A 144,179-nucleotide genomic window follows, 5' to 3' on the forward strand; every position below is an offset into this window, starting at 1 on the left:
TTGATAATTTCCTTTCCTTTCCATTTAGTTTTGCTTGCACTTCTTGTAGCCCATTATCTCCTCTCCCCTTTTCCCTGTTTCATTCCTCCTCATTTCTAAGCTCCTGACCCCTGCTATGGGAATGAAACTTGACTGATCCCGGTCAGGAATTTGCCCTATATCGCTGGAGTTTGGGGCCCGTAGCTGTAAATCACATGACCAGTATGCAGGAATGGCCATAATGAAGATGGACGGGCTGGAGAGAGAGCTGACAGTGGGAGTTGCATTCCTCAGGCTAGTCCTCCGATTATGTCGATCGCGCACACATCTGCACACTCCATACTCCTAACATTTAACATAACGCACTATGACCTTATTCCGTGTTGAAATCTTGGCAGTGTGCACACTAAAAACTGAAGTCACAAACCTCGTCCAGTCTTTGCCATAACCTTTCCTCCTGCACACATACTTGAAAACACATAAACACACATGAGTGTGCAGGGTTTGTGCTCATCGTGAACACGTGCAGGCCGGGAAGTGGAGAAAAAGTCTGGGTCCAGTGACATACTTTTTTTGCTCTTTGTTGTTTCTCCCTGCATTGATCAATCTTGTTTCAAAATCAAATGATCCTGGTAAATGTTTGCTGACAGCTACATAGCTCTACAGTATAGTGTTGTGCCTGCATGAGAAGTCTTTATTTTATTTGGTGACGCAGAAGAGAATCAAGTGAGCTAATCAAGTCAAACAGAGCACTGATGCGGTGAAGGCTTTCAAACTACACATAGCACAATCAAACCACTAGCCTTCAAGCAGTACCAGATGCTGGAGACCACGTTATAGAAAAGCTTACACACACTTCCACAGTGAGACCACACACCTCCATAGTTACATTTCAGCTCTTTTCCACTTTGTAAGAAGAGTCAAGAAATTGATTGCCAAGTTCACTGTGTATCAAGGGTCCATTTTAAAAATATTTTCACAGTTTTGGAGAGGCAACATTACAAAGAACCACAAATATGATGAAGTGGCAGTTTGGTGACCATACCTCCTCTTTCAAGAGTTCACTGAGTCTATCACCAACTCAACCAGACACCCAAAGCAACAAATATCGATTCTTCCAGATCCTGTGTCTATCCTTGGTGTTGGGCTGGCAGTGCAAACAGCTGGGCTGCTAGGCTACAGCACCGCCTTTCATCGTGAGAAACCCCCCCACCCACAGGCCAGGCCTCTGTCTGCCTGTACTCCTACAGTACTGCTTTCTCCATGTGGGAGGCCCTCAGCACTTCAAAGCTCCCCATGTGGGAGCTCCAGTGGGGTGACAACCAGCCACAGCCCAGCTGAGCGGGATCGCACTTGTCAATGTAGAGCAAACATATTGTAGATTGGGAGGAAATGTCTTCTTCTTCTTCTTCTTCTTCTGAGTGAGTGAGTGAGTGAGTGAGTGAGTGAGTGAGTGAGTGAGTGAGTGAGTGAGTGAGTGAGTGAAAAAGACTGTATTTCCATAAAGGCTACACAAAAGTACAGAAAACTGTGGGTAATCAGTCAAGGTTAGGAACCACTTATCCCCCTTCATTTTGTTTATAAATCTAGTTTTGCCAACAGAAAAGGCTATAATCCATTCCTGCAATGTGTGTTACCAGGAGCCTTTTTCACTTGCACACTGAAAACATTTTAACATACTTGGCAAACACATCTCATTTTGCCAGCAGAAATCCAGCTGCTGAGTTATTTTCAACCCCAAAGCCTTAAAAAGGAAAACATCTTTCATCAGTTCTCTGAGGCCAGATTCACAGACTGTGTCACTGGACATTTCATCTTAATAGCTGAAGAAAATAGAAAGGGACGTTTAGATGTGCAGATTAAGGACCCTTAAAGGAGTATGTACTTTCTTGCTAAGAGATTGATGAGAGGTCACTGCGGCTTTCAGCACTAAGAAGCTACAGCTAGGAGATGGTTAGCTATGGTGGCTAGTGGTTGGCTAATCACGAGTTAATTTTATTATTATTCAATTTCAATTTTTACCTTTATGTTTTTGTTACCAATTCAATTGAATCAAATCGACTGATTGTACAGTGTATGAACATTATCTCTGCAGTGGTTGATTCTGATAAAGTGAAGCAGTACAAAATTATTGAGATTTTACTACAAAATATTCAGGCAAGCTTTCCAAAATGTCAATTTTTGGCACAGCTTGGAACCACCTGCCACTATAAACCATTGTTTAATCTTTATTTTCACACAATTTGCATAAACTAACTGAAAAAGAATCAACCGGGACTAAATAACAACTACTTTAGGCCCTCTGTGTCCCTCTGTGTAAATCTGCACTAGCAGTTTATCTGGGTGCAGTTATGCCTGGCTCTATCTCTGCAGCGGATTGGTTATATACGTATATATATCTATGACCCACGTCAAAGTCCTTCTGCCCACGTTGATGTGATTGACAGTAGGCCTAACTGGCAGCCAATCAGAATCAGCCGAATCCTGAAATGTGTGACGTGCAGGCTGTTGTGTGCGCGCTCGTAAAGGTTCCCCTGCTCCTAAAGCCCGTCCGGAATGATTTAGATGTAACACCGGTCAAAGTTCAACTGGAAATATTGTGGATTCACCCATAAAACAAACTTTTCACGGCAAAACAGCAAAGGTAAGAGGAAATGTACAATCATGTTTTGGAAGCAGTGTCTGTGTTTGCTGGAGTCGACTTTGCTCGTTTTTGCCTTCTCTCTGCCGTGCTTCTGTGTAGCCGCTGGTGCTATGTGTTGTTCCAGCTCTTTCATTTTTTGCATAGGCTACAGTATAGTATACAGGCCAGAAATGTGGCGACTGGGTCAACACAGAGGTGCTTCATGAATTTTGATTTGTTGTTTATAGTGTTTGGGTCATATAAACATGGTTTTTACACTTTGTAGACCAGCTTCTGCTGTTTAATTTGATGTAGCCTAAAATATATTCTTTCATAATTAGTGCTGTAGAGGTGCTCTGTGGTTGTTCTGTATGTCTGCCTTTATACTTTGGGGTATAGCAGGTTTTAATCCACTGGATTTAACTCCAAAACACACAGTTCATAGCCTGACTGATACCAGTCTACAGTGTGGAAACTCCTGAAAGTAAACCTGACAAGGCATTTGAATAAACATGTCTTTTGGTGGATGTATTTGTCCTTAAAGCAGCATGGTCACTCTGACCCAGATTGACTAAATTTGGTGAATGAGCCCCAAAATAATCTGTATATGAACGAGGGAGGGAGAGAAGAAGAGACAGACAAGCGCATAGGTGTCATGATGTAGCAAACACAGCTGGCCGCCTGATGCTCGCAGCTCAAACTGACCTTCAGAGAAACCTCTATGTCCACACGGCCTTGTGTTGTGTATGTGTGTGTGTGTGTGTGTGTGTGTGTGCATGCAAACATATGTGACAGGACCATTTGTATACATTTGCTGTTAAGAGTGTGAAAATTGACTCATCATCTCTTTAGATCTTCTAACTTGTCACTACATATGCTCTGTTCTGTGTTTCTAGACTAAACGCCCCATCCCCCCGTTTTCCTTTTTTTGGTTTGTGTAAAACTCCTGGGTGGTCCATTGATACGTGCCTTTAATAGGGCTTGGAGCATATGCGTGTCTCGCAGCAATAGAGGTTTGACCCTAAACAAATGTGTCACAGATAGTCGCAGAGAACGGCAGCATCTGTTTGTGTTGACAGAGGGCCATGACTTTAGTTTCCCATAAAGAGGATAAGAGAGACATTTTCTTCATTTGTTTTACTAGAACTTATACAGTATATGTTTCTTTTGGTTGCACAGGGGTGACGATATCTCTGAGGAATCCATCTCTTCGCATATTTTTTTTAATCACCCTCTTCCTCTATTCTCCCCCTTGTTTTTGTTGTCTCTTTCTACACACACACACACACTTAACATTACACATACCCCCCTTCTCTGCTTTTGTCTTCACCTCTGTGATTCCTTTTGAAAACAGCTGCAACCGAACAAGAAGTAAGGCCATGACAGGAAGGACCAGAGGATGGATGAAAGGTGGAAGGAATGCTGATAGACAAGTAGGTTAAGAGGATGTTCCAAGCATCTTAGCATCTGTTGTCCAAACCTCTAATGATCACAGTGCAGCAGCAGCAGCAGCAGCAGCAGCAGCAGCAGCAGCAGGGCAGGGCAGCAGGCTGGTTGCAGCAGGATGGAGGTCCTGTTCTCCCATTTATCCAGAGTACACCTGCTTTACTAGAGTTTCACACTCATAAAAAGCTTTTTGTGGCTTTTCCAAACTCATGCACTGACAACACAAGGACACACGTCTACATGTATGCACATAAACATATGCAAGCTTACCTACACACATACACACACACTCAAGCGGATGGACAGATGCCTGGTGGCGTGTTACAGTGCTCAGCCAAAATGAGGTGAAGCATAACCTTCATGCTATTTGGCCTGATTATAAGTTATAAATTGGCTTAGTGGTTTGGAATGATGCTAAAAATGAGAACATGGATGAAGTTGCTCGAAGGGAATCATTTTATGTTCAATCATTTGGCTTTGATGATCAGATTTCCCGCAGCTATCTTCACCTGCTCTGCAGACGGCGTTTATGGATAAACATTTATCCTTAGCTGACAGAGATCGAAGCCTGTTTGTAATGGGAGACATCCAGTGTCCAGATGGAGCAAATTGGTCAATCTTGCTTGCATTTATTGTAATGTTGTTGAGACTAAGATTTTGCCATGGTGGTGTATTTTCACTGCATGGGCTAAACTGCCATTTTTACTTTTAATAGGCTACTAACCATCTAATGTCACTGTTGGAATTCATCCATCCATTGTCTATAACACTTATCTGTGCAGGGTTGTGGTGGGTCTGGAGCCAATCCCAGCTGACATAAAGTGAGGGCGGGGTACACCCTGAACAGGGTGTCCAGTCAACTGCTGGGCTGACCGATAACGACTGACAACCTCACACAGGCATTTTAGAGTCGCCAGTCATCCCAATCTGCATGCCCTTGGACTGTGGGAGGAAGCCGGAGTACCCATCAAAACTCCACCCAAAAAGGCCAGAGGTCTGGGAATCGAACATTTTTGCTGAGAGGCGACAGTGCTAACCACTGCTACACCACCCCTACTGTTGGTCTTTGCCTCTCTATCTAAGCAATGAATTATTGCTTTGTGTGGGTCTGCATATTTACTCTTGTTACAAAATTAAGAAATCCTTGTGATGGCTGATTGAAACTAGCACTGGTGCTGACTATGTGCTGGCCAAATGGAAATGGGGCATATCATAGTGACACAGCATTGTCCTCAGTTATTATTGAAGACAAACACATTGCACTCTGATCAAATGAGGAACAACTGGAATACATCTGTCTGAGTTGTTGATGTTAATGATTTGGTAATCCCCCTAAGTCGTATCAGCGTCCTTTACAGCAACACACCACAGTTCAGCACAGTCACTTTACATGCCACATTTTGACAGCAGGGCATTACTCACTTTTTCTCGACTGGAAACTCTTACAAATGTTATCACTGTGTGTTCTTACACAGTGATAATTTGCAGTTGAATGGAACAAGTTGGGCCATGTTCTCTCTGGAAAGTGAGGGAAATCAGTAATTGAGGAAGTAAATGAGGCAAATAGGGGTTTACAGTTCATAGCCCAAACAGGTCAATTAAAGTATTTCATCATAAAACAATGTCAAGATCTCAGGATATTTAATGGTAATAGGGTATGAGGGTGGTTGCTTTTCATTCTTGACCATGCGTGGCCTCCTATAACTCAGCAGAGACTATGAAGAAATTATGTTCAAGTTTTTGGAGCCAAAATCACAGAGATGTTGACATAAAGACATGAGAAAATATAGCCCCGCACTAAAACATGTTATCTCCAAGGTTTGTGCATACACAATCCTCCTTGATTAAATCTTGAGTTCTGACATAATTTTAAGTCTTTTAAAACAAGCAACCACACTAAATTTCAGCCTCTACAGGTATAAGTGTACTTCAGACTTTGGGAAATTATGGCTCCACTGGAACAGAGATGACAAGTTTATGGCATGCTGAAGTGCAAACATTTTAAGAGGAGGGGGGGGTGGGCATATCAAAGTTTGTTATAGTTACGTTCTACTTGACAGATTGTTCCGAGGCCCAGACACCATTTCCTATGGCGATGCTGCCCATCCCCCCGCCTCCAACGAAAGGAGGAGAATTAGGCTTCGTTTTTCACCCTTTTCCTTTTTAACTCAGCGGCATAAGTCATTATGGAAGACCACACCTCAGTATGGGCAGCCTCAAACTCACCGCAGTGGCGAGGCTCTGGGAAAATTCTTGACGGGTTTTATTAGTTGAGCTTATTATTGAATAGGATTACAGTAAAGTAGGTTACACACTGTCCTGATGCGATCCTGATGGAGTTGCATGTCTGCATGTCTGATGAATACATTTGGTTAGCTTTGTCTTCACTTTAGCAGTTAGCTTGTGTAGGATATGAACTGATTTGGTTAATTTTTTAACTATAAGTTATGATTTACTCCCAGGCTTTGAGTCTTTGAATGTGCTTGACTAGAGGGTGCATGTGATTGTGCAGTGAAGACCTATAGGATGAAGGTCTTTTATTTTGAAAACAACTGGGATCTGACAGTGAATATGTCTTAATTTTCAGGATAAAACAAAGTTTGAATCTTTTTCTTTTAGAATATAAAAAAGCACATAACTTATAGGCCTATGAGAGCAGTGAGATACCTGACAGTGCATGTTATTGTTGCATCAATAATCCCACAGTATCCATCTATCTTTTTCATCCATCTGTCCTACTGCCCGTTTGTGTTGGTTGAAGCAGTTCAGAAGTTTGGGAACCAGTTTATTTGCTGTCTGGCGAAGACTTAGATACTCCATATTTATCTCTTTAACTTTTACAGCACATGACATGACAGTATGACAGAGGTATGAACTGTCTGTTAATGGAGCCAGGGGTCCATCACAGAACAGTCATAATGTGCATGTGACTGAGAGTGGACAGGGAAACTGGATCGCCCCACTGTCTCCCCTCTTTGCACTCCAAACTTAATAGTTGGAGCAAGAAATGACCTCCCCTCATCCAAGTCTTAGCTCCCCTAAGGTCTGAACAGGAAACAGGGAGAAAACCACCCCCGCCCAGCCTCTTGCACCCATTACAGTATACTCACAAAGAGAAAACATCAACACAACAAAAAAGTATGGAACCCAAAACTACAAGATAATTTAAAGAAAAAGATGATTTAAACAAAAAAACATATGTATACACACGTTACGTATATATACAGGCTTGTCTGTGGATGTAAAACACATACAGTAATACTTGTAACATGAGCTAACATGAGATAAACACTCAGTTCAAACTGCTGTTGTGAATTTTCACTCTCTGAATTCCAGCCGTTGTTTGGATTCCTCTGAGAGGGAATGTTTTATGCTCCTTTGAAAATATAAAAGAAGTTGTGCACATCTGAAAGCCATTAGCCTCTCAAACTGTTACCAAGCAGTCTGAGGATTCTTTCCGCGCTCTTGGAATCTTGCTGCCCCTTGCCTCTTTCGACTTTTCACTTCTTTCTCTCTTTTTTTAGGAGCTTCAACCTCTGTCTTTTGCAGTTACAAGGGTTATGGAATTTTAGAACTCTCATCCAGAAGGTTTTTCTCCGTGGCCCACTAAAACTAGAGTCCTCCAAGCCCTAGTCATATCATACACACACAAACCTCTCTCCATCCCTCTCCCCACTGTATGTTTTAACAGTCATTTAACCATGGCCAGACGAGCTGTGCAGAGTTACAATGTGCTCTATCACTGGAGAGCAACATCACGTGTATACCCGCCTCTTCCTCCTCTGGTTCCCACAAAGCAGGCAGGGGACATGTGAGGCAGGTCTTCCCTCCTCCTTCCCTCCTCATCCTTTGCAGCCTAACCTTGCATAAATGGACCAATGTGTTTGTGTGCTGTTTTATGAGATCACATATTCTCATCCCCTCTGAACACTGCCATTCTTTGTCTCCACTCGTGTTATACTTTGAAGTTCTACATTCCTCTCCCACTGCATCACCGGGGCAGCACAGCTGCACAAGGCCAGGTCTTTACAGAGCTGAAAAGAGCAGCACTCTGGTTAAGGTGAGGCAAGAAAATGCCTGCCTTGTAAACAAATGATGGAAGGAAAGATGGAAACTAGGTACTGGATGAAGTGTGACCAAGGGAAAGGATATGGGGTTGAACAGAGGAAAAGCTGAAATGGTACTGTAGGCTGGGAAAACACATGAGGTCAGGGGGAGTTGTTCGGACATGTCATCCATCAATCTACAGCAGCAGATACTTCCTATGGCTTATTTGTTTGTGTGCCTTGTGTGTGTGGTGTAATCATTTTTACATCCACCCAGAAAAAAAACACACCAACTGACCACAAGATTTCCCACGGAGACCATCTCTACACTCTGCCACACTCCACCCTGACCCCTCAGGCTCGAACCACAAACCCCAAAGACCATGATGATACTACAAAACAAGCATGTAATGCCTCAGCCCTGCCTTACTCTCTCTCTCTCTCTCTCTTACACACACACACACACACACACACACACACACACACACACACACACACACACACACACACACACACACACACACACACACACACACACACACACACACACACACACACACACACACACACACACACACACACACACACACACATTATGTATCCCATGACCTTAAGGTTACCCTCCATACCAATGCACTGAGCGACAGACGTACCAAGAAAATCAATTCTGTGTAGAAGTGGGAACTGTGACAGTGATGTGCACAAACAACACGGTTCTTGGTTTTCTTCCATTATTTTGGAGTTTTAATTCATCACTGCTTCATTTACGAAAACTATAAAACTTGCTCTCTCCTTTTGCATTCCAAAGATTTTCATTGTATCTATGGGGAATATTTTCTTTCAGACCTGCAGTTTCCTGTGCATTTATAACATCTTACACATTGTCTACTGCAGTCAACCTTGTGGATAAAATGTCTTCCTCAGGGAGCTCCTCCACAGAATGAATAACCACCTTCACTGATGTTAGATTTTACATCATGTAGGCAAGTACAGAGTTGTGCATGTAATTCATATTTGTCAGGGACAACCAGTAATAATAAACAGATATGAAAAAGAAAAAAATATGGAAGTAAACTTAAATTCTTCAACATGTAAAACTCCTCTGGTCCAATCTTTTCTTCAGCGACCCACATGCACCGGTTCACCCCTATGGGCAGTGGTACAGTATGACTAATTCTGGCCATGAATTTCTCCCTGCTGAGAGGCTGTCATGGAAGTGATTTGGCTCTGTGATGTCTCTCCTGGCTGGGCTAAAGACAGTCTGAAAGCCCCCACAATGGCCCTGATGGTCCCTCCTGGTTCTCTCTTTCAGCGCTGGGGGAGATCAGGCATCGCTTCAAGAATTCAACTACTGCACAAATGTAAGTATAGACAAAAGTACAGACCATTCTTAAACACGTAGTCAGACACTGTTGCATCAAGATGTATCCTGCTCTAATCAAAGCTGACATACGAGGAATCTGAGTTAGAGGCGGGACTCTATGGGTATAGGCGGGTTTTAATGTAAAAACTATGTGTTCATGTGAGGACAATCCAATACCCATCTGGTTTCTGTACTGGCTTGTCATCTTTCATACTATATGAGCTACAAGAGGGACCCCAAGCTCGACACCACAGCAACAACCGAACTCCCAACATTCCTGCTCTAACTGGGTCAGGCGCATATAATAATAACAATAATAATAACGCAGTCTGGTCCATGTAAAACAAATAGCTTGCTTTTATCAATGTGAGCTGATGTAGTCACCACAATGCTCACCACAAGTCTCACCAGGACCAATGTTTCTTTCATGGAATAACAAATCTGACAGTACAACTTCTTATCTTGAAAACACATGTTCATGTTGCACGTTTGCATATTTGAGTGAGTCCAGAGCCAGACCTCTAAACGTGAATCCAGTGCACAAGCTAAAAAACATCCCCTCTGCTACTTTTAATGACCAGCATTGGAAAAACCTGTGACGTCACATCACAAGCGCACGCCACTCATACTGTAGGTCACTCACTTAGGCAGCCTTACTCCTCAAGCCATATGTATTTACCCTGTGGTGTGTCTGTGTGTGTGCAAGTGTTTACATATGTGTATACAAATGTATGTACTGGAGACACAGACATGGGAGACAAGTAAGAGGAAGCAAAAGAAAGAGTGCAAGGAGAAAGAGGGAAAAGGAGGGCTGGTAAAAGTATTTCCCCGGGCGCTGGAAGCACAATACAGTGGTGTGATTTCACTGTAGCCAGATCACTGCTTGGCGAAATGTGGTTCTGTTTAGAGGGGAGAGGGAGGGACAGCTGGGGGAGAGAGGGAGGAAAAAGAAAGAAACTCCTTTAGGGTCTAATTCTTTGTTCCCATCTCTCCTAGTCTTTCATGGCGTCAGTATGAGACTGCATGATTCTGCTGCATGCTGACAGCTGGTCCCACAACGTGCCGCTTGGTCCCCCTTGGAATGAAGTCCCCTGGTTTGAGACGGGGTATGAATTTGCAGTTGATTGTGTTTAATGTGGTGTGTGGAAATGTTGTCCATGTTCAGGGTAGAATGTAACACGAAAATCTGATTTCATGGGATTTTCCCTGGTTAGTTTCACTCTTGCTCCACAAATCATGCGGTGGCAACAAATCTGAACACTCATTTATCAGTTAGCACAACATTTCCATGTTGTTCGCACTAAAATTTTAAGACATCCCCTGATGATTAAAAGTGGTTTTACATCATCTTCTCTCCGGAAATCATGATCCCCCACATTTAGTTTGGTAAATTTACATCATGTCAAATCCTGCAGAGACAAAAAACACAATGCACATGGTTGTAATTACCCAACTTGTTAATCTTTAGTTGAAAATTAGCCAAAGATGTTACAATGAAACATCTCAGCCCTTTTAATGCTCATCAAAGGATGTCATGGAGTATAAATAAGAGAATGTCCATGTAGCTTTTAAGACTACATAATACCCTATTGTGTAAAAAAAAGCAAGTATTTATGACCCTTACGAAACCTCTCTCTCTGTGAACAGACGCTGAAGACAATTGAAAAGTCCCTGTCCCTGGCAAACACCACTTGAAACAAACAAGTCTCTGCTCTGGCAAACAGTGGTTCCTCAGGAGTTTTTTCCCCCTTTCCACCAAGCTGCCAGTGCTAGTTCAGAGCCAGAGCCTGACTTAGCACCAGTTCTTTGCTTTGTGACCGGCAGCAGCTCCTGGCTCTCAAAACTGGCCACAGACAAGCACCAACTCCTTGCTGGTCTAGAGCCAAGAACTGATTACATCAGAGGCTGGGGGCGCAGTTACCTGACCAACAGGAACACCGCAAAGAATACATAGATGTTATTAATATCTTATTACGTTTGCTAAACTGCTATGGTATCGATGCAGGCATAGTCAAAGCTAAGTAGCCGAGCTACAGGCTGCGGCTAAACAGCTAACGTTCATCTGCGAATCAACGTCTCGCCATCCAAAACATATTTGCAATTCGCTGCAATTACGACGAAGACGGGTAGCTAGTAATTGTTGTATTTTCTGGCTCTGGATCTCAATGTAGGCTTTAGAGTTCTCAACGGGCCGGGGAGGCCGACCAACCCGACTAGACGGGCTGGTTCGGTCTGTACAAATGACTCGGGGCTCTTTTTGGCCAGGTTCGGGCCAAGAATTAATGCTAATGAGTCAGGCTTTGTCGGGCCCGGGTTTCAACACCCATGGGTTGGACCGGGTCGGGTTTTAATTTTCAGGCCCATTGAGAACTAGTAGGCTTGCAAAGACAGAAGCAGCACCTGTATGGGGAGCGTGACTCTGACTTGGCTTTGCCAAAGGTAAACCAAACTGGTTCTTTGGAGGCACATGAGTTGAACCAGCTAAGTACTGGCACTAGCACCAGCACCAAACTAACACCAGGTTCTTTTTGGTGTGAAAGCGGTCACAAAGAAGTTTTTTATCTCTATTGGCAGAACCATAGATTAGTTCAATGTAACAAGTTGCTTCTTTGTGAAAATCAAGCTGTTTTAGTTCTTGAAGCAAGTTAACCAAAATAATAGAAGGTTATGATTCAAAACATCATATAATTTGCCATCTATAGCCACAATGCAAGACAGAAGAGTTTACTGATGTTTGAATGGACACATTTGTGGAGAATGCTTACTAGAGTACTGGTATTTGTGATTGTCATATTAATGAAATCAGTTGCAGCCCATTAGATGTGTTGTACAAATACTTCTGTTACGGTCCCTTAAGTTGGTGGTGAAAAGCTTTGCACCACAGTCTGAATCAATGACATTAAACTGTGTGTTTCTAAACCAAGCTGAGGTTTCATGATGATCATGACATCATTGACAAGTGACAATGTTGTCTGCAAGCTGTTGTCTCCACTTATCTTGCAGTGTCACAAGGTTAAAAGACATTTCACAGTTTAACGCTGGATCTATGAGAAGTTCATGACTGTGAGAGGAGCATTTGTAGGGTTTTAAAGGTGGTGCTTGAAAGATACAATTTGCCCATGTTTAACATAAGCCTCAGATCATGGACAATCCAAGTGGACAGATGTTGCCAGACCTTTGTTCTTGAACCTTCGTTTCGTGCTGTCTACACAACCTCCATCAAACCCTACAAAAATGTCACACCGAAAGAACAAGAGCAACAAGTTTTTGTTTGTATGCTATGGTTAAATTAAGGTTGCTGTTAAAGCTACTGCTGTAACTGTAACAATACATTTGCATTGAGAACAAATGTTTCTATTCTCATTCTTGTCCAAACCAAAAAAACAAACAAACAAACTGCTGCGCTGACACCATTTTTGTCGAGAGTGGTGAAACCAGCTCAGTAGGTAGGTAGCGACATCTGAGATATGCTCAGCTGTCCTCACCAATATACCACCCAGATGGCCACTGTCTCCTCAATGTTAACTTCCTATCAGCACTTGTGGCAACAAAGCACAAGGATGTGTCAATCACAAGCACCAGTGGGGCTGAGGTAGTAAATAGCAGGACTATTTGAACAGCAAGCGTAAATTCAACACACTGTGACACAGTAACACACTCTTTATGTTATGCTGCTAACTTCATTAATATGCAAATTGAGTCCAGTTGAGTTACATGAAAGGCTGTGACATTAGATGTCACACCTAAATATGGCAACTAATCACAGTATTCCTTTTTTTTTTTTAATGTGTGCTTAACTGTGCACAATCATCCCCTTCAATGGATGGTATTAGTTTTCCTATTGATTTGCCACTGTTGTGCACAGCCTGATGTTAATGCAAAAGCTGCTTAGCAATCATCAGAGATCATTCACTTTGGTGAGACTGCTATGTCATCACTCAGGTAGAGCGGGGAGGGTGCTTTTTGCAGGGTGATGATAGTGGAGCCATGTTAGCCACAGTGTGAAGGTTTAGCTGTTTGGCCCCTGTTATAACAACTCTAGGAGCCTTGAGGAATGTGGGTTTGTCCTGCAGTCCGTTACTACCCCCCCCCCCCCCCCCCCCCCCCCCCCTCTCTCTCTCCTTGTCTCTGCCTCACTCTGTGTCCCCTCCCCTCTTCCAAACAGGGCAATTCCCTAACTTTTCTCTTTTTCTCACAAGGCTACAGTTAAATATTCCATCCTGGAGCACATATCCTGTCTCAAATTCCGACTCTGGACTCCTTGACGCCAAGGCACTCCAATTGTTGCAAGGTATTGTGTGCATTAGGGATCTCTGACTACAGGACAATCAAGTTATCAATAGCGCTGATGGTGACTGTTGTTTCTAAAGCCCGTTGTTTCACGGGGCATTATCTCTTAATGCATGTCTGTTACATCGATAAAAGAGCTGAAGCTGCAAGTCTGAGCTGCAGAAAGGTTGATGATAAAATTAACATTTTTTCCTAAGCGGGTGAAGTGAGGAAGTTGCATATTTTTTTACCGGCTTTTTTTGAGTGGAAACTGCATGAAAAAAAAAAAAAACGACAGGGTAGTCACGTTTTACAGTTTGATCGCTGGCCTTGTTGGAACTCTCATAGTTTGGGAGCAGCTTTCCTGGCAGATAAAGTGGAATAATAACAATAAAAAAAGACACACACATTTGCCCATCTGGGATTAACTTGTGTTTCATCGTGCAGGAACTGATGTTGCGTTTTTTTTGTTACTCCATTCATAAAGTTGCGGCGACGCGCAGAGCTCGTTTCATTGCTGCAATATTGTGGAAAATAGTGTATTTGTCTCTCTGTCATCTTGTATAAGACACTCTATTTAATGACACGGGTTAGATATTTAAAATGTTGCAGATGCAACTTGATATCCCTCAAGTGCTTGAAGTGTGTGTATGTGTGTGTGGGTGGATAGTGAATCTGCACAAAACTTATTTCACTGTATGTTTTTTTGCGTTTTACATGACTTAATTTTCCATCAAAGTTGTGCTTAGATGTGTGTTATTATGCGATTTTAACAGATGTATTATCCCGTAGTGTTTAGATGGTTGGACGCTAATGCCGGATGGATGCTTTCCTGCTTTATTTTGACAGCACAGTTTGGAGAGGTCCTCAGCAGAGCTAACACTCGGTAATTGATCAGGCATTTCTTTTGTTCAGCATTGATCCCGCCTCTGTCCTCTTCACTTATTGCAAGCAGCTACAACCACAGCTATTTTGTGTGTGTCTTTGAATGGGAAATGTATTTTCTTAAGATGAATATTATGCATGGACAGATATGGATACAATTGGCAAGTAGATGTCCCAGACAGTGGTTGATGTTGGCATTAAACAAAATGGTAAATTATTAGATAATTATGGACAGTTCTATTCACATTGGGATTTCTTTACCACCTTGCCAACCACTTTTTTTTCTTTGTTTTGCTCCCTTCTTCTTTTCATGCTGGAGTGAGTTCATGGCTCATCAATCTCCCATCTTCCATTAAAATTTATCTGAGTCAGAGGGACGTGGAGCCATATTTCTTTTCTTCTCCTTTCTTTGTCAGGCCCAGATATATAATGTGGTTGGACCCATGGCTGCAGGGCTCGAGGCTGGGTCTGCTGAGGTTATATATCACCAGGGGCCCACAGTTCACTCTTAAACCTGTGGTCTATAATGAGGTGGAGAAGAGAAAATAAACCTCATGGTTGTCCAATCCAGTCGGACACTGGATGTTTTTTCAATTTAATATACTCTAATGCACTTAGGTCAGGCTTGTAAAACAATACATGCTGTCCATGGGGCTAGAAAATCAGAAATAATTTCATTAAGATATTCTGAGCCTACAAGAGATGATAATGGGGTGATCTAATTTTGCGTCTATGTGTGGATGCACAATTGATCTTTACAAACAGTTTAATGTCCCCACTCTTCTTTCTGACTGTGAAAAGTGCAATGGAGAGGGATATATATGGGAGAGAGAAAGAGAGAGAGAGATATTCTTTTGAGCCAATTGATCACCTTTAGGTCACCATTTAACTCTTACTTAACTGTTACCCCTGTCCTTTCGACCAACCTCCCTCTTAGTCCGTCTCTCTGGCTCCCTCTAGGCACATTGCTATGATTTAAGGCAGTTGCTCCCAACTTTTAATGTAAATCACAGCTCATGACTCATGACCCCCTTTTCACAGTTTGTGTATATGGTATAATGTGAGTCACATGTTGCTTTTTTAGTAAAACATTTCTCAGAGCCCTAAGGGAGGCATAAGTAAAGTTGGGAGAAAGGTCAGAAGAAATAAAGATAATTTGTACATCTTGAGATCCTTCAGATGTATCTGGCTACATTTTCATGATATTAGATGTTTGGTTTGCTGCAGAATGATGGATGTACTGATAGATGGAGGCTTGAAAATAAGATACACTGCCATTATGCCTAAAACATTGAACATGTGTTGCAGCATGTAAGTGCAGAGTGCAGTAGCGCTCTGGGCAAAAGCAATTTCACCATTAAGACATGTTTCACTTAATATGAGCTTTTAAATTCTTTCTTTTTTTAAAAGTATTTTATAATACAATAGCACTGGGTATTACATGTTAAGTGTGTCTCTAATCAGTTCATGACTTCTTTCTCTGTAGTTTGCAGTTAGTACATAGCAGTATTTGGTGTCTGTAGAGTGATAAACCACTTATGAGACTACTTTGAAGTGCAGTATAGTGAAAACAGATTGCTGGAAGTCAGGATTGAAGTGTCTCTATTTTCTGGCATGTTCTTCTTTATTCATCTCCAGCTCATGTGTTTTCTCTTTTCCCAATATAACCACCAATGGTATGATGTCCTTTTTACAAGATTTTTTAAGATTGGAAAATGTGTGAGGGTGATTTCAGCTGTATCACGAGGATAAAATTGATTCGATCTGTGAAATCATTGATTTCCAACCAGATGTACTTGTACCCAGGGGGTACCTCAGTAAGTGCCAGGAAGTCTGGCTCATCTGCTTAACTAGTAAATTTCTCCGGTAAGCCTGAGTCAGTTAACACATGAGCCTCATATGTGGCCATTAATAATGCTTGAAAACCAGTCAACAAATAAGCAGAGAAATTTAAGTTATAAACAAAAAGTAATGGATAATGTTTGAAACATTCAGCTTCTTCTGCTTATGCAAACTTAACCAAAGCAATATCAACCTTTCTGACTGAACTGTATGATAGCGAACAACTTTTATATCTTTAACTCTCCTAAATAATAGCCAGTTTATAACCCATTTAAATGCTCATTTGTGTCTTCTTTCTTGCTCTGTACAGATCTTACTCTGGAGTGCACACCAGGACTGGATCCGGGTCTAGATCCCTCTACTCAGCCTGGGTCCACACGGTAAACAGAGAATCAGAGATTGAGTGGTAACACGGAGGTGCTGAGGTTGGAGGGATATAGCCAGACGGACCAATGGGATTGGGGAAGCTGGCTCAGTTGCCGCTAGGATGGGTGGCGGTGTACCTTGCGGCGGTCCATGTGGCGTGTGCTCAAACTGGGAATGGACCGTACCAAGCTAGCCGCTTCACCGGCACCGTGGACCAGAGAGAGGTGCAGCGGGTTCGACGCCGTGGCCAGGAAACACTGAGAGGGTAGGGATGAGACTCTTTGTATGTGTCCCTAATAAGCAGCAATGCTTAACAGGAATTTGGTATTGATTTGGTTCATGTTACAGAGGTATTCATGAGAATAAAGCTTATATGAAGAGAAACAGAATCAGGATTGGTTTTGCATACACAACTCTAAACATTTGTTGCTCTATCTGGAGAAAGTTTAAAATATAAACGACCTTCTCCACTCAGCTTTCCTGGCAGCTCTCTTTCAACTGCTGTGCTTTCTGGGCTGAGGCCAAGCTTGCCTTATACCAAATTATGCTGCTGAATACTACCACATTGTTTTCTCAAAAACAGCACATGTGCAACTATAACAGGCTTTTTGACTCACTGAAATCTCCCAGCGTATTTACAGCAAATTGACATTTTCATGGGAAGAGAGGAAAAGGCAGCCTTCTGTACATTTCATGAGGGGATGTTGAGAGAAAAGCATGACCCAAATTCCCCTGGCTGTATTAGTTAAGCTGGAGAAAGTAGTTCAGGACTTGCTGTGGGGGATATTGCAGGCCCCGGTGTTTTAAGTTAAGGCAAGCGATGGGGAGAATGGAGTGTGTGGGTATATATGAACATACATGTAAGCATGTTTTTAAAGGTGTTGTTTATTTGAGTGTGTGTATGTGGGGGGTATCCAGTGAAATGAACTACAGGGATCACATCACCTCTCACCAGCTGCAGCCCTGAGCTCCCCCCACTCTCTGTGTCCCTTTTCTCTCCTGCAGTCCAACTCTTTAACTTTGTTACCTTAACACTGTGAATATGGGTGTGGGGATATATGTCAGTGCAGGAGAGAGTTTCACTGTATATTTCGACACTTCTCCCAAAACAAAGGATGTTTTGTTGGGGCCCATTTTCAGTGTCTGCATCAGTTATTCCAATCATACTCCCATCTGTCCCAGCTTATGGTTCCCCCAGTGCCAAGCCACAGGAAATGAGGTATTCGTATCACCCGAGGGGGGGGGGGGGGGGGGGGGGTATGAAAAGGGGCATTTGTTTCACTGCTGTAGGTGACAAAGCAGCAGAAGAAATAACAGATGACAGGAAAAGTATGGAAGAAAGGAGGACACATAAGGAAATGAGTGATGAGATGAAGAAGAAATTGGGAGTGATAGTGATGGAGATAGACAGGAATAATGAAACGGGGTGAATTGTATTCAGTTGAGGCTTATTAGTAACGCATGGTGATTCCCACATGGAGTCTAGAACTGGTGTTTTCTCTAAAAACATGTTCAGCCAGGGTCCCTGCTGTGTAATAGAAATAGACTAGTTTGGTCAGTATGGAAGGCATTTGTCCATGTTACATGAAGAAAATCATCCTCCCTCCTCACTTTTTACCTAGCAGGCATGGTGGTCTTTTAGTATTTCTACTTTAATACCCATTGTGCTGATTACAGCCACCATTATCCTGTCGGATGCATCAAGTGTTCACTGGAACCACAAATTAATTGATTTGCATTGGACTCAAAACATGATACAGACCTGACTGAGTAATAATTCACATTCACAGTCTGTCCAATAGACAGTGAGCAGATACAAGGGAGAGAAACCAGGCCTTGCACAATAGCATATTATTCCCATCAAATAGTGTGCGATTTCATGAGAACAAGTAACAAAAGCCTGCAGACTTTTTCCATTACATTGTTAAGTTCTGGAAACACTGTGTTAGGAGTGAAGTGGTAGTTCTGTGTACTGAAGTAAATAGGTGATGAGATTACGCAGCATCATTGAAACTCTGGGTATGTTCAGGCTGAAAAACGCAGTTGGGCCTAAGGCCAATATGTATGCCACAGACCAGGGTTATTTAACGAAAAGTTCGACATCTTTTTGATTATTTTCATTGGATCTCTGGGTGTTGCCTGGTAACTGTCACTTGAATTATTCCAAAACTTTAAAGTGCCTCCCATGTGCCGGCACGAGCTGGCCAAAGCAAATAGGCCTAATGTGTTGAATTTATTTTCAGTTACCGTTTGAGTGACGTTGGCTGAAAACGATTGCAGTTCATCTGAAATTGGGTAAAATTAGTCATCTACATCTAACCACCTCTGGACAGAAGCCTTAGGGTGAAGAAATACCATTTGTGATGAGTAAGTGAGTGTTTTGGCTGTCGATAAACCTTTGTGAAGTGTGGGCCAAATGTTTTTACACAGGAGTTGTGAAATCTTACTACAACTCATTCATCCCAACAAACTAATACACGCAAACCCACGCTTTTGTCTTACCAGAATCTTCATCTAAGTCGAATCAAGTTGCACCAATCATAGGTTTCACAGATTCTCTCTGTGGGAGAAGGAGGGAGGTTAGTTTAATGATGGTCATTACACTGGCCTTGGGCTGGGGTGTAGTGTTTATTTGCTGGCTAGAGCTCCATATCCCCTGGTCTGTCTCTGGTAGCGCTCGGTCTTATGCTGACTGACTCTGATTTATTGGCTTCTACAGCACACTGTAGCCTGGCATCAGTCCACTCAAGGGCGGCATCTGATCAGACTTTAGCCTGGCTGGCTGCCTGCTCTGCTTTTCTTGATGGGTGATTGACTGTCGGTAGAACCATAGAAGGAAAGTGTAAGGCAGAGTTGAAGCATATTTAGTTTTTTTTGTGTTTGTAGCTTGGAGCTCTTGTTTGTTAGAGTTGAAAAATCCAGCCAAGTGGTATTTTTGCACCCGTCTTATTAGCTTAGCCCAGTACGCCCAGCTCTACCCAGCTCTGCTGAGGAGAAATGCTTTGGACGCTAGCTAACTTGGCAGACAGTCAGCCCCAAAGCAAAGAATTAGATTTAGCCACTCATGTCCTTTCCAGAATGATATCAATACCACCCGGATGGTCTGGACAGGGACCTCTATTTACAGTCTGCCCTGGCATGTGCCTAATTTGAAGGGGAATAAAAGCATTTGAGGACAAGGAAAGTCAAAAAACACCCACTGAAAGCTTGAGAAGAATTTATATTTGGGACGAGTGTAGAACTACAAGCTTCCTCTTCTGTTTTATGTGCATTAGGTTCCATTTTAGTTTTTTATGTGTGTGCATTTTATGCTCACTGTATATGTGCAGGCTAAGGCTGAGCTGTTGAGACAGGATTATGTGGGACCACGGACTGGCGTGTGGTCTGTGAATAAAGTGGTTTCTAGTTAATGTCAGACTCCATGAAAAGATTTAGTCATCAGTTTACTTCCGACATCTGACATCGTAGCACACACTGACATAAAGTATACACAACAAAACAAACTAGACAAGCATATTTATGTGTTCGATTTAGACTTATAACTAAAGCTGATTACAAACATTATCTTAGCCACAAATATATATAAGATTGTGGTTTATGACATTTATTTTCTTTATCAAAAATACCAATAAGCAAGTGTCCCATCTGGGGTTTGTATGGTAGACCACAGATTAAGTTATTGTAATAGAGAGCTGTATCTCTGGAGATACAGTAGCAGAATTTGAGGTTAGTGAGGTAACTTCAAGTTTAACTCAGTCGTATGATGGTGGTTTGTTTCAGATCAAAACCTGTCAATGCCAAACAACTGACTAATCAGATACCATTGTCATCTTCCCTATGGGATCCCAATGTGAACAAAAGAGTGATGAGCGATGAATAATAACAAGCAATACAATTTATTTAGGCCTATATGCAAGTTTCCTGCATGTGTCATCTCTGTTTTGAGCTTCATTTCTTTGACATGAATGTGTTTGTAGTCACAGAGGAAAACCCAAAGTTAACTGAGATAAATGATGATGTATAGGTTATGCTGTTTAGTTAGCCAGATAATGAAGAAATATCCTGCGTATGTTCAACTTTCTTTGTAGCTCTGTTGTCTATCAGCCTTAAGAGCCATTTGTAAGTTTGTGCTATTGCCAATGCAAGCATTAACAGCTGAAGAAGAAACAGTCCAGCTTGAGCATCAAACTCCAGTTTGAGTTAGCAGTTGCTGCTGACCCATCTTGTCACTTCGATACCATGAGACTAGAGTCCTGAGGACATATTATTACTTCTTGTCTTGTAATCACAACAATAGTTGAAGCTCTGGTAAGTGACCAGCTGTTAATGCTAATGTTGGCTATGTAGCTATAGCAACACTTAGCCTACAAATAACTCCTTTAATGGCATGGGTTTGACAGGAGACATTGCAAAGACAAGAAACCACTGTTTCTTGTGTTTCAATCACTATCAGAGAATGTGAGCACAATACTAACACTACAGTTTTAACATATTTTTACTTGAGTGTTTGATGTCTTTTTTCCACCACCACATTTATCTCTGTCTGGTTAGTCCACTATACTGTGCTGATACAGATTTATATTATTAACATGAGGCAAACTCATAAAATACTATCCTGTGAATTTTCTGTCATTCCCCCTTCTTTTTATTGCATTGCCTTCATTTTCCCTGATACCAATGACGTCTGACCATAAGTTCTCTTGATGCTTCTTTTTAACTGCTTAAGACTGTTTGTTGTTTTTAACTTCTGTTGAAATTCAAACTTAATGCAGAAATTTTCCTCTGCAGTACTATAGTTTTGAATGTGTTAAATGATTAATATCCATCTCTTTTTATCGCCATCTGTAGTTGAGTCATACACTCCTAGATCTGATAGGAGAGCAACAGGCCCAGGTGTTGCTAGAGGCAGCGCTACATTTACGAGTTCTCCTGAGGGGGGTCAGATACCAGGCACATGACCTTTGACCTATGACCATTACACCAACGCACACATACACGGACATAGACACCTGACCAGGGAGTCCTGGCAACTGTGAACTTCTGGTCTGTGTCTTCTTGGAAACAGACTGTCTGTAGTCATTTTCCATGCCTGCCCAGCTCTGCTTTTTCTTGTAGGTTAGTGGAGGCTGCTGCTCTGAACTGCTGTAACCTTTGACCCTGTGGATTCCTGCATGGGAAGAGGACCCTCAGGCTACAGCCTCATTGCAGCCCTGTTGATTTAGCATTTTCTAATTTTATCACTCAGACTGTTTGATAAAACCCAAAGAAACCACACCCTCAGAGAATTTTTTGATTTGCAGCTTGCAAAGAAAACAGTGAAAACATGCAGTCAATTGAATTCCAATTAGTTGTCCAAAACCCAAACATATTTGGTCTAAATAACGTTAAAATGAAGAAAATTTGCAAAATACTACACTTGAAAAGCTGAAATCAGAGTATTTATCTCTGTCTAAAAATTTTGATTGCCTTCCCTTTCGATTTAAAGTCTGTGCAGTATCCCTTTTTTCTCTTCTTCATATTTGTCCTCAGACGAGGTGGCACCCATTTTCCTTTTATTACTATTAATGGCTGTTAATGAGCGATCCACGGGCCGGGAGGCAACTTCAAAGGCCGCAACATGGCCACAGAAGAGTTAATCTCCTTTAGATTGTGCCCCGAGAACAGTGGGACATTTCAATATTGAGGAAAACCCCTGGGGCTTAAACTCTTTTCTTTATGGCTGTCTTTCATTCTGTTTTACTTCATTCCACCCTCTAAAGCCTTGTCTCTGTGATAGAAGACCAGGCGTTGACCTGGAGGAAAGGGAGAGAGCGGGAGAGAGAGAGGAAGAATAACAAACCAGAGCACCTCAGGGTCAGACCCCTATAATCCCTCATATATTGACATCCCCCAGGTCTGAAACAGTGGAAAATCTTTAACACTTTGTGAAGAAATAGATGAGGGCAGAAGACCGGTTCGCTGCTCATTAAGTGTTGGAATGCTGAAGGCTCGTTTCTGAAGTTTTCTCGAAGCCATGTTTAGTTTGTGTGTTTCTCCCCAGAAATTCAGCCCCCACCAACTGTCTGGCCTGTTGTTGCCTATGCGTCTCTCTCCTTCGTTTCCATATCCTCTGTTTTCCGCTAACACTCCTCCTTCCACTTCCTCCTCTTCTCAACATAAACTTGTTTTGCTTTCCCTCCCACTGATCTCCTGTTCCTTTCCCACCATCCCATCTTCCCTCCTCCTAACCGCCATTACTCTCACCTCCTTCATACTTTCTCTCTAAAGCCAACTGTCACGTTTCAGTTTCTGGAAACATCCCAAAGAATCCACTGCTTCTGTATTTTCTCCCCTCTCTGTTTTATTTTTATCCTCCATCTTTGTCTAGCCACCACCAATTCTACCTACATAAATATCTCTCGTCTGCTTGCCCACCTGTTTGTCTGTCTCTCTGCCCCCCCCCCCCACATGCCATCTGGTAATGTGGTTGGAGGTGTGCTCTGCTCTTCATCCATCAGAGATTCAAACCACAGCTGTCATCTCCCTGGTGACAGCCTGGGGTTACTACGGATACTGTCTGGTGAGGAGGAGACGCAGGTCATCACTTTCACGCAGCAGGAGCTTGAGCTATAAGTTTATCAGAGTTGACACTTAATTTCCCAATTTAGCACTGTTCTTCCAACTTGTTAACTGTGTGTGTGTTGCTAACCCAGATTCAAAAGCTAAACAGTCAACAACAGTCAACTTTTACTGCCGTTTACTGCCAATCAGTTCATCAGTTTGCTAATTCATAGAAAAAGTACTGACAACGATTTAACAGACCACTTCTACCTTTCAGTACCAGTAATTCCCTACAGCCCGTGCTGGTTACCTTTCACCTTGTCCCAAAAAATCCCCTGGGATGTTAAATGTTGAAGTCTTGCTTAAACTGCTTTAGAGGAGCTGGGGGATATGAAACACAGCCAATCTGTAGAGGTCTCTTCACAACTCATTGAGGAAAAACACAAGAGAAAAATGTAAGGATGTCACTTTGAGAGCTTTGTCACAACAATAACACAACTAAAACTACTAGTAGCCTATGCTAGCAAGTACTGTGACTTGATTAAAAATGACAGTTTTGATAGTTAAAGTTGACAAGTTTTAAGAAAATAACCAAAATGAAGATGTAAAAGGTTTCCCTCAAAGGAACAACACTGGTTTCTACATAATGGTCACTTTACTTGCCATGAGGTGTACCGCTCAGCCTGTGGAAACACTTGTAAAATATTTTCTGTGGCTCTAGAAGCTGCTTCCTGAAAAGAAATCCAGATGTTGTAATCAGGATTATTGTCAGTTATTGACATGTGACAGAAAATCTATAGTGTGCATTGGGGAGTGTTATAGATGCAGAAAGAAAACTCAATAAACAGTTCAGTTGCATCATGGGAAAGATGAATAACCCAGTGTTTTTGAAGCTTAAAAAAATTCATTGTGACCACAACTGAGAATATACCAGCCTCCGCTATGCCAATATTATTTTAAAATTTTTTTATTATAAGATTGTCCCTGACAAGTCCCTCAACTTTATAAAAGTGCAGTGCTAAATCCCCGGGGTACCCCTTTAAAGGTGTGTTAAGTTGTTGTCTAATTTTACTAGTCCTCGGTCGGAGTAAGAAAACATAGGGTAATCTAGCGTTACTTTAAACAGTCATAAATTACATCCTGGGGGCAGAAATTGTCTAGACTAAGGAGATGTGATCCCTGTGGCAAATTACTTTACCATGAGCATCTGGATCACGCTTTTTCCCAATTTACCGAGCTGTGGTCACTCAGTTCTTAGTCTTGCCATCAGCAAATGCAAACAACTAACCACTAGTGCAGATGACCACAGATATACCCGTTATTTTACGCTCTGAAAGGTCACTTAGGATATCATTACTACAACCACATGGTTGGAATCCCTTCAGCTTGTTAAACAGCTTTATACACTGGGGTATTTCTCTTGGGTGCGCATGATGAGTTGTGCTCACTTTCTTAAAATAAATGGATACGGGCTGGGGATTGATGCATTTTGGGACTTTTACTCCATTTCTAAATAGCTATAAGTGGGTGTGTAATTATTCATGGTTGATAAAAAGTGAAACTAGAGTCCACTTTGCATTAGTTTGTGAGGCAGCTGCAGACTTCAGTACCTCTGCTTGTTTATGCGTGTGTTTGTGCGTGTGTGAGCAGTCAGTCATCTTCAGATGTGGTTTAGCCATTTCCTCAGAGGAAAACTTTGCGGCTAACCTGCCAGGCCAATCAAGCAGTCTATACGCTGTTATGACTCTTACATCTGTCAGACAGGGCCAAAGGTCACTGCAGACTCTCCACCAGTAAGAATCAGAGCGGACTGGACGGGGTGGGCAGCGATGGGGAGCAGCGCTGGATATTTGCCAGAGAACAGCACAGTCAGGCATGGAATTTGGGAGAGAAGAGGACTTTATACATCCTGTCCTTCCAAGTTTAAATTCACCCTTGAATGAAAACAAAATGCTCCTCCTCATGTTGTAGGCCCCTCGCATTTCCTTTCCCTCCTCCCCTCTGAAAATACCTCCATCCATCACTCGAGGGGGCTTTGTATCAAAGTGCGTTCTGTTTATTCTGAAGGCAGAGGCTTGCAGGTCTTGGGCAGCTCAGAGAATAACTCATAACTGTGTGTATTTGTTTAGGGTTTTTTTCTGAAATATGTTTGGGAGGTCTGGCTGAATTGTGAGTTTGTTTGTTCTTTCTTTTTGTCTCTGTCAGACCCAATGTGTGTGGCTCTCGTTTCCATTCATACTGCTGTCCAGGCTGGAAGACTCTGCCCGGAGGCAACCAGTGTATTGTCCGTAAGTTGCTTCATCCTTAAATCCTTGACACCACAAAGCCCAGTGGGAAAGATAACAAACAGGCGTGGGATAATTCTGCTATCATTTTCTTAATAAATTAATAAACCAATTCCCTCTCCTCTCCTCTCCTCTCCTCTCCTCTCCTCTCCTCTCCTCTCCTCTCCTCTCCTCTCCTCTCCTCTCCTCTCCTCTCCTCCCCTCTCCAGCAATTTGCAGGAATTCGTGTGGTGATGGCTTCTGTTCCAGGCCCAACATGTGTACCTGCTCAAATGGCCAGCTCTCTCCCAGCTGTGGAGCAGGAGCCGGAGGTCAGTAGTCATGACACACATAGTTACACAGTACTTTATCTTGATCTACCATTAAACTTCATCATGCGGCTACAAATTAACAGAATAAAGATGGGAAATGTCAGATGGTATTGCCCCAAGTAACTTTTATGTGACATTTCTTCCTCCCTGTACATAAATCAGGAGCCGCAGTGATTTGCTCAAAGATAGTTCAACACATTTTTGGAAATCAACATGATTGCCCAGTTATTTTACTTTAAGTCTCCTGGTTCTTTTTGATAATTGAATTATAATTGAATACATATCCAAGTTGAAATGCCAAACTGTCTCCAGCTGCTTCTTTTATTTGTCTTATGTGAATGTAATTTTGATATTTTCTGGATGTGGAGTTGTTTGGACAAAATAAGACTCTTATTGAGGCTAGCCTTGACCCACATTATGACTGACATTTTATTTTATTATTTTCTGATATCCTATGGACCAAATGTTGGATTAGTGAATTGAAGAAGTAATTGCCAGAATGCTTGACAATGAAAATAATCACAATTTGCATCTCTGAATCCTATGATGGAAGAGATGGTTTGGAATTTTCGTAAAGATTTTTATTCACTTTTCTGGCAGAGTGTTGGAGGATTTATTCTACTGTCATATCTGTCTATGAAGCTGTGGCCAGAATGTGAGCTAACTTAACCCATGTCAGTCCAAGGATAACATGAGTCTGCTTACCAGCACTTTTGCAATTGCTCCCAGCCAAAAAAACAGTGCAATACACAAGCCCTGACATAAAGTGCTGGTTTTAAATATGGATGAAACAGTGGGTGTAATGTAATGTGTTAATTAATGAGCTCTAACGTGCTGGTGGTTGGATTTTAATCTCTTTGGACTGAGCTACAGTAATTCCCCCTGTTTCCAGTCTTTGAGCTAAGCTTAGCTAACCAGCTACTGGCTATAGCCTTTGGCCTATTCAGCACTTTATCTGATTCCTTACCCTACACAAGGATTGTCAGAATAGATCATATTTGTAAGAGCATTGACACAGTGTTTTTCCAATTAGCCTCTAACTGTCCCTCACTTTCCTGTGTGATACTGCTAAGTGCCGCGAACTGCTGACCAAATGATGTTGCCTGTTACACTGAACAGTTTCAGCTCGTACTTATTCAATTGCTCTGCTATTTTCCAAAGGTAATGGTTCCACCCATCTCTCATGGGAGCCAGAGTAGTGCTGTAGCCAGTGTAATAGTAGTGTAAAGAGCCCCAGGCCTGCGCTTCAGCCTGCAGGTCACAGGGTTTGTCAGGATTAAAGCAGAGAGTCTGGCTGCCCCAGCTGAGTCTGCTGGGCTTAGTTACAGACCTCTCAGGATGTGTGAGTGTGTGTGTGTGTGTGTGTGTATGTGTCTGTTTGTGTGTGGTGCTTGGAGTAGAGGTGTTTTACAGCACATGCAGAGTGTGTGAAATCTCATTTGTTTTAGTGAGATTAGTGAAATGTGTGCATATCAAGTTAATATGTGCAGGACATGCTGAAAACACTGTTGCTAAGAAGCACTTTGGGAGCATGTGAAGTGTGTGTCAATGTGTGTATTAAGTAGCATGCAGTGTGTTCAGCTTCACCGCTTTAATAGGCCAAAATCAGCTCGTCAGTCACGCCTAGCCCCTGCCAGACCCCTTTCACATGCTCACATTCCATTAAGCCTGCGAACACACATACTGTACGTAGACACTCACACTCTTATTAAACAAACAGAAGGAAAATCGCACAAGCACACACTCACACACGGTGAGCATCAGTTGGCCGTGACCCAGAGGTGTAAAACGGGATCTGTTCCAGCCATAAGTAGGGGACGACCCTCAGAGGAAGGGCACAGAGGGTGGGGTGAAGAAAAAACAGCCTCTGACCTGTATGGCAGGATACGCGCAGATCTCCTGCAGAGCCAGTGCTTTGGCAAGAGCTATGAAGTCATGTTCCTAAGAGACAGGAACTACGTAAAAAAAAACAAAAAGCGAAGTGATAAATTGGAGCAAGAGCTTAGCAGAGCTGGGCCAGACTAATTGTCACATTTGGTCATTCTCAGCTTGCCTCAGCTGGGATTTATAGGGGCTTTTTTCAATAGTGTTACAGGCAATGGAGAGACAGGAAGGGAAGCTACTGAGAAGCTGTATGTATTAGTTCATTAGTAGTTTTGAACAATACAATGCCTTAATGGCCTGTTGGAGTGGTGTTTATCACTTGTAAAGACCTTCCTTTGGCCTCTCTAATGTCAGAGGTCAAAAAGCTTCATGACCTGAGATAAACTAATACTCCATCAGTGTAACTAAAGGCTGTTGGATGTTCTTTTGTAACCATGGAGGTCACTTTCCTTGGGAATGCCCCTGAACTACTCAGACTATTACAGTGGGATGTTTTACATTTTCTTTGTTGTATTTTATATTTGGTTATAAAGCTTTGATTTGAAGTCCCACTGAGTCAAACTCACTGTTTTAGGTGTGTTCAACAGATTACTAAATTGAACATTGTTTTTGCAACATAATCTGTCTGGCTAGTGGCTGTAGGCCATGCCAAGATCAGGCAAACACCCCTCATCGTAGATCTTGTCTTCTCCAATGCGCTAACTCTCAAATTCAGCTCTTGGAGAGAGTCCACCATTTAATAGGATAATTCAGTGCAGTTGGAAAATAAATTGCAGCTCTATAGAGATCCGTTTGGAAACACCAATTTCCTCTGCCCTAATTATACAGCCTGATTCTAGCACCCTGGTTCACTGGGTTAAAGATAGCATCTTTATGTCTTGCGTCTTGCCTGTGGAATGCAGAGGTTTAAATAAATCAACAACAGATTTGTGATTTTCTACATGTAATGCACATGTTTGTAATTATTGTGTCCACACAGATGGTCGTCTTTGATTTTTTTTATTTTCTTTATTTTTACAACTCTTCCTGGAATCTTTGTTGTTTTCTGACTAACAATAGAAGCACGAGTTAGAGTTGATAGCCTAGCAGACATTTTTGAAAAGCCAAGGTGACCTCGAAAGTGCATAAATCATTGGTAATGTATCTAAACCTGGTAGGAACCAATATTTTTTGGCACAGAGCTTCACGACTTGTAGTCATAAAACGCAATAGCCACAGGTCTTAGAGGGTGGAGTCTATGATATAGAACCTAGAGATACATGTCACTTCCCAGACGTTAAGGGTTAGTGTAGTAAGTCACCCTTGAAAGAAACCTGCTGACAGTTTAGAGCACAGCAGCTGTGCTGAGGATCGTATAGGGTCGTCCTTATAACCTTGTCTTCCCATAACCATAATTACGAAATCATTACCACGGATGTTCTCGCCCTAATGCTGAGAAACAGCTGTCTTCAGACTGACAGACTTCCACTGGCTATTGACTAGGAACAGTGGTGAGTGCTGGGAAAACAGGGAGGGCCTTTTTAATTAGAAGCCATGCTGCTCCACTCCATGAAAAACAAGGTGCAGGTCTCTGAATGTCCAAAATGGAAAGAAATCTTTGCATTTGGATGACAACCGACTTTGACAGCATCTCATGCAGCTTTGTTTCATTACATCGCCCATCCATGCTGAAACTGCAGCTGACTTGTCCCATGGTCCCTGGGGTGTGTGTGTGTGTGTGTGTGTGTGTGTGTGTGTGTGTGTGTGTGTGTGTGTGTGTGTGTGTGTGTGTGTGTGTGTGTGTGTGTGTGTGTGTGTGTGTGTGTGTGTGTGTGTGTGTGTGTGTGTGTGTGTGTGTGTGTGTGTGTTTGTGTGAGTGAGTGTCTAATTCAGGACAAAACACAGCTATAAAGCTCCTCAGTTTTCCATCAGACACACACATGCACCCATACACACACACATTCAACTCACAAGCCTGGACTTCCTGTGTTTCGCAGTCTCTCGTAAAAAACACCCAGATGTGAGCAGCTCTCCGACGACACTACCAGAATACAGAGGTGCATTGTGGTGCTACAAAAGCAACACCCAACTCCTTTTGCTCGGAGCCTGGAAGACACACACACACACACACACACACACATGCACATGCACATCCCCCCATGCTGCTGTTCTGCACGTGCAGCTTTCCAGGCACAGGTCATTGGGGCAAACCATCTCCCTCCACCTGTGGGGGATGGAGTGCCATGAGGAGGGGGAGGAAGGGGCGAAGTTTGCCAATGAGGTCATCTTCTTCCTTCTCCAAATGTGTGCTTGTTTGCTTCCTCCTCCTCCTCCTCCTCCTCCTCCTCCCATCCAGTTCCTGTTACATAGAAAACATATGACATGAACTGTAATATATCTCCATATTTCCAGCACCTGTCTCATCATCCTCGATTCCCGAGGGCAGAGAGTTCAGTGGGCAGAGAGGCTCTACAATGTCTCTTTGCCAATCAACCTTAGCCAAACTCTTTCTCCATACTTCCTTGACCTATTTAGAAATACGTTTTTGTGGGGAGGGGAACTTGTTGAAAAATGGATGAGCTTACCCAAGTTGCCCTCAGCTTTGGGGGAGTCTGGTTTTCTCCAAGGTTTGTTCCACAGCGGGGAAAACTGAAATCACTCAGTGCAATCATTATTCATGTTTCACATCACTGCTCCTTTTGTTGGCCTGAGAGAAGAGAAGCGAGTCAAAAGAGTGTACAGCGTCAACCTCATGTCTTGAACAGAGCTGAGGTTGAAACCTGAGAAGAAGACGTGACCGAGCTCCCATGAGAGCGGATGAGAAGAAGAGAAAAAGACAGCACACTAGTACACTAACCTATAAACCCAGCCTGCCCCAGAGTACCAAACTATTTGCTTTAATTTATCACCACATGTTGCTATGAGATGCAATCCAGACTGAAAGTAGGTCCTGCCAAATCTTTACATACAGGCTGCCAAGTGTTGCAGAAAGAAAGTTAACTGGAACTTCTTCTAGACTTACGATACATTAAATGAGTGAAAAAAATGACAGCTTTGTTGACAATTTCTGTGAATTGTACAGTCTGAAACTCAGGAACACAGGCTCCACATCCAAGATACGTGCTTTGACTCATGTAACCGAAGTCTCTGCTGTGTAAGCTGCCAGTAAGGCGGCGTGTGTGATCACAATGAAAAGCTACCTTAGAGCATATCCACTCACCGTGACTCAGACAAGTCGTATTTAGTGTGTTTGGGTACAGTCAGAATAAGTGGGTGGATTATAGTGGCTGAAATGCCTCCTGTTGGCAAGTGTGCAAACTCAGAAAGTCTCATTAGACAAACTCAGCTACGGGGAAGCTCAGTCATTTCCCCTCTGCTGCACAGCTCTGCATGCCAGAAATGATAGAGAGAGAAAGAGAGACACAAACAGGCAGATGGAGAGGGAGGAAATTAATGTTGAACTTGCGAGTAAGATATGGACTGAAGAGCATGAAAGGAACCAAGAGAATAAGGAAAAGTGGAGAAAGGAAGAAAAATAAGCAAAACAGGGTAAAGGATAATAACGTATCCACTCCAGCCTGGAGGATGCAAGGAAGCAGTCAGAGAATACAGTCAGCTAACATTTAGCACTGTAGGTGTTGTCTTTCCTCCTGTGTGTTGTGAAAAGCTGGCTCAGCAGAAAGCTGATTGTCAAACAGGAAATTGGCCCTCTCACACTCTGGCAAAGTCTGCCAGCTGGGAAAGTCCTGTTTTATAATTAATAGCTTAGTTATAATAGCTGATACCATTGCACTCTTTCAGATCTGGTTATCCACAGTTTAAAATTACACTCTTTCTTTTTCTTAGATTTTCTCCCCTGTGCATCCTGCTATGTTTGGATTACCCCCCTTACCCAGTTTCCCTCTCCTCTCAGCAAATTCCTGAATGACTACCTGACTGTAGCGTACAGCTGGCTCGACTAATTGCCTTTCCCCAGTCTGCTTGATTAGCTTTGGTTTTGTGGCCTGGGGTCTTTTAGCCTCGTCTGCTGATTTAAATCTGACAAAGAAACACCAGTGCTATGCAATCCCAGCTGAAGTGTAAAAAGCTTCTTAATGTGTTAAAGTGACCGTAGTTATTTAATGTTCATTTGTTTGGAAACAGCTCTTAATGTGCTTTTATACAGAGTAATAATTTAATGAAGAAACCTGGTGTGACCAGTCAGTCATTTGATACACAATGAAATTTCTGAAACACCAATGGTTGGTCGCTAATGCAGGTTGCATAAGCGACCGAATGACAAAAGGACAAAGTCTTCTCAAAGCTCCTCTTCTTATTTAACCAGTGGTGCTGCTGCAGCCTCTGTTATTTGATAAAACAGGCGACGTGAAGGTCTTTTAAAGTGCGTCTGTTCTTGTCTTTCCTTCTAATTTTGTGCCCTTCCCTATTTCACACCCCATCATCATTTCTCCCCCTCTCTCTTTCTTGTCTCCTACAGTTCAGTCCTGTAACGTCAGGTGTATGAATGGAGGCAGCTGCGCGGAGGACTCTTGCTCCTGCACCAAGGGCTACACAGGCAGCCACTGTGGACAGCGTGAGTGAAAGCTACTGCAGCACGCATGGGTGTAAATGTGGGGTTGGCTGAACTCCTGTGTCACCCACATTAGGACAATATTAAGCTATCATTTTACTTTTGGAAATCTTAGCCTCTTTTTTGGGTCAAAAGGTTTTCAGTGAGACATGAAGGGAAGAGATGTTATTGTCTAAAGATCTGATCTCATCAATGATCCTCATGTGTTTGTAATACAAATATACAATGCAGCATGTGTTTATGTGTTGGTAATTCTGAGATGAAGTCATTTGCCTAAGCCTTAATGAAAAACCTCTGTGTGTGTCAAAGAGAGAGAATGAGACAGGAGTGTGCTAAGTTTGTGAATTCCCAATGATTCACTGTTTTTTTCCCCATCTCTCCTGTAGCTGTGTGTGAGAACGGCTGCCAGAACGGTGGGCGCTGCATTGGGCCCAACAGATGTGCTTGTGTCTACGGTTTCACTGGTCCGCAGTGCGAGAGAGGTGAGAGCTCATCCCGGTTTCTATCTTGATACTGTACTTTTTCACACACTTCCTGTCTGCTCAGGAGGTTTGCTGCTGGTGCTAGATCACACCTTTTTGGGACAAAAGGCAACAGTTATCAGAAATGTCTATTTTAAATTTTCCTTTGGTCTTGCACACAACTTCCCGATTCACCCCTGACCTCTCATACATACCACAGTTATTTGTGCAATGACAAATTATAAAGAACATTTTGGGAGTGTTTTTTTTTTGTTTTACCTCTAAGCATATGGTCTAGAGTCTAGACTATGAAAACAATACATTTCTAGTAAATGACACTCTACTGCGTGTAATGTGACACAGATGGCCTTTGTCCAGCTTGGAAGTCAAGCAAGCCAGGATCTGATTGGATGCCAAGCAACCAGATTGGAGGGGTGGTGGACCATGTTGTGACCCTGTCTTTTATCAATAAACTCCAGTCCCTACCCACGCATACACAAGTGTTAAGGAAAATATCGTAGCAGGAAGTCTTTGATCTGGCCATGCTGTTCCTATCAGTCCAGACATACTCTGTTAATTCATTACTTCTCCTCTTAGTGAACAGGCTCTGCTAACATGGATTACCTCATACAGTTAGCTCAGACAGACAGTGGGTGTTCATCTCCTGAGCTTTGAACAGAAGCCTGTGGTATGTGTGTGGTGGGAAGCGATGGCAGGGTGTTGGAAGCAGGTGGTACAGTCCCATGGCAGAAGAAAATATGTCTGAGTCTGTGGCAGCTCACCTCAGTTCACCTTTTCAGAGAAGGAGGGAGTTTTTTTTTTTTACACCTTCAGATATTCTCGGTTACCAATCCCACCTTTCCTTGGCCCTCACCTTCCACCCTCCCTCCAACTCCCTCCTCTCCCCCTTCTTTCTCCCCCATGCTGTTACCTAAACTGAGGCAGAGGAAAGTTCTTGGCCTGTAATTTTACCCACCTGATTGATGTCAGCTTGTCTTCCGCATTCCTTCTTTCCACCTACATATATTGTATGTATTTGTGTTTGCGTAAAAAAACGTGCCCTCTGTGTTATACAAATACCAATCACTCAACTTTAATCTTCATCAGTTAGATCTTTAGTCTGTCTTGTTCTCTTATTTTCTTTTCTATAAATTCAACTTCATCTAAAAATTGAATGTCCCACATGTGATGAATGTGAAAGACTTTATTGTATAAACCATATTTTATCGCCAATGTGTGAACAGACTATTGTGTAAAATGAGACCTTCCCAGACTTTCTCAGAGGTCAGTAATAGACTGATTTCTGTGTAAAAGACTCAGGCCAAATTTTCCAGGAAAATCTGAAGGATGTGACATTTATGCTACGAGTCCTCTACTGTCAACAAACAACCGGATCCCAGCACAACACAGACGTTAACAAAAACTCCACATAAGCACAAAAAACAAGACAAAAAGAAAAAAAGTTTTATCTGGTGAAGCCTGTCCGGCCAAACAGGAATGTGACTGTCGCCGGGGGAAAATATATAGGGTCAACATCAGCTGAGTATGACATTACCTCACAACACAAAGATAGTCACGCTCTCTCACATAGCCAGACGTATCTGTTATTGCTGTGGCAACACTGGAGAGTCAAATACAGTCTACAGCCTCAAATATAGTTTATAGTTAAACTGTAATATTACTTTAGTTACGTCATCCGCCAACATGGCGTGGAGTAGAAGCACACATGCTACCATGAGCAACGACATAGAGACTGCAGTTCACTTAACGTCCCCCGGCGTCATTAGTAACAATGGCTTTCTGAGCATTTCATATAACTTTCAATAACATTACTGTATACATATTCTGTGTACATTTTTAGCTTTCCTCTCACTTTCCACCCCTGATCATATTTCTCTATGAAACTCCAGGGTCTTGTTTTCTTGGAAAGTACAACATTTAGGGGGTTGAGTTTGTCACAGGCAGCTTTAAAGACATCTGGCAATAAATGCCCCCCACCTCTCCCCGCCATCCCCACAGGACCAACAGAATAGACTTTCTTTGTGGAGTGGTCATGGACGTTTCCTGATGAGGAGTGGAGCAAAGTAGGGAGGTAGAGAGAGAGAGAGAGAGAGAGAGAGAGAGAGAGAGAGATGGAGGGAGGCGAGAGGAAGAAGGTAGGGATAGGGTGAAAATGAAAATGGACTCCCCAGCTGTGTACACAAAGCCTTTTGGGGGAAGTACAAACACTCTCCGTGTTGGAGGGGAGGGTAGAACACTAGACCTGCAGGTAGTCACAGGAGAAACACTGACAAATCTGTGTTTGTGTGTGTGTTTTTGGTGCCAAATATCCTTTAGGGAGAAAAAAGCAAATGAGCCCCATTTGTCAAGATAACTGCATCATTTCTAAGGAATCCTCCTTGTGACATTAAAACTGATTCCAGCTTCACCAACATTGGATATGAAAACTGAATTGTAAACTCAAAATATTTTGAATTGAATCAGGGACAATTATTATTTTCCTTTTACTTCTCACAGCATCTTTAGGAAACAGGTTAGTAAACAGATTTTTAAAAAATTGACTTGTAAGTAGTCCACTCCACCCAAAACCTCAAATTACTTTTGATAAATGACTAGTAAATTTTCTTAGTATTGAGTTTGGCCCAAAAAGACTGGAGACTCCCTGGTGCAATCTGCGGTGCAGTTATGACTCTTGCATATTGTGGTTTGTAGAGTTTGTGTAAGTGAGGCCATGAGTCAATGGATTTACTGCGTGATTCAGTGAGAAGGCTGCTGATGAACTGAGAAAGCAGTGAAAGTCAGTTTGTATGGGTGAACTGGGTGCACAGAATGAAGTCATGGGAAACCCCTTGCATGTCTGGAGCATGTGTGCATTTACATTAATGCTTGAACAGCTAATGTGTGCCCGAGGCCTGCTTATTTTAGTAAAAAGTTAGCATGAGAGTTAGAGTTAGTCACTCCTCCTTAAATCAAAAACAATTACCACCATCTCTCTCATGAGTTGCCAGTCGTTATTAAACAGCTATGCTTGTTCTTGGTAGCTGTGTATTGCTGTGTATCATTGATGATATGTCTGTTAGTTGTTTGGTTGATTAGCTATTTTTGTCCTGGCTGAGCTCTCCACTATAATCACTACTGGATGGATTGCCATGATATTTGGTACCGACATTCGTGTCCCTGTGATGGATCCCTAATGACTTTTACAGTCTTCTGATTATTTTTTTCTGTTGTGGTACCATTAAAATCAATGCCTGTTTTCACACAATTGCATAGCCATGTAAGAGGGAGTGGTGCCGAAGTGTGTTCACAGAGCACTGGCTCTGCTTCAGTAAACCCAGTCCAGTTGGTCTCAGTGGACCCATGATACAGTCTCTGTGGTCAGTTCCAATTCCAGCCTGCGGTCTCGTCCAGACCAAATAAACTGTTAATCGCAGAGGAGTAATTTTGCCCCCTAGCAGGTGATGACGTCAAGGGCATTCTGAGGTGCTGGAAATGTAGGAAGTCGTGCTATTTCAGTTCTATTGACTCTGGATAAGAGTGGTCCGAACATGGCTGCAAAGGAAGGCTGCGCTGGTAGATGGGTGGGATTCGGGGGCCAGGCACAGGTCAGCCTGTGGAAAATATCCCCCAGTGACAGTTTAGATAGAGTCAGCCAGTTCAGAGCCTTGCTAAATTTGATCTACAGCAAGTCTATAAATTATATTCTAATGAATGATGTTGCCCTATAATAGAGATCCTATATTTGTATTTCCATATAAGATACACAATGAACTCTGTTTAGGGACAGAAAAGTGAATGTCAACTGAGAGTCATCAAAACTGGCTGAGAGTATTTTTAAACCCAGTCAGAGTGCGTACTGGACTCTTCAAATATAATGAGTCCAATGATGCCCATATAAAATGGTGTATGATTATAGTTTCTGAATTAAATCACCATGATATGTATTAAGTGTAATTAAGAATGTCATATTTCACAAGCTGCACTTAATGCCTGTTTTCATGGGGACACTAAATTTTGATGATCCATCTCATAAACAAAAAGTGAAGTAAATTATTCACTAGGGCAGATCTAGAGGGTCTGGTGGTTTGTTCAAATCAGCATTGGATTAGCCTCATGGGATAGTTAGAAGGCGGTCTTTGATCTGGCCTGATGAAAAATCGACTGATTTACTCTCACTGCACACTACAAAGACTTTCCCTTCGTTGAATAAGTAACATGTCCCATGAGTGGTAGTTGTTGATGGAGCTTGGAGCCCACTTGCCCCGACTGTGTTTTTGCCTGGCCATGTCTGCATTCAATAGAGCCTGCATTATCGTTCCACTGCTGGACAGTATTGTGTTGGGAAGTTTCCCAAAGCAGACGAAAATAGCTGTAGAAGTCAAGATTGATTTGACAGTACAATGGGCGAGGCATAGAAACAATGCCAGAGGAACTTCTGGATCCACAACTTGATGCCCTAACACATGACATCACAATTTCAAGTGTGGATATTCAGAATTAGTATATTAAGAATGCCTGGTACATATTGAAACAACTGTATGTGGTTGTTTTTCTCATATTCATGACTCGTGTGTTTACTGTAGTAAACTTCACACACAGCACTTAGCTCGATGTTTCAGATCTGGGTAGATTGCAGAGGCCCTTATCTCAACCATTGCCATTCTCCCACAGTTATTGGCCCTTGCAAGTGTGTGTGTGTGTGTGTGTGTGTGTGTGTGTGTTTGTGCTGCGTTACACATTTCATCACGTTTGGCTGCTTTTGGTGTGGAAGAAATGAAAGGAACAGACTCCTTGAGGAGTGATTAGGTCCAAAGGAAAAGAGAGATTTCAAGCCTGTTTGTAATGGCGCTGATAAGACCAACAGGGACTGCTACGATACCTCCCAACCACACACACACGCACATGCACATATATACACAGACATGCAAACAAACAGACCCACACATTTGAATCATTTATTTATATCCACATCAGCAGAAGGACACACAGACACAAACAGCACAATGCAATCAGAAATTCCACAAGACCCGCCAGACATGTGCTCAGTCTGCGCACAGCAACCAGACATGAACACACACACACACACATACACACAGAGGCTTGTGTGTGCAGATATATCTTCTCTTTATTAATTTAACTTGTTGACCTCTTGTCAGAGGAAAGTATGCATAAATGATAATGGCTTCATTTTCATGTAATCAACTCATATTTCAAGTTTCTTATCTTCCCAGACCTCCACGCCTCCTGGGAGTTTTCTAAATACTTCAGCAGTTATTAATGAGTCCAAAATGGGCTTTTTCCTCTTCTCTCGAAACCATTCCCCCTTTCCTCCTAGTGGTCAGGTCAGTGCCCTGTCCCATCTCTCCGATCCCACAGCTGGATAGGGCTGATGGGAAAAACATTTTACCAGAGGGCTTTACGTTCCGGACAGGATTAAATATTTTCTCACTATAGCTTTTACAGTATTTTATCTTTCCCATAATCCAGCTCTCATCAGAGCATCTAGCAGTATGCTTTGATGAGTAGTCACATTCTGCATCGTCAGATTCTTATATGGTTGGCTTGAAAACAGAACATCATCATATGTGAAGGGTTAGATCCCATTTACATCGCCTGAAATGAATGGCTGACTAATCTATGTGGACTGATCTAGGTGAAAGGTTATAAGTGCATTGGCGGCTTTAAGCAAACTGTGAGCTGCATTACAAATTTCAATGCTTCTTGTAAAGTCTTATTTGGGGTGGTGATGTTTAGAAAATAAAAGCACCATGACCTTATAAAGCTGAAGAGACTCCATTAAGTCTCAACACAAAGTAGACAAGTTCTTATTATCGGAGGAAACGGACTTCATTCATTGCTGGATGTTTTACATAGCTTGGAGGTTATGAATGAAACCAGAGATATCTGGATGAGAGACAGAGGCTGCTAGTGCTGCAGTGGATTTAGGAGTAAGGAGTGGAGAGGGGATAGATGAGAGGATCTGGTGGATGTTCTTGATCTATTAAGCAATTTGAACACTAATTAGACAAAATTGCTTCCCAATGTTGTCAGCTGAACTGGGTCAGGATGCTGGATTGTGCTCTTGTCCTAATGTTTCCGCGCCCATGATCGCATGTGTCCCCTAAATTTACATGCATTACATACAGATGTGCATACTGTCATCCTCAAAGGTATGTTAACATAGTCTGGACTGAGGACTACGTGCATGAAATGAATTGTTTTTTAAACCCACTTGCAAATTTATGCACTAGACAAACAAAAGCCTGAACACATGGAGCGCACACACTGATCGGGAAACACTCAGACAGGCAGCTTTTCTTCACAGTTTGTTATTTTGTGCTTTTTAAGAAATCTGCTCCAATCTTTTGTTTGGCTCGACCAAAGCTCGGACAGATGTCGTGTTTTCCTTCAGGCGTGTGTATCTACAGAGACATACATGTGCATTTCTGTGTATATATGTGTGTGTGTGTGTAGTGAGTGATGCAATGTTTGACAATGCATAAGAATGGCATCATGCACATGCATACACTGCTGAACTTGGCTGCTGTGTGCAGCTGTCTGGTGTTGCTTGATGATCTCAGTGTGGGAGAGTCCAGTCTACTGGAGGGGAGTATTTTTTTTCTCAAAATCAAAGACCGAGCGCTGGAAGCACGAGCACTTTTTGTTCTTTTGTTCTCCTGCTAATTTTTGTTTTGCTCCTCTTTGTTATTCATTTGAATTTTTTTCTGCTTAATTTGCATAGAACATGTCGAACCGTAGATTGTTTTCACCAGAGCACTATTATAATAACACCAACTTTTAATACCGCTACATCTGTTGTCTTATTGTCAACTGATACCAACAATGAACAAACAAGACCTGCCTGTGTAGCCAACTGAAAGTATTTGTGTCCAACTTTTAAGGATTGATGTCTTCCATGGCAGCAAATAGGTTTCAGGGTGTTGGCCGCAAACAAGGCAATGTAGTTCAAAAATACTGAGAGACAGATGTAAGGATTGTTTGTTTCTTTTCTTTTTCAGCATCACTCTGAAAGCATGTAAATTAAATCAAAATGTCTTTGTGTATTTGTGCACAGGTATTAGAGCGCAGCACAAAGGTCTGCTTCTCCACTTGATAACTAGGCCATGTGACGTGATGATGGAAGTTCAAACAGTGGCTGATAGGCAGGCAAGCAGAGAGTAAAAGACAGACAGACAGGAAGACCTATAGTGGGCAAAGAGAAATAAAGACAGATGGCTCAGAGGGAGCACTGCTGTGGCTCCAACCTGCATGCTCAGTTTGACCTACTTTACTTTCCCCTCTCTCTGCCTTTTTGTTTTTGTTTCTGCGTCTCCAGCTCTTTGCCCCATACTCCATGATCCTCTTTCATGTAGCACAAGGAACCAATAAGGGCAATAAGTCTAGAGAAGGACTCCCACCAGACACCACCACTGATTCATATCTTTCCATCTCATCCTGTCCTTCAGAGCTGAACAGGCCGCTCTCCTTCTCCACATCTCGCTGTCAATGCCTTGGCTAGCCGACCATGTCTTTTGTCTTTCATCTTCCTGAGACAATCTAACAATCTACTTTTTTTTTTTTTTTAATGAAAGCTATATTAAGTTTGGCGCCACTGCAGAGAACTTAATAAGGGTTTCTCCCACAAGGGAAGCCATCATTAGGCTATATGTGATTGAAAGGACAAACATTGTATTGCTGAGATGGTTTCAGCATGAGGTCATTGTGTCTGATTTGTGAAGTGCATTTAACAAGATTATGCCACGGTTTTGCTGGCAAACAGGAGTGCAGCGAGGAGGCCAGGTGATGGCTGAAGCCAGGGACATATTGTTCTCATTTTGTTCTAACATGATTTGTTTGCATGCAAAAAATCTCTCTGACGTGGTGTGAGTATTTACTCAGTCTTTTTTTTCACAGTTCATTGTCACGGGGTTATTGACGACCACCCTATCATTAACTGAGTATACTATCATATCGATGGAAACAAAAACCTGCTCTGTTCAGCCCACCGCTGACTCCCAGTTAAAGTCGGGAAATGTGATTCAGTATGTCTCTCCAGTTTACTTATTATCACAGAGACTAAATACATAGCAGTCATTCCAATCCTATTGCGAAGTTCCTGTTTATGTGTGGATGTGTTTTGCAGTTTAATCTGAGCAGGTTTAATAGGATAATGCCGGCGATCCCGTGCTCTGACGTGATCCGTTACACTGCTACCAACTCTCATATTGTTCTTCTTAAGTCCTGGTAAAACCTACTACTTGGAAATGCTCCCCTTTGTAGGCCGATCGTCGATCCAAAGACTAAACACTTGAAACAATTTAACGAGAAGGATGCGTTCAGAGGTCCTCTGAGTCATCCCTCAAAATTATCCTGTAATGCAGCGCCAGTTTTTTTTTTTTTTTTTACATCCATTCCTCCAGTAAAATTAAAACAGAAAAAAAATCACTCAGCAGTGAGATAGTTAGATCTTACAGGAAATATGCTTTTGCCCAGAAGGAGTCATTTCTCATCTATGTGCTTAATCTGGTTTCATTTAACGCTGCACCAGATGAATTGCAGCTTTATTGTTTAATCTTTCAAATATTCAATCAGTCACTGACTAACAAAGAATGAATTTCTTTCTCCTTCCACAGACTACCGGACTGGACCATGTTTCACCCAGGTGAACAACCAGATGTGTCAGGGACAGCTCAGTGGTATTGTCTGCACCAAAACCCTCTGCTGCGCGACCATTGGCCGAGCGTGGGGCCACCCCTGTGAGCAGTGCCCCGCCCAGCCGCACCCCTGCAGACGAGGCTTCATCCCTAACATCCGCACGGGAGCCTGCCAAGGTCAGACTCTCTCTCCTTTTAGCGCTCACACCTGGTCATGCAGTCAAACACACATACACAGCCACAATAAATACCGTAACCATTACTTTATCCATCATCATCTCAGCTGCATTTCCCACCCATAACATCCTCAGACCTGTGTTAACATCACAGAGAGGTGTTTACATGTACACAGTAGTCCGGATACAAGCTTGTATTTCCTGTAGACGTCTTCTGCAGAAGAGGCTGTATCATTGTATCTTTATCTACTGCCAAAACACTTAACATGTTTAGGCTTTCCAGTAATTATGCGTCACCCTGTGCTACGTTTATTTGTTCACAAGTCATTTACAAAATATGAGTTTATCATCATCCTGTGTAAACTGCATACACAGCAGATTTTATCATTTAATAATATGACAATTATAGTGGAATAGGGCTAATACAGCTTCCAGAAGTTATTTGTGTTTAAAGGGCACTCTGGTACCTGTTACATGTCAAAGTTGCTTTACTAGTCTGCTAGGACTGGTATATAGACAGTTGTGTAATGCCCCCTGTGGTTCTGGAGGAACGTTGTCAAGTCGAAAATTACTTGTAATCTTGGTCTTGACTTGGAGACTCTTAACTGTAAACACAAAGCTTGCGTTACAAAAAAGTAGGCATTTTAGATGTTCTATGCTATTGAGGTTTTTAATTGAGTTACAATATGTGGAGATGTCTATGGATATTCTCATTCATCCAGGTCATCGTTCTTTTCTGGGCAAATTGAATCGTAGGCAACTGGACTTGTATTTGTCTGGGAAGACGTTTCGCCTCTTATCCAAGGGGCTTCATCAGAAACGTCTTCCCAGACAAATACAAGTCCAGTTGCCTACGATTCAATTTGCCCAGAAAAAAAATATGTGGAGAGTACTGTCCACTATTTATGGGACTTTCCTCAAATTAGGATATATCTGCTGAATTGATTTTGACCATTCTTTTTGTATTTTTTTTAGTTCCAAGTGTTCTAACTTTGTAGAAATGTAATTCTAAATTGCTGGCGTGCCCCTGTAAACCATCTGCAGTATATTAGACACAGTATTCACTCACAATATTCGTCATACTGAACTACACTTAAACAGATTCAGAATAGACATAATATAATGAAGCAATTCAGGCTAAAAGAATGAGGCAAATATGAACTGAAAATCACCTTTTTTATCAACATTTGTCCTGTTGGTGTCCCAGAGCCCCGTCAGACCAGGTCGGACTCTGTCTGCATACCTCTCTAATAACCTATAGTCCAGACCAGACTAAGCAATAAGACTGCATCAACATATGACACATGTGGAGGTCATGTCCCTTGTTTAATGAGCCCAGTCAGGCTCTTTGTTGCCTCCATCCATGTATTCTTCCTCGGACACACCCAGCAGCGCCCGATAGGCAGGCTGGGGTGGTTAATATGCAGCTGAAGCTGCCACAGAGAAGGATGTTTGATGCTTATAGTACATCACCGCCCTTCAGCGGTATCAGAACAAATGACAATAAGGACAGATTTAATTGTCACATATGTAAAGTTTGTTCTCAACTTTTGTTTGGAGAAACTTTCATTTCATTCCTTATACCTTTGTATATTGTAATAGTCAGGTCCAAAAGCTTGAAGCTGTAAAATAAACTGCATCAATTGTTGATGTAAACATACCAAGGAAGTACATATATCTGTTAAGGCAAATCAAAGGGAATGTAACACAGTTTTCTATAATACTATGATCCACCCAGCTATACGGTTAAGTCTGAATACATTATTTATGAGGGAAAATCAAAAAAAAAAGAAAAAAAAAAAAAGTAATACATCTGGGATCACTAACTGGTTTGTATTTAGGTCCACAACTTCCTTTCCTTTGGATGTGGCTGCCAGGCTGCTCATATGTTAGAAGTATGCCAGTGTGAGAGACCAGAGATCACTCATCTCTCAGTGACTCACATACCTCCTCTCTTTTTCACTGTCTGCTTGTGCTTCCTTCTCCCTCTGAATCTCTGTTTCTGTCTTCTCTCCTCTCTCTTGCTCTCACACACACACGCATGCACACTAAAGACACCTAATCGCCAAAGAGCCTGGAGCAATGTCTTGCTGGCAGCAGTACAAAGAACACATGACCATGAATCCAAATGTAAGGATTGCACTCCAGGCTCCACATCAGGATGTTGGCCAGTAGTTGCTTTCTTTTTCTTTCTCTCTCTCTCTCAGTCTTTGGCATCCAGAGTTCCTCAACATTAGACAGTATTTTCAGTCTTTCTTTGGTAAAAGGATTAGAGATTAAATGTATTCAGATGATAAATGTCTGTGTATGTGTGTGCGCTTAAGCACACAGGTGTGTAAATACGTTCAGGAATTTTAGTTTTTTTAGAGCATAGCTTGGAAATTCACAATGCCTGGATCCTACTTACTGACTGATCCTGAAGTGAAACCCAGCGGTGTGTGTGTGTGTGTGTCCCAGGGTACTGAATTTTACAGGAACCCGCCCACTGACATATTCCCAATACTGGTAAAAGTGACTCACATTGAATGCTGGGAAAAACATACATTTAAAAAGTCATTTCCTGTTCAAACAAGAATGAAAGTGGGTCTTTCTGGAGACTTAGAGGTTTTCACATCACAGCTGGCGCCAAGTTAATTCTCATTTTTACTTCATTCTCTTTGCAAAACAAATGCCAAGGAGGATGAAGAAAAGTGTTAAGGAAAGGGAAAATGTGCTAGAAACATACTCTAAATGTGCTTGACTGATATAATACTGCAGTTTGAGTTTAGTTATTGGTGTATTACAAAGAATGCAATGCTGCATCTTACCACATCTGCTTATCTGCTTTAGTCTCTAATGACCGACTCCTGTGTTTCCTCCCTCTGTCTCTTAGATGTGGACGAGTGTCAGGCAGTCCCAGGTCTGTGTGCCGGAGGAAACTGCATCAACACCGTGGGATCTTACGAATGCAAATGTCCTGCCGGTCACCGTCAGAGTGAAACGAGCCACAAATGTGAAGGTGAGTCTGATATAAAAAGGATTTAACACTGAGAAATGTCCAACAAATCAGCGAGAAACATCCCTAATGAGGAGCAAAGGTGTCACCAGATTTAAAGGCAGAGAGACAGCTACACACAAGCATGCATTATGGTAAATATTATTATTAATATAATTATGTTGTACTCAGGTGTCTGAGCTTTAGATCTGAAGCCAATCTTTTATGTTCTTATAGCAAAGAAAAAAGTTGTGAATACAACTGATAACACATGTTCCTTAGGGCCCAATTATTGTTTCTGAATCACCATTTAATGTCAACATTGATGATAAAGAGATGTTCATGCCTCACCATTGGCGACAAAACAACTCAGTTAGTTGATATGAACAAAGTAAAACGAGCAGATATTAGCACTTGAAAGCTACATTATGAAGTGAAACAATGATTTTGATTTGATTTGAATACACTTACATGAGTGCAGATAATCTGTGGATGTTAACTCATTGCCAATTTTAAAGTAGTGATTGAAAGTTGAATTAGATTTTGTTGAGTTAATGCTCAGACAGCCACGGGGTGTGCACTTTTATGATAACCATGGGTTTGCTCAGTTGACAAATCTCTGAAGGCTTTTAAAAAGTGACGACTTGTTAAATGGTTCTTGACATGTGCACTTAAATGCACACCTATACATGAAACCACACGCACATAGCGGAGTGGACTCACATTACAATGTGTTGATTGGGTGGAATTTAAGCAATGTTCAGGCTAAACAGTCTGATAGTTAGCTAGGCAGGGTTTGTGACTGTTGGACTGAAACCATTGTGTTGTTAGTCCTCAGGGAGGATTGCAGAAAGAGCTCCTAAACTGTTGCACTGGCATTGCAATGTGTCAGCACATGAATCATCACTTACATTCTCCTTCTATGAACATGTAGAGCTGCACCAAATGATAATAATAATAAAATACAAATGTTATTTGCTGGAAACTGGTGTCTCCACCTTCAGATTCATGAGAAGCAATTATTGCAACACACACAAGGAATGATTAATGTCTTAATGGATAAAGGAGGAAATGTAGAGGCTGACTAAGACTCCCACTCTCAGTTGTGGTTTATGGGTGAAAGCCACCTCACTTCAGGACTCACTGTAAAGACAGAGTGAGCGCTTCCAGAGATGCTGGACGCTGCTAATAGAGATCCTGTGTGTGGGTGTTGTAGCCCCATCCCAGCTGGTGTCATACAGTACAGAGAGAGCTGAACAGTTGTACTACACACCAGTCAAGGACACAATGAGACAAGCTGGAAACACAGAACTTTCCCAAGGTTAGAGATAAGACCTGAAACCTTCTCCCCCTCCTTGGTCACCAAATATCTCTAATTATATTACTTTGCTTCATTCAGCAAAATGCTCTACTAATGATAAGGTGATGATAGATGAATTAGAGGGAGACATTTCCACACACTCTGCCTCTTTGTGCCCCTTTAGCAGCCTTTGTTGATCACAACCCGAAGCTATGACACACTACCCACAGGTATCAGAGAGGCCAGTTCACTAAGTGTTTTTAAAAGCTCACAACTCAGCCTCTCGCCATGCTCTACTGTACATGTAATAACTGCCAAGCACTTCTAGTAAATGCTTTGTATAGTGATTGATGTGCTTTCTGAGAATTTACTTATTTAATTTCAATAATTTATTACTTGATTTTTACATTAATGTTTTTACTGTTTTTCATTTTACACCAATGCCAATTCTTTGTTATAAAACACCTTGACATTTCTTACATGAAAGGTGCTATTCAGGCAAAGTATAATTATTAGTTAATAATTATTAGTTACTATATACAGTGTCTTGTCAGCATAAAACAAGACTCTGAAGCTGAAACATGGAGCTGGCACGTATAACTTCCCCGAGTCAGATGTTGAATATGATGGTAATTAACGCAATTAAATATTTATTATTATTTAAGTATCAACATACATTAATGATTTGGTGTAACAAAGAATTTCATTTTTACAATAATAAAAAGGCTCATATATGGCCAGGAATTGTAGCTGAGCTAACAATGGGACCTATGGTTGGAAAACCACTTTTATTTGTTTTGCATTTCTTCACCGTGATGGGAATCCTTTGCATTGATATAGCCATATTTTCTTAGAAAGCGTGACATTTAATTTCAGCTCTGGTGCTGGTTTGTTGTTGTTAGGATTCGTAGCACTGTTGAGTCATCTGACCCATGCAGAGTGAGAAGAGAAAGAGTTCAGTGTTTGTAAAGCTCGTAAAAACAATAGAGCAGTTGTGACGTGTATCTTAAGTCATCTACAGGAAGCCTGTGTTTAGTGAAATCTCGCAAACAATCAGCACAAGTCCTATGGGGAAGGCTTTTATTGAAATGCCCTTCTAGCTAAAGCACAAACAGCCTCACTCAGAGCTTTCACAGTGAAATTAGTGAGCTTTTGGAGTAGTTAAGATAAACTGCAGTTAAGATATCCTTGGTGTCTGATTGTTTTTGGGCACAACAAGGCCTTTGGTTTTATGGCTGGCTTTTAGTTCAGACTGTGCTTAACTGTGCCCCTCCCCTCCTCCGTCTCTTTCTGCTTTTTGTGCTTCTCCTTCCATTTTCCTTCCATAAATACAGTCCTTTGGCTGAAAACCAGCTGTTAGCATTGAACAAAGAAACACTTACAGCATCTGGGAGACTTTCTCATTACACACACAGACCTCCCTGTTGCTCCGACCACTCGTGGATTCTCACGCACTCGCACTGTGCAAATATATTCACAGACAGTCTCACACACATGCATTATCTTATGTTTTTTTTCTTCTCCTTTTTTTTGAAATATATTGATGAGTGTTAAAGATGTGTGCGCACGTTGCATATTTGGTGGCTGCGTCACAGACATTTATTCAGGTGACACACATTTCCTTTCATACACACAGTCAGAGCCCCACAGCGCCATGTCTGTGTGGAGTGTAATGTCTGGCGTGCTGTTGTCGCTGCTGACACAGGGTTTATTTGGCTGGGCTTTTACAGCCTCACCTAGGCCCTCTGCCACAGCTGTCAGACAGGAGTCAGCAGGGGAAGAACGGCCTCTTAGCTTCCCAGGCATTACTAGGCGTTACTACACACATCAACACTGAGACGCAGACACACGCAGAATGACATGCATGGATATAACTTACACCCTCTTTACTCTTAGAAAAACCAACACTAACACACCCTTGCCTTTTCCAACTGAACGTGAAGGGACACACACACACACACACACACACACACACACACACACACACACACACACACACACACACACACACACACACACACACACACACACAGTACCACATGCACCGAGTCTGCACTTATTCCGTAATTATGTCCCACAGTGGTGCAGCAATTATGTATGCGTATAAATAAGCGTGACACATCATAAAAACCCAATACCTTCTGGAACTTCACTTTGGGTTCCCCCCGTCATGGAGCAATGAGGCCCCCTCTCCCTGAATAACACAACTTAATGCCGTGATAATGTGTACCACGCCGTGGTGGGCTCTGCCAAGTAGCGTGCCCAGGTGCTGTCACATGTTGTAGACATTTCTTAGTCAAACCATGGAATATTTATCTCAGGTCAGGTGATTTTAAGTTTGTAGATCGGAGGTTATGGTATGCGTCAGTTGCTCTAGTGAGGATGATATATTGGACAGTGCTGATGCTTTTCTTCCCTCACCGAGCTTTACAGTTTACTATATCAGACTTTTCCTGTCATTTACATGTCACGGCTCACAAGCTGAGGCTTAGCCTGAGTAGAGTACATCAGAAGTGAAGTAGTTTCAGTTTGGTAGACTGCGGATCCATTTGGTTTTGTTTAATTTTCCCAAAGGGAGAAATTGTTGCTCCAGTGCAATAAAGTTTTACTGCAGCGTGCTACTGCATCTCTTCAAACAAAGACACTTTTAGAAGAATTTTTAAAGCTGGCGTCAAGCGCAGACTTGACAGATGTGTTCTGTGATGTCGCGATGAAGAGTATTTTTTGATACGACTGTGTGCGTTTCAGATATTGACGAATGCAGCACCATCCCCGGCGTGTGTGATGGAGGAGAATGCACCAACACGGCTGGTAGCTACGTCTGCACCTGTCCGCGAGGCTACATCTCCAGCACAGATGGCTCCAGATGTGTGGGTGAGTCCCACACACATTACCAGCACATCTCCATCTCTCTCTCATTTGTGGATACTCACACCCCCCCGGCTAGCTTCACATCTGGCCGGTAACTTCCCTCCCTGCATCACTTACTTCCTGTGAATGGAGTTCTGATGAGTCAAGCTGGCCTGAGGACCTGTGGTCACCATGTACAGACAAACACACTTGCACGCAATACTTGGCCTTGACAACATTAACCTACTCTAATGTTAGTGCCCCTCTGACTCATTCTCACACACGCTGACACACATACCTAACTGACATGTCCTGTGAAACACTACCAGGTGTTAATGTATTCCTGAAATCCACAACCCTCATGGCAGCCACAGTGAAACACAACCAGGTGTTAATATATTATTTCAAGATTTAGAACCAAAAAGGACAGCTCAGGGTGTTTCTGCTTCACCCTATCGCCTCCAGTGAAAATACATGTTTCCCCGAAGCTTGATCTTTCATTATGCATTTTATTCCCCTTGCATGTTATTTTCTAGGTTTAATGTGAATCGTTCCCCACCGTCTGCAGAAAATAATGAGCGTCTCTGTTTTTGTTTTGGAAAAAAGTGCAAGACAAAATGGGTGGAGAATATTTAAATTCCCATTTCCCATTTCCCCAGTGCTCAGTCATGCACAACTGGGCGGAGGCTGATCTCACAGGTATTGTGAGAGTTTGCCTGAAGCTTTCTACTCTGAAAGGTAACAGGCATATGCTGTTGTTTAAAACCCAACTATCTGGAACAACTGCAGGGATTTGCTCCCATATAACGACAGCAGGTATTTAGCCATCAGTGACAGCAGATACATGATAGATAAGGCCTTGTTGGCAGGTGGAGATCTAGTTCATCCTGTGGGTATATGGTTGAAGAAATTGGCCATCCTTTTTTTTTTTAATAGATCAGGATAAAATGAAAAATACCTCCACAAGCCACAAAGTAGGAAGCATGCTATTATTATGTGCAGATTTTTCCTAATCATGAAAAATAACACCTAAAGTCCACACACACATTTAGATATTATAGCACTGGACAAGGGCAAGAAAAGGGCATGAGAAATGCAAAGAGTAATGAGAGGGGAAATGCAAAAAAAGAAGTAAGAAGTACAGTAAACAAAGAGTAAATATATACAAGCCAGACAACATATGAAAGGAGACGAGGAACTAGATTAGAGATGCTGAGAACTACTCCAGTGGTCTGGACTGTGTTTTCCTAAACAAATAGGTGGAGCGTTGGAGAGAGGAGTGAAAGATATTCAGGATCATCAAGAGGAAAGTGCGATCTGGCAGCCTGGTGCGCCTGTGTTGAAGAAAGAGAAGAGCACATTGAAGTAGTCTTCCAATCACTATAACCCTAAGTCTTCCATCTGTCTGTCTTTATGCGTGTCCACATTTTTATTTTTTTTCTCCCTTTCCACTGCCATCCCCTTACCTCTTCTTCTTCTTCTTCTTCTTTTTGCTCAAGTAATATATCATTCTCTTGCTGTATTTCTCACTGTCTCACTCTATATTTCCCCTGTAGAGAGCACAGATCACACCAAAGCACATTCCTACAGCTAACAGCTCAGTGATTAACAGTGAAATCTGTTTACTCTGGAGCCGTGCATGTTTCTATCTCCGATTGGATCTCTGCTCTTGTTCCGTCTCCCCGGGCTGTTGTTTTTCTTTTCTTGTTTCTTTTTGAACTGTTTATCTCCAAAACTGACACATTCTCGCACTCTCGTCCTCCTTATCTATCTTACCATTTCCTCTTGCACCCCCACTCTCCTTTTTTTTAAACTCCTTTTTTCGCCCATCTGGATCCTGCACCTCGCTTCCTTTAGTTGTGGTTTCCAGTTGCTCTTCTGCAGTCTGCCGAGGGGAAAAAGAAAAAGAGAGAGCAAATAAAACAGGTGCCAGACACAACCTCCATATATCCTTCCTCTGTCTCCGTCCCCCTTCCAAAATGGACCAGATTGGAAGGAGACAGAGGACGAGATAAGTGAACCCAAACAAAACCAGACTAGACCGGGTCGGGTCATATTCCAGACAAGTGATCACACTATTACACACAAAAGTCCCTGTTTGAAAAAAGAGAAATGATCAAATCTGCCTCTCTCATACTGACACCTTTTGATGAAACTTCCCCATACTGTGTAATCTGTTTGCATTTTCACTTTGTGTTCAGAGTTTATGTGAATATTAATATAGATTTTGTAGGATGTAGGCTCTGTTGCAGATGGAAGCTGTATTCCCCCCTGTGTTATGTGGGATGTACAGTGCTGTGGTTGGTGAAGTAGACCAGTGGGAGCTGTTGGGGGGGGGGGGGGTGACAGTAATCAGAGCCTAATGCCCTGTCACACGGTGGAAGCTTGAAAAAAACACAAGACCCGTCCAGTCAGTCTGTAAAAACACCTCACCAAATGAAAGCATATGCTTGTGTAGTGGAGCAATACTGGTGAGTAAACCACGGTCTGGATCCAATTTAAGTCATCATCATCCTCATCAGCAAACCCCCAACCCCACCCCATCGCCCTGACTCCCCCTTTCTCTTTCCTCCCGTCCTTTCTCCTCCATCATGCCTCCAGCTCGGTCATTCCTACGGGATGTTTTTGGCGTTGCGTTCACGTGTATTTGTGGACCCGTGTGTCTGCGTCTGTGTGCGTATTTCTACAAACAATTGTGTGTTCCTGTGGAATGCATATCTGTCTGTTTAAGTACAAGTGAGTGTGTGTGTGTGTGTGTGTGTGTGTGTGTACTGTACTCTGTGTGCTCCCAGACACAGCGCAGCCCCTCATGTTCTATCTAATTGGCAAGAATTGCTCCACATGGAACTGATTAATTCCAGACTGCTGGCTCATTAGTGAGTTAATCGACTTGTGCTCCTCCCTTCAAACCCCACAACTTCAACCCCCACCCACCTCCTTTCAGTCTGCTTTTCCCTTTTCTCCCACTTTATATTCTGTATATTCACTTAAAACTCTCCTACACGTACATCCTCTCTCTCTCTCTCTCTCTTTCTCACTCACAGTGTTGTCTTTTTCTTCCCTTGGTATTTTCCAGAACGCCCCCGCCCCCGTCTCCCATTCCATTTACTCCTCACTCATGATCTTTGAACTGCAGGCCCCTCTCCTGCCCCATTGACCCTGACCTGGCAAACTGTAACAAATAAGACCCCCTTTTTGGAGGCCCTTCAGCTGCCTGCAGTTAGTGGAGACCCCAGGCAACCTTTCCCACTGCTAACCCATAAAGAAGCTTCCTCCATAGTCCTCATGCAGAGGGCAGGGCAGCCTTCATATGTACTGCACTGCTGATCTTAGAGGGGCCATTGCCTATAACCTTTTCCCCATGTATAATATAATGTGACCTGCAGAAACATTACTCACTTTGTTACATGATGCCCTGCATTTACGATGTACCATAACACCAGGGTGAAAAGTTGTGTTTCACTGCCCTCTTTGGTTAGAAGTGTTAAATCTGCTGCCCACATACACACACACATACACATACACACCACACATCGGTGATATCACAATGAACTGAAAGTCAGCAAAAACACAATTTTCAGTCTGTGGTGAGGTTGTGTTCAGGTAACTGTAGAAAATCAAAGCTATGGAGTCTAAATGTAAAATAGAATTGTAAAGAAAAAAAGTTTTGTTAAAATATTCTCATATTTAGTTATTATATTTAACCTTTAATGATGTAAAATTTTATGTAGCGACTCTATGTACACTGTTTTTTTATGAATTTTAATTCAGTGTTTTATCTGGTCTGTAGACTCATTCATATGTTCATACTTGTACACAGTACAAGGTTTATTCCCTTAATGATTTTACGGTGATTCCATTACATCACATTTTCTGTCACTTTAAATCTAACACGGTTGTCAAGGGATATTTGTCATGCAGCCTGGAGAAACATGAAACACAGATGCTAATTTAAGATACACAAAAAAAGATTCTTAAAAAAAAAAAAAACATAAAACAGATTTTTTTTAAATATTTGCCTTCAGTTATCATCACCTTTTACATATTTGTTGTTTGTCAGGTCCACTCATTATGTCCATGTGTCTCCTTCTTGTCCAGACCAGCGTGTGGGAACCTGTTTCTCTGCTCTGGCTAACGGCCGCTGTGCTGCAGAGCTGAGCGGTCAATACACCAAGATGATGTGCTGTTGTGAAACGGGACGCTGCTGGGCTTTGGGACAGATCCCTGAGATGTGCCCAGTCAGGGGCTCTGGTGAGTACAAATGCAAAAAAAAAAAAAGAAGCAAGATGCTTAGGACAGAAGGTACATACCAAAGTCAAGACTAATTGGGAACAAGAACTGGGTCTACATCTGGGAGATGACTGGTGGGACACTGCTCTTAAGAAAATTTACACTAGCTCAGCCTGCGCTCGTCTCACACTTATACAGTTTAAAGTATTGTTTAGAGTCCATTATTCCAAAACTCGACTGTCACAAATCTATCCCAGTACCACCGACAATTGCGACAAATGCCATGCTTCATCTTGCAACTTAACTCATATGTTTTACTCTTGTTCGTCACTTTCTCGTTTCTGGCAGAATTATTTTGATACCATGTCAAAAATATTTTCAATGACCATAAAAGTCTCTCCCCATGTCGCCATATTCGGGCTCCCAGAAGACCACAACCGGTTTACCTCTAACCAATTAGATATTTTAGCCTTTACTTCCTTACTGGCAAGACGCCAGCTTCTTCTTCACTGGAAGTCAACTAAAGCTCCATCTAGCACTCAGTGGCTCAATGACACCATGTCTTTTCTAAAGCTGGAGAAGATCAGATATTCAGTGAAAGGTAACTCTGATAAATTTTATAACAAGTGGCTTCCCTTTTTAACATTCTTTCGCTCTCTTCAGGCTATGCCTCCTGATTGATGGACCCCAACCTCCTTTCTTTCTCTTTCTTCTTATCTTTATCATTATTATTATTTATTTGTTTATTTTATTTAATATATTTTATTTATTTATTTATTTTTTCTCTCCTGTATTTTGGCTTCCCTTGTATTTTTGTTTACACCCTGTAGCTTAAACACTTATTCACTCATCACATACAAGAATCCTCAGTTATTTATTTATTATTATTATTATTATTATTATTATTTTTATTTTTTTATTTGTACATTGTTTGTTTGTCGCCCGGTCATGTTCCTGTTGGGCCACAAATACAAAATAAGAAAACCTCCTAGGAGGCAGAATGTATGTCTTGCTCTTCATTCTTCATGATGCACAGTATTTCTACTGTATCAATATGTTTACATTTTCAATTGTGATGCAGATGTGTTGTGATACTCAATGTAATTATAACATTGGTTTCTGTTTGAATTGTGCCTTACCTCCTAATAAAAATATTAACCAAAAAAAAAAGGACAGAAGGTACATGCTTACCCCATGTTTCAGTTGTTGACAGCCAAACATAGGCCCACCAACATCTGTGTTGTTGCAAACGAAAAGATGGATATGAGCGTAGAATTAGGATAAAACATCCATCACCTTTTGCCTCCGCTGACAAAAAACTGGCAGCCCCCACAACGGCTTGTCTGTGATTTGGCATAAGCACGGGCAGTAAATAAAGCCATGACTGCGTAAATGGTTCTCAAGCCAAATGAATTTGACACAGTAATACTGAACTACACAAGACTGACATTGTTAGAGAGAGGCTGCTTTGAGTTTGTGTGAGTGCGTATGACAAGAGAGGCCAGAGCATCCACTCAGACTGATGAGCATGATGTCATCAGCACAAACCAAACAGGGAAAGATGGAAAAGATTTGTGTGAAGATAATGACCCATCATCTCCTCACTCAAGCTGGAATTGGGAAAAGTCTTCCTCTGCGTGAGACAGTGTGATCCATAACTGATGTGTTACAGAATGTTCTCTGTCTTTCTCGGGGCCCATTACAATTTGGGTGTGTTTGACTTATTGTGACTGTGCAAAACAAACAGACAAACAAACATGCTATAAATAGAAACACACACCTGCATATACTGTACATAAAACGTTCATACAGACATAAAAAAATCACACACACACACACACACACACACACACACACACACACACACACACACACACACACACACACACACACACACAATAGACTTATTGTAAACTACATGCCAAAGGAGAGCAGAGCAGATCATTATGTGCACACATTCTTCTTTTATTACTTGGTCAGGCATTGCTCCAGTCAAAGCATATCTGAAACCAGTAAAACTCTTAACAGTAGACAATCAGCTTTGTAACAGACTTCAATAAGAGAACATCAAAATTTACTGCAATGCCCAACAGCCTTTGTGAAATCCTCCAGGAGTTCCTGGAAACACTAAGCACATATACTATCTGAATTACTGCTCAAACTGAAATGGTACAACTTGAGAGCTTATAATCACCAGTCTACAGACAGACACTGACTTCTTCCCTGTGATCTCTGTTTCTCTTGTAGACGAGTACAGGCGTCTGTGTATTGTGGGTGTTCCCCAGGGACACGGCCTCCCTCACGGATACCCCAACGGACATTTCCCCAGCAATGGCAACGGTTTCAACTATGGTCCCAAGTTCCCTGTACCCAACGGCAATGGTAACGGAGGCATCGGTGTCAATGGTGGAGGAAGCTTTGGAGGGAACGGTGGGACCTTTGGAGGCAACGGAGGAGGACTTAAGACCCACTCAATTGGTTAGTCTTTAAATCTGTGAAGTGACATTAGACAAAAAGGTTCATCTCAAGAACGGAAGTAACTTGAAGCTCTTAGGTTCTGCAGTTTTTGATGCACTGTATCATTGTCTGACTGCTGTGTTTTGGTGATAACCCCAGCGTTTGTGTTCCTAGGCACTGTTTCTGTGAACGACTCCATTGATGTATGCAAACATTTTACCAACCTCTGTCTCAATGGACGCTGCATTCCCACACCCACAAGCTACCGCTGTGAATGCAACATGGGCTACAGACAGGATGTCCGTGGGGAGTGTATAGGTAAGAAATATGCTCGCACACTCTTTACTGTGTAATGTTGTTCAGTTCACACTAATATATCTCTGAGCCAGTTATGTAGAGGCTGTGTGACAGTGCCACAGTTTATAGTTTGCACTGCACTGCCATCTTCTGCCAATGTAGGGAACAAGAATAGGTGGATGCTTGTTGGAGAAATCTGCTGAAATGTGTTTCTTTGTGTTTGGTACAGTATTTGAATCCACTCACTGCTGACAGACAGGAGAGGTCATGTGTGTTTGCTGACCTGATTTTCTTCTTTCCAGATGTGGATGAGTGTGTGAGCAATCCATGTATCAATGGAGACTGTGTCAACACAGCTGGATCGTACCACTGCAAGTGCCATGAGGGTTACCTGGGAACACCTACGAAACAAGCCTGCATTGGTGAGCAAACTGCGTCCGTCTTTCAACCTGTTGTACTGTTATCAAGATGTTTCTCTAATATTACTAAAGCAGTTCAAAGGCATTCAACTAAAGCCTCAATACTCAATTCAATATGATTTATGTTTGAAGACATGCAAATAAATCTTGCTTTCCTGCCCTCAGATATCGATGAGTGTATCGTGAATGGAGTGATGTGTCGGAACGGCCGCTGTGTCAACACAGAGGGAAGTTTTCAGTGTATCTGCAATGCTGGCTTTGAGCTCACTCCTGATGGAAAAAACTGCATCGGTAGGGAAGCAGCACATAAGAAGTCAAACTTCACATGAACCTTCACCGTTATAAATGTGACCTAATTCTGACTCTCATGCCTTCTCCAGACCACGATGAATGTGCCACAACCAACATGTGTCTCAACGGCATGTGCATCAATGAGGACGGCAGCTTCAAGTGCATCTGCAAGCCTGGCTTTGCGCTAGCACCTAACGGACGCTACTGCACCGGTACGTATGATTTATATAGTACAAACACAGACCTCAAAACTTGGGCCAGGGGTCAAACAGATTTTCTACGAAACATTGACAGATCGGGTGCTCTCTGAAATCCTTCAGACCTCTTTTTGGACCCATTGTGTACTGTTGTGTTTTAGACATTTTTGAAACATCCCCAATGTGCTATTAAGCAGAGTGCAGAAGAAGATAGATAGATTCATTCTTCAGTCTCTGTTGAGAGATTTTGTCTGGAAGCTTCAAGCGTTGCTGTCATTCCATTGCGGTCGCACCATTACACAGACGGCACAGGTGCATATCCCAAATATAACGCATACCAATATTCCCATGACCTGATTCCTCCTTTCTGTGGTGTCTTTTCAGTTAGCTGTGAGTTAGCTGTAGGATCAGTGAAAAATATTGTCCTCATCTCCTTTCCTATGTTTCCTCCTTTAAGTAATTCTCCTTCAGTCTCTTCCTTCATATTGACCATTCTTTGACTTTTATTGACATCTTCCTGACCTCATGAACTCTCATGTGACGCATCAATAATCTGCCCTCTCTTCATCAGACATTGATGAGTGTCAGACACCTGGTATCTGCATGAACGGCCGCTGCATCAACTCCGAGGGCTCGTTTCGCTGCGAGTGCCCACCAGGCCTGGCTATTGATGTAGACGGGAGGGTGTGTGTGGACACACACATGAGGACCACCTGCTATGGCGCCATTAAGATGGGCACATGCTCGCGTCCATTCCCTGGCGCAGTGACCAAGTCTGAGTGCTGCTGTGCCAATCCTGAACATGGCTTTGGAGAGCCATGCCATCCCTGTCCATCCAGAAACTCAGGTAACATCTTTGATTTGCTTAACGTAGTTTATTTCAGTTCTTTGATATATATTACTTTTGTTAAAACCATAAAACAGCTTGTTAAATAAATGTGTTTTATTCTTGTCATTCAGCTGAGTTCCAGGCTGTGTGCAGCAGTGGCATTGGCATCACAGCTGATGGCAGAGGTGAGTATGCTGCTCATCTATGTGAGTGTTTCCACTGTGTTGTTAAGAAGCATTCATTTATATACATCTTCTGGATTTCACTTCTGTTAAGACATCAACGAGTGTGCCCTGGACCCAGACATTTGCCAAAACGGCATTTGTGAGAACCTGAGGGGAAGCTACCGCTGTATCTGCAACATCGGCTACGAGTCTGACACCAGTGGCAAGAACTGCGAGGGTGAGTGAACTGTGTTTATGGAATTAATCACATTCTGGTTTAAAAGACACACACACACACACACACACACACACACACACACACACACACACACACACACACTGCAACAAACAGTCATCATGTTGACCTCTTTTCTCCCTTCAGACATCAACGAGTGTCTGGTGAACCGTCTGCTCTGTGACAACGGTCTCTGCAGAAACACTCCGGGCTCCTACACCTGCTCCTGCCCTAAAGGATTTGTCTTCAAGCCTGACTCAGAGACATGTGAAGGTGAGCGCACACACACACGCACGCACACACACACACACACACACACACACACACACACACACACACACACACACACACACACACACACACACACACACACACACACACACACACACACACACACACACACACAAACACACCCATTCTCTCTGACACGCAAACACTTCAAGGTCATTAGAAGGTGACATTATTACCAGATGTGTTGCATTAAGTTTCAAATAAACATGTGCCTCATGGAAAGAAGGCACAAATGTTGTTTTCATGACTGCCAAATGGTGATGAGGATCCATTTCAATCAGCCTCCGAGCGTTGATCTCAGGTGTTTGCTTGCACATGTTCCAGATATCAACGAATGTGAGTCCAGCCCTTGCATCAATGGAGCGTGCCGCAACGTGGCCGGGTCCTTCAACTGTGAATGTACCCATGGCAGCAAGCTGGACTCTACCAACACCATCTGCGTGGGTAAGACATCCGTCCTCCCAAATGCCTGGCTCAAATTAGAGCAACACCACAGGGTCCTAGAAACAGCTTGTGTCAGAAAATGATTGCAGTCTGAGACATGAATGTCAACGGGAAATAATCGGTGGGAGTCTTTTTTTATCTTATCATGTTAATCAAGGGTTGATTCTCCACTTTTGTAAATAAACAGTGGGATGGTTCAGGTTTTCGGGAGCCATCCAGACATCATTATCCTCAGATGTTGGGAAAAACACAGATGATTTATTAGATAAATACTTGCATGCATGGCCTTGGTTCACATGGAGATTGGTTTACTTCATAGAGATCTGCCACGGATTCAGAGTGACATGTGGAATGTAAGACTCTCTGCTGAGGTTAAATATTCCACTTGTTTGGAGGTTTGTTATTTTCGGGAAATCATTCTGAGAAAGCTACATGCTAATACAGAATACAGATGTTATTGTAACTGAAAGGGAGAATGAGTCATGACAAAAACTCTCATGCATATTGCATGAGCTGGCTCTGTCAGGGGTCTTCAAATTCCTCTGGTTTGCTTCATTTCTGTTTTATGTTTTAGAGCCAATCACTTCGTGGGGAGAGAAAAGGAATGCAAATTGTGGTTTTGTGTTTGGTTGTTGTTGTTTTGGAAAAAAGGTGTCAGAGTTATGACCGTACACTCTTTCAGTTCATTGGTAAAGCAGTAGCATAGGGTCAAATGCAACAGCACACAAGCTTGACTCAGCCTGTGGCCACAGACACACGTTTCATGGCCATAAAGAAGGATTAAGGTGACATGTTGACTGTTTTTGTGGTGTATTTTGTTACCATAGTTAAAGATTTCGACTAGTGGTGAAAAATATTCAGCAAAAGTTCCTTTCCAAGTGTCTTATGTGAAAGGAAATGCACTCACCATTACACCACAAGGATGCATAAAACAGTTTTCTGGGAAACACTGAGAAAGGTCCACAGAGTCCCTTTAATCAAGTTGTCTTTGCTGTTACTTTGGCTCCACAGACAGTATGAAGAGCACTTGCTGGCTGACAATACAGGACAACCGCTGTGAGGTCAACATCAACGGAGCCACACTGAAGTCTGAGTGCTGCTCCACACTGGGAGCCGCTTGGGGCAGCCCATGTGAACCCTGCGAGATCGGTCAGTTCATTCACACAGATGCACTCATAAAATATTGGTTCCTTGAAACAGAAACCAATGTTTTGAATTCAACCCATTAAAAGTTTTAATAAAAAAACAAACATTAATAAACCTTGAGCACCAATAAAAAAGCAAATAAAAACATAATTTTCACATAGTAATTGCCAGCTTTGGTCACTATGCTGTGAAGATGATACTATTAAATATCTCAAATAAAACCTTTTTTTTCACATTTGTCAATCTGTCCAGACACTGCTTGTCCTCGAGGACTTGCTCGCATGAAGGGCCTTGTCTGTGAAGGTAAGAACATTAGAAGTCCTCTTCCTATCCATCATCAACACCCATGAAGTAATTGTATGCTTTTGTTCTTTATATGCGCAGTAATGTTCCCCTGACAAATTTCCTCTGAAAAAGAAACCATAGTGTGTGTGTTTCACCTCGTAATCATGGTTCTTGAAATTGTCCCTCTCCCTGTAGACATTAATGAGTGTGAGGTGTTCCCTGGAGTGTGTACAAACAGCCGGTGTGTGAACACCCAGGGCTCTTTCCGCTGCGAGTGTGCTGAGGGTCTCACCTTGGACAGTACTGGACGCACATGTGTGGGTAAGAGAACTGCTCAACAACACGGTGGCTCTCAGTGCTCTTTATTATGAGGTCACTGAAAACAGAGATGACTTAGTCTCTTAAATGTTCTTACCAACTTTTCCAGATATGCGTAATGGGCAGTGCTACATGAAGTGGCATGAGGATGAGTGTGGCGAACCATTGCCAGGGAGATATCGCGTGGACATGTGCTGCTGTTCAGTGGGTGCTGCCTGGGGTGTCGACTGTGAGGAGTGTCCCAAAGCAGACACACCTGAATACAAAACCATCTGCCCTAGAGGGCCTGGCTTCGCCAACAGAGACATTTTGACTGGCAGGTCGTTCTACAAAGGTACAGGAGGGATGCATCCAGTTGTTGCTAAATCATTAGATATAAACGCACCTTTTTTTGTAAAATAAAACAATCTCTTAGCATCTATAAATTCCATACTCATGTAAACTATATGACATGAACCACCAGTTAATCTTAGTGGATTTGGTGCTGGCAAAAGGTTGTTTTACTTATCTCTGAGACGTGAGTGATTAATAAGCATTGTCTGTCTCTTAGATGTGAATGAGTGCAAGGTGTTCCAGGGTCTGTGCAGTCACGGTACCTGCCGAAACACCATCGGCAGCTTCAAGTGTCGCTGCAACAGCGGCTTCGCTCTGACGGCCGAAGAGAGGAACTGCACAGGTACGATGAGAGATTGAATAGATTCAACTGTTTGTGAAATATTTCTGTTGCACTTTGTGAGCACGTGGTGAGATTTCTGTCACTGTGTTTCAGACATTGACGAGTGCCGCATCTCCCCCGACTTGTGTGGGCACGGTACCTGTGTCAACACACCTGGCAGCTTTGAGTGCGAGTGCTTCGAGGGCTATGAGAGCGGCTTCATGATGATGAAGAACTGCATGGGTGAGCAGGAAGCACATTCATTGCAAAAAAAAAAACTACACAAATGAAACACTATTTGAATTCATGTCCACAATGTGAAATCACAGCCCAATTCACTTCTCACATGCTTTTTCCTATTTTTTTTCCCTCCTCTGCTGACAGACATTGATGAGTGCGAGAGAAACCCTCTGTTGTGTCGTGGAGGAACCTGTGTGAACACAGAGGGCAGTTATGAGTGTGACTGTCCCACTGGATACTCGCTTAGCACGGACGGCTCTGCCTGTGAAGGTTGGTCATATATCATACAGCATACACACAAATGTGTATTCACACACACAGGCTCCATGGGTGTTATTTATCATTGTCTGCACATCCAAAATATGTTGCACTCATATCATCTGTCACATCTTAAAAAAAGCAGTGTTCTTCTGTTAAGACTTTGGCTCAAGTAATGACTCGGACAAGATTTAAGCCTTGATAAATTAATTTAAACCCATTCCCCTGCAAAGGGAGGAATGCTGTTTTTCATTACTGCCTCCGAGGTACAATACGGGGTGTTTAATTCTTTATATTTGTTTGTCATTTCAGATGTGAATGAATGCCAGTTGAGTGACAACCTGTGCAAGAACGGCCAGTGTGTCAACCTGCCAGGAACCTACCAGTGCACCTGTGACACGGGTTACCAGGCCACACCAGATCGACAGGGCTGCGTCGGTCAGTGGAGCAAAGAAAATTGACACTTGTGTTTGTAATTTTTCAAAAGTTTTTAATTGAGACTGAAACCTGTGTAAACGGTCACTGTGACCTCTAATTGCAGATATTGATGAATGTACTATTATGAACGGAGGCTGTGAGACCCACTGCACCAACTCCGAGGGCAGCTACGAGTGCAGCTGCAGTGAGGGCTACGCTCTCATGCCTGATCTCAGGACCTGTGCAGGTAATAAAACAGAGAATACTTACAGCGCATCTGTATTCCAGTTGCCTTTTCACACAGAAAAAAATCATAAATAGTTTAAAGAAAGAGACCTATTTACAGGGCTGCCACAGTATGTTATTGTGATATGCATTTCTGCTGTTTCTATTAGATATTGATGAGTGTGAGGAGACACCTGATATCTGTGATGGAGGCCAGTGTACCAACATCCCCGGGGAATATCGCTGTCTCTGTTACGATGGCTTCATGGCTTCCATGGATATGAGGACCTGTATTGGTGAGAGGAGAGACATGTGCCTTCTTTATCTTTTGTCTGTTTACATTGCATGTTGTTATTACTATACTCTGTCTACCACATGAATGTATTCATTCAGTCTCTGATCTGATCTTTCTCTGCCTGTCTGGATACCTGTGGGACTTCCTCTGTCAGTCTCACTCTCTGTCACCATATCTCCAAGGCCAGAACATTCACCTACTATCTGTGTCTGTCCATTACCTGTCTGCCCCAGATGTGAACGAGTGTGATTTGAACCCAAACATCTGTCTCCACGGTGACTGTGAGAACACCAAAGGCTCCTTCATCTGCCACTGTCAGCTGGGATACTTTGTCAAGAAGGGATCCACAGGCTGCACAGGTGCACACACACGTACACACACACGCACAGATACAAATACAAGGGCCTGCGCTGTGGCTGGGAGGTCTGGGCCTCTGTGTGTCCATATCTACACTGAGTGTTGAGACAGGTCACCCATGCATACAGTAGTTGCAAGTCTTCATTTTAGAAATGAATCATTTATTTATACTATACCAGATCCAGAGATCCAGAAGAGAATTTAAACTGCTGCGGTTAGTGAAAAGCAAAGTTGTGGTGTCCTTAAACAAACCAAGATATTATATTCTTTTTGTGTTCAGTGTGTTTATTGGCTCATTTGTCTCCACATCCCTATAGATATTGATGAGTGTGAGATTGGGGCTCATAACTGCGACATGCACGCTGCCTGCATCAATGTTCCTGGAAGCTTTAAGTGTCGCTGTCGAGACGGCTGGGTGGGAGATGGCATCAAGTGTATAGGTGAGTAGTAATCCTTTGACCATCTCAGCTATGATGTGAATTGATGGTGATTTGAAGTTTTGCTCTGCAAGATTGGGCTGATAGAGGAAATGAAGGAGCAAAATTGTCTGCTAAAGCCAACAACATTTGATTTTGTGACCGAAATCTTTTTTTTTTCTGTCTTCCTGTAGATCAGGATGAGTGCTCCGCAGAGGATCACAACTGTAACCCCAACGCAGACTGTGTCAACACACCAGGATCCTACAGGTGTACATGCAAAGAGGGCTTTAATGGAGATGGGTTTTCATGCTCTGGTGAGGCTGTCAGGACTTTTCAAGTATTACAGCTATTGTGGGTGCAGTGGGAGTTTTTTTACTCATTGATCTGATCTGTTTCAGACATGGATGAGTGTGCCGACAATGTAAACCTGTGTGAGAACGGCCAGTGTCTGAACGCTCCGGGTGGCTACCGCTGCGAGTGTGAGATGGGCTTCACGCCTACAGAAGACAGCAAAGCCTGTCAAGGTGCCGCACTAATTCTATCACATTTAATTCTTTCCTTTTTTTAATACTGGTCTTCATTCATTCGGGTATTGTTACAAAATATCTTTCCCCTCTCTCTGTCTCCCTTGCCACAGACATTGACGAGTGTAATTTCCAGAACATCTGTGTGTTTGGAACGTGCCAGAACCTTCCAGGGATGTTCCGCTGTGTGTGTGATGACGGTTACGAACTGGACCGCAGTGGAGGAAACTGCACTGGTAAGTAATTGTATCTCTAAAATCACACAGGGCATACAGTAGAAACAACAGGAACCTGGCCGAGTTCCTTTGTCAGTAATAAAATTTCATTCATGCATCACTTTACACTGCAACATTCTTAGCCCACAGATCTACTTTAGTCATCTGTTTCATTTCTCAGACTTTATGCAGCTCTTTCCAGTCAACAAACAATATTTTGAGTCATTTTGGTGGGATAATAAGCAGCATATAAACTAATACATGCAGAAAGATTTCCATTATCTGGTTGCATTGTCGTTAAGTTGTGTGTCGCTTGCATACCTCAGACATCAACGAGTGTGCGGACCCTGTGAACTGCATCAACGGACTGTGTGTGAACACTCCAGGGAGCTACCAGTGTAACTGCCCAGCTGACTTTGAGCTCAACCCCACTGGAGTGGGCTGCGTGGGTGAGTCACACAGAGCTGAAGAGTTTAACAGATAATAAGCTTTTAATGAAGAATGTTGTCTTCCATGAGTCATGAATATTGTATAAACCAGTCTTTCATAAATTCAGCTGTACGAGGTTGGGTCTTTAAAGATTATTCAGCATCAATAGAGCCACACTAAAGTGCCACCACAAGGCCAGTTAATTTAATCTCAGTACATTTTGCCTGATTTAATATTTTATCCCTGTGGCACCACTATTAACAACCCCATTAACCGTCCAATATGAATAAATAAATCAGTACAAAACATCAGTACTGTACATGTTTATTAATGTGAGAACATAGTGCTGAGATGCAATTAGTAGCATCCAAATTTATATCTGAAAACACACTTGAGTTAAAATTATTTATTGGGAGCAGGTCAAACAGTTTTTAATTTCACTTGTGGACTCACAACATCTTGTTACATAAAAGTGTCTTAATATGAGTTAATATGCATCTTTCTCAGACACCCGTGTTGGCAACTGCTTCCTGGATATCCATCCACGCGGTGATGGAGGAATCTCCTGCAGTGTTGAGATTGGAGTCGGTGTGACCAGAGCATCCTGTTGCTGCTCCTTGGGAGGAGCCTGGGGAAACCCCTGCGAACTGTGCCCCGCCCCCAACTCCAGTATGTACCACATGACCTCGACACATTCATTGCTGATAACATTTATGTGCACATATTACAGTTAAAATACTCTGATTTGTCGTAACTGTCTGATCTTTGAAACTTTTATTTACAACTTTTGTATGTTTACTTTTTACATTTTATGCTCTTTTGGGCAATATGAAATGGAAAGTCATGCCAGCTTGCTGTAATTGCTCTTTCTTGTCTGTAGCGGAGTATAAGACTCTTTGTCCAGGAGGAGAGGGCTTCAGACCCAACCCCATCACTGTCATCCTGGAAGGTAAACCACCAAGCACCATACCACAAAACTTTAGCCTCTATTTCAGAATTGTACGATCAATCTACCATACACTGTACCATATTATTAGTATATCATTCACATCTATGGATATTGTTATTGTTGTTATTTTCTAGATATCGATGAGTGCCAGGAGCTGCCAGGTCTCTGCCAGGGTGGAAACTGTGTCAACACCTTTGGCAGTTTCCAGTGTGAGTGTCCAGCAGGCTACTATCTCAATGAGGAGACTCGCATCTGTGAGGGTAAGGACTGAAAAACAAGTTACACTCCATAACTCTTTAACTGACTCAAATGGTACTGACACAAAAATATGTTGTCACCATCTCCTTGATTCAGTGTTTTCATTATCTCTCATCATATTGTTATGTGCAGACATTGATGAGTGCACAGCTCACATTGGAATCTGTGGCCCTGGTACCTGCTACAACACTCTGGGCAACTACACCTGTGTGTGTCCACCTGAGTACATGCAAGTCAATGGAGGAAACAACTGTATGGGTGAGTAGGAGAGGTGTCACTTGGACAACAGAAGATTCACTCGTCGTGCAATTTCTCAGAAAGTAATTATATTCTTTAAAGGTATTTTTTTGACTGACTCTGTAATCTCTCCATCTTGTAATACAGACATGAGGAAGAGCGTGTGCTACCGTAATTTCAACGACACATGTGAGAACGAGCTCTCCTTCAACATGACCAAAAAGATGTGCTGCTGTGCCTACAATGTAGGAAAGGCCTGGAATAAGCCATGCGAGGCCTGTCCTACTCCTGCTACCTGTGAGTGACACAAAGAAACCGCTGCTTCACAACAACAACATACAACTGCACTACTTTATGGGTTAAACAGTCCTCCACTCACTGAGTCTCTTTCATCCTGTCTGTTGCAGCTGAGTATCAGTTACTGTGTGGAAACCAGGCTCCTGGCTTCATCATTGACATCCACACGGGCAAGCCAGTTGGTAAGGAAGTTAGGCAGAGTACCCTCACGCTCAAACCAACTTGTGCAAAATTTAAGTTGTGATTTATTTTGTAACCTTCCTCTGTTGTTATTGCTGTTGTGCAGACATTGATGAGTGTAGGGAGATCCCAGGTATCTGTGCCAACGGAGTGTGTATCAACCAAATCGGGAGCTTCCGCTGTGAATGTCCCATGGGCTTCAGCTACAACAACATACTGCTCATTTGTGAAGGTAAAACTCAGGCCTCAGCTATGACCTTCTCCTCTGTTTCACTCTTTCCTTTTGAGCCTTGTGTCTCCTGTAACAAGGCAAAATTAACTAACTGTGAACTGAGCTCTTTGTTTTTTTCCATTTACCATGTCACTCTCAGCATACAAATACATACAGTAGATACACACACCATGTCAGTGTGGGAATCCATAATTAACATAAGCCCCTTACCCTTACCTAAATTTAGACCTAATTTTTGCTCGAAGTCTAGCCTCAAGTCTTAACCCTTAAATGGGCAAGCATATATACAAATTTTGGAAAAATAAAAAAATGTTATTTTCTAATGTTTCTAGGGTAGAATAACACAATTTTATGATTTTTTTCAAAATATGACCTTTATTTTTCATTTTAGAGTTTGTATCTCCCAAGATACATTGCCCGTTTAGGGTATAAATTTGCTATTTACCAATTTATCAAATATTTCATTTATGAACTTTTAAAACATATTATAAGCAATTAATTAGCCACTCTCTGTGGCTCTGTGTGTGTGCGAGTGTATGTGTGGAGGATAGGACCACTTAGCGCGGGATTCAAACTGGGGTCGCCTGCAATTAGGACTATAGCCTCCACACAGAGCTAAACACCGCCCCACAACACATCATGTTTTGTTGCAGACAGATGTTCTATCTATCACTGGATCTTTTACATAAGAATTCACTATACTACTCTAATCATTACCTAAACATCCTCCCTCTTTTACTGTCGTTCGCTCCCTTTTCTAATTATTTGTTGCCTGTCTTGATCAATAGATGGTGGTATTCTAGTAATATTCCATTTTCAACCTTTAACACCTTTATATTATTGATTTTCTGTAGAGTTTAGGCTTCCAAACATAAGTATATCTGAGAGTGATTATGCCAGTTTATATACCCCTATCTGGACAACGTATCCCCCAGGATACAGACATTCAATGCCTGTTTATCAAAGTTGTGTTAATGGTATTCATTATTTTTCAACAAGAATACATAAAATTATCCTTAAAGAGCAATAATTTCAAAAACAAATCCCCCCATAATGTAATTAACAAGAAAAACCAAAACACTTTACTTATGTCCAGTGTCTCTGTCCACGTAGGTGGCCATTTTGGAGTTTGACATAAAAGTATCAATTTAGTTTTGAATGCTGCCATAAAGTCACATGACCTGGGTACTTGACCCATCCCCCCTTAAGACTTTCTCATGATATTAAGTTCAGATACTTAATGCCCCTCCCCCCCACAGCCTGCCAAATGTCTGTATCCCCCAGGATACAGAAACTGTTAAAGGGTTAAAGGAGATATCAGTGAAATGTTTTTGTTAATATAAGTCCTAATTAGTCATATTTTCCGTCAGCAATCACTTACATAGAGTGTTTCGACCGGAACACGAGTCTCTCCGTCACTCTGCTCTGCTGTAACCCGAGGAGAAAACATTTCTTCTGGGATACAAGTGTTATCCAATGAGGAGAGAGAACGGCATGAAGGGCTGTGTGTGCAGCCAAGGGATGCGCGTGAATGTGGTGACGTAGCACGAGGACCAATTGATGCCTGACAAGGGCGGGGGCTGCTAACTCATGGTGCGTTCAAGGAAACTCGTACTTTGTGTTTTTCCTTCCTGTGAAGTCATACCAGTTCGATCTGGTACGAGTTCACGGGTCAGAAGTTACGAGTGGCCGTTATAGGGAACTTTCACAGACAACAGGATGGTAAAAACACGAGCTACGGGTTACCTGGAACGCTACCAAGTCGTAGTTGTGACTTGAAGCTGTAACTTACGGTTTCAAAAGCCTGCCTTGAACGCAGCATTAGCCGAAACGGCCGTGAAGCTGATATCTGCTTTAACATTTAAACTTAAATAATTTTGGTCCCCATAAATTTGTTGGTCCCCACAAGTACAGTGGGATCCTGGTTTACAGAGGCCATGAATATGATAGATCACACACACTTTTACCCCATTACACGAGTCACGACATCTCCTTTTCTGACCCGGCTGCTGAATATCTGCTTGCTAATGTGTCACTTATATACTACACAGTGTATACTTGCTTGTGGCAAACAAACACACACACACACACACACACACACACACACACACACACACACACACACACACACACACACACACACACACACACACACATAAATACAAATACATTCACTCACTGGCCAAGAGGCACTTTTACAAGCAGTCCACTCAGCAGAGGTACTGCTGCCTCCTCCCACATGAATTATGCCCTTGTAAAGACAAGTGTAGTGGTGGCTCTGAATGGGAACACCTGCCAGGACCTTCAGTCATCCAGAACCTGTCTGAACTGTACCAGAGCCAAAATGGCGCTGTGGTGTTTTTTCTCCTGCTGTCCACAAGCTGACAGCCTGCTCTGACCAGACAGTTATAGATCCTGTGATTGATGCCCTCTGTTTCTTTCTATCTCACTCCCTCCATAGATATTGATGAGTGCAATAGTGGAGACAACCTGTGCCAACGTAATGCCAACTGTATCAATATTCCCGGCAGCTACCGCTGCGAGTGCTCGCCAGGCTTCAAACTGTCTCCCAGCGGGGCCTGTTTGGGTGAGTCCAGCCTGTCTGACAGGCCTTACAGAGGTTTCTTATCTTAAGATACCAAGGAGGAGGACAGATAGATTGATTGTGTAGGGTTTGTGAGGAAGGTGTGGCAGGGTCATCTACTCTTCAGAGAAAATAATTAGCATTTGCTTTTACTCAACAGTGGGAAAGCTGCTAAGATATATAAGTTCATAATGGCTGTTTACTTAACTCTGATTTATGAATTGACTGTATATGTAATAGGGTTAATTTAATGTGTATAATATAAGTAGTGCTGAAACTATTAGTTAATTGGCAGGAGATCCTTCATAACTTTGAAAACCACATCATTATTTAAGTCATTACTCAAAGAATAAATACCTGAGAAGTGCAGCTTTGCAGTTTCGTGTGATTGTAAATTAGACATTGTTGTGCTTGTCAGACAGAACAACTCATTTTAAACTTTGATCAGCATTTTTTTTAACATTGTATAGACTAACCAGTGGAATAAAGAAATCATCAGCAGTTTACAGTAATTGATAAATGATTATTCATTTGAGTCCTTAAAATATGTTTATCTACTTTACATTTGTTGGTTTGTTTTTTTATTTCAGACCGTAACGAATGCCAGGAGATTCCAAATGTGTGTAGCCATGGAGAGTGTATCGACACACAAGGCAGTTATCGCTGCCTTTGCCACAATGGTTTTAAGTCTACTGCTGACCAGACCATGTGCATGGGTGAGAAGGACACTGTAAAACTATATTAATACACAACACACTTTGTTTCATGTAACCCTGTGGACTTAAACTTCATTCTCTGTGTTTAATTTAGACATTGATGAGTGTGACCGACAGCCGTGTGGCAACGGTACCTGCAAAAACACCGTAGGATCCTACAACTGTCTGTGCTTCCCCGGGTTTGAGCTCACACACAATAATGACTGCATGGGTAAGGATCATTTACTGTATTTACTCAAGATCAAGAGCATCTATTCCTTTTAAAGCTAGAAGTCTTAACAAGTGGTTTTAAAGGTTACACCGATAAATTCCAGCTAACCTGGACGTGCTGACCTTCTTTGTAGCATTTCATTTGGACAGACACAAAATCAAATTCAGACATAAAATCTGACTGTGTCTTTTCTTTGGCTTTATAGGGAAATATATCACAGTACATTTAAAATTATTTATTCAAGCTCTGGCGGTGTAACACAAGCCAGCTTTGATGATGCCAGGAAAAACATTAATTTCTGGACAAGTAAAAAAAAAAAATCTGTTGTTGATGTAGTTGTTGATGGATATCCGAAATCAGAGCCTTGGGAGTCCTAATAATCTTAATGTTGATCATCCTCCAGACATAGATGAGTGCAGTGCCCTCCAGGGCCAAGTGTGCAGGAACGGACAGTGTATCAATGGACTTGGTTCCTTCCACTGTTTCTGCCATGAGGGATATGAGAATACTCCAGATGGGAAGAACTGTGCTGGTAAGTCATAAACTGAATATTAAAGTGGTTTTAAATATAGGCTTTGTTTGTCTGACATACACACATATGCATTTTCTGATCTACACTTCTCTCTTTTCACAGATATCAACGAGTGTGTGAGTCTGCCCGGCACTTGTTCTCCAGGAACATGTCAGAATCTGGATGGATCCTTCAGATGTATCTGCCCCCCTGGATATGAGGTGCAAAATGACCAGTGTATAGGTAAGACATACGCACACACACATACAGGGACAGTTACTCAAATACAAGTTAAATACTCTCAGCCAGCCTGTTCAAATAGCCAGAGGCCTGATGAACAGCTGCACTTAAACATCAGGGAGTCAGAGCCATTAGTGATCAGGCCATCTGCTCCAACATGCACAAACACACCCGCTCAAGATGTACACTGCAAGCATCGCCCCTTATCTCACCTCTCCTCCTCCCTCTTTTCTGCTCCTTTCCCAGATATCAACGAGTGTGAGGAGACCAACATCTGCCAGTATGGCACCTGCACCAACACCCCAGGCAGCTTCCAGTGCTCATGCCAGCCGGGCTTCATCCTCTCTGACAACAAACGCCGCTGCTACGGTGAGACAAGCTGTTAATGAACATTATGGCACAGCAGACGTCGTTGAGGGATAAATAGGCTACTGTCTGTTCACAGAAGAAGAAGAAAAACCCACAGATCCCTTGATTTTCTTTTTTTCTCTCTTTTGTTAGATACCAGAGAAAGCTTCTGTTTCACCAAATTCGACGCAGGAAAATGCTCTGTCCCCAAAGCCTTCAACACCACCAAAGCCAAGTGCTGCTGCAGCAAGATGGCTGGAGAGGGCTGGGGCCTTCCCTGTGAGCTGTGCCCACGAGAGAGCGATGGTACGTGACACAACCACACACATGTTGCTATTAAGTCATACATGTGCACACTGTGACAACTGTAGACTAAGAAAGTTGACCTTCTTCTTGATGCTTCTCCAGCCGCTTTTAACACTCTGTGCCCCTTCGGCCATGGATCCGTGCCTGGAACAGATGATACGCGTAAAGGTGAGTGCTGCAAATCTGATTGAATCCCTTGAATCTAAAGGAAATATTTTATATACAGTATTTTTTATATTTAAAAAAATGCTAACCCTCTCTTCCTCCCTAGATATGAATGAGTGTCTGGATAACCCAGGTATCTGCCAGAATGGTATTTGCATCAACACAGATGGTTCCTACCGCTGTGAATGCCCCTTCGGATACAACCTGGATTACACCGGAATCAACTGCATTGGTGAGATACTCTTTGCAGACATTTTATATAATTAATGCTCTGTAACCAACTGATATAATATATCAGTTAACGTAAATCCTTAATTCACGTATGATGGATTGAGTATTTTAAGTATTCAGCATGAAACACCAGCAGCTGAACAGAAAGAGAAAAATCAATGGCCGGGGGACTTCTTTTTATGAACTACAATCTCAAGGAGTTTTATTGCCGTGCCACAGACTTTATCGCCAAGATCAATACAAGCAGCCTAGTCTGATGTTATTTTCCAAGAGCCCAAGTTCATCGTTTTCCTGCTTTACAGCCTGATCTCATTTTAAGCTGCTAGTGACTGCTTTTAAAATCTGTGGTACGGTATAAATGTGTCATTGCTTTTGATTGCCTCCTCCATCTATCTAACCCTGCTCCCTGTCTCTTCCAGACACCGATGAGTGCTCCATAGGAAACCCATGTGGCAATGGAACCTGCACCAACGTGGTGGGAGGTTTCGAGTGCCAGTGCCAGGAGGGATTCGAACCTGGACCCATGATGACTTGTGAAGGTAAGGGATTTGCACAGTGAACACACTCGACTATCTATTTGCACCAATTTATTGTGCATCATAAAACGGAATGAAACCACCTTTCCTCCTCTCTCCCCGATTTCAGATATCAATGAGTGCTCCCAGAATCCTTTGCTTTGTGCCTTCCGTTGCGTCAACACCTTCGGTTCATATGAGTGTATGTGTCCCGCTGGCTACGTGCTGCGAGACGACCAACGCATGTGCAGAGGTGAGAGGGCACAGAACACTTTTATCTGCTTGACTCCACTTTTCTGTGTCGTAGTGACTCACACCATTCAACAGGATTCTCAAGAGTTTTCATTTTCACTGGCTGGCTGTAGTTTTACTGACAGTTCATCTCTCATTGTCCCCCACCAGACCAGGATGAGTGCTCGGAGGGTCTTGATGACTGTGACTCCAAGGGCATGACCTGTAAAAACCTAATCGGTACCTTCATGTGTATCTGCCCTCCTGGCATGCAGCGTCGCCCAGATGGAGAGGGATGTATGGGTGGGTAAAAATGTCTCAGCCGATCTGTGAGGTTCACATGAGTCCTCACACACTAGCTGCTGTGCTGTTACTGGATTATTCCTTGTTCTTCAGCTTCTTCATCCCTCTTTCCTTTGCTCCTTTGTATATCGGCAGACCTGAATGAGTGTCGCGCCAAGCCTGGCATCTGTAAGAACGGGCGCTGTGTCAACACAGTGGGAAGTTACCGCTGCGAGTGCAACGATGGCTTTGAGCCGAGCTCCACTGGAACCGAATGTATCGGTAAGATCACTGCTGCTAGAGAACATGTTGTCAGACTTTGGGGGTGAAAACGTCACAATTGAAACTGTGCCTTCTTTAAAATTCACTTGATTAACTGTACAGAGTTGCTGCTTTGGAGATCAATTTGTTTGGTCTTAATTGACTTAATTTTCCAGCTACTAATCATTTTTCCATTTCTTCAGACAACCGAAAGGGCTTCTGTTACATTGAGGTTTTGCAGACCATGTGCCAGCAGTCGTCCACCAACAGGAACAGTGTGACCAAGTCTGAGTGTTGCTGTAACACGGGCCGAGGCTGGGGGTCACAGTGTGAGCTCTGCCCACTGCCTGGCACCGTCCAGTACAAGAAGATGTGCCCACTTGGACCCGGCTACACCACCGATGGAAGAGGTGACAAAGACCAAACCTACATTTTATTTCTAGTGTTTTGACTTATTCATTTTTTTTGTACTTGAAATAAAATAATAACCATAATCCGTATAAGGAGCTTAACTAACTAGATATATAGTATTGCATTATATTTATGAGAGACACCAAGTGAGTTGAGGTTATCAGACACACTGTGAATATCTGTCTGATGATCTCTAAATTTCGAAAATCTCCCTGTTCTTCCAGACATCAACGAGTGCCAGGTGATCCCAGAGCTGTGCAGAAATGGTCAGTGCATCAACACCATTGGATCTTTCCGCTGTCACTGTAACGTGGGATATAAAACGGACTTCACTGCCACCTCCTGCGTTGGTATGAGCTCTGACCTGTACCTCTCTCTCGCTCTATCTTGTTTTCAATCATTTGGTTTAAAAGATTTTTGATTTCACAGACACAGATAATATCGCAGTGGAAATTTAAAACCAGAGTTTTTAATTTCCTTGTGTCCATCTTTCAGATATGGATGAGTGCGCTCTGTCTCCGAAACCTTGTAACTTCCTGTGTAAAAACACTGAAGGCAGCTACCTCTGCTCCTGCCCCAGAGGATACAGTTTACAGCCCGATGGAAAGACCTGCAAAGGTACATGGACTTACTTTATAACACTTGTTCATGGGTAAATAACACCATTTGATTTGATGATCTGTTTATTATAGTAATCTGCTGCTTTGAACACGCAAGTTGTGTGGATTCTGTTTGTTACTTCTTAATTGATAGTTGATAAATATCCTCTTTCAAGCTCCATGGCTTTGGGGCTTCAGCTCTCTAATTCTCTCTCTAATTCGCTCTCTGATTCGGTTTCATTCCTATTTGCCTCCCAGATCTGGATGAGTGTTCAACCAAGCAGCATAACTGCCAGTTCCTTTGTGTCAACACCATTGGCGGCTTCACTTGCAAGTGTCCTCCAGGCTTCACCCAGCACCAGACCGCCTGCATTGGTGAGTAAGCAACAAGAGATGATAGTGTGGCACTGTTGCTATGCACTGAAAAAAGGTTTTGGAAGACAAAGAGCAAAAAAACAAAAATCAAAAACACAACAAGAATAAACAAAAAAACATTTTCCCTCTTTACAGACAACAACGAGTGTCAGGCTCAGAACAGCGCATGTGGTACGCGGGCCTCTTGTGTCAACACGCCTGGCAGCTTCAACTGCGAATGCTCGAAAGGTTTCTCCTTGGACAACACTGGCATCGAGTGCGAGGGTGAGTAGCTCTGATATGCCGGATATATATTTAGCCGGATATAGTTCAAAGAGTTCTGCTGAGGGGTTTGTAATTGAGGTAGGGGACAAAAAAATTGAGAGCTGTACTAGGTGTCACTGTGGATAATGAGAAATTATTATAATAAGTCTTTATTTAACTTTACCCTTAGATGTGGATGAATGTGGCAGCAACCACCGCTGTCAGCACGGCTGTCAGAACATGCTGGGAGGTTACCGCTGTGGCTGTCCTCAGGGCTACGTGCAGCACTACCAGTGGAACCAGTGTGTCGGTGAGTGACTCGTTGTCATGACAGCTATGAACAAAAAAGCTTTTTGTTGTCTTATTTTTAGACTAAAAGTCCATGTGTTTCTGTTGTAAATTTAAGTTTATACAAATGGAAAATGATATATACATTTTCTCAGAATTATTTAAAAAAAAAAACACTTAACTCAACACTTATTGTCTGTCTGTACTCGGCTTCTTCCCTGCAGATGAAAACGAGTGTCAAGCAGGAACGGTGTGTGGCTCTGCCTCCTGCTACAACACACTGGGCAGCTTCAAGTGTGTTTGTCCCTCTGGCTTTGACTTTGAGCAGGGCAGTGGCGGCTGCCAAGACGTGAACGAATGCTCTACAAGCACAAATCCTTGTATCTACGGCTGCTCCAATACTGACGGAGGATACCTGTGTGGCTGTCCTGGAGGTTTCTACAGAGCTGGGCAGGGGTGAGCGAACAAAATAGTGGTGCCACAATACTTTTTTTGGTGACACTTTATTTGACGCCTATCTCTATAATGCATTATAACCATACTGATAATGAGTTATAATGCAGTTATAGCACTGTATAACTGTAGTTATAAACATTCATAAATGATCATAATGGTTTATAACAATAATCATAACACACTATAAAGCATTTTATCATGTCTTATAAGGTCAGGTATTATAATATGTTATAATTGTTAGTAACTCGCTGACAATGCCCACATTGATAATGCATTATAAATATAATTATAATGTGTTATAATTGGCTTATAAACATGCATAACTGTCATTATAAACACACAAATTATCATAAGGCTTTATAACAATAAGCATAACACATTATATAGCGGTATAACTCTATTATAGTACTTGACCTTATAAGCCATTGTGAAATACTGTATGATGTGTTATGCTTATTGTTATAAAGCCTTATGATAACTTATGCGAATTTGATGTGAATCTCATTCCTCATACTCAGTTCACTGACCTCTCTTACTCTGTGTCTGTCTCCATCCAGTCACTGTATGACAGGCTCAGGTTTCCCAGGCCAGTTTACTGAGGGTGGTGACGACGAAGACAGTCTGTCTCCCGAGGCCTGCTACGAGTGTAAGATCAACGGAGGAGGGCCAGGAAAGAAGGGACGACACAGACGTAACACTGATGAAAATGACCTAAACAAGGTACGTGTGTAATCAAACAGCTTCACTTTCATTTGTTGCAGTTAATGTCAGGTCCTGAGTCAGCTCTGATTCACTTTTGAGTAACAATTCCCTGAACTCCTGTGGCCTTGTCCTCACATTAGGAGCCAGAAGTGAGCATGGCCAGCATTGACACCCAGGCCTCCATCCCCATGAACATCTCTCTGGCGTCACTGCTCAACAAGGAGCCTCTACTAGAGCTCCTGCCCGCCCTGCAGCCCCTTGAGCACCACGTACGCTACGTCATCACCCACGGCAATGCTAATGAACACTTCCGCCTGCTGGAACGCCGCGACGGAAAGAGCGTGCTACGACTCGGCAAGAGGCCGCCTTCTGCGGGATCCTACCGTGTGGAGATCGCCAGCCTGCCGTTGTTCGGGCCCCGGAGACTACACCAGATGGAGCAGCAGCATGACACTGACTACCTACAAGGGGAAATAGGAGATGCTCTGCGCATCAAGCTCCACATCCACCTGCACTGAGCTCAGAGTGTTCCCATAATCCTACCCTGGACTGATTCTTAAAGCCTTTGAGTTTTAACGTGCCCTTTTATCCAACAACTCCTCCACCCAGCTGCCCCCTGCAGGAGCATCCCCACCAGCAGGGGGTCATCGATCAAGGGCTTTGAAAGACTGAGTCAATCAGCCCAACTCTACCACCACTTTGTTACTGTTCATGTTATTATATGTTCATGTTTTGTGTCTTTGTTTTTTGTGTTTTTGTTTCTGTTTTTTTTTTTAAACCCTGACTACACTTCTTCTTGCGCCCCCTCCACTCCTGCCCGGCCTAGCACTCGTTCTCCACTGAGAGATCCAGTGGAGGAGATGGCAGAGAGGTGTCTATGTGCTTGGACCGCAGCACCTTATACAGACGAAATAGCAGACGAAATGGCCCACATGTCCATGAAGCACTTTGGTAGACAAACAAGTTGTTATCAGAACGTAAGTGCTGAGAGTGGCCAGAATTATCACAGCATTTATGGTGGTATTTAAATCACTGTGTATTATAAAGATGTCATATTAAGGCTAGAGATCAGGGGTCAGGTGCCGTCACGGTGGTCCAAGGACTCTGTCACCTCTCTGTGATCTTGCTATAAAATTTAAAAAAAAATCAGCAACACTGGGGAACAAGGTTTGTCAAGTCTGCCCCTCTCAGTATTGTAGTGTGTCATTTAATGTATTTGTGCTGTTTGAAAAATGTTAACACGAAGGACTGCAACATTTACACAGCATTTCAGGTTCTTACGTCCATAGCGGTCTGTTATATAGCTGGATGCCAACCAATTTTTCACATGGGAAAAAAAAGCAAGCTTTTGTCCTGCTCTGGTGTGACCGACTTTCGTCCTGCCCGCGGGCACCGGCAAGCAGGGATCAGCGTGTTTGCGTGTGTGTGCTGTCATGTTAGGTTACCTCAGTACTGGACACCATGCCGTGATGCCGACTTTAAAACTAAAGAGGGTGCTAGTGTCCCTCAGCATCCATCGTGAGCAGGGAATACACCAGTTAGTAGCTTGTAGACTTAAAAGAAGATAGATCAGGTCACTTTGTATTTATCCTGTGAGGGATCAAGACTTCAGGTGCACTGATTCTGGACCTGATAGCCAGATCTTTCAAATAGTCCAAAGTCTCTTTCCCCTTGTCGACCATCAGAGGCTTGTAGCATCTCCTGGTTCTGCTTTTTTTTTTTTTTACTACAAACACCTGAACAGAAATGCTTCAGGACAACAGAGCTGGTGTTGGGAGGCTGAACTTGACAATAAGCTGACTTTATCTGACTTCTTTGACCTTAACCATGAGCTCGATGTCTGAGGTCTGAGCCTGGTCTGCAACACAAAGAGACACACAACTGAATATACACTAACAGTCTCAAAGGTACATGACATGTTAACATTACCTAAGCTGTAACTAAAGGTAGTGCTTTACAGTGTACGTGCACGCACAGGTGAACACGAAACCTCACGAAAAATAAAAACATTATCTGTCAGGTCATCTTTCATTTCTCATGATTTTGTTTTTCTCAAAGAGAAAAAAGGTGCTAGATAATACCATCTCATGCGCTGTACAAAGAAAGTGCAGTCTTGAATCTGAATTGCAAAAAGTGACCTTTTTTTTGTTGCTAGGTTTAATTGTTGTGTTTGTCTGTCTTTTGTATTGTCTCGGTGCTGAAAAACCAATATTATCAAACTTGCTTCTTGAAAATTAAATTGTATATTTTTAAGTGAAATGTAGATTTTTGTTTTTGTTTTAAACATCAAAGGGCTGCCAAAACAAATACTTACAGTAAACCCAAGACTGAAGGCCTTTAGTGCTGTTGACTTTGTTTTGTTGAAGAAAAAAATAATAAGTAAATGCAGCATCTAATTTGTCCATCACTGACTGCATCATTTAAAACCACTGTCACCAGTAAAATCAGGAGAGGAAGGAATGAAAACACACATCAGCATTGAGATCATCAGAATTGTCTATTATCATCCAAGCTTACACTGTCTATACAATGCAATGTGGATTAATTCAAAACAGAACCATGTCCAGATAGGACTATGGTGCTAAACGATAATATTTTTCTCTTAACAGTCAAGGTTAATGCACTGACCCACAGCCTAGGCATCGTTTATAACACATAACCATTTTTCTAACCTGGGAGCCTGTGTATACTTTGTATCTTTATTGTCAGTTTGTAATTTTTCTTTTATTTGCCACTATGTTAAAAAAAAAAAAAAAAAAAAGGCAGTGTGTTGCATCTGCTTACTGTATCTCAGCTTCAGAGTCAAACTTGAAACAATACTGTCGTCATCTGCTCGCATTGAAATATCATTTGCTTTGTAACTCAGAGAACAAGGAGCCTGATGTTTCGGTAGTTCTGATGTTCAGCACAAGCCTGGCACCTGTTTATTACTGAAGTCTAACTGAATGCTGAAATGACAATCACCCAGTCCCACCGCATCTGATTGTTGAGGATCAATAAATCAATCAGTTGTTATGGATTATCTTTTAGTATCCTAAGTGATCATCTTTGTGCAAGACAAAAACCAAAGATTCGCAGAACATCAAATGGCAGTCTGTAAAATTAGATTGATTCATATCATATTGTAAACTTTTTGTCCAGTGACATAAATGGCAATAAAGTATTGTGGGTTATATTTTTAAGTCTTGTCTGCTGGAGTTTTTCTTCCCTTTCAGTGTTTGTGGCTTACAAACGTGACACATGATAACAAGTAAGTAGTAACCATTTTAACTGTTTTTCTAACATGAACAATGTGGGCTGTCCAGCTCTCAGAGGAAATAAAAGAAGAAGTAATTGAAGAAGAAAATCTTTTTATTTTCACTGATTCATTGCAGTGTATCAAAAACAAAGCAGATAGTCAGAAAAATATGTAATTACAAAACACAAAAAAGCAAAGCTACCTGCTTCGCTTCCCTCTAGGATGTGGCTGCATCACTACCTCAAAAGTCCACAGTCTATCTAATCGATACAGTAAAGAGGAAAAGGACAGAAAGATAGCAAAAAGGAGACTCCCAAACTCGAGTCAAGAATAGAAAAATAAAGCTTCTTTTTGCCTAAAGGTTGCTGTTTGCTTCATCACCACACTTGGCAGGCTGACTAAAGCAAAGGACAATTTCTACTTGCAGTAATAAGAGATTATACAGTTTCAATATGGCTTCTCAGTTAAAGACACAGTAACACACAAAATGTTTACAGACAGATACACGTAAGATTTCATGGAGACATATAAACTACCTGCACTGGCCTTAAAAAGCATCTGGAACTGCAGTGCTGCACTGAGGATCAGTGTCCCAAATGAAAACAAATGTGAGGACTTGTGCTACGTGATCAGCACTCAACACAAGGATGCTTTGTAATGGACCTTGGTTCATTAAAGGGGCATCTGCTTAAGTGTAAACTCCTTCGTTTCAGGTTCTGCCTGTGTCCTACGTGTTGAGAGTCATCCATCAGAAATGTGGCTTTGAGGTTCTAAACTATGTTGTGATCTGACAAAGCGGTGAGATTTGGAAAAAACCTAGCCCTAAAGTGAGGTTGTGATGTGGCGGCATGTTAGCCTTGTACATTAGTTCAGGTTAAGGCAGCTGTGCAGCTCGTTATTTCTGTTTTCTTTATGGTCAAACATCCAACTTTGGGTGAGTGTTTGGCTTGCAGGGTGTGGCTCCTGATCAACCAGACTTGTTCTACTATATATTTACACCAATACACAGCCGTATAAATCAGGCAAACCTTCCTCTGAGAGAATACTATGCATTGTTACTGTCCATCTCCGCTTCTAAATTAGGCTACAGCTGCAAAAGATTCTGCCTGTGCACAAAGAAATATTCCCTCGTCCACACCCTGTTGACACATCACCCTACACCAGTGCATAATCAAACTGGCCCCTCTCCAGCCCCTCCTTGTGGTCAGTCCAGGATGATGCAGGCATGCGGCTGTAGGGGTCCAGCAGGATCCTGAAGCACCTGACCAGCAGGAAGACCAGAAATAGCATGAGGAGGCCTACGAAGGCCAAGGCCGTGCGCTGCTCATTCTCCACCCCAACCAAGGCCAGAGGGGGGCTGCTGCTGCCACCGCCAGGACTGCCGGGCAGGGAGGAGCTGGCCGGGGACAGCAGCAACTCGTAGTCAAGTGTGGGCACATCGTTCATCCTCCACGGGGCCCGAAGGCAGGGCTTACACACTGACTGGATGGTTGGTGTGTTGGGAGGAGGTGCAGAGAAGGAAGGGAAGGTGTTCATGAGGCGCAGCACAGACTCAGAGGCCCAACTGGAGACAGGGAGTTTGATTTTGAGGCTAAATAAAAAGGCAGTTGAACAGGTTTATATTATAGGCTCTGTAGGTATAGCCTAAGTTAGCAGGTAGTTAGCAAGTTAGACAACCGCAGACAGCAGGATTTCCCTCTGGTGGTCAGTTTATTTTGTCAAATCTAGGTCAGTCAGAGTGACATGGCCCAGACAGGCCTGGCCCTAATCTGGTCTGACAATGTGGCAGACACACATGCATACACACACAGGCACTTCTCAATTATTTTTTATTTTTTGGAGTATTTATCAGGGCCACTCTGCCACATCAGATCTCATTCTCACTCTCAATCAGAGCAGACAGGATGTGAGTCTGCCTCTTGATAATGCAAACACACGTGTCTGATCACAGTCAAGGTCAGTTCTCTATGGGTGTTAATGTTGTGCAGATGGACTGCTGACACCCAGTTGTGTGAAGCTGTTTAAGTGTGTGTCTGGGGTGTCTGAATGTGAGCCAAAGTGCTACAAACAACAGACTCTGAAGCATCTGCAGAGGCCAGCAACACCAGGTGTTTGTCTGCGTTCGCACATGTGCGGATGTTTGTGTGTGGCTAATTAGATCAGGAGGTTAGTGGATCAATGGCCCTGAATGTAAAAACAGTGCATCACCTTTGCTGGCGCTGCCTGTAAAATGCAAAGTTGTTGTTTTTTTTTTTTCCCGTCAGCACAGCTAGTTGGAGCGAGATAAGTGGGTCAGAGCTGTCAGGTGCTGAAATAAGTTTCTCCCACTGTTTCCCTTTTGGGATCTTGAAAAAGCCCGCCTCTCTTGACAATTAGACAAGCAACAAGAGGTAGAAAATGAATGAGAGGCTTCAGAGAAGGTGAGTTTGCGTCGCTCTGAGTGGCTTGATCCAGTTTGATCTTCAGTCTACTGAATGCAGATTCTGTTTCGGGCAGCCCATCCAACTGTCTTCATGACATGACAGAGGGATGTTAAAAGAGCTATTTTGGCCAGATGTTGCTGGTTAAGCCGAAGAATCACTGCTGCTCCTTATAAATCACCACCTGCAAGCACAAGAGCCACCTGGTTAGAAAAACACATGAGATAACTATGCAAAAATGTCACTAATGACTTACTAATTAAGCCCTAACAAGGACATTTCATTTGCACAATATAACATCAATACACAGTCAAATCCCTCAAATAAAACTACAAGCATTGCAGGACTTTCCCATTACTGTTTCTAATGTGGACCATAAGGAGAAGTCATTCCTTCCTCATTTCATCATACAATGTGATTATTACGACCCTCTGCTCAATAAGTAATAGTGACACTGACATTAGCCGTCTGTGGTGAAAACACAGCACCAGCATCCCCTGTAATGACACTCAATTAGCAAGCTGATTATGGTGTCATTACCGCCACATTAGCAATAATGAATGCATGATTATAAACACTGATACTGCATTACATCACCCCCATTTGTCAGTGCACTGTTACAGCGGGCCATTTGTTCACTTGTTGACCCCCGTTCATTCATTTGTTCACATGATGGACTGGAAGACAGTGTTGCAGAGGTTCATTAATAATCTAAAATCACGTCTCCTGTGGCGCACCAGGTTTCAAATCACGGAGGAAATGTGATATGCAAACCATTTTTACCTGTTCACCCTGTCTGAATAGAGTGGTGATGGGGCTATTTGCTTGGACAAATGTGATACGGAGAGATATTGAGAGCACTGTGTGTGTGTGTGTGTGTGTGTGTGTGTGTGTGTGTGTGTGTGTGTGTGTGTGTGTGTGTGTGTGTGTGTGTGTGTGTGTGTGTGTGTGTGTGGGCGGGGGGTGCTGAAGAGACACAGAGGTGATAGGATAGAGAGATGGGTGGAGGAGGCATTAATAGTAAATGCTTTTAATTTTTAAGTTAATTTATTAAGGAGGGACAATGAAGAGAGGTGCAGAGAGGAAAGTTGATCAGAATTTATGATAATTGTCTTAAAAAGAGGAAATATTATAGATAAAAAAGAAAAAAGACAAGTGCAATCAATGCATCGAGATAAAAAAAGAGGGATATAGCATGGGCAGTCAAGACAGGAAGATGAAAATGAAATAATGAAGGTTGATGGAGGAGGTAAAGATGGATGAATAAAGCAAAAGTTCCTGTGGTGGACGGGCAGCAGTACAGAGGAGAGAGGAGAGGTTTGCTGGCACAAAGTGGACTGATTCTCCTCTGCATGACCATGGCAAAATGCCCTTTCCATACACTCCCTGTCTCTGTCTCTCTCTGTCTCTCTGTCCCGTTCAGTTCAAAGGTTTTCTATCTGCTACTTCATCAGCCGGTGTCTCCGGGGTGTGTGGTGCACCAGACTCAGGCTGGCAGCAGGATGACACACCTGGGAGTTGACACTCACACTGTGAATGAATGTGCACTTTTGTGTGTACAAACAGACCTGCTGTGTGCATGTGCACGCACACGCATGTGTGCATGCGCTTGTCACTGTCTCTGAGTGATGTGAGTTGCAAAACTCAAAAATAGGTCAGAAAACCTTGAAACTGTTTTCAAGGACACTGTTACTGACACTGTCCCACGTCTGCAGCTCCAGGTCAGAAAATGCTTTCAACTGTTATCAACTGCTGTGAGACATTTTTATCTTGATAGTTTTGAAATCAAACAGGTAATGCTGTTGAGTATTTTTTTTCTTCGTGTATTCATTTGACAGTGGCATTACTGTAAGAATGACCTCCTGTTTGTTTTCCTTGTTTTACGTGATGTTGGTTTAAGATAAGCCAGGTCTCTGCACAACTGATCAACAATACAAATATCAAGGAACTTGGGCTTTGGCATGAGGAAATACAGCAAGATCCATGATAGAGAGAGAATGAAGAGATGTGTATCATTGCAACATTATTTCTTATTACCTATAAGAATCCATTATAATAAATTAACAAAATATAGCTGTCAATTGCTTAAAGACCCAGATACACACATGGTCAGGCTGATATTGAAACCCTGCCTTTGTACTACAGAGGTCTTTGTATCCATATAACATGACAGATTGCATGAGAGATTTTTAGTAGAACCATAACCATATGTTTCTTTCAGAAGTCCAACGATCAAATGAGATGGATGTCGATAAATAAAGTGCACTATAGTGCTAGTGTACTGATTTCAGACACAACTTTGGTGTAGACATGTCTGGCTGTCGAGCTGAGAGGCATATCAGCTGCTCTATTAAGCCATTAACAGTGAGCAGTGAGCCAATATTCACAACAGACAGAAACTAAACTAGTTCACCTAAATGAAATGTGGTTATTTATAGTGTCATCAATTAGATGTCTGTGTTTCCCGTGATAAAATGTCCAAATATAAGAAAGCTTTACATTGTTACAACCTACTACCTTTCAGTATGGTTTTTGGTACTGTCTCTCTCTTTCACACACGCACACACATACACACACACATACACACACACATACACATTTTAATCTGTATTCAAAACCTATTGAGTTCCAAACTCTACCCACAGCAGATGGTCACTGAACTGCATAGGGAAAATTGTGACATGTAAACACAAAGGGATCAGAGACCAGTCTAATTCTGTGGAAAAACTGCCCACACCGCAATGCATATGCACACACACACACACACACACACACACACACACACACACACACACACACACACACACACACACACACACACACACACACACACACACACACACACACACAAACAAACAAAAAAGCATTCAACACAAACAGTATATTCACATATGCAGACACTTGAAACACAAGTGGAGGAAAAACACTGATGAAACCCACACACTTGGCTTGTTTCCATTTCGAATGTGGGAGGAGAAGCTGAAAGGAACAAACATAACCTCCTCATCTGATCCTATCCAACCTGTAATTATTTAGTGGCAGCATTTCTCCAATATCTCTCACCAGCTCATCACTGAGAGATGGAGGGGGATAACTAGACTGAGGGAGAGAGGGAATGGATTTAAGGATGAGACAGAGAAAGCATTTACTCTCTTTGAAATAGTGCAATTCATCATATTATACAATAACAGGTATTACAACTACTGTTGTAGTGTATTGATTTGAACTTGAGCCATTAATAGCTTCAAGTGTAGAAGATATTGTTCACAGAGAGTGGATTTTACAGCAAAGATACTGAATCTCCTGCATTTGCAACAAGCACTGGTCAGATAGTTCAGTCATGGTCTTCCAGGGTGTGTGTGTGTACAGTTGTGTATGTGAGCGAGTGTGTGAGGCTGATGGAGGGTGATGGTGGGAGTGAGACTTAACGAGGAGGAAAATAAGCTGAGCAATCCCTGTCTGTCCTCCCTCTACCTCCCAATGACTTATTCACACACACACACACACACACACACACACACACACACACACACACACACACACACACACACACACACACACACACACACACACACACACACACAAATGCATTCTGTCGTCCATCAGCCTCGTCTTGCTCGACTCGCATTAGTTCTCACCCACTCCATTTCTCCTCCAGCACACTTCCTCGAAGCACCGACGAGACCCAGGAGATGAGGGGAAGCGAAGCGGACACTCGTCAGTCTTCATAGAAAAGCCCTTAAATGGACACCTCATTCACACATACACACACACACACACACTCTGGAGTGCACTAGTTCATTCACATTCAAAAACACACACATCCACACATACAAAATGGCATGAGCACAAACACGCTTATAAGTAGGTATTTCTACCTTCACTTAACGTAAACACATGAGCACAGTCCACGTACAGCATGAAGATAGAGAGGTACACTGAACACACACTCTCACACACACACACACACACACACGGGCACACACGCGCCCTGCACCACTGTCATCACTTCCTCACAGAGCCATTGGTCAAGCTAATGTTGACAGAACTCATCAGGGTAAATGAAATGAACAGAGCTGAAAATAATATAGTTACCTCTCAGGTGACCAGGGTGTCACCTTTTCCCTCCTCTATCCACCTCCCACTGCCTCTCATATGCACCCACACATACATGTGACACACATACTGTACATGTGTGCACATATAGACACATCACGTGGCAATTGGTAAATGAGAAGGAAAAAAAACAATGCAGATTTTAAAGCCATTTACAACATGTGATATTGTCTTTACCACATAAGCTGGTCTGCTCTCTCTCTCTCTGCCCCTCATGCATTACCCACAGAAATATCCACAACCACATGAATTTCTCACCTACACAAGGCTAAGCAGAGTCTTTTCAAAAGGAGGGCCGCAGCACCACTACTGTCCTCTAGCAACTGAGACAAGCCTCCCCCTACAAGGTGCAGTGCAGAGACAGGCTTGATTTGTCATTATTTATAGCCCGAGTAAAGCCACTCTCTAAAAGTAATTAGACTTTGGAAACAAAGACAAAGGGAGAAAAGAGCAAACGAAAGAGCAAGTGGCAAGAGAGAAAGAGAGAAAGACGGTAAATGTTCCCAGTCTCGGCCACAGCCTGCTGGGAATTGAATTAACCCTTTCCAATTTGCTGCTTATAAAGATAAAGTGGACCTGAGGAAAAGGCAAAGAGGAGCTGCACGAGATGCACAAGCTCAGGTGGGTATCCCCCGCTCCACACCACTTCAAAACAAACATACAGTAGATTCATACATACAGTAAGCAGGAAAATGGTGGGACGGTCCCTGTGAGCTACTATATATATTGATACCATCCATCTTTCAGCCTGTATTGATATGTTTGATTTTCTTTTTGCTGTGATTCTTGGGAGCTTGTCAGGGTTCATTCGTCACCTCTGGGAGTTGCCGTCTGCAGCGTGTCTGTGGCTAATGAGAACAATGGGGACCAGGTCACCTTCAGCAGTGCACAACAACAAAAACGTCCTCCAAATACCGACCTTATCTAACTTTCACATGAGTAGCTTAACCTGCAGTTCACAATTGCTCAGCTATGTTCTGAGGGAAACACACACACATGCACATCCGTACGTATACTGTATATGCAAACTCAGATTCACAGACCAAAACACGACCACTGTACAGGTATTTTTAGCACCTGAGAGAGACGGAGTGTCTGTGGAGTCGTTTCTCTTTTACACTTGGCTCTGGGCTCAGCTCACGACCAGCCAGCTCCTCAGATAGCTCCCGTCATAATTAGGCTGGCAGACAGTCAGCAGCTACAGTAATGGTGATAAAGTTGGGTAATTAAATATTCTGTTCTTTTCCAATGCAGCTAGTCATTCTCCTCTGCACACACACTTGTCTATGTACAAAAAAGGTGTGTGTTTGTGCGTGAGAGGCAGATATAAAGACACATTGAGGGAGACAGAGTGCACCCTGTTCTTTTACTGAGCGTACATGCAAATGAGAAGGCAGTGCTGTGAGGGTGGAAACCTCTCAAGACTGCTGACCTTTTAAAACACAAAGGTACAGCGACACAAAAGAGTGGGCAATACATTTTATATTGATGCATTCTTCAAGAGCCTGTCCCTCGTCATAAACACACATACTTTCCCTCTGCTCACTCCTCATCAAGATGAAGTATGGATCTCTCTGTCAGGTGTCTCTGAAGAGAAAGAAGTGGCCAGCGCTCACATCAGCTTGTACTGAAGCAGGAGAAATAACCAGGGGATGGAGATGCAGAAGGAAAGACAAATGGAGTTGTACACAGATGAAGGAGCAAAGAGACAAAAACAAGCCCTTTGTGATTCTCAACAGCAGCAATACAGCTGAGCAACTCCATCTTCCAAGCTGCCTGCAATCTATCATTTTATCACCAGCCCCAGATGAACATGCAGTCTATTTTCTCTATCAGCATATTTGGGGTTTTTTCAAGGTCACTCCTGCGTCAATATTCAAAGTATTGAAGATTCTGGATCAGTCTTCATTTTGTACAAGACAAGCTTTTTTGTTTTAACGTAAATACATCAAGGCCCGATTTAGACACAGCTGAAAGTCGTCTGCTGCGTGGCAGACAGCACGTTCCTTTAAAAAAGGAGGATCCGATCTACAGACATCAGGGTAGTAGGGAGAGAGGGGGAAGGGAGGGGGAAGGGAGGGATGGGTGGGGGCTCCCTTCTATTTAGTCTCCAATCTAGTCTGCCCTCTCTCCTGGTTGTTTGTGTCACTCTGCCTGACAAGCCTGAAGCACCGGTGTGTGTGTCTGACGGCTAGCGGGGAGAGCATCTCTGTAGAGAAACGCAGCTGGATGCTGATGAAGACTCTTCAAAACTTGCAAATGCATTTGTCCAAATTGCCTGGAATCACAGCAGGATATAATACAGGGACACAGAAAACTAATTTGCTGGCACGCACGCAGAAACCCCACAGAGACATGTGCATATGATGTGCTGACATAAATGCACCACGCATCCTGTTACTGGTCATACAGACACATGTGTACAGTATATGAAGACCATTGTGGTAGAACAGACCATTATGCTCCATAGTGTCCTGTCCTTTGTCCCTGTTGTATTTTTCAAGCCTGAGCAATTCTAAACTTCAGGTAAACATTTTATTTTCATTCATGAAAGCAGTGGACAACAACATGTCTACAGATTAAACTGTTTGTGCAAACTAGAACAAGGTTACAAAGTATGCAAGGGTTTGTGAGAGTGCACAGAACAATGGGGCAAACACTGTATTCTTATATAAGTTACTTTATCCTCGTATTGAAGGTAACTTATTGAGTTGCATGTCAAACCATGTAGTATAGATAGTTTTATGGTTGACAATGATGGACAACAGCGCAGGGTTTGAAAATGAACAGATAAAGGATATTGTAAGTTCTGCTTATTTATAATTTTGGGATGAGCTTACTGTACATCCCATTAACCTTGTAACATGGATAACTAATGTTATTTAAAAAAAAAAAAACAGACTTAAGATGTAGGAAAAAATAAATATTTCCTAGACATTTGTAAGATAGTTTCTAGGATACAAAAAAAAACAGTTTTGATTCTCAGTTTTAAAATCTTAAAACATCTAATCTTATTTGAGACCAGTATTCACCGTGTGTGCTGTGCTGTGCCCTATTCAATAAAGCAGCCATGTCACAGAAAAACATCATCAACTATAAAAGACACAATAAAAATAGTAAATGCACTCACAGCGCAAAAATGTGAATTTTATTTCACCCGTGCAGTCATGACTCTCGAAGCTCTATGTGATTTTCTTTGTTATGAAGCTCTGAGAGGTCAGAGGGGGTGGAGGGATAGTGTCATTGGCAGCAGAGTCCTGAGACACATTTGTCGCTTCCAGTCATCTACCTCACTGACGCTACAGCAAAAGAAACACCTCTGTCTCCTGTTAACCACGAACACCTTAATCAACTTTGTCAGATCTTCCATCAATCCCCCACAAAACTCACCTCTGCTCCCCTTTTAGAAATAGTCTCTCTCTCCACTTTCTCAAAAAAAATCCCACCAACCCCTTGCGTCCCACCAGTCAGAGCGAATAAATGTCAACCAAGTCATATCCACCGACATCCTATATTTAATTCACAGATCACAGGTATAAAATATTCACACAATTATGAAGATGAAAAGTGACCAGACCGTAAGTGGTGGTAGGTCAACAATGAGAGGATTAAAATCTGTTTAAGTGAGTGAGATAGTGAGTCAAAGGGTGTCAAAAAAAAGGGGAAGGGACAGGATTATTATGTATTAAGACGGGCAATTGAGAAGACAGAGACAGGATGTAAGTGAGCCTGAGAGTAGCTAGTATGGCAAATCTGACCCTATAGTTCACCTTGAAAGACCCCCTGCCGCTGTCACGGTGGGTAACAGCACTGGGGAAAAACCCGATGGCAAGGTGAGAGGTGGTCAGATGAAAGATGAGGTAAGAGATGAAGAAGAACTGGTGAGAGTGGGAAGTGGAGACAGAGCGATGGAAAATACAGAAGCAGGGAGGAAAGGTGGAGAGTGGAATGGTAATCCCTGTGATTTACTAATGCATTCAGACAGAGCAGGGGTCTGCAAATACCCAGGGAACACAGAGGGTCGGGGGACATCAATCAGATCAGATACATCTGGAAGTAAGAGGAAGGAGGACAAAAAAGGAGGGAGGTGAGAGAAAGAAAAAAGAAAGATGAGATTCGGGGAGGATGGATGTGGGGTAAGACAATATGGAGATGTCAGCACTCTTAAAGTCAGGAAACAGCACTTTCCTTCCATCAGGCAGCCGTTCTGTCAAGTCCACTGGGACAGAACGGAGCTTGTGCCAGCCAGTCAACCGGCCCACGATGAGGGCCATATATATTACATGGCCTGCCCACACAACACTTGCTCAAAACCAAGGTGGCAGTGCTCACAGTCAGCATTAAAACCAACCAGACACTTTGTTGTAGATAAGAAAATATCCTGAGACGTCAGAGCAATATGAGCCAGGATGTGAAACAATGCTTTTCACTCACTGATGCAAGAAACATACTCGTAGCAAAGTGGCTCACACCCATGAATGTGAAAATACAATATCATGGTATCAGGGTTCCCATTGCCAGTAAATCCGGTCCACCTTTTAAGAAAAAGAGAAGCTTTAAATACTTGACAATGGCAAAGTGCTGATTCAAACAGTGGAGCTGAAATAACTTTGCTCAGCAGGGAGCTGCTGACTGCTCTGATCCCCTCTGCAATAGAAGCCACCAGTTGGACTCCTAAGCACGGATTAAACACAGAAGAAAAGTCACCACAAAGACACGGACATATCACCTTGCTGAAGGGAAGGTAGTCCGTTCAGCTGATTTGATTACTGAGCTTACAGTGGGGGCTGTGAGATGGAGGGGCCCTAAAGCCTCACAGACCAGGAGAGGCAAAGCCAAACACATCTAGGGCAGAAGAAATGAGAGCTTATCTGCACATTTTACTTCATGGTCCATCAGCAGATTTCATTCCAATAAGTGAATGGCCTCATCCCTTCTCCCCTTCTAGTGTTTCCAGAGTCAGACCAGTTAATAGACTCGTGCTAGGAGCTGCTCTTGGGTCTCGGGGGCCTATCCCTGAGCTGAGATGGAGCGGGGGGGATAAATCCTGCTGCTGGTGTCAGTTATCAAAGGGCGATAGATTATGGGGTTGATGAATATTTGACGAGCGATCTTCAAGAGGAAATCAAAACCTTGCAGGTTTGCCTCAATCTCCTTTGTCAAGGTTGAAGACCCACAATGAATTCTTGGGTCATCTCCTCAGAAGTGGTTCCACCTCCCTGCTGGTTTTGTGTTCATGTGAGCAGGGGTTGGCTCTTCAAATTGGGTGTTTATGACTCCATGTGCTATGTTGCCACATTATATACAGCCAAATTGAATCACGTTCAGTGTGACATTGCAATTATTTCAAGGCCAATACATTGAGTTACCACAAAAAATGTACAGGTGATTTCTTTTTCTATGGATCCACATGAAAAATCAATTTCATAACTGAACCTATGGCATGAAATTTCAATTACGGCTATCACAGCGGTGTCACAAAGACACTTTAGTGACTGTACCTCCTCATTCAGCTGCTTTAAAACGATGCCTGAACAACGTAATAAAGCAACCACCTTAGCGAGCAATAGAATAAATGATATAAGATATCAAACGCAATCACAGAGATTGGCAGTGACACAGCAAGACGGCTGTGTGGTGGAGAACCTGATTCACTAATGTGCTCCATGTAATACTGTATATCCTGACAGGCGTGCATGGATGGCTTTGTGGGTAAACCCAGCTGGGTTTTCTCTTTCCTTTCCATCTCTCTCTCATCTCACTCTCATTACAGTTCATTACATGATGACACTGACAGCTTCCTGCCGATTAGCATTACCACAGAGTGCTGTCATCAGGAGTGGTAAACTGAGAGTGGTCAATAAAGAAGTCACTGTACGTTCCCTTCTCGTTTTCATGACTAGAACAAAAAGACCTCTTTTTTGTGTCTTACAATAAAATATATATGATGATTTCACTAAGTAAAATATATTTTAAAAAATCAACTCTGTGTTTTTGTGGCTGCATCAGTCCATTAATCTGGAAATATTGACTTGACGTTTTTGTATTATTTTTGTTACAGACCTCCCCAAAATTCAGCCTGGCATGTTTGCTATTTTTGGAAACTCTGAGATATCCACCAGAATTTAAATTAGAGTTTACATTATAATTACTTGCCCAAAGGTTGGCTGCTGTTTGTTAGGGTGTTTCATTCATCAGGCCAAAATGAAGGCAAAATAAATAAATAAATAAAATAATGAATCAACACAAACCCCAATGAATTTCAATGTCAACCTGCTGCAGTGCTGTTTACAGAAACATCTCATATTGTATAGATTTCTTTTCTGATTATAAAGCAGGTCTAGGTCTTTTTTTTTTAACTGACCATCAGTGAAAGCATCAACTTAACAGTATTCAGCCAGTATTCAGAAAATGAGCTGCCAGGACTACACAGTCACTGCCCTCAGCCAGGCCCCAAGCACAAGTGCATGTCCAGTCTTTATTTTTTGTTGTTTTAAATTCTAATTATTATAAACAACACAAAATCATAATCAAAATCAATACTGGAAACACTGCATAATCATAGGATGTCAAAGAACCAATTTATCACTGCACCCATAAATACTAGCAGAGTGCCTAGAGTAGATTTTTTTTTTTTTTTTTTAAATTCTGGAGCATTTAAATCCAAATTTGACCATCTGCTTGACCTATTTCAGTGCTGACTGACTATTGTCAAATTTTTACCAGTCTGTTACCTGCATCACTCAAAAAACAGCCAATAGGAGGAGAGGCTCAGGAAACCGACACAACTGTTCAAAGAGCTCACTGATCTACTATGATCTACCTATGGATAGACTGGACAGACTTCATATAAAACACCAGAAGTGTTAAAAATAGGACATTTAACCTCACCTACATTCAGCCTTCAAATTGTATTGGGTTAAAGCTCCAATTACTTTTAATCTAAGCCGCGAGTGTTGAGCAGCTGTCCACTGTATCCCTTACATTTTAATCTGACAGATCAAACCGGTTTCAGAACAGAACTAGATCTCCGTCAAAAGTCCAGATACCAAAAAAACTAAGCTTACAGTTAACAAGACCCAGTTAATTATTCAGCACTTGCCACTGTAACATGAGACAATACAGGAAGGCTGCGATGCGTCCAACGCCTGGCACAGATTTCATAGCCCTGTGGTGGGTAAACGATAAGGTGTAGGATGGACCAAGGCCCACACCTTCTCAGAGGAAGGGGATCAAATTGCACAATAATGAATGGTAGTTGATCACAGAGAGAGAGGGAGAGGGAGGGAGAGAGAGAGTAATGCACTGACACTTATGGAATTTTTTATCAGCATCAATTGTAAACTCGACAGAGCAAAGGAAATTCAAGACATTATAAGGGAAATTAGATTTTTACTATGAGTGACAGTTTTAAATTAAATTCACTTGCGCACTGCTGGCTGTTTAGGATGTATGCATCTGTGCTACCCTAATGACCTGTGGGGTGTTCGGAGGGAAAGAAATACACCCCATCTTAGCATGATAATTTAGTCTGTATATCCAGAAGGCGCCTACACCTCAAGGGTTACAGGACAGAAGGAATTCTGTCTTGCCACACAGGTACTGTCATGACAATTTCATGGCACATTGGTCCATGATGAATTAACCTGGTGGTTCTGTGGTTTCAAATAAATCAAAAATAAGTAGGTTTGGTTAAAAGAATATAAAAACACTCAGGAGTGATGGTGTTATCCTTTGCTTTTGATCTCATCTGACAGAAAATTAGATTTAAAAATGTTTTGTTTGTCAGAAGAGACATAAATTACCAGGATGTAGCCTACAGGTAATAATATTTCTGAGGAAATATCACAAGAGAAAATAAATTCAGCTGATGCTGCAATCAGCTAGTTCAATACTTTTCTTTTGCAGGAGTAGTGTTCCTCTGGCATTTTTATTTGGACTTAAAAGTTTGCCTCATCAAGCCTCCATCTCTAGCATTTACTCTTGTTTATTTCCAAACCAACAGAGGCATTTACTGCTGCTTTTTGGCAGTGGGGCTCTTGTGATCAGCTAATAGTAATTTGGCAGACTGGACCGCAGGCTGCAAGAGAATAGAGCATCAGTAACGAGGACAACTTCTAAAGTTTGACACAAATAATACCGGAAAAGACGTCGGAGTTTCAATTTAACAATACCGAATTTTAAACGGCAGTGAGAGACATGCAAGTCATAGTGGACAGTGTCACACAATGCACTCACATCAAACCACATCCAATACAGGTATATAGAACTTTGATTGGGCTGATAGATAAGGATTAAAAAAGCAAAAGCATTACAAGCAGAGTGTTTGTAAATGTTTGATAAAATATTCTACAAACCTGAATCCACAGATGCTGGTCCTGGTGTGTGATGTGTCAGCGGTCGCAGTCTCAAACTTTGGGATGCGCTCGGCTCGGCTCGGCTCGGCTCAGCTCGGTTCAGCTCTCCTCCCTCTCCTCCTGCTCCGCCTGCTGTCTCTGCCGATGCTCGGCGTCGCTTTGCTCGGAGACACGACGGGAAGCAGTCAGCGGCTCTTAAAGCTCCCCACCCACTCCGGCCTCCCCCAACGGTGCACAGCCAATTACAAAGGCAGCCTCGACACAATAATAATAAATAATTCATACAAAACACAACTGCCCATAGTCATAGCCATACCTGTACTTGACTGACCAAGTGTCCTTATTAGGAAACAATAATACATCAGAGGAGCCTGGATAAAACACACATATTTGTTACAGCCCAATGAACTTCCAGCACCAATATTACAGCCTGAGTATGCCCTTTATATAGCCTACATATTATTGTCTTGATATGATATTGTACAGTATTACAGTATTCACTGCAATGTAGTCAATGGAATCTGTGCGAATCTGTTGAACCTTTGGGTAAAATCCAAGTGGAGCAGACCTGTAATGTGCTGATAATGTGGAGAAAGTGAATGTGATTTAGCTGTAAAAAAAAAAAAAGAAAGAAAGAAAAAGAAGAAAAAAAAGAAAAAAAAAGGATATCAGTGTTGGGACAGCTTTTTATGTGTGGTCCCGATATACACAACTTATAGCTATAACTATTTATGTTCCAAGAGGCAATTAGTTTTGCAGTGAGACAGGAACAGACACATGAAATAACACAGGAACAGGAACAGACAAATGAAATAACACGTACCCAAGTACAGAGATACAGAGACGCAACCGCAAATCAACAACAAAGATGATGAATGACAAAAAATGCAATAAATATAAAATATATAAAGATATAGGTGCTGCAGGAACAGTCAAACACCTGAGTGTCCTAAGTGAATATGCACAAATGGCTCTCCCAGCCTGTTACGTTTTGTCTTCCCATGGTACATCTTACCATGTGGAAAACTTTTCTCAGGTTTCTTGATTAAGAAAAACAAACCAGATAAAGTTATTAATATGCATTTTAGATGCAAAGGCAATGTTGGTAATGAAGTGGTGTTGTCATGATGTGAGAAGAGTTTATAGATCTGGAAAAGAAGTTTCTTTTGAGTTTGAGTAAATTTAATTTAATTAGCAACGGAGGAGTCGGTTTATGAAAGTTGTGGATATCAATTACTTTTATTATGGTCTCTTTTAGCTGTAGGTATTGGAATTGACAGTTTTGTGGGAGGTTATATTTCTGTTTCACAAGGTTGAAGGTCATGAAAGAGCCACCACTGAAATTTCTTAATCTTCCCAACCCACCCAGGCCTTCTCCATCGTCTCCGCTCATCCAGTTAGAGGTTTCCATGTGGGGGAAGGGGAGTGGTAGCATCTGTGCAATGTGCACCTGCTGCCATCCCTCCATCCTGCTGCCAGGTGCTACTGTTGCCAGGTGCCTTGCTGCAGAGTCAGTGGAGCAGGTCAGGGCTCAAGTGTTGTGGCAGGTGGGATATAAGAGCAAGGAAGCAGGGGCTAAAGGTCCTGCATGCGGATTGCGGAGGCATCTTCATTAGATTTATTACTGTTCTTCTTTTGATTCTCAGTCAGGACTCATGTCCACGGTGGTTATGTCATTGGTCGAGGGATTTGCCAACCTGATTTCCTAACTTTTTTTGCTTCATTGGTGCTGCATCTGGAAATATTTAATTACACATCAGAGAGAAAAAGGTTGGGGAAAAGGATAAAATCTGAAAGACGTGTGAGGTGCCCATTTGGAGAGGATGGAAACAAACCAGCCCAAGCTGATATTTACTGACTTTTACATCGTCCTCTGCAACTGTTCCAGTTTCTGAGCAGATTTCCCAAAAAGTGAATGTTATTTAACAGTGTCAGTTATTTCCTGCTGGTTCACATCATGATGGTGTTGGCATGTGGCCTGACACAGGTGAGTGTTCAAACCCTTGAACACATTGATATGTTTTTAGTGTTTCTTGAGTAAATATTTGGGAAACAATTGTTAGTTAAAAGACAGAGACACTTCTGCTTTTCTCTGGAAATTTAGTCAAAATTTTGTATTGTGGTCAATGAGCAGCTGGCTATGGGCAGCTCCAAATTCTGTATGTCTCTCTGCTTTTTTGAGCAAATTGTGAGAAAGATGATATGTTTGTCTACAAAAACATTATGTGTGCAGATTGTAATTTGTGACCAGCAGTTGGGTTAGTTTAGACAATGTCAGGGTCATCGTAGATGATGGCAGCTGCAGCTCCATCATTTGAGATGATGTCAAGAGCAATGGTGCCACAACCCACTGCCCACATACCAACAGCTTCAGATAAGAGGAAACCCAGGACTACTTCTGGAGCCCTGTGGCTTGCAATGATCATTCCAACCTCAGCTTGTTTCACTGAAAGAGTTATAGACCAAAATCGATCAGCTTGATCTTACAGTTTTTTTCAATTGCTAACAAGCAGTGGTCGAAACTGAAGTCACATGTTCAAAACTCTTAACACAGCCAGCATTTCCATCAGGCATCTCAGCTAAACAGTTCATCTCTTCCCCAAAACGGTGCCTCACCAACAAAACACTTCATACATGTCTCAAAATAAGCTCATTCAACCACAACACTAGCACATAGTATCACTTTGGAAACAAACACTGTCACTCTTAGCACACTGAACTACAAAACACTAACAACAAAGAACATTACTTCAAATAAATTTGATCTTTGAAGTTTGAATGATTTTTTTTTCAAAATCAGTAAATCAGTTTTATTATAAAATAAATACTGCAATATCTTTGCACTTTGAGTGTTCTAGATAATATATTGCAACAAGAATGAATCAGGAATGCAGCAATTTACGTCAAGAAAATGTATTTTCTCTGTGCCCTTGCATAGGTAGGCAAAGGGACCTTACAAAAAAATAAAAAGTTTACTGTAAACCATGTGATCCATATTTCCAAAGAAAAAACAACCAGAAGCCCCCCCCTCACACACACTTTTTATATGGTTTCTAATGAGGCCAAACACAGAGATCACCTGGATCAGTTTTGAGCTGGAAACTAACTTCACCTGTGTTTGGAGTTGCATAATAATTTTATTTATGTTATTCAATAAAATATTTTTGATTTGACATTTTATATATTTCAATGTTCCTGCAACATAAATTCCCCACGCCCCCCCCCCCCCCCCCCCCCCATCCCCTCCCTCCCTCCCTCCCTCCCTCCCTCCCATCATTGTGTTTTGATTGTGTTTTTAAATGTTTTGAACAAAGTGTGTTAGCATTTGAAAAATGTGCTGTAAAAGTCTAGTGTTTTGCAGGTGGTGAACTAGTAACTGAGAAAAGAGTCCATGAATTTTGGTGACTGTGGTCACTGAATGCATTTAGTGTGAAAGCAATGAAAAGTGCTTCACAGTTTGGTCCACATGGACTTGTGTTTTGCAAACTGTGTTAAGAGTTTTGAAAATGTGACTTCAGTTTCGACCACTGCTTGTTAGCAATTGAAAAAAACTGTAAACAGCTGATCCTTGTGGTTGACGAGCATTATATTGTCCATTTTCAAGTCCATGTGCATGATCCCAATCTCTTTAAGGACCCTGAAGGCTACCAGTAGGTCACGGGGCAAATTTTGTTGACACTGAGATGCTTCCAATTCCTCTCCTTCATCCGGGCCCGCAGGCTTTTGTCGAGCATTTCAAAGGCAAGACAAGAGAGGTTGTTGATCCTGCAATGCTCCATGAATTTGACAATGTTCTTCCTGTCTGGATCAACAGCTCTGACCTCCTCTTGCATTGTCACTTCTTTTTCAATAGTGCAGTCTGTGATCTTCTTGTGGATCTAGATTGCCATGATGTTGCCATTGATTTAGTCTAAACACTTGGCAACTTTGCCGAAGCATCCTTCTCCTTTAAAATCCACTATCAGGTAGCGGGTGGTATCACTGTGGATTATTATCTCTTTCTCTTAATGGAAACAGTGTTGACGATGTAATATTCTGAAAAAATATGCCCAAATATTTTCTGTACACAGTAGGAGTAATTCAGTAGTGTTACTGTGAGAACAACAAGAATGCAACTGACTATTCATACAGAACCTTTACATGTACTCTGTATACATGTTTTGTGACTGCAATGATGTCTTCAGAAGACATAACACTTCAAGGTCAAAAACATACTTCTAAATGAATGAATCAGTAGATAAATAAATAATTTGATCAAACTTGGCCTAATAACTGGAACCTACCAACCACTTGATCACACCACTAAAAAAATTTATTTATTTATTTTATTTTAGAAAAGGCACTCACACTGTTTGTCTGATTGACTTGAAATTAGTCACACATATCCAGCTCAACGTACTCAAAAAAAGCATCTTCAACAATGCAGCAGATCATTTGAATCGTCACTTCTGTGCAGAATTTGAAAAGGGCTTAGGGGAGAAAAAAGAATAGAACTTGATGAATTTTGACATTAGCAGCACCGCATTTGTTACACAGTCCCTGGGGGCAAAGTGTCTGTGTGTGTGTGTTAAAAGCCCTGTGGAGTGGCTCTGTGGGTGTGTGTAAGTAGATTACAAATGTGGTGTGTCACTTTCTCAAGTGTGTTTGTGTGCGTGCGTGTGTGTGTGTGTGTGTGTGTGTGTGTGTGTGTGTGTAGGAGGCTGTGAATGGAGCTGGAGAGCCCATATCTGGTGAGTTAGCTAGAATTTCTTGGCATGTTAAGCTGAAAGGGATGTGTGTCTCTGTGTGTGCATGTGTTTAATTCTACTGTATGGAAGTGAAAAACAAAAGACATTTTACATCTGTGGTTGTGATTGTGTGTGCGTGTGTGTGTGTGGGGGGGGCAGGTGGCCATGACCAATCAATAAGCCTGATAATGAGATCTGAGGGGTGTCATTATGGTGGCCCCTCGGGCATGCAACGCCTCCTCTTCCGTAAAGAGCATCATTGTCTCCTCTCCTCCGAGCGAACACGCACCTCATTAACCTTTTGAGCCAACACAACACCGACCAGATGCCATTTAACTTTTCCCCAACATGTTCTGTTGTTTGCTTTCACAATTAAGTAAACAAACCCCTTTCCTCTCCATGGAGAATAATACTGTAATTTCTCAAATGGTCTAAAAATGTTACTTTGTTATGTATAACATTCTTTCAGCAGTTTGGTGGTTTTTCATAAATTTACCCATACTGAACTTTGTATATGGTATAAGATGTTACAAATAAGCACCAGGCCATATAATGTGATAGGATTTCACACTGAAGTACTGCAAGACTGGTATCATCTACTTAACAGTTTGGACTGTTAAAATCCTTCTCTCATGTACTGTCTCTTAAAGTTACCAGATAAAGTGATTACTGTCATTCTGACAGACAAACCTCAGAGCAGTGTGTGGCATGACTGTGACTGACAGCAGTTGAAATTACTTTCTGAAAATATCCTACAATATTTCAAGCATTCTGGTGCCCCATCTTGCAAACATGTGTACAATCTATTTAATAACACTAATTTGATAATTTATTTTTAAGTGTCACAATTTCCTCCCCCACCCAGAAGCCTGCTGTCCCTCATGTTAAACACCAGCACATGGAGTATCACAAATTATGGAAAAACCCAGTGGCTGCTGTTTTCAGAGTGAAAGTGGAAAAGTGAGCAGGGTGTCTGAAAGTCATCAAAACCTCTGGGAATCAGAGTTGTTTTGTAGCCAGTGACCTTCAGAGCCATGTCAGTTCCCCTGTGGTGTGTTGCTGTGTGAGTGTGTGTGCAATTTACTAGGTGTTTTCCTGATTGGTTAGTGCAGAGGAACCTTGCAAATTTGAGTCAAACGAGACTGTCCTGTGAGCAGAAGGACAAAAGTTCAGCCCCCTAAGAGAAACACTGTGAGTGCATTAGCAGCCATGTGCAGTGCTGAAGTGCTGCTGAGGGAGATATTTAACCGCTTCATGCTCACCCATTATTGGCTGTTGTATAAGTCAACTAAATGCACACATTTTCAGCAAAGATGCTTCACTGGCTGAAGCACATTGCTGGATCAGCACATTTCTCCCAGCATGCATGGACACGTCCTCTAAACAAGCAAAGGATTAGATGTATAATTACATGTAGCTATGAACACAGAATTTCAAACACTTCAACATGAGTGAGTTTAGAGTGATTTATAGAATATTTCCATTTGCTGTGCATATTTGGACCACTACCACAAGTTTATGTTTGATGTTTAAACCTCAAGGATCAGCAGTTGGAGAAATTACTTTTCAAACGTGTGCGTATACATTTGTGTCTTTGTGTGTCCTCTGCTGACCGCGTTTCCCTGATGGTTTTGCTGGGGGTTGGTTCGGTGGAAAGGGTTTAATCACTCCACCTCAGCCATGGTTACAGAACAACATTCATCATACAGTTTCACAACTTCACCCTGGATTGTCCTAGTGCCAGCCCTGTGCAAGCTCATAGGGTTGCCCTCCCTCCCCACATACACACACACACACACACACACACACCTACACGTCACTACCTATCAGTCCCCAAGTCTCCAAGCAGCTCGTATTCTCAGATACACACTTCACGGTCCATTTGATATTCTCTTTTTGTTTAATTACTCTAAAGTGTCTGGCCAGGTAGCTCCAAGGTCTTAGCATAGTGTGTATTGCACTACGGGGCAATGCTGTGGCTCAAATTAACTAAGCTATTTGGACGTTCAGTTATGGGATGATATGCTGCATACAAATTGATACAATGTAACGTGTTTTGGGTGTGTGTGTGTGTGTGTGTGTGTGTGTGTGTGTGTGTGTGTGTGTGTGTGTGTGTGTGTGTGTGTGTGTGTGTGTGTGTGTGTGTGTGTGTGTGTGTGTGTGTGTGTGTTTGCTTGCATGCCGTAATATCACAGTCCACTGATGCCGATTTTCTTTTTAAAGCCTGCAGCAACAACTGTCGATCAATACCTCAGAACTGTCTATTGCTCCCAGTTCACTCATGATGGCATGATGGGAAAATGAGTTTCTAATGAGATATTAGCTCAACCCCTGACCTTGGTAAGAGCATTCAGAGGATTGATCTTCTGTCCTGGGGGTAAATGTGACATAAGAGTTATATGCATGGGCTTAGTTATTTATAAGACATTTAATTATGCATAAGTAAACAATCTCAATGTAGGACCAAATAAAGAAAATTTCAGGTGAAAATCTTTGTGTTTATTACTCCAAAACTTGAAACAAATTAAGTGTAAAGCTGTAAAGGTCTGATTACCCTGAAGAACTAGACAGTGATTGGAGGAGTTTGTCAGAGCAGGCTGCCAAAATCATTTTGTACTTCTACTCACGGTGTAATTTTCCTTCTTGGAGAACAAGAGAGAGAAAGAGGGGGAGAGAAGGAGGGGAGTCTGAATTAAATTAAAATGAGAGGACACTTGGTTCAGATAACAGAGTCTGATGGAGCCAGTTGACTGATGATGCACCGTTTCAAATTTTCTCCACACGATTAGCATCGCCAGAGGATTAATTCTGGCTACATTTAAAGTGATTGATCATTTCTATAAAGTAATGAAACAAATAATAAATATATTAATAATGAATGAGGGATAAGCCTTGCCAGAGAAGCAACCAGCCATGCTGCAGCAATGCATCACTTTCAAATTTATTATTTGCATTTTTCCCAATATTTACCCATCCAGGGTATTACACAAACACACATGTGTATACTCATGGCTTTTTTCAACACATCCCATATTTTTTCATGGGGACTTGCACAGTGCACTGGAGTCGATGTGGCCTGTTTAACCCTTCACTTCTCCACTTCAGATCCAATAAGTCGATACCATCTCTCACCTGTGATTAAAGAGACAAGGTCAGAGATCAGTCTCCTCTGATCCAAAAGACAGCTTGAAATATTGACTTTGAAATATCACGCAGTCGCCCTCACACCGATGAAGTTATCAGGGTTTGATCAGCTGAATGATTGGCTCATTGAGTTGTTGAGCCCTTCTGCCACTCAGTCGATGGATCTCCTACTGACACTGTAGTAGAGTGCCAGGTTCTCCAAACCACAGAGACAGCAGCTAGGCCGGAAATTACATGTGCTGGTCTGCTTCAGTCCCATCACTGTCAGTGTTGCTCTGCATCCAGCCTGCATGAAACTTGTCCACTCATCATACTGACATCAGATCTGCGCAGTGAAAAAAGCAATTACTGGACTGAGCTTGTGATGACAGCTAACTAATGAAAATGGAAATTTCCATGTAATTATGACTTCTTTTTTTTTTTTCCAGAATCTAAGTAACAATGGAGAGGAGACCATGAATGATGAAGGAATAATTTATTAATGGATTTGATAATTATGGAGTTTACAGATTAGTTAATTCACAGGTCCTTCATATCATTATCATTCTTTACATTCTTTTCTTTACTTCATACTGTTTTGAAGTTTTCAGTGGTCTGAGTGTGTAGCATGACTCATCTGTGTGTGTCGTGATTCATGTCAGGAGGGAACTCCACCAGTCACATTCACACAAGATGAGGGAAGCCCATATAGTGTTGAAAAGGTCTGGTTGGCACCCAGTGGTATTTAGTTCCAGTATGATGTCGTCAAATGATTTACAGCGAGAAGAGAAAAAAAATCGCCCACCTCCACTAACTCTAAATTGAGACAACGTACAACAGTGCCAGTCTAATCTGTATTCAGGAGCATGTTTTGCCATTGTATGCATAATGATCTCTGAACTAAGACAGGTTGTCCATGCTTTATTTTGAAACTTGGTGTCTGTGCCCTTGTGGCTGGAGTTTGGACGCTCTCCAAATGTATTTATTTTGGTTTCCACTCATAGTCTATAGACATGCAGATCAAATGACTTGATGTTAATGTAGATGTTAACTGGAGTGTTATTAATGCTTTAACAGGCCTGCGGTCAGAGTTGCACCCTGATATTCCCCTAATGCAGTGGTCCCCAAACATTTTGGCTTGTGATCCCTAAAATAAAGGTCAACTAAAGAGTCAATTTTTCATTCTTCCCTTTTTTTTCTCCATTTTGTTTAGAGGCTAACATTTTATATAGATGCTGGCCAGCCTTATATTTAAATATGATTTTATGATACTAAAGGGATACCTGATCAGATTGATGTCTCAAATCAACAACTTGATTAACTTATCTTCAAAATTGTTTGTTCAGTCTTAACATTTTCTACATATAAAGGTTTTTGGAAGGAGGTTCAAAATGGAAGCTGCAATGAAAGCATTTTCACTTCACATTAGCTCCAGCGTAAAGTTGTCCTGGTGAAGCTTCAGTGGAGCTGAGAGACTATAAAAAAAAGACACACAAAGACTATTTTTTATTACAGCTTTCTTTTCTTAGATAGAATAATGTGCTTTGTTTGTCAGATGTAGTTTGTACAGATTTAGAAACATTTTGATGGGTCCTGAAGTTCAGTGAAGTTCAAGTACACCAAAGGGCAAACGGTACATGGATACCTGGGGAGCACTATGAATGAGAGGCAGCCATTCAGAGATTTATTGGTCATGGGTAAAATCTGAATATTGCCTTTGGGAGTGTACAGAACTGTGTGAAGTGAAGCAAGTGCACAAGGCCCTTTCTGCTGAGGCTAAGAGGCATACAAAGACCAGACACTGTGCCAGGGCCTAAAGGGGACTCATTAAAAATTCAGAATTGCCTCTGCTCTCTTCATCAGTCACTAGAAATGTAAGGTAGAGGAGTGAAGGGGTGAGGCCAGTTTTGATATTTTTGTCTGGGATTTAATTTCCTCCCTTTACATATTTTATCAAAAGCCCTCTCCCCCACTTTCTTAACCCCTCCCCCCTTCTACCTTCCTCTCCTTCTTTCCTGGTGTCTTCTGCCTGCTATCCATCATGCGATCTGACTTTAATATGCTTTACAGAGGAATATAAGCTATTCATCACACTGTGGAGAGACCCAGGACACTGCCATGCTGCACATTTCATAGGCCAGTAAGCCTCGGCAGTAGCATGAACCATCTGTAGAGTTGCTAATGCCTCTATTTATTCCGGCAGGCAGGCCTGGTACAATCCGTCAATCCAGGCCCGACTACTCTGACTTTGTGTCATGGCTTTTAAAGAGCCACGAGCTGCTCCTTAGTAAACATCTCTCTAGTCACCTGATTGGCCTTTTTTAAGGATGGATGGATGGGTAGACGGATGCAGAGATGGGGGAAAATGATGTATGGGATGCTGGAAAGTGGGGGAGCAGGAAGGAGGAAGCAACACAATGAAGGAAGATGGTGAAGAAAACGCTCTCACGTATAATGGCCACCATACTGGACAGCTATTCATTCATGTATATGTATTTTTTGCCACCAGTCTGCATTCAGTAATCAACAATGACAAACTGAAAACAGGCCTCGAAAATTGTGGAATCACCTGTTCTTGTGTGTCACGTGGGCTCAAATACAAATATAAATACGAATATGAATTAGCCTGAGGGGAAATTCATTTGTCTGTCAGATCATTTGCAGAATAATTAAAATTAGAAAAGATTAATTTAATTAATTACAATGATTTTGAGCTTGTAAAGTAACGTTCACATAGTCATAAACCAACCTATGTAAACCTGTAAAATACAGTAGCCTACATCTGCATGAGACATTCAAGTTTGTGAGAGAAGTGAAAAAATTTGGTTGTGTGGGTGTTCCTACATGTAACAGAAATGTTAAGTAGAATTTTGTAGGTTGAATATAATAGCAAATAACAGTAGCATTATGTAAACAAATTAGTTCAATTAATATATTTGTTCAGAGTGATGTGTTTTAATCAGTAGCTACTCATATTGGTTTTAAAAAATGCATTGGGTGTAATGCCTTCTAAAGGATGCACAGGGTGAATGGAATCTTCCAGTTGTCTTCGGAATGGAACTGATGCTCAATTATGACAAAGAATTATCTGTTCTTATGTAGAAGTTCATGTTCAGTTCAGTTGGTCAGTTTGCCTTCAGCTGAGCACACTTCACTACGTTACCTACACGCAAGAGTTGGTTAACAAAGTTACAATGAAGACGAGCATTTGGAAAAGCCTTTTCTGTGGCTGTGCACCATCAAGTTCTCATTCAGACGGCTGTTCAGCAGATACACCAGGTAAGAAAACTCGATGCACACACACACACACAAATAGAGTATTGAGAAGTGACGAAGTACATACTCAAGTACATTACTTTCTTGAACTGCACTAGGTATCAAAATTTGATGCTGCTCTCTACATGTCAACTCCACTACATTTCAGAGAAAAAAAGATTTTACTCCACTGTATTTATTTGACAATTGAAACTTTTTCTCTGTGTGCAGATCAAGAGATTGAGTTTGAAAAATGGGTTATCAGTTGAAATACATGTTCTTGAAATAAATTCATGATGTAAAAGTATATTCTGCTGCTTCATGTTGTAGAATGGTAACCAGTGGATAATAGAGCATAGCCTATATGCTTCAATTACATTGATGTTTGTGTTATGTTGTGTTGACTGAATGAGCCTCCATGTTGTCACTGACCACATGCACTCCTCTGTCAGTGTTGACTGGTTTAACAAAGAACAGAGAGGAGAGTTCTGAGTTGCAGCAGAGCAACATACTGTGCAGCAGCACAAGTCGCTACCTCATTCAGGACTTCACTGGAGAAGGGACCTTTGGTATAGTTTGCAAGGGTGTGAATTTAATCACATCAAAGCAAGTGGCCATCAAGATCCTTAAAAGTGAGGGGACTGCTGAAAGAGAGGTCAATTGTTTAATTTGTTTTGAAGATTAAGCTTTTTCCTCACATTTTTTTGTTTTTGTTTTGTTTATGAATTTTTTTTCTATTTGCCCACAGATCAGTATGCTCAAAGTCTTGAGCGTGCTTGACCCAGTCAAGACGAATGTGGTTCAGTTCTTTGAGACGTTCACATACAAAGAAAAAAGCTGTCTAGTGTTTGAAATGCTGGACAGGGATATTTTTCAACTGTATAAAGAACGAAACTGTGAACCACTGTCTCTCTGCGAGATACGGCCAATAACACAGCAGGTAAAGACTGTGTAGCTTTGATCAACCAGTGATTACAAAATATTCAGCCAACTTGGAAAGATACTGATGTATTTCCTCTCTCAGTTTAAGTGTAAAGCTTTTTGAGACAAACTGTTGGTAAAAAAAAAAAAAAAAGGGCTATACAAACCAACTTACCTTTCCTTGCCTTTAAGTCTGCACCCTCATCCTTTGTATATTTAATAATCTGCATTGTGGCCTTTGTCTCTACAGTTGCTGACTGCGTTGGAAGCCCTGGAGGGTATTGGTGTTGTTCACTCTGACATGAAGCCATCCAATATAATGCTGACAAACCATCCAAGTGAGCCCTTCAGAGTGAAACTAATAGATTTCGGCGTGTCCTTCACTACGTCAGAAATGAGACGTGGGCCAGAAATTCAGCCTCTGGGTTACAGGTAGGTTCCATCTGCAAATCTCATCTCAACATGTTTGCATTTTGTGAATCTATGTTGTGAAATGAAATGCACGTGCTGAACTGCTGTATGCAACTCTTGTATGCAACTCACAGGGCACCTGAAGTCATCCTGGGCCTCCCAGTTTATCAGGCCATAGACATGTGGGGTCTTGGCTGTGTACTCCTGTTCTTGTACATTGCCACCCACCCATTTTCAATTGACTGCATGTACCAGTCAGTAAGTAACTCAATAGTACATTCTGCTCCAGACATGTGCCCAAACCTGACAGACATGATAGTGGTGATGATAGGGATTTTGGCTAAAATTGTGCTTTATGTTATCACCTCAGCTGAGAGGCATTGTAGACATCCTGGGGCAGCCAGATGACCACATTCTCTCAGCTGGTGAATTCACCCACAAATTCTTCAAGTTGAATCACTACTGGGACAACCCAAAATGGTCACTGAAGGTATATATTTCAACCTTGCTCAGCTGTTTACATTTTTAGACAATAACTCTTTTATGGAGGAAGTATCTAATCCACATTTTTTGTTCCTGTAGACACCAGGAGAATACCAGCTCACCACCGGCATTAAGCCTACAGCACGATATGTGACATTTAGACGCCTGGATGACCTGATAATAGTAAGGGACTGTTTCATAACAGATTAAACATTTTTTGCTCTGTAAAGTGACTTACTTTTTTTTTTTTCAATCCAGCCCCACCCAAACATCCAGGAGTTCACTGAGCTGGAGGATCAAAGAGCATTTGTGAGCCTCCTGAAATGTCTCTTACATCCAGACCCAGAGAGGAGGATCACTCCAGAGAAGGCTCTCAGACATGCCTTTGTCACTATGGTCCATTTGGAGGATGAAAAAGACACCAGCTATTAGTAAGTGACCTTGTTTTGGTCTTATTAGGGTTGGATAAATGCATGACTGAATTATTAGAGTGATTTCTTTACAGACTGAATTATCTATTCATTTATTGTCATGTTTTATTCAGTGTCACAGATTCTTTTGAGAAAATGCTGGTTTGTCGAAAGGATGACATTGATGAGACGCTATCTCCTGATGATGAGACTGCGGAGGAGCCAAAAGGTCAAGAGCCTTCAGCAATCCCTCATTCAAATGACACAAGCTCAGACTCAGAGTTAAGCATTACAATCGTACATGATGGAGCACAAGCTGCTGCAGGAGCGGATGCTGCTGCCTCAGCTGTAGAGGAATCAGTTGTTAGGCACAGTGCAGCCGGTCCAGCTGAGAAGACATCAGCCAGTGATGGGTCGCCTGATGAGGGTCCACTCAAAGTCAAGAGCCGGCTGAAGCAATTCCGGAAATGTCTTGGCAGGGCAATAAGGACTCTGTTTGGATTGAAAATGACACGAATGACAAATGTCATAGGTTAAGTGCACTGGGCGAACTCCAGTGATGCACCTAACACTTTATTACTCAAGTTTCTGTTTATAATATTGTAAATTCTCATGTACATTATTTTATCTCATTTTTATATCTGTAAAGAAACATATTTAGTTGCTTAACATGTTTTGTTGTGTTTGTTGTGAATTGATGTCCATAAAAAAAGGACCTTAAATTCCTCTGTGTGTGTGCATATTTGTGATTGTTTGATTAAGTTACCAGTGTTGTTGGATTATTGCAGCTAAATGCAAGCAACTGTGTATTTGCTGTCTTGTTACATTGTTTCCACTATTACTTATTATGTCCTATATGTAAAACTAATGACATTTCCATCAGCCTCAGCTTGCATTTAGCACCAAATTCTTTCCTCCAGCCATTGCACTGTTAGTTTGCATGTCAGTTTTATGACATGCAAACTTGTAAACAGACCATTTGAAATCTCGTCACATGTTTCGTCCAAAATGTCATTGTTGAGTAAAAATCTACCTGTGGGAAATTAAGCTTCTCTCATCACCTACCCTAGTTACAGAAACCATGGTTTTCATACACATGGTATTTAAGAAATCTGTGAGCCAGAGAAAGTAGACTGCAACTTACGTGTAGGTGTTTAAGTGTATAGGTGTGACAAAAAAGGACAGGACCCCAATCTTATGGCTGTGCAAACATTCACAGGAGAGATCCCACTGAGTCCTTGCCACTGGCAAAAAAGTAGGGTGTGGAGGATCACTGGGAAATATGAGTCTGTGGGGAGAATAAACTCACATTATCGAATACCATTCACGCATGGCTTTTAAATGACTGCAATTATTCTTTGAAGCATGATTAGCCTGTAAAGGATTCTCATGAGAACAGTGTAGTGGATTAACTATGTCAGCCTGACACTTGTGTAATTTGGTTGGGGATTGTGAGGAAAAGCTGTGCTGAGAAACATACAAGTTACACTATATTAATGTGACTTGTGTTGTGAGGTTCTACGGGCTAATTATGAATCCCCAGTCAATGAATTGAGTCATTTGAGTTAATTACAAGCAGCCATGCAATAAAGAAAACCACATGAAAAAAGAACAAACCTTTGGGCCAATTAGCAGTGCTGAACCATATCTAATCAAAGGTCATCCAAGTCGCAAATCCTCACATTATCTAACATCACTAATCCTTAATGAAGAGATTTGCTCTGTTTGATAATTGCTGATAATTTGTGGACGGTGGACATGTTGGACATTTTTAATTACAGGACTTACCATAAACATCTGGCTTTCCATGTAAGGACATCAGACGTGCAGCTGAGGTTTATTGCATGAATGAGCCAACTTTATGCATGGGCCCAAACCTCAGCATTTTAGCTGTTTCAACATTTCCCACTATCATGTAGAGGTGTCTCTGTAGCTCTGCCTGCCCTTAGGTCAGTTTGCCCTATTGGTCCTCTATAGTCCTCCTTGTTGCATGCCTTCACCTTTCCCCACTTTCCCTTTTTTACACTCCACCCTCTGCCTCCAGTAATAAATCACCTTACCTGTCTGTCTCTCTGACCCTGACCTTGATAACTATTGATGAGAGGATGGAACTCTTTATTCACAACCTCATCTACCTGTCAAGCTGATGGAGAGAGAGGAGCAAACCAACCATAGTGTGCAGGCCGGACACGCATTCATACCCAAATTTAGAAGCAGAGAGTGCAGGCGAAGAGAAAAACATAGACACTACCCATAACCCCCGCCCTCACTCCTTTGGAACAGGCCTCTCTGTCCTGGATTGACCTCTGATATATCTGAGAGTGCAGCCAGAAATCTTCTTTTACTGGGTAGCAGTCTGTAATTTTCCTTATGCTAATGAAAACCTTTGACAAGCTAACATTTGTTTCCCCAGCCTGCTGGCCCTCATGACTGCTAGGACATGGTAACAGTGTGGAAAGATAATCTAACCGCACCTCTGTCTTCATTAGAGTTATTGATAGACAATGGAGAGCAGTGAGGGCAACCAGACCAGCAGGGCAGTACCTGTAGCCCAACCCGGCTACACAGTCCAGGTCTGATTTAGCCCTATGGATTAGCTGTCACTGCAGGTGAAGCGATGTGTCATAGTGTCTGCCCACAGTGCCCATGAGAGACGCTACAGAGGAAAACACGTATGAGTCATGGTACACTCACTGAAAATGACTCATTTTATTATTTTGAACTCTAACATACCTCTTCTCTCTTCTTTTCTCCACCACTTGATATACTCTGGTATTGCCCTAAGACACTGCTCATTCTCCATGTTGTGAAAAGAGTGATACATTTCTTCACCCTTCCCTCCATGTTGTCTGCACTGTGTGGGCCAGAAGTTAATGGAGAGGTTTGACACTTATGACAGCTTATGAAGCCGTGAGAGTCTGGTTAGGAGAGCAGGCGTATTTACAGCCACACTTCCCTCTGTTCGTCTCCAGAAATTCGCCCGGCAGAGGTTAATATGGGCACCTAGGCCACTAAATCTTATAGCATATCAGACCCCTGAACAGGGACAGTAAACAGAGCCGGCTGGAGGGTGGTGGACAGAGACATTGGCTGATCAATAGAAACAGGATTTGCTTCCATTGTTTTTCCCTTCTCTCAGCAGAATCACCATTCTCATAAAGAATCTGCTCCCAGCAATTAGGCTGGACTTGCTGATGGTGTCTTGGGTGGACAGGGGATTAGATTTAGAAATAGAGGGTAAGGGGGAGGAAGAGGGAGGTGATAATGGAATTGAAGTAATTGCAGACTGACTAATGCATGAGATTCAAAAGGATGAAAAAGCACGAATTGTGTACATTTGTACATTTGCAATGTGCTGTGGATGTACAACATGGTGCCCCAATTTAAAGCAACTATGTTAAACCTACATACAGGGATAACCAACATTGATATATGATATTGATTAAATGAATGAAACAATTTACCTTTGTTTAACCTTTGCAGCAATATACAAAGTAATGTGTTTACTATAAGTATTATTCAGACTGAAGTTCATGCAATTATGGCGATACAATATACCCCCAGTTTGATAACCTGGACCCTATCATGACAATAACAGGGTTATTGTTGTGTTAACAAAGATAATGAATTTGATTTATTATATTCAATGATGGGAGCCAATAAATTTGCTCTCTTAACTTGGGTTAAGACTCTTTCCCTTTCCACAGTTTCATGCCAAAAACATATTTCAGTTGAATTGATGTGAAAAGAGCAAATGAAAGAGAGAGAATATGCTAATATACCTTGGCATGATATTACAGATATTTGCAGAATCAGCTGATTTGATCTGATTAAAAATTGATTTTATCTTTGTCAAATGATTTTGCAGCGTTAATTTTAGGTTGAACACTGACACATGTAGCAGAGAGAAAGGCCAAAAAAGAAGAAAAAAAGAGGAGTGAGAGGTAAAATCTGAGGAAGGGGAGCCTGTTTGATGACCCGGGATGACCCGTGTGTGCCTACGCTGAGTGTGATCCAACCTGAGTGACTATTTATCAGCACCAACGCATGCAGACACACACAGAGTCGTGTCTGACACAGCAGCACTGTGTAAAGAGCCATCGTCCCACGTTTCTGCTGTAATATTGGTTCTGGGAGTTCCAGCACGTCTGCCACGTCCTGTTGGTCTCTGGACGTACATGGCTGGGTGAGACAGGCGGCTGGTTAGAGCGCTCTCACTGCCTATTACAGTTGAACAGGCACACCTGACCTTCCATAAATTTACAGCAGCTTTCATTTACAATGCTAAACAGGTGCAGTATCTGTCTGCCTGTCAGTCCTTACCTCATCCCCCATTCTGTCTCTTTCTTTCTCACAGACCACATTTCCCTATCCTCGTCCCTCTCGTTTTTATTAAAGGTAAAGTGTTTCTTTCATAACACATGTCCAAAACTGGCTCCCCTTCTCTGATATTGCTGTGCTGTCTGATCTTATGGGACTGGAACAATATATGAAAATGAGATAAGGATATATTGACCGCTGACTTTATTGGAAGACACAAAGCTACTCTCTATTAGATCCCGAACACTGTTAGAGCTGCAAGATGACCTTTCAGAGAAATTTTAATGTGAGGCAATATCCCCAAACAAACGCCTTAAGGTCTGTTATTGAAATGTCTTGGCCAAAGGTACAAAGGCTTCTCCACCTTTTTGTCATATTAAGATCAAGAAAACTTGACAATTGCTACATTGAGAATCCTGGTCACTAGAGTGTATTCAGCAGGCACTTTAAGAGTCAGTTAACCCAAATTATATAAAAAAAAAACTTTCTTGGTAAAGTGAAACTGTATCTGGCTGAGACATGCAGATAAATTTAGTTATATTTGTCTGTGTGGAAAAAAATTTCCACACAAAATTTAATCACTATCGAAACTGTTAAATTTGCTTCCATATTTAATGTACCTGTTAAGCCTAATTCAAAGATCTTGCTGTCAATTATTTTATATTATTTAGCTGAAAGTAGCTCAAATGAAAAATGTGCTGTAACAATTTAATACACTTTCACTGTATTTGGGTAGAAGCAGAAATCAGAGAGAAGGAGGTGGTGGTTCCCTGAAAGGGTACATAAAGGGCCACTATAGGATTGACTGGACAAGGAAAAAAAGGTCTGTTTTACAAATGTACCATTATTATTGCTGCTTAGTACTTTCCCCTGCTCAGTGATCTAAAAAAAGAACCCTTCAGTTAAAATAACCTAAGAACTGATTGAACTTGCAGCTCCATCAACTCCTCTTTCTAAAGTATAGCCACAAGCCAAAACATTGTATTTCTTTAGTTTGGGTTAACCAAACTACAGCTGCTCAAAACACAGTAGTTAATCTGCATTAACAGTAAACAAATTGTTTTTCCGTTACAAAAGAGGCAGTGGAGTCTGGAAGGTGACAGCATGCAGTGAGAGGAGATGGAAATGTGACTGTGAAAGTGTGGCAGGCCCAGACAAGAATCCAGCTGTGTTGCAATCCTCTGCTGATTAGCAGGTTACCCCGGGCAGTGTGATGTTGTGTGAGGTTTGGGAACAGTCACAGGCACACAGAGATGGACAAAGAGACACAGCGACAAACAAGGAACAACACACATACTATACAATAATTAAATTCCCGCAGGCCGTGAGTCTCTATGCAAGAGACGACCTGTCCTCTGTTCAAACACTGTGCCCCAGCAGCTCTCTGATTACACACAATCGTCCTACATAATCCCTCTCTCACCAGGACACACTCCTGACCTTTCCCCACACTGTTGTCTGACCACCTGTATGAATGTGAGTGTGTGTGCTCTTTCCTGCAAGCCCATGAATTGACATGTTGGCACAGTGCCCCACTGCACCAGGGGGGAATCTGGGTCAGAGTGAGCGCTCTTACATGCATACACACACACACAGACAGACTCTCGCGACCTTCATTTGAGCTCTTTCCAGAAGGCTTGCTGCGCATCAGGCACATCAGGGAACTGTTGTACCATCCAGTGCTCGACTTTAGATCAAATAAGAACAATGTCATGTTGCATTAAGCCCATCGGAGAACATCTGATGCATAAAATTGTTTCTCTTTGTCGCTCAGCGGGGTAAAATGGGTATTGTTCCCTGCCACTATATCCGCTGCTTGTATTTAATATAAGCACTGGCAGATACAGAAAAATGATGCAGCATGTTCCTGTCTCAACTGCAAATGATTTAAAATACATAATTAGACAGAAGGAGGAATTGGGAAATGCTGGTTAAATCGTCCTTAAGGACACGGTGCCAAGGGAACTCAAGGACAGCATCGTTAATGGGGCATCAGACATGACAGAAGAAAGGAAATGGTACTATGTAGAATAAAAAGGACGGCTGACAGGCGAGAAACACCTTGACATGTGCTGGAAAATTTTCATTTGTGATATAAAGATGAATAGTTAATGTAACAGCCATGGAATAATACAGCCTTAACCATAAGTGACAACCACAGTCAGTTGCTTTGAGAGCTTGCAGTCAATGATACTGTTTCTTTATCATTGTTTGGCCTCTGAATTGATTTTAAAGTACAGTCAAGAAACGCTTTGTTCAGAACATTGGAGTCCACTCTAACATCATCAAACAGATCTAAAAATGTTTGATGAATTCTTAAAAGCTGCTTCCATATTGATCATGTTCTATGACGTGTGATTTTTTTTTTTTGTCTGTGTGTTCAAGTTTCCTTCTACTTGAGCTGTTGTCACTCCTCTTGTTAGTCCTGCTGCAGCTGCCAACCTGCGTCCAAGGCCACAGTGGGATGTCAGCACTCAGCCGTCAAGTGAGAGAGTCTATGTGACACTTCTGCCCTACTTCCCTGGGACTTGACCTAGCACCACTTCTCTCTCTCTCTTTGTGTGTGTGTGTCTTGAGAAAGACACATGCATGTGAGAGTAGCCCCCGGTCGACCAGCTGCATGGCTGTTAACTTCTTTGTTCCTCAGACAGTGATGTTTGTATTCTGACTCATGTCAGTCAAAGAAAAATATCCCTGTAGTGTTCACACCACTATGCTCTTAACTACTTGTGTGCACATGTCATTTACACACAAGTGTGATGGTGAATGTATGTGCTAAAAATCCTTGGAAAGTAAATTCAGAAAAATCCTTCAAAGAGAGAGTATTTCCTCCTTGTGAAAAGACAAAACATTCCTCAACACTTTTTAAGGCAGGTCCTATGTATCTACAGCTGCATCGAGTGGCTTAGCCCGTCTGCACAAATTGACTGTAAATGGCATTCATGTACATATTAAAGGGACAATGAGGAGTTTCTATTTGGTTATAAAAAAGTCTCACGTTAATGTGGATGAATCTCCGCTACCCACACTTGTTAATGGGCCCATTTTCGATAAATATATCGTTTTGTCTATATCGTTATTTTGTTATTATTAGTGGTGGCGGAAATGCTGGGCGAGCCGACCAGCGTTTCTTTACTTTCGGTTTCGTGCGAGTCATGAAAATAACGCCGCCGAATCGCCGTTTATGGTCGGAACTACGACGGTATGTGATCGTCTTCGAACCTCTGACTTTAATTCTTGATGAATGAAAACATGAGTCTGTCTTGCGCCGGTCAAAGAATTTCACGATGCGCGCGGAGGCTCATAAATGTAGTGTGAAAACGCTTCGTTTTTCCAAAACTCCTCATTGTCCCTTTAACTATATTGTTTATTATTGACAGGGTTTTTTTTTTTTTTTTTTTTTAATTAGGGGATTTTAAATCAACCCACCCTCATGGGGAATCATGAAACTGTCACGTTTGTGAAATGAAGCATTATATTAATATGTATTTCTAATTCTAGTTTTTTTTTTTTAAGTCTCAAAGATAGCTTTACATATGGTATTATTACTTATGTGGTACTTTAAAGGACCATGCTAATTTTTGTATATCCTATTGACATATACTTTACAACCATTTTCCAAATCATTATTATAATTTAACTTCCAGGCATCTACTGTTTTTAATTCACAGTTGCAGCTCATGACTCTATGTAATGAGAATCAAGCTGCAGTCTTATTTTGTCAAATTTCTACACACTGTCGGGTGCACCAACAGCTATTTAAGCATCAAAGCAGCAACGTTTAGACACAAGAAAAGACCAAATTAATTCCCTGCGTCGAGTTTTGATATTCCTGACAAAAGATCAACACAGAGTGATTTATGTTCACACTGACAAGAAAGTTTTCAAAGCAGCAGCTGCTGGAAACTGCACTGCCAGGCAATAATAAACTGCAACAAAAACTAAAGGTGACTAAACATTTAGTGTGATGGATTACCTTGAGCAAGCAAATTTATGGACTCTGCAAGCTCATTATCACACTGCTTTAGAGGTATGTAAATCTGTCTAAAATTAAATCACTGTAAAAGGCTGTGGTGCAAACTCACATGCATGTCAGATTCTCTCTTGGTCTGTAGGTGGCTGACAGGATCCAGCTGACCACTGTCCCACAGCTATGAATTTCTCTGTGATGCCTCCTCTGAATAATTTCATGGAGATCGGTGTGTGTGTGTGTGTGTGTGTGTGTGTATTGCGGGGGTCTATCATGAGCAATGAGGACAACATTGGGGAGCTGCAACCTCAGCACAGCTCAGCAACAGAGAGGATCCATCATCCAGGACAGTGCTGGAACAGTAGAGCTGCTGGTGCACATGTAGGCTTCGGACCGACAGACAGCACACATGCAGGCACACACAACAAGCAGGCGTGTTTATATGCCGCCTCCTACCTTCTCAGCCAAGGCCGCTGTAATCAATCCTTCTGTGCCAAAGCAGACTGGTCCAAATTCACATGACACTGCATGATGCTCTGCATCCCACCATCTGTACTGAGCTGTCCGACTGCTGCCACAAATGGTGAACAGGTACTGGCGCTTTCACCCACGTCCTCTGACTAAAGGCATTTCAGATGCATCATACGTAAAGCACATGGCCTGAATTAAGATCCAGCCTTGAGTGTGATAAATCTAATTTGGTCTTTGATGAGAACTAACACACAACCACGGTGCCAGTTGGTACAGTGGGTCCACCCCACCATCATTTTACATGTCCAAGAAAGGCCGTTTTGGGTTGCTGGTTGTGGGCCATATGGCTCTGGTGTGTGGTGCAATGATACGGCACATTGAACACATGTAGCAGTGACTTATGACCTATCACATCACTGAAGGTCAAAGGATCAGAAAATAGTGAAAATGACACGTTATTGATGGTATTCATGTTTTTCTACTACTTGTGCCTTTATAACACATTTCACTTTCCTTACTATTTTTGTGCCTTTAACCAAAATATTTGCAGCAAAATTCTGGTTGTTTTAGACATGCAATGAGTAAATTTGATTTGATTTAGATGCTGCTGAGACCTAAACCTGAAAATAAACTGAGGTTACATCAAATCTAATGAGTTCATCTGGTTTTGGTTACATTAGAAAAATCTCATCGTTTTGTTACTGTGCATTCTGTCGGCCAAGACAGTCCTCAGACCAATCATGTTCATGGTCAGTGATTGTGATGTCTGTGACAACAATCAGGTTTCGTATACAGGGGCATTCAAATTTGATTTATATTGCTCTGGAAATTAAACTGTAAAAAATTAACATAAAAGTAGCATTATCCCCAAAGGAAATATTACAACAATCTGAAATCACACTCGGGGGACTTAATTTTAAAAAGTAATTAGCAATTGGCCTGGAAGGAATCACATGATATTCTCCAGATCTGAGGGCTAAATTTAACCATTGGCAGGGTAGAGGCAAAAAGATTTTGATCAATATTATTTATTTTCAAAAATGTCTAGTGTGAAAAACAGGGGTCATCTTTATTTTTCATAATAAATATAGACTCTCACATTTTAACAATTATATTGGACAATTATCATACAAAAACGTTCATGGGGAGCGCCGATTGGTCGAACCACCATCACCACCAAGATAACACCTCAGAGAGGAAGCAAGAGAGTACGATGAACAGATTAAACAGAGGAAGGTGGTAGAAATGTTTGAGCTTTTCAAGACCAAATGGAAGTTAAGGGGCTCGGGTTAATGTACTAGCTTGATTTTATCACTTTTTTTCTCTCATAATTAACAAAACATAAGTTAACTGACTTAATTTATCCAACAGATATCCTGCACCACGTTGATTGAAGCCATACCAGCATTGCATGAAGTAGTTGGTGATGATTGTTGGTAGTCTACTGCCCCCTAGTGTGAACCACAGGAATCAAGCACAGGAAGAAAAGTGTAGGTACTGAACTGTGTTTCTGTCATGATGTGAGCCCTTGCCCCATTTGTCTGTCCCTCATCTCTGCATGCCTTCCTCTCCCCCCGGCCCTCGCCCACACCTTACTTCCCATCCACCTCCAGGGCATGTTCAGGTGCAGTTATGCTCTCTCCCTAGGTGAGTGTGTTTTGTGCTCATCAAAAAGTCTTAGAGGATCTGTTCAGTGCTAGACGCAGAGATGTCAAGTAGTCTCCAGGCAGCATACGGGTTGAGCTCCTCCTGGTCTCGACACAGAGCCCACACATACATCATCCTGAGCACTTTATCCTGAAGACAGAGAAAAAGATGGGTGCACTTACTCTTAGGTGTTCAGTTCACCTTAATTGCTGCAAATGAGGGAGGATAACTATTCAGTATGTTTTTAGTTAAACCAAATACAATCAGGTAATTTTGAGTTAGCCAAGTCAATAAACAGATGTCCCATATCTATAAAGCCAAGAAGGTCCTAAAGGAGGAAAACAAATTTAAATGGCACAACAAAGGGTAACAAAAGAAAATCATCTATAATTTAATGTCCAGACTTCAGGATTCAGCTTGCAAAACTCAAAAGTACAGTATACGCACTATTAATCCTCTGGCAGTAGTATATATTCTGAACACTGGGTAAGTGCCAACTGCATGGTACTGAGTGGACACCTTTTCAACAATTAAAGGTGTCCCTGAGGAGTCCTGAGTGGACAACATGGCTGCTTTACAGCCTATAAAACTGTAGGCTTGGCCCTGGGTCTAAATAAATCAAACCAATGCCCAAAAAGTAAAATGTGGCTCCATTGTCTCATAACATTCTCTTCGTGGCTCATCTATGAGAACACATTTGTGATCACAACCAAACGCAAATGCCAGCTTAAACTTTGTATTCTGCTAGCATTACGCATCAAAATGCTGCATTTAAACATGTTTTTACTGTCAAGAAAAAAACCAACTGTTTTTAGAGGTTTACGTCTTGTTGTTGTTGTTGTTAACATGTGCATTACTTACAGGGTCTCCCTCTACCACTTCTCCTTTGGTGTTTCGGATCACCATGACTAACTGAGCCTGGAAGGTGATAATCAATACTGGACCCTGGTCCATCATCTTCCCCATGGCCAGCTGGAGAAGAGAATACACAACTTACTGAACCAACAATCACAATTTTTAGATTAATTCAAATAATAAAGAGGTTTTAAGTGGCTTCAAAAATAAAGAAACTGTAGTTGATAAAGACAAACATACAATCTAAGAAAAGAAAAAACATATAATACCAAGTGTCATGTGTGTGTGTTTAATGCTAAACCCTAAAACTCATGAATTCATTGTAAAAAAATAAAAAAAATAAATCCAACCTGTAACTACCTTAATTTTGTATGTGTGATTCTAAAATCAAAAAGAGAAAAAATCCACACACCATGAGCTCCCTTCAGAAAAATTTAATAGCGTGACGTTTCGAGCAAAACAATGCTCTTTTTCAAACTGCTGTATACTGGTACAGACAGGAAACTGCTTATATATATATATACAAAACGACCCCGCCAGGTGAACAATCAACCCAATTGGGGTAAACCATTTTGAAAAAAGGTTTCTAAAATCACACATACACACCTTCTGAACTATGAAAAAATGAACTGCTGGAATTAAAAAGAAAACACTAATACCAATACTCACAACTTTATTATAAAATATTGTGTAGTGCAGTTTGATGTAACTTACATCAATATTGTCAATATCCAGGATCTTGGAGTGGAACTGAAGTCCCATGGCTTTGGCTTGCTGAATTGGGTGTGCCAGCTGACTGTATGTCTACACACCCAGTACAGGAGAAAGAAGATTAGACAAAATTATGACTGCAGCCAACATGTGCACAACTGTTAATCAATGTACGTCCTAAACTAATGTGTAATCATGTCAGTACTGAAAGAAACATTTGCATCTGTGTTTCAACATGTCAAGCCCAGAGTCAGGTTGTGAACAGTCGTACCGCTTCATAACACCAGTCCTTCAGCACCTCCAGCTCCCCTCTGATCATTGCCTGCATGGGTACAACAAAAACAACAGTAAGATGAAAACTTAAAAAAAAATTCAACATTTAACAGCATGCAGAACTGTAGGTCAACCTTTTTTCAAATGTGCAGGTCATTTTGATAAATATGTGAAGTTTGTGAGTGCATCCAATTGACAAAATCAAAACAAGCTGGTATCAGCATCATTTACAGTCCGTCATTATACCTCCAGTATGTTGGGGATGATGTCTCGTTCACACTGCTTCAGGAAGGAGTCTTTGTCGAAGGAGGGGTCCACCTTCAAAATCTCTGTTAGAACCTCTGACATCTCCGTCTTAGAAAATAGTCCGCCTATACACACGCGCACATGTGGACAGCAGACACAACGGTCAGTTTCTTTTAATATTTACCTATTGCCTATATTAATATTCATATTAATATAAAACATTCTGTGATCAAATGGCTCAAAGGATTTATAGTGCCAATATTTTCCTCATTTAAATAAACCGGCCTTCGTGGAAAAAAAACCTACAATCCAGAAACATCTTTTTCATAATCTACAATCTATCAAATCAAATCAAGTCAAATCAAACGTGTGTGCTTTATGAAATGCAATATGAATATTAAAGTCACCAGATACAATGAGAGTCATAATAAGTGGAGACACTAGATTCCTCCAGAAAGCTACATTTGGATTTTGGTGGATAGTGTTACAGAGTACAGATATGGCGAAATATTCACAGGATATGAATGCACATAGGGGACAACTTCACCTCCCCTATGTTGACAACTTTATGCAGTCATAGAGTCTATAGACTTCTCACATTCATCAATTATCTTAAGGTCTCTCACCTATGACGTCAGTCATCTTGTCAGTGACGGCACGAGACGCTCTGATAAAGGCGTTGTCGCTCTCATCGTACTTCATCTTCATTTCAAAGAATCCTGCAATGATGATGAGAGAAAGGGGGCGAGAGAAAAAGAGAGAGGTTTAAAATAGTTTTCTTTTTTGAAATATGAATTTCCTTCAGACAACGTGAGGAATTCCAAGAGTAAATGTAAGGCTGAGCAAAAGGCTGCTGTGCATCATTGTAGGGTAACTGATGGATTATTATGATGGAAACTCACATGTATACAACATGAAGAGTTGTGTGATGGTGCTAATAAGCAGCAAAGTTAGGCAGTTTCTTACTATTGAATACAACATTGTTGTCTTTGAAGTCCTTCCACTGCTGGTACCATTTTGAGTCCTTGTGGAGCACCACACCCATCGCTTCCCTGGAGAACACACAAAGCAACAAGTTTTGAAAAAGCAGGCCGAGGACATGGTTGCCAGGGTAAATCAGGAACAACCACTCATGAGTTTCTCTTCTATGATGTAATCTCTTCTCCAAATTAGCGTGAATTTGCTGGTTCAGAAATACTGAACCTGGGTGTGAGCCTCTCTCACTAACAGGGCAAAGCAGCTGTCACTCACGTACTCATTGGCTTCGAAGACCTTGCCATCATCCCCTCCTCCCTTGGAGGAGAACTCACTCCTCTTCCTGAGTCTGGCGGGAGGCCGATAAGGACCAGTGTGACCGAGGTCGTCAATCTCTTTCTTCACACTCTCCATGCCCTGAAATGAAGTGGCAGACAAGAAAACAAGGTTCAGGTTTGTCATTTTCAGGTCACTCATTTGTCATTATTGTAACTTATTCTTAAAATGCAATAATTTCCTTGTAAAATATCTTACATAAAGGGTTTATGTTTCATGCATATGTAAACTTTATTTACCACATCTGCACCACAGAGAGTTAAGTCACACCATACCTGAGATATTGCTCTGAATGCACCAGTCTTCCCCAACATCTCTCCACTCTTAGAAACAGACTCTGCAGAAGTCTTAGCAGTTTTGGCCGCTTCCTCCATTCCCTCCTTGATTTTCTTCCCAATGTCGGTTCGAGTGACCTCGTCTAGCCCCTGTCCACACACACACGCACACATACACAGAGAGTGGATGTCTCAAACGCCATCTATCATATGACAATGAAAAAGAAAGACTGTATCTGATTGAGACGACAGGTGTCACATTTACCTCTTTAACCGTCTCAGAGATGTTTCCAAGCTTCTTCCTGAGAACCTCAGAAGTCTTCACAGTTTCAGACTCTATAGTTTTCTGGTACGGAGGCAGAGGAGAAGGGGCATTGGCAAAGACAATACAGACCTAACACCTGTGTTTTCAGAGGAACGTGTTATAAAATGAAATCTTTCTGTGGTCCAGCCGTGTACTTACATATTTTCTTCGAGCTTGTTTCAAAGCATCTGACTCCTCCAGTTTTTTGGCCTCCTCACGAAACTTCTTGATGCTTTCTTTCATTTCCTTGTTCTTGTTTAACTCCTGTTTCAGATTGTCCAGAAACTCCCCCAAGAAACCTTTTTTGCCGCCGCCTCTTTCCCCAGACAAATATCTTACATGCATAGGCTGTGGCCGCCGAGGCACCTGGTTGATGTGAAGTTAAAGCAGTTCAATTAAACTTGGATTTTGGTCCATAGTATTGCTTCTGTAGTCAAGGAAAACTTTAAGTAAATGCACAAACCAACAGTAAAACATTGCAAGCAAGATGGGAGCACCTACGAATGACAAATATAATGCAGCATAGTAGACTTCATTAATGGAGCTTATGCTTCGGCAGCTATGCTGATATGGTCTTCCCCAGGTATAAAACATGATAAATGCATTTCTCCAAAATGCTCTTAATGTTTTTGTTAGTTGTGCTTGTTTTCCACCTTAAGGTCTAAAACATATGTTTATTTTCTTCACGTAAGCACAGCTTGTATGTCAGTCTATTTCAAAGCAAAAGGCTGAGCTTTTCATGGTGGAGACTGAGAGCATAATGCTAACTACGATATTCATACCCAGGCTGTAAAGTAGCTTCAGCATGATTAAAAAGAGGTATGACAGTAGCATATCTTAGGTCAGGCGTTCCTACCTGTGAAGAGCTTGTGAGCAACCCATGTATCCTGAAGACATTGGGTCTGTTGTGATGGAGCAGGTAAGCAGAAGGGAAAGCCACCAAGCCCCTTCTTACACATATCTGGGGACAAAAACATAGCTTCAAACTTCAGTGAACTGCTGAACTACGTGAAATCGAGATAAGGACACATTCCCATTCCCAACCTGTGCGTAAGTTCACCCTGACAAATCACTTCTGCAACGAGCTATGTTGTGTTGATGTCGAGCGTCGGCATTAAAATACCAGTGTTTCCTTTGCATTTTAGATACGATACTAATTGGATGACATAGCTTAAAGTGAAACCGATGTAGAAGTTTTACTTTGGAAAAGTTAAATGTCTCGTCGTTGTCCTGAGCCATAAAGTCCAAACACCGGTCAGGTATCCCAACATTTAAAGAGCTAACTCGGCTAGCTAACGCCACGTTAACACGCCAAGGAAGACTCTTAGCATTTACCGTGAGTAGTTACAGTGGCATTTTTAAAATATCGCTAGTTTGTCTCCATTTATTTTGTTTATCATTTGGTGCTGACAATCGGTACAAAATGTTCCAAGCACTCACCTGGTAACACTGACACAAGGGGGTCGCCATCTTGAATGTAGTGCCTGTGACCTTCCATGTCCATGAGGGGAGGGACTCCTCAGTCACGTGACCGCCCCAAGGAAATAATGAGCCCAGCGGGTGTTACAGCCATAGGTTACAGCCATAGCATAATCAAAGATACTCTATTGTCTTTGATATAATACACCTGATTTGTCATTTAATTACATGCTTGTATGTGTTATGCAGTTACATGGATGCATACGGTCTCCAATTTTATGTGAGGGACAAATTGTCGCTGTAAAAGTGATGCAATCCACACAAAAAGTCAGCAAAGCATTCCAAATATTGAGGTTTATTTATCAAAACACCTTATAGAACAAAGGCAATGACAGGTGAAGCATGACAAAAAAAAGGAAAAAAAAAATTAAAAATTTGGTCTCTAAAAGAAAAGTAAAATTTAGGAAACTAAAACACTTTTACAAATGAACTAAAACAACATTTGCACTGTTACAAATATCTAACAATCCAAGAGTGTATAGATGCTAAAGGACAATAAAGATGACACAGAGCATTTGGACATGAACTAAATGATAAGTCAGATGTAACACAGGATAACTTATGCATTCCTATCAATCCTAACATCAATCTCTCTTCCATTCAGCCGGTAGCCGTTCATTGTCCGGCAGGCACGCTCAGCAGTTTCAGGGTTGTCGAAACGGACCACACCACAGCCCTTGGACTTGCCATTCTCCATCTTAATATCAGCATACTGGACCATGCCTGTAGAGGGAAAAATTCAAGTGTCACAAGTCTTTTCCATATGACAATAATACTTACAGTTAATCTCATGTTTATAAACAACCATTCTTACCACATGTATTGAAAGTATCCTTCAGCATCTTCCAGGTGAAGTCAAATGGCAGCTGAAAAAAAAAAAACAGATTAAAATCACACATAATATAATGGTCAAAATAAATTTAGTCCCTACTAACTTGTAGATAAATACTTACATTTCTGACGAAGATCTGGCATCCCTTTCTCACGTTGCTTCCCCCAGTTCCAGGCCCTCCAGCTCCAGCTCCAGCTCCTCCAAAGGAATTGCCACCGAATCCTCTATCCAGGTCTGTAGAGCGATCAAACTGGCCACCAACACCCCCAGATCCCATCCGGTCCATGCCAGAACTCATGCGGTCAAGGCCACCTGAGGGGAAGCGGTCGAGTCCTCCAGTGGAGCCCATGCGGTCGAAGTTGCTGGGCATTCTGTCAAGCCCGGTGTTGCCCATGCGATCCATATTCAGTGGGGAACCAAAGTCCAGGCCAGTGCTCATGCGATCCAGACCAGATGGGCCTAGGCGGTCAAACCCAGCTGGGCCGAGGCGGTCCATGGTGGAGCTCATACGGTCCAGGCCAGGTCCTAGCCTGTCCATACTGGGCCCCAGCCGGTCCATCCCCGAACCCATCCGGTCAAACCCAGAGCCCAGCCTGTCCAGGTCAGACACACGATCCATCCTGTCCATGCCCATCCGGTCCATTCCTGACATTCGATCCATGCTGCCTCCCAGCCTGTCCATTCCCGAGTTCATGCGGTCCATACCCAGGGAGTTTCCTGTAAAAAAAAAAAAGAAAAGAAAAAAAAAGCGAGAAAACAAAAAGGAGAATTAATAATTTGGTTACAAAGACTACCTCAGCTGAAATGGGCATTACATTCTGATGAGGCTTATTGGAGTACTTGTCAGAGGAATTTCAAACAAAATCCTGAAAATACGAACCCATTCCTCTTTCAAAGGAGTCCCCAAAATTATTGCGAGACATTCCCATTTCATTTCGCCCAAACTCCCTGTCAAAAGCACCACCAATCCCACGGTCCATCTCTGACAATGCAAGAGATGAAACCATTAGAAGTGTCCAGCAAAACGTGAAAGTCACCCACGCTTGCTTTGGCACGCTTGGCACAGCTCAAAACATTATGCTCACCGTTCATTCTGCCCATCCCTGAAGAACCAAAGCGATCCATGTTGTTCATTCCTCCAAAGTTGTCCATTCCTAGAACACAAATGAATCAAGTCTTAGTGGAAGAGCCACTGCCAATGTATGGGCGGGCTGGCAGGAACTGGTAATCCAATGCCAGAGGCAGGGATCTTCTTCACCAGATAAATCCTATTGTGCTTTCTCACTGTTAAAATGATTTTAATTACAGTTACATTCTAGTACATACCTCCTCCGCCGCCTCCTCCTCCTCCTCCTCCTCCCATGCGCCCACCTCCCATGTTGCCGAAGCCCATTCCATCCATTCCTGCAAAGTGAAGGGTGGTGATGATTAGTCAACAATTCCAAATTGTCTCTTGTATTCAACTTAACAAAAACACTGGGGAAAGTTACCTCCTGGGCCCATGTTGCCCATTCCTCCTCCTCCACCACCACCACCACCACCAGCACCTCCTCTGTTGAGTTGGGTAGCATCAATTGGCTGGCCACCAGGCCCCAGGCCCAAACCAACACCACTCAGTCCACCTGTGAGAAAATAGGTACAATATTTTGTCGCAGAAACCGACTTATTCAGAATTGAGACGTTATGTATAAATTTGAGGCAACCTGATAATTAACTGGCCTTTTATAACTGTAGTTTCAACAATTAACCATCCACAACAAATTCCATCTGGTCATACGCTAAAGACTGTGGCTGAAAACTGACCCAGAGCTGTGCAAAAAAGTTTAAACTTACGGGGAAGAGCAGCCGCTCTATTATCAGGTGGTCCAAAGTCTTTGGGCAGGGACTTCTCATCCTTAAAAAACATATAAAAAAACACATTCAGACTATGCTATCAGGTTATTGTGTGATCCAATGTACAAAGAAGTATAGGCAACATACCAGTTTTACATGCATGACCCTGTTGAACAACAGCTGCCCATTGAACATAGCTGTGAAACCATTAAGGAAAACATACCACTGACATCTTGAAACAATGTAGTAAGAATGAATACAAACACCGGTATTCTAATCAGCAAGTATAGTTCAAAAAAGGATACAGACAGCTTGGACTGCTTCAATGGGCATATCGAACGTTACTGTGCCCATGCCTCTGCTTTTCCCGTCCTTGTCCTCCAGAATGTCAGCCCTCACCACCATGCCAGCCATGCTGAACACCTCTTTCAGCTTCTTCCAGCCCACTTTGTAGTCCAGCTATATGCACAAGGAACAATTTCAGAAATGATTACTTGTTTTGTCTGTACACAATAGTTTGATTACATGTTGACACCATTATTCATGCTGTCATCATACAGAACAAAAATGTGGAAGCCTCACATTAGCCACAAAGACAGTGCTGCCAATCCTGCCAGCCTGGAGACCATGGATGATCTCATTGGGGATGTTGGGGTTGTTCATCAGGCTGGGAGGAATGTTGACCATAGAACCGTTTGGTCCAGGGCCCATTCGATCCATGTTCATGCGCTCCATTCCTCCCATTCCACCCATTCCCCCCATTCCTCCCATCCCTCCCATCCCGCCATGGCCTCCTGGTGGGCCTCCGCCTTGAGCCTTGTTGATTTCCCTCTGAGCAATCACACCATCTGGATCCTAACAAACAACATTAAAATACAACTTAGGAAAATTCACAAATTACACATCAGTCTAATGGGAAAAGAACACCAGTGGTTTCTTATTATTCTCGCTGTGTCCTACCTCCTTCACTTTTAGAGGTCGTCCATTGAGGTTGTGCTTGTTCACCTTCTCCACAGCTTTCTTCATCAGCTCTTCAGTCCTAAATTCAACAACACTGACAAACACATAGACCAATCAACCAAAATGTATTTTTAAATCACCCATTGCATCCAAAGATCTAACTTTAGCATTGTAATGTTGTCCATCTAAGATGGACCGACATAACCACTTATAAATCAAGATAAATTAACGGCATACTTACGCACACCCCTTTGTCGATTGAGGTCAGACACGCCGCACCAAAAGGAATAAAAAATTATTCAAATTAGTAAAGGCAATAGTTATAGTCGATGTTTCAACTGACACAAAATGTGAGAATTTCATGCAGAAGTCAAAAGTACAACACCACACAAGTCTACAGTCTTGGCCACAGCCCTGTGCTTCCAAATGAAATTATTAAAAGTATCACATTTTCCCCCATCTCTAACACAATGCAATCAAGTCGGGGACTATAAGAAGTATTTTTCCAACATCCAAAGGGCAGAAAATCCACAGGGAGATAGGATTCCCGACTACTATGATATTGGAAGTGACCTTCCAGGTGAAGCAGGTCTACAGAATGAGTTTTATTTAACAACCATCTAACAGCCTTGTAACAACCTCTTGCAGACTAGATCCCTTTAGTTCATAAGGAGCAAATCCAGCAACCAATAGGGACAATGTCAGCTTCTGCAATCCCACAGGATTGGCTACAAAAACAGTCAGAAGTCCTGTTGTAAGAGCATCAACCCTCCGGATGGCCTCAAGACAGTGCCACAGACGACACAGAATAAAACACGCCTCTGGCATGTCACCATCTCACACACTCCACCAGGCTTCTGAATCTGAACAATTCCCAACAATAAAAATAAAGAAACGAAAGCTGACAAACACAGGTTTGTCTAGGATTATTCATATTTTTATTTGTATGTATTTGCACTTACCCTCGATTTGCCTTCTGCGTCCATTAAGTGTTCCACGTACGTTACCTCACCCACTACAAATCAGATTCCAGAGACGACACACACCAAGGGGAGAGAAGCCGAGAGAACAATGGGGGTTTAGAGCAGAAACACAAGAAGGGCGGCCGGTGACAGTGAGCTCGGACTGCCAGTCCTGAGTCTTCCCCCAGCGCCGCAGCAGCACAATATGGTACAGGTCTACAAAAAGCAAGCTTGGCTTCTTCTTTTTCTTTTTAAAGAAATAATAAAGACTTCTTAGCCTGTCCTTGTTGGGAGTCTCCCGAAGCACCAAAAGCAATAGACTGAGGACAACAACTGTTGAAATGGCCATCAGCCTTCCTAATTGGATATAATGCCACAAACCACCTTCTATATGAAGAGAATTAACCAAAGAATTTCAAGTCGTCAAAACCCATTCAATGCCTCAGCCCATTTCATTGCACACCTGCGCATTCTTTGTCAAGTGTCACCTTTTTAAACCTCAGGCGTAATGCATCACTACATTTGCCCATCAGCTGAGCCTAAGAGGAAACCTGCAGCTGGAAAACTAACCATAATGTTTTTGATGACAAGCTCTTAAGGGACAGAAACATTTCTAATTTCAAACATGTTCGTAGAGTGGACCTCTTCCTGAAATGCACAATATCAGAATTTAGATTCTGCGTCGACGACAGACACGCTTTCGTTTCAGATCACATTTCTGTTCAACAAATGGGCATCCGTGACCAAACCTCTAGAGACAAGGACAGTGCATAAGAAGTTGCTTCATTTTGTAGACCTGTACCCCAAAGAAATCCCCAACGCATAGCTGTGTTTGGCACAACATGGAGATCTGCTGAGATTATGTTTGCTTGTCAAGGTCAAACCTAAAAGAGAAAATGCAATTTAACTCCACAGTCAGTTGTGAAATACAAACACCAGGCACTCCTTCTAAAAGAGGATAGTACCCATCTTGACACATGCGTTAACATAAAATGCCAGTGTAGTTCAATACTTGTGATTTATCTAATGCTAACCAGTGCCCCAACACTAAACAACTACTTTCACATGAATAACAGCACATTTAAATCCAGAGTTCTTTTAAGAGAACATTAACCATAATACCTGCTGAAATTCAAAGTTGCTGCAATACAAATGATTTCATTGGACATATCTCCACCATTTTTACCAAATTATAAATCATAAAACCCCAGGTTTTACCATTTGTAACTTAAGTAACTGAGATCAACTTGTTTCTTGCTTTTGGGCAAAATATTTACACTACAATATTCGTTCATGCATTTCTTGGGTGAAAGCACTTAATTGTGCCATTTTAGATCCTACACCACAGGACTTTCACATAAGTGCACCAGCTTTACACATGTACAAATACAACCATCACATCACAAAAAGCCACAAAAGGTTGTATTGGTCTCGGGGGAGAGTAAATGTTCGATATAACATCCAGGTTCGCAGCACTTGTGCGAGTCTGCTGCAACTCCTTGGTTGGCGGACAAAAGATGGACCTCATCCCAAGCCTTTTACCATAACTCCCACGATACCTCACGCAACCTTGTACAACTTAAGTACCTGCACAAATCCCCAAAAGCCCTTCAAAGCTTAAGTGGTCAAACAAAATGACCCTGGATCTTTTTTTTGTGCAAGGGCTGATTGAGTCTGTCCCTTATCCAGACACCTTACCTTTTTCTTTCATCAGGTCTTTGAGGGCCTGCCATTTCACATCATATGGGATGTTGCTGACAAAGACACGGTATCTTTTGTTAGCATTTCCATAGGGTTCGTAGCGCCCGCCTCCACCTCTCTTCTGGGGCCTCTCCTTCCTGCTTGAATTGGACTCATGCTTGGGTTTCCCATTCACTTCTCTGCGTAAAGAGATCAATTAATGCAGTGAATACTTGCTAGCAAAAAAACCACAACACTACACAAGAACATGAAATGTATCGTTTACAACCAAGTAAGAGCATCTGAATCTAAAGAAGCGAAATCCCTAAAGCATCTCTTAAGTTGCATGGCCCCCATGGCCAAAATGAAGCCACTCAACCCAGTACTATCTTTCCTTTGTTCTGCTAGCAATCTCTTCAGCTAACGTTACATTTATGTTTAAATGATAAAAACTGAGTACTGAATTTAAGAATTAGTAAAAACTGTAATTAGAAATAGGTACAGTTATTTGACCTACAGCATCAATCCTCAATGCAAACTTGAAACCTATGCTTGAAACTAGGACAACTTAGCTTGGGTGGCATGGCAAGGCCGCTCTGATTGCGCACCGGGCCTTCTCACTTAAATAATAAATCTATCGTTTCACGATTCGCATGTATATAATTAATTAACTTGATAACGGTTAAGAAATGTTATAATACATTTTGCATTAACGAGTGGCGAAGCGTGTGGGCAGCTAACGCTAGGCTAACGTTACGTAAAATGGGCCGATTCTCCTCGCTAAATAGGCGGCCCCTTCCCATCGCCACCTGAAGGCATTAAACGACGAAATTTGAAAACAAAATGGACCTTTATATGCGAGTATGTCGAGCAAATACAACAGTTTGTACCATTTTTCATTTAAAAATGGAAAAAGTGCGACATTATCGTGCATCCAAGTCATTCATTAGCAAGTAAGCGCCAACAAAGGATCCTTGATGAATGGGCTTACCCCTGCTGCGGCTGCTGTTGCTGCGGCGGCGCCTGCGTCTGCGGTGCCTGCTGGGGCTGGCCTGTTTTCTCGGTAGCGGTCTCGGCCTGCTCGTTGGACATCTTCGTACGCAGTATAATGTATTGCAAAAATAAAAAAATAAACTGTGATATAGTCTTGATATTAACTAGTTGCGAATTTCAAATGTGACCTCGAAGGTAGATAAACCAGCTAGCTGACTGACTGACTGCCTGCGCCGACCACTCCTGCGACACTCAGCTAAGGAAAATGGCGGAGTGAGAAGTCAGTCCCAGACCAACGGATGCTGGGAATTTTGAAAACGTGACACCGTCTGTATCCGGTGTCTTTCAAAATAAAAGCTTACAACGACAAAAGGATTTTCACGATAAAAGTGCTAAAATATGTGTAAAATGTGGGGAGCATGCATCAGTCCGACTGCCCAAAAGTCCGACGGCTCATTTCTCCGACTACCCATTCTACAGTGTTAAGGTTAGGTTTAGGGTAAGGTTAAGGGTTAGGGCTACTTAAGTCGGAGAAGTGGGAGGTCGGACTAATGGACCCAAAAATAAAGAAATGTATGGTCGGAGAAATGGGTAGTCGGACAGACGTCATGCGCCAGTAAAATGTATCTCTTTTGGTGAAGCTCAACACCTCCCACCTGCACTTCATACACACGTTCTCGCTTACATGCCTCTTTTATATACAGTCTATGTTACTTGCACATTGCATATGCGTGTCCATTGACGTGCATTTTGTTTGTTGCGTTGTATTGTTGTTGATATGAGTCAGGCTAATGTAGGCTATTTTTGCTGGAGCCTCAGCCAGCAGCACCCGTCTAATCTTTAAGTGTTCACTTGCTAGAGGCACGTGTAAACTATGCATTTTTATCGTTTTCTCTGTGCACTTCAAGTCTATTGCCATTCATATTTTTGAACAGAGGGTGGCGGTAACGCACCAATAAGTACACAATTTCTGCAGTGCGCCGCCAAACCTCTTGGGGGCGATACAACGACCACAGCGCGGGCGGAAGTGTTGTTTAGTTCGGTAGATATGCTATGCTAGTCACTTAGCCCTAACAAAAGCTTGTGAATATTTATTGATAGCTACATCTCTTGATTTCATTTTTCACAGAAAACGTTCTCGGTGACGCTTTTAACGTCGTTATGAGGCTGTTTGTGGTTTTGTGTGAAGCTAGCGTGGTTTAGAAATGCTACCATTAGCCTTTAGCTAGACGCGTATTCGTTGGATAGCGCCGGTGAATGAAAGTAGAATAACAGGAGGCTATTTACGCTTTACAGGCTCTGGGAAACGATAATAAACCAGATAAACCAAACCATGGGTACTGGCGCTGATGTGAGGGATATTCTGGAGCTGACGGGAGGAGATAATGACGGTCCAATTAGCAAGAAAGACCTCATCAACTCTGACAAAGTGGGTACTACTACAACAAGAAGACATCATGAAAACCTGTTTCTGTAATGTAAATGATGTTACTCTTAAAACCTCATCAGCTGTAGGGTTGGTCTCTTAAAGTTGTAAGTGAGGTCGATCAAAGCTATCTCTGGCTGTAAAGGGAGTAAACATCTCTTGCCAGCTACAAAGACTAACCTGAGCTTGTGCCTTAAACGTGTAATAATATACTGTGTTTTCTGAAATGAATAAATAAATCCTGTATTTTTAGTTACATATGCTGTGTGAATCATGGAACTGTTACAGTGTATACAGAATATTTGAAATTTCAGAGTATTTGTTATTTTGTTCTCATGTTTATTAAAACATGTCTTTAAAATACTGATTTTTCTTTCCCACCTCATCTCAGAAAAAGAGCAAGAAGGCGACTGAGACATTGACTTTCAAGAGACCCGAGGGAATGCACCGAGAGGTCTATGCTCTGCTCTACTCGGATAAAAAGTATGGCCTCATGTTTTAAGATAAGGGATTTGTCTTTAATTGGTGTGCTGAATTATGTGTGTTTAAATCAAATGCTCCTTAGGCAGTCAAGTGATTGGTATGTGCGAAACATTGAAGGGGTTTGTGTTAAGGTCTCACTGAAGGGGAGAGCTTGCCATTTGCCATTTCTCTATCTTGAAGCATGTTTAGTTTGTTGGCATTTTCAGGGTTAATAACTTTTGTGACTGCACTGCAGGTGTGTTTATGTGTTTGTGTCATGTTCTCCTGTCACTTCTGTGTTAACTGGAGGTTTCCCTCCTATCAAGTACTCTTGCTATAACAAAGCCTTGTTTTCCTTTTTAATTTACAGAGATGCTCCCCCTCTGCTGCCAAGTGATACTACTCAAGGCTACAGGACAGTGAAAGCAAAACTGGGTTGTAAAAAGGTGCGTCCTTGGAAGTGGATGCCCTTCACTAATCCTGCTCGCAGGGATGGGGCCATATTTCACCACTGGAGACGTGTGGCAGAGGAGGGCAAGGACTACCCTTTTGCCCGTTTTAACAAGGTAGGGATGACGACAGTTTCCTTTTCCGTCAAATCACTCATGTAATGCAAACAAACATAACCAGTCATTTACTTTTTATAGTTATTCAACCTAATTCTGTCTGCTTTCTTTGCTCCTCTGTGTGCTTTGCCTTCATAGACGGTGCAGGTACCAGTCTATTCAGAGCAGGAGTATCAGATGCACCTGCATGACGATGGTTGGACTAAAGCAGAGACGGACCACCTGTTCGATCTGTGCAAGCGATTTGACCTGCGCTTCGTCGTCGTCCATGACCGTTATGACCACCAGCAATACAGAGTAATCACTTATTAATCTATCTTACACATGGAAGACACATTGCAAAAATCAAAAGTTAAAGTATATTTTTGTCGTAACATTCTCCCATGTTTGCTTTTCAGAAACGTTCTGTGGAAGATCTTAAAGAACGGTATTACAATATTTGTGGTAAGCTGACAAAGGTCCGTGCAGCCTCAGGGACAGAGCCCAAGATCTACATATTTGATGCCGGCCATGAAAGGCGTCGCAAAGAGCAGCTGGATAAACTCTTTAATCGTACACCTGAACAAGTTAGTAACTTTTTCATTTAATTAGGATTCTTAAGCAGTTTTTAAGTCTTCAACATATAGACTGCCCAGTTAAAATGAGAAGTATTACGTCAAACACAGGCCAGTTAAAACTAATGTTGTTAATGCAGCAATCTCTCTTGTGAAATAATAGAGAAATCAGAAACTCGTAATGTTTTGCCAGCCTTGTAGTTAGTAAGGTTGCACTTCTCTCTTTTTACCTGCAGGTGGCAGAAGAGGAATATCTTATTCAGGAACTAAGGAAGATTGAGACGAGAAAGAAAGAGCGTGAAAAGAAGGCCCAGGATCTGCAGAAACTCATCAAAGCAGCTGACACAACCACAGAGTTGAGGCGAGCTGAAAAGAGGGTTTCCAAGAAGAAGCTTCCCCAAAAAAGAGAAACAGAAAAACCGGTATGATATGCACTCACGCAAAAGAAGCACATGCCAGTTATTTGAATAATATTTACCAACCCACCATTTAAAAAAAAAAGTTTGATATTATTTAAATGGCAAAGCTTTCAATAGCATGATAGTGGTTATTCAATGCAAATGTACACTGAAGTCATTCATTAAGATGAAGATTAGTCTCAATATTCTGTGTCTCGGAATAAATCGTCTGAGCTCTATTTCTCCATTTGTGAGTCACTGTCAAAGTTAGATTAATTGACCATAATCCATTATTGAAAATAGAAGTTTTTAAATGAACTTCTTGTCTCATCTATAATCAGTTATGACTTTTTCTTTAGGCTGTTCCAGAGACTGCGGGAATCAAGTTCCCTGACTTCAAATCAGCAGGAGTCACGCTGCGCAGTCAGAGGGTGAGTACAACTAGATCCTATGGAGGTATTAAAACTACTAAAAGAACCTGAAACTACAGTAGTCAGAGCAATACCATAGATCAAGAAATGACATTTGTCTGCACCGTGTTGCACTGCTGTGCTGTATTTTTTCAGAAAATATGCTGAGTTTGGTTCGAACAGCAAAAAAAAATGTGCAAAGTATTTTAGCAAAGATTGAACCTGCAGTTGATGTATGTATGTGAGAAACCAGAGAGTCTTACTCCGGCTGGCTATCTCTCATTAGCACTGTGATGATTAATTGTGGTTGTGACTAGCTCATATCTGTAAGATCTAGCAAGGGAACTCTTATTCATCTTCAAGACTGATGAGGAGCTGCAGCTCTCTATGGAAAATGCATTAGCGTGGCTAAAGAAGTGGAGTGCCCCTCGAGCTAATCAGTCAGACAGAGTTCAGTGGATAAAGACATTTTGATCTGGCCTGCTGAAGTGCATTTCAAACGAATTAAAAGCCCCGAGGTGGAGCTGTTTATCCTAATATCTCCGGCACCTTAAATCACACCCCTATGTGTGTTTTCCTGTGTGTCTCTGTGTGTGGTTCAGATGAAACTGCCAAGCTCAGTAGGCCAGAAGAAGATCAAGGCCATTGAGCAGATCCTCCTAGAGCAAGGAGTGGGTGAGTGTGAACAGGCTTATGTCTCTCTGTTAACATTTCAAAGTTTTTCATCTTTAACTCTTTTCTGGAGCAGATTTATAATATGATGATCCCAAATTGTGTTTGTGTGTTAAGTTTCCGTATAGCAGAGAAAGACATATTTTTCTTTATTCTGAATAAAAATGTAGTAGTACAGTTAAGGTCAAAATTATTAGCCCCCATGCAACTTTTTAACATTTCCCTAAAATAATGCCCAATGTTAGCAATATTCATAAAATTTTATTTAGTAAATCATTCATCAATGATATGACCCCATTTTTGGTACACTTTGGAATGTGAAATAAATATTCGAGATTTATTTATGAACAATTTGGTAAAAATTGAGATGGTCAAAATTATTAGCCCTCTATGGGATTTTTTGCTTGCTTTTTCTGCTAACTCGGTTTGAAACCACACCTGAGCAGTCAAAAAACACAAGATTTCCAAAACTTTGGAGCGCAAAATAATCAGAGATGTCAACAAGAAACCCTGGAGCTCTGCAAAGACGATTGTTGCTGAACTGGCTTCATCTGGACATGATGTTTCATGCAAGACTGTTGTGAGGGATCTTCATCGTGGTGGACTTAATGGTCATCGTCCAAGAAAAACCCCTTTGCTCTCACGGCAGCACATCAAAGTCGGACTGAACTTTGCCAGAGACAATTTGAAACATTAGGGTGAGTTTTGGAAGTCTGTGCTTTGGTCTGATGAAACTACACATGAGCTGTTTGGGCATGCACCACGATGAAGAGCCCTCACAACAGTCTTGCATGAAACATCATGTCCAGATGAAGCCAGTTCAGCAACAATCGTCTTTGCAGAGGTCCAGGGTTTCTTGTTGACATCTCTGATTATTTTGCGCTCCAAAGTTTTGGAAATCTTGTGTTTTTTGACTGCTCAGGTGTGGTTTCAAACCGAGTTAGCAGAAAAAGCAAGCAAAAAATCCCATAGAGGGCTAATAATTTTGACCATCTCAATTTTTACCAAATTGTTCATAAATAAATCTTGAATATTTATTTCACATTCCAAAGTGTACCAAAATGGGGTCATATCATTGATGAATGATTTACTAAATAAAATTTTATGAATATTGCTAACATTGGGCATTATTTTAGGGAAATGTTAAAAAGTTGCATGGGGGCTAATAATTTTGACCTTAACTGTATGTGTAAATAATAGAACAGAATAGCACAGTGTGTTAACAGCACTAAAAGCTTTTTATTTACAGCTCCACTTGGACACAGTATTTCGATGCTTTGCCAAGTAAATCAAAATTTTCAACACCTTTTACCTTGTGTCTCTCTGTGGATCCAGATCTTAACCCCATGCCCACAGAGGAGATTGTGCAGATGTTCAATGAGCTGCGTAGTGACCTGGTGCTGCTCTACGAGCTGAAGCAGGCCCACAGCAACTGTGAATATGAGCAACAGATGCTGCGCCATCGCTATGAGGCTCTACTGAAGGCCGGCAGCGGAGGTGGGTGTGGAACAACAGGCGCAGGATTTGGTACCGCATCACAAGGTGGAGAACTCAATGCCACCAACAGCACTGCAGCATCCACCCCCGGGACTGAAATGCAGTCCTGGCCCAGCATAGACGACATCAAGGTGGAAGCCAAGGAGCAGATCATTGATGTTGTTGGAGCACCGCTTACCCCCAACTCAGTAAGTCTACACAGCTGAGACCCAAACTATTGCCAGTTATCGGATGAGGATATCTATCTATCTTATACAAATGTTTAGGCAACTCTAGTTTGTGATGCGCATGGGTTTAAAAATGTACAGTTACACTAAATTTTAATTTTTAAATTTTAATTTAAAGAGTACTCAAAGTCGTATTTAACTCATTGAGTGCCAGCCCTTTTATAAAATGGTCAGTGCCATGTGCCAGCGTTTTGGGGCATTTTGAGTAATATGTCAAGACCCATAGAATATTCTGTACTATGACTCTAAAAACACCAAACAGCTCAAAGGAAAGAGGAGACTCTCTATTTAACTAGGGAAAAACCATTTGTTTGTACCTTGTTCCATTCTTGATATATCTTAAGTTGAATAGAGCCTGGTTGCACCAAAAAGACCACTTTTTTTCTAGAAAGCTGAGAAAAATGCATTTTTGTGAAAGAGAGTCTCTCAAGAAAAATAGTGATTTATCCGTTTTAATTTTGGCTTCAAAAACATGTAAGACATCTGAAAATTTAATTTCACATGTTTTTTCATTGACTCCCCCCCCCCACAAAAAAAGACAAAACAACAACCACAACAACAACTAAAATACAACAAGTACGAGTAGTTGCTGCCCCCTCAGCCTCTCCACCAGTAAAGGAGTCAGATGTGAACTGGAAAAACTATGCTATGCATACCTAACTAAAGCGGCCCGAAATGCCAATAGAGTCAATTGAAAACGGTGTCATGTCTATGAACAGCATAACATAACAGTAGATTACCTTTTATTTTATTAATTATAATGTATACTGTCTGTGATAAAGCCAGTTAAACACTTGGACGACCACTGCAGGCAAGTTGTTTAATGCAGTAGGCGGCTGATCATTTTACACCACAATTGTGCTGTGAATGCACCTGAGGCAGAAATATAAAAAGACACGTTTTCGTGCCTTGAGATGGACAAAAAAAGTCAATCTGGGAATTACTCTGTAGCCAAGAGGAGATATTTTCTCCCTATTACCCACCCTATCATTGGGCAGTGTTAACAGTTGGAAACCCAACAAGAGATCTGTACATCAGTGCATCAACACAAAGATCTGTGCAGACCAAGGAGCAGATTGCCGCTTCAGTACGCTTACATGATTTTGTGTATCACATTTCAGCGCAAAAGGAGAGAGTCGGCATCCAGTTCGTCTTCAGTGAAAAAGGTGAAGAAGCCTTGATGGAGATGAGTAAGTCAGCTGTTACATGGTGGAGTTTCTCTGTGCACAGTGGAGACGCACAAGGGTGGACAAAAAGGGAGACGTGGGAGCTGGGCATCACATCACTGTTCATTCATGTAAAAGCACCACTGACTACACACGCACACACAACTTTTCACCTTCTAACCACAGCCAGCCCCCTCCCCATTTGGCTCACCCTGCATCTTTGTGACAAAGGCAACAACTGAGTGACATTTCATTCCATTACTGCTTGTCTACCTGCCTCCGCCATTGCTCGGCTTTAGATGAGGAAAGATCAACTGTAAATTGCCAGGCTGAGCTAATCGGGACATGGGGAAGAAGGTGGGAATGACTGGATAATTGAAATGAATTGGAATGAAAGAAGAGACTCGGTGAGTGGGAGGACCTCCAGCCGCAATGCTCATTTGACCCACCTGAGGGTTTTTTGTAGCCTAATCATGCCATAGTGTTTACTGGAAATGTGTTTTTGTTGTAGTATTGGCTCCCTCTTGACCGAGAACAGAGAGAACAGCCACTTCCATCTTCTGCCTGTGTTTTATGTTGGACTCACAGGACTGATTTCTGTTGTTTGTCCTCAGGTGACCTTGAAGTCAATGATTCAATAAACCTCGCTGTTTTGTTTTTTCTTACGCTGTTTCATGCTTGTTTATGCCACGGTTTTCCTTCTACACTTCAAGCCATCTCTCAGACGAGATCTTAACTCGGAGGTAATTAGTGTTGAATACACATTTGCCAAGGAAATTGTAGGATCATGACATTCTTACCTTACCTGTCATTTAACTTAAGTGACAACTAATGACTTCATTAATATGATAATTAAGCAGTGATCATTCTTCTGTTGGCACAGCCACTGAAACTTCATTAGGTCTCCTAGCAATAATATTGCTAATTGCGTGTCAATTATGTCGTTAAACCTACTTAGTCATTAATTTCTATGCAAATTTTGGATATGATTGCCCAGAAGAGGGGAGCACTGTTATCTGGACATGGTGTGTATTGATATATCTACATTTGGGCTTTCTGCTTTCCAAAATTAATATATTTTAAGTTCTGCAAGCTACATGCAAACTCCTAATACATTCCTAAAAAAAAAAAGTTTAACTCTGCTTTAAACATGTTATTTGTTTATTTTGATTTGGCTGTTGTAAAAAAAAAAAAAAAAATAACCTCAACAATATGACTTAACCGTCTTACCTTTGTTTAAGGTTCATAAGATTGGTTATTAACTGTCATAGGTGGAAACACTCAACAACACATCAGCCGATAGTTGCCTCATCACATCACCACAATCAAAACATTTTTATTATGAGCTCTAATCGGCGCTGCTGAAGTTGCTAGACTTAACCCATCCACACACTGTAGCTGTTTGATTGAGAGAGAGAGAGAGAAAAGGAGTGAGAGAAGGCAAGTAAACATGGGTAAAATGGATTCTCTGTGTCTATATTTCATGTTGAAAATTGGCTCATAAATCCAGTGGTTTGATCTATGGAACCCGTCGTTGCTTGAAAAAACCTCCGTAAATGTGTAATTTCTCCCTTGACAGAACACAGCCGAAAGGCTATCTTTCTTTTGCTTCCTCCTCCCCTCTCTCCTCCCCTTTTTTCTCTGTCTCTCAATTCTTGCTCACTCTCCTCCAGCCTGGTGTTGGATTAATGCTTTGCTCTTTTCCCCTCTCTCCTTTCATGCTCCTCTGATATCTTCTTTTCATCACTGCTCATCCATTTATCAAAACTGGAGCTCTGTTCGCCCTCTCTATCTCTCAATATCCTAGCCAGTCTTAAGTTATATGGCAGGTATCTTGTAAGATAGGCTTCAGGAAGGTGGAGGTTATTAATAAATAATAGTCCAAATTGAAAATTGGTCGGCAAGGATGCATCGCCAGCCGTGTGTGAATGATAAAGACCCCCAGCAGCCACCATCTAGGTCCGTCTGCCTTGAGCTCCATCCGGGCTACAGTGTACGTTCTGCAACACTGATGTGAAAAGCATGAAGCAGAACACCAGCGTCTTATAGTGTCTTATAATGTGGTTGTGATGGCATTGAGATGGGATCTCTTTATCAAGGCCAGGCTGAGGCTTTAATCACGGCCTACGAGGTGCACTGGCTGTTTATCATAATTGAACTGTATCCAGGCTAATCGCTGGCATACGTCACTGTCGAGGGGTCGCTCGGCCGCACCGGCAGGCGAAGCTGGTGTTGGTGATTGAACACACAGTTAAGAGAAAAGATGTGTACTGAGGGACATAAGGCAGGAAGAGGCAGGTAATAGCAGATGTGATAGAACCCTCTTCAAATACATCACACCTTGAGGTAATCGCTGATGTGACAATGATTAGATTGTCGACGCCTCCTTTTTGTGGCAGAGTGGTTTATACCCATCATGTCACATGCAATCACTGATTACTACAAGGGAAAGAGGCAGGGATGGTGCAATAGGAGTGTGAGGACAGGGTTTGGATAATATCCTTCCTGGGCTCAGGAGTGAGTGCCTTCTATATGGGCCATAACAAATGTCCAAAACAGAGTTTCACCTCCATGGCCCTCTCTCATCTCCATGTCTCTCACTTTGACTTTCACCCCCTCCGGTATTTAGGTCACCTTGAGGGAGAAAACTTTTAATCATTGTTCCACATCAAATTCACCTGTGCCCTCTGGGACACCGAGCTGCAACAAAGAGGAGGGGAGTCAAAACCGCAGGTTGGAAAATCACAAATGCCCACAGGCCTGGACAGTGGAAGTCATTTCCACTGGATTTTTTTTGCTGGTGGGGGAAGGCCTGCTACAACACAAACCCAATCACTAGTGCTAAGCAGTGCTTACAGCTAGGCATTAACCCCACTGTCCACTCTTCACATTAAAGCCCCGGGGAGGCAGAAGAGAGTGGAGTGGAGTAGAGCAGAGAGTGGGACTAAATCTAGACTTCCTATTCCCCAGGACTGTGCTGCTCTCAGGGACATCTCCAGTCAGGTGTTGTTGTCTTTCAAGGTGTCCTACCTTGAAACGAAGGAAGGGGGTAGGGATGGAATAGAAAAAAGTCATTTCAGGAAGAGAATTTTCCTTGTGGACATATCCAGTTTGCTACAAAAGAGCTGATTATCAGGTGTATGATTTAATTGATTTTTTAATTCAACTTATTAAGACAGCCCATAGTGTAGCATAATACGTTTACCTGTATGTGGTACATGATACTTTACATTTTCTTGTTTCCTGTGAGTAAGTTGGGCCACCGCTAGTGCAGACTGAAATGTGTTTGGTACTGGTGGATGGATTACAAACACCCATCGTCTCCAGAGGATGATACTTGTGTGTTCCAGTTGTGGACAAGGGAAAGATGATAAATGTTTTACCTTATAATTGTAAAGTATACAGCTCATGCGTGCATGGCCTGAGTGTGCGTTGGTTTACTGGACTCAATGAAATCTTCAGCTTATACTTGCATTTGCAAATTTGGTCTTTTACAGTGTACATGATGAACAAAGGGAGACGCATCAGGATGAGCAGAGTGCGGCCCGTTTAGGTCAGAGCAGCGATTGCACATTGACAAGACCAGGTCAGACGGATCAAGCCTCACTCTGTTCTGCCACCAGCCCTTCAGAAACAAATGGGTTTGATTTGATTTGTCAATGAGAGATAGAGACGCCCGTGGACAATATGTGACAGAGTTACCTCGCCAAAGCAGTACGGTGAATGTATCCCCCCCCCCTCTCTTTACCTGCCCAAGCACAATTCTAACAAAGAGGGAAAAATCCAATTTACCATGCGGATCCACAGCTGTCACGGCAGGGGAATTAAACATTACCCATAACTCACTGGGGGTGCTGAGCAGGTCAGCGGATGGCAGGGATGGTAACATCACTCTGGGGTGCAATAACAAAGGATTTTAACCTCTGACTCCTTCACTTGGGCTGTTGGCAGATCATCCTCCTCACCGGCAGCAGTAGCAGCAGCTTTCACCAAGCTAGTTAACCATCTCTGTTTGAGCTGATGAGCTGATGACTCAACTTACCACTGCACACACCTAACTATTCAATTTTATTGCTCAGTTTTGTCCCTAACACAAATAGGAAGACATGGGGAAAATGTCAGCATAAATGCAATGTTTTCCACCCTGCTGGGTTCTGGAGCAGTCTCTGCATTGCTCCATAGGGGGTTGCTGGGACCCTGTAGCTGCTACACTGTAAGAAATGTCCGTAGAAATTACGGTAAAAAACTGTCAAATAGCAACAGTAAAATACCGTAAAATCAAAAATAGTATATCACTGTAGTAAATACACTGAATTACCGTAAATCAAGATACAGTAAATAACTTTAAATTTTACGGTCTTACTAAGTAGAAAATATGGAATTTTACTGTGAATGTTGTAAAAAGTTCGCAAAATTCACGGTAAAATACCATAATGTCACAAGCGTATAATTACCGTAAAATTGACGGTATCATTCTGTCTGAATTACAGATTTTGCTGGTGTTTACGTTTAAATTTACGGTAACCATTAAATCATACCATCATTTCTATAGAAAGTAGAATGTTAAAAAGTATGGTATCAGGACAGGCTGTGGTCACGTGGGCATTGTTCGGGTCGATGTGAAGCACTTAATGCAATAGAAAAACTACATGTTGTCAAAACAGAATTAAGATAAGATTAAGATACTAAGTCAAAATAACATGTAATAGCCTATATGTAACATATATTTCAGAATAAATGTGCAAACATGGAGTTTAGACATAAATATATATTTTTTAAAATACAAACATCTCTATTGTACAAACATGTAGTCTCCATAACATACCTACACACAGTAAAAAAAAAGAAAAAAAAGAAAAAAGGAAAAAAAGAAGAAGCTTGAGTCAGCTCTGGCTTGGGTGACCCACAGGTGACCCAGCAGTAACCATAGTAACCCATTTGTTGGGTCAACGGTTGGTTTGCTGCGCGCCACCAAGATCCGTTATTTTTGGCCGGAGCGCCGTTACAACCTGGTTACAACCAAGCTGCTCTGTGGTCAGCCAAAGACGACATAAGTAAAGTGGATTAATTTTATTTTTGATGGAAATGCCCCAGCTTCAGTCTGCAAAAAAGTCTGACTGCTTCAGCAACGAGTGTCGGTGGATCGGACTGGACTTTCTCAGGTTGGATCGATACCAACTGTCCGTGGAAAAGCTACAGATCAACTGTAAGTATTTAAAAATGAGCATGGTTTGTGTTACTTTGGCCGTTTAGCACATGAGCTAGGCTAACGCTAACGATGGCTAGGCTAACGCTAACGACCGTTATGCTAATACAGCTAACGGCCTATTGTTATGCTAATAACGCTAAACGGTCGTTATGCTAACGCTAACGGTGGATCGTTAAGCTAATAACGCTGACTACTATAGCATGAGACTAGCGTGAGAGACAGGACCTGAGAGTAACCAGAGTTTTTGTGTTTTCTAATCAGAGTAAAGTAACGTTATGTGGAAGCTAACGTTAGCACATGGAGATAGACGGTCTGAAGGGGAGCCTTGCTCTCATGGAGGTGCAGAAGTTCCTAAGGGAGGCCAACATCATTACTGTTAAGGTAAAGTTAAGTGTTACTGTGTTTGTGTGGAAGAGGGAAAATACACCGGCCTAAAACTGCCTTGTTCAGATATCCATGTAGTTACTTCTGTCCATTATCATTATTACTGAAGTGTTACATGAGTTCATTTTGTGTTCAACATATATATTTGTACAGAACCATCCCATCCTTAGTTGTACACATTTTTAACACTACAAAATCATTTTTCCTTCTCCTCAGCATGGTGCAGCTGGAGAATGCAAGGCAGCCTACTTTGCAGGAATGTGGCATGGCCAGTACATCTTCAGCGTTATCAACACTCAGCTTCAGTGAGTACATTTAAATTGATAGGCTTCTGAACTGGTGCTGCCATTAGCCTAA

At 42.0% G+C, this 144,179-nt stretch overlaps 5 protein-coding genes and 1 long non-coding RNA gene across 6 annotated transcripts in view; 3 read left to right on the plus strand and 3 right to left on the minus strand.

Annotated features, from left to right (window-relative positions):
• The first annotated feature begins 13,680 nt into the window (after positions 1 to 13,680).
• fbn2b (fibrillin 2b) lies at positions 13,681 to 79,414 on the plus strand. Its single transcript, XM_083969979.1, has 65 exons — positions 13,681 to 13,748; positions 16,764 to 17,084; positions 25,565 to 25,647; positions 25,854 to 25,955; positions 32,296 to 32,391; positions 32,775 to 32,870; positions 41,483 to 41,680; positions 44,552 to 44,677; positions 48,702 to 48,827; positions 52,902 to 53,054; positions 55,281 to 55,511; positions 55,665 to 55,808; positions 56,090 to 56,209; positions 56,372 to 56,497; positions 56,587 to 56,709; positions 57,266 to 57,541; positions 57,655 to 57,708; positions 57,800 to 57,925; positions 58,070 to 58,195; positions 58,538 to 58,657; positions 59,669 to 59,806; positions 60,056 to 60,106; positions 60,284 to 60,409; positions 60,516 to 60,740; positions 60,957 to 61,082; positions 61,176 to 61,304; positions 61,446 to 61,571; positions 61,872 to 61,997; positions 62,101 to 62,223; positions 62,372 to 62,497; positions 62,730 to 62,855; positions 63,171 to 63,293; positions 63,464 to 63,586; positions 63,671 to 63,796; positions 63,910 to 64,032; positions 64,338 to 64,460; positions 64,948 to 65,109; positions 65,321 to 65,389; positions 65,524 to 65,649; positions 65,780 to 65,905; positions 66,032 to 66,181; positions 66,292 to 66,363; positions 66,468 to 66,593; positions 69,055 to 69,180; positions 69,768 to 69,893; positions 69,988 to 70,104; positions 70,508 to 70,636; positions 70,739 to 70,858; positions 71,102 to 71,224; positions 71,357 to 71,509; positions 71,612 to 71,677; positions 71,781 to 71,906; positions 72,325 to 72,444; positions 72,551 to 72,673; positions 72,823 to 72,954; positions 73,090 to 73,215; positions 73,398 to 73,604; positions 73,830 to 73,955; positions 74,101 to 74,223; positions 74,463 to 74,579; positions 74,715 to 74,843; positions 75,013 to 75,132; positions 75,335 to 75,566; positions 76,124 to 76,286; positions 76,409 to 79,414. The coding sequence occupies exons 2-65, from the start codon at positions 16,906 to 16,908 to the stop codon at positions 76,784 to 76,786; spliced, it is 8,658 nt and encodes a 2,885-aa protein (XP_083826105.1). The 5' UTR covers positions 13,681 to 13,748; positions 16,764 to 16,905; the 3' UTR covers positions 76,787 to 79,414.
• Positions 79,415 to 80,661: 1,247 nt separating this feature from the next.
• LOC310984258 (cortexin-1-like) lies at positions 80,662 to 81,042 on the minus strand (the record flags this gene model as incomplete). The annotated part of the gene is made up of 1 exon (XM_083969420.1): positions 80,662 to 81,042. The coding sequence occupies one exon, from the start codon at positions 81,040 to 81,042 to the stop codon at positions 80,662 to 80,664; it is 381 nt and encodes a 126-aa protein (XP_083825546.1).
• Positions 81,043 to 117,110: 36,068 nt separating this feature from the next.
• timm44 (translocase of inner mitochondrial membrane 44 homolog (yeast)) lies at positions 117,111 to 123,615 on the minus strand. The gene is made up of 13 exons (XM_083970806.1): positions 123,553 to 123,615; positions 122,969 to 123,073; positions 122,272 to 122,478; positions 122,074 to 122,154; positions 121,809 to 121,958; positions 121,478 to 121,614; positions 121,189 to 121,274; positions 120,849 to 120,941; positions 120,223 to 120,347; positions 119,975 to 120,025; positions 119,707 to 119,796; positions 118,999 to 119,109; positions 117,111 to 118,287 (listed from the first exon to the last, which is right to left on the minus strand). Exons 1-13 carry the CDS (start codon positions 123,580 to 123,582, stop codon positions 118,168 to 118,170), a joined length of 1,386 nt encoding a protein of 461 aa, XP_083826932.1. The 5' UTR covers positions 123,583 to 123,615; the 3' UTR covers positions 117,111 to 118,167.
• Positions 123,616 to 123,899: 284 nt separating this feature from the next.
• On the minus strand, positions 123,900 to 131,134 carry hnrnpm (heterogeneous nuclear ribonucleoprotein M). Its single transcript, XM_083970185.1, has 16 exons — positions 130,850 to 131,134; positions 129,877 to 130,058; positions 128,179 to 128,231; positions 127,458 to 127,465; positions 127,217 to 127,310; positions 126,839 to 127,111; positions 126,562 to 126,715; positions 126,404 to 126,453; positions 126,257 to 126,317; positions 125,914 to 126,045; positions 125,750 to 125,827; positions 125,509 to 125,577; positions 125,304 to 125,405; positions 124,545 to 125,140; positions 124,406 to 124,457; positions 123,900 to 124,314 (listed from the first exon to the last, which is right to left on the minus strand). The coding sequence occupies exons 1-16, from the start codon at positions 130,948 to 130,950 to the stop codon at positions 124,151 to 124,153; spliced, it is 2,169 nt and encodes a 722-aa protein (XP_083826311.1). The 5' UTR covers positions 130,951 to 131,134; the 3' UTR covers positions 123,900 to 124,150.
• Positions 131,135 to 131,878: 744 nt separating this feature from the next.
• On the plus strand, positions 131,879 to 138,884 carry dmap1 (DNA methyltransferase 1 associated protein 1). Its single transcript, XM_083969860.1, has 10 exons — positions 131,879 to 132,280; positions 132,669 to 132,760; positions 133,110 to 133,305; positions 133,444 to 133,602; positions 133,704 to 133,871; positions 134,096 to 134,281; positions 134,617 to 134,688; positions 135,270 to 135,342; positions 136,675 to 137,024; positions 138,185 to 138,884. The coding sequence occupies exons 1-10, from the start codon at positions 132,185 to 132,187 to the stop codon at positions 138,242 to 138,244; spliced, it is 1,452 nt and encodes a 483-aa protein (XP_083825986.1). The 5' UTR covers positions 131,879 to 132,184; the 3' UTR covers positions 138,245 to 138,884.
• Positions 138,885 to 143,760: 4,876 nt separating this feature from the next.
• LOC310985402 overlaps positions 143,761 to 144,179 on the plus strand; it is a 2,062-nt gene continuing 1,643 nt past the window's right edge. The window contains exons 1-2 of the long non-coding RNA XR_014595357.1: positions 143,761 to 143,819; positions 144,039 to 144,127. This is a non-coding gene — a long non-coding RNA (uncharacterized lncRNA). The remainder of the gene's footprint in view (positions 143,820 to 144,038; positions 144,128 to 144,179) is intronic.

Source organism: Trachurus trachurus, assembly GCF_905171665.1.
Source record: "Trachurus trachurus genome assembly, chromosome: 4".
NCBI lineage: Eukaryota > Metazoa > Chordata > Actinopteri > Carangiformes > Carangidae > Trachurus > Trachurus trachurus.

Excerpts from the sequence above, each read along its gene's own strand:
- fbn2b (XM_083969979.1), top strand. The coding sequence starts at position 16,906 with ATGGGATTGGGGAAGCTGGCTCAGTTGCCGCTAGGATGGGTGGCGGTG. Across the intron at positions 57,542-57,654 it reads CTGTCCATCCAGAAACTCAG|CTGAGTTCCAGGCTGTGTGC; the intron begins GTAACATCTTTG and ends CTTGTCATTCAG. Across the intron at positions 57,926-58,069 it reads CAGTGGCAAGAACTGCGAGG|ACATCAACGAGTGTCTGGTG; the intron begins GTGAGTGAACTG and ends TTCTCCCTTCAG.
- dmap1 (XM_083969860.1), top strand. The coding sequence starts at position 132,185 with ATGGGTACTGGCGCTGATGTGAGGGATATTCTGGAGCTGACGGGAGGA. Across the intron at positions 134,689-135,269 it reads TCACGCTGCGCAGTCAGAGG|ATGAAACTGCCAAGCTCAGT; the intron begins GTGAGTACAACT and ends TGTGTGGTTCAG. Across the intron at positions 137,025-138,184 it reads CACCGCTTACCCCCAACTCA|CGCAAAAGGAGAGAGTCGGC; the intron begins GTAAGTCTACAC and ends ATCACATTTCAG.
- hnrnpm (XM_083970185.1), bottom strand. The coding sequence starts at position 130,950 with ATGTCCAACGAGCAGGCCGAGACCGCTACCGAGAAAACAGGCCAGCCC. Across the intron at positions 126,046-126,256 it reads TAGAGCGGCTGCTCTTCCCC|GTGGACTGAGTGGTGTTGGT; the intron begins GTAAGTTTAAAC and ends ATTTTCTCACAG. Across the intron at positions 124,315-124,405 it reads GGATACTTTCAATACATGTG|GCATGGTCCAGTATGCTGAT; the intron begins GTAAGAATGGTT and ends TTCCCTCTACAG.
- timm44 (XM_083970806.1), bottom strand. The coding sequence starts at position 123,582 with ATGGCGACCCCCTTGTGTCAGTGTTACCAG. Across the intron at positions 122,479-122,968 it reads TGCTCACAAGCTCTTCACAG|GTGCCTCGGCGGCCACAGCC; the intron begins GTAGGAACGCCT and ends CACATCAACCAG. Across the intron at positions 119,797-119,974 it reads AGGACTGGTGTTATGAAGCG|ACATACAGTCAGCTGGCACA; the intron begins GTACGACTGTTC and ends CTGGGTGTGTAG.